The sequence below is a fragment of the Pseudorca crassidens genome, unplaced genomic scaffold (genome assembly GCF_039906515.1).
Source record: "Pseudorca crassidens isolate mPseCra1 unplaced genomic scaffold, mPseCra1.hap1 Scaffold_63, whole genome shotgun sequence".
In the NCBI taxonomy this organism is placed as follows: Eukaryota; Metazoa; Chordata; class Mammalia; order Artiodactyla; family Delphinidae; genus Pseudorca; species Pseudorca crassidens.
In genome coordinates this window covers 1447802-1591980 of record NW_027136315.1, presented here as the reverse complement: position 1 = coordinate 1591980, position 144179 = coordinate 1447802, and the positions used below count along the sequence as shown (strand labels likewise).

The following is a 144179-nucleotide window of genomic DNA, read 5'->3' as shown; positions in this document are numbered from 1 at the left end:
GACATAGATTTGATTGCTGAGTGATACTGCATTGTACGTAAGTACCACATGTTCTTTATCCATTTTTCACTTTCTGTGATACTGAACTTGTACGGTAAACGAGGTTCTTGTAAACAGAGGCGTCCCAAACTTTGGGGTGGCTGTGTCTTTTTTATTTTAATTTCCCTAAGCTATAGGACCATAAGTGGAAGTGCCCTAGGCTCTGTTGCTTTGTTTTTTAGATCTTTCAGGAAACACCATACACTTCTCCCGAGTGTCTGTTGGCAATTTACATCCCGCCCATCAGCATAACAAGGCTCCCAGTTCTCCATGGCCTGTCCTGCTTTTCTGGATGTTACACTTTTTTCAGATGGCCCTTTTGACCGGGGGGAAGTGAGACTTCATTGTAGTGCAGATTTCCTTTGCAAGCTTGCTTGGTTGGCCAAAAAGGGCGTACGCGTTTTTTCCTGAATATATTCAGGAAAAAACGCGTACGCCCTTTTTGGCCAAGTGCATCATTGTGGACGTTCTGCCTCTTTTCCTATGCTTTCAATGCAATTCCAGTCTACCTCCTGAAATCGGTTTCCTGCAATTCTGCCCCGCTTTCAAGTCCTCTTGGCAGCCTTACTTCAGTATATTTTTGGACGATAGCTGTCATTTATAACTCTGCAGGTTTGTGAATTACAGTGCCCCTGAGCTCCTTTCTTCAACTCGCTTTCTTGTGACCTGGCCGCAACACCGCAGGATGGCTTCAGGCCCTAATCTGGTTCCGGCACGGCACGCTGAGCCTTTGGTTAATTCCTCTTCCTGGTGGGAAATGAGAGTTAAATTTGCCCGTCCAGACACCTCCAGCTAGTCTCTCATTGGTTCTCGCTATTCCTGTTCATCTTCCGCAGAAATTGCAAACTGGGCCAAACAGGAGGTTAAAGGCACTGACTCTCCAAGTCGGGAGAGTGTTAGTAAAGCATCTGGAATGTTGCACCCGAGTACCAGGGTACGAAAACTGAGACATATTTGAACACGTCTCCCGATCACATGGTTGATCATACTCTAGGTTCCACATGCATGTTTTAGCTGAAGGAAGAATACCTTAAACCTGGGTAGTTGAAACCCGTGGAATGGGTACCATGCAATATGACTTCAAAGGGTCTTCATTTGCTCACCGAACCTCTCCAATCCTATCACTGCTGCGTTTATGCCCCTGTACACACGCTTGATTCTCTTTTGGAGACATAGCAATCCATAGGTTTTAAGATACTTACTAGTCAGGTACATTCTTAGGCGTTTAATATGGGGTGTTGAGTCCATTTCGTTGAGCAAGGAGTAGCTCTTGTCTATTCCATATTTGGCTTAAGGAACTTTATCTGTGCTCATTTCAATCTCTGGTTTTATGCAGCACCCCAACTCACCTTTCCCCTTAAGCAGGCATATGTTGGTTTTCTAAATTTGAGACCCTGTTCTGTTTTGGAATTCAGTTCCTGTGTAGCCAAGTTTAAATTCCGTGTATTAGTGATATCTTATGATGTTTCTTTTTCTGTGTGACTTATTTCAGTTAGAATCATCGTACCTGAATCCACTCATTATGCTGCTACGGGCCTGATGACATAGATTTCATTGCTGAGTGATACTGCATTGTACGTAAGTACCACAAGTTCTTTATCCATTTTTCACTTTCTGTGATATTGAACTTGTACGGTAAACGAGGTTCTTGTAAACAGAGGCGTCCCAAACTTTGGGGTGGCTGTGTCTTTTTGATTTTAATTTCCCTAAGCTATAGGACCATAAGTGGAAGTGCCCTAGGCTCTGTTGCTTTGTTTTTTAGATGTTTCAGGAAACACCATACACTCCTCCCAAGTGTCTGTTGGCAATTTACATCCCGCCCATCAGCATAACAAGGCTCCCAGTTCTCCATGGCCTGTCCTGCCTTTCTGGATTTTACACTTTTTTCAGATGGCCCTTTTGACTGGGGGGAAGTGAGACTTCATTGTAGTGCAGATTTCCTTTGCAAGCTTGCTTGGTTGGCCAAAAAGGGCGTATGCGTTTTTTCCTGAATATATTCAGGAAAAAACGCATACGCCCTTTTTGGCCAAGTGCATCATTGTGGACGTTCTGCCTCTTTTCCTATGCTTTCAATGCAATTCCAGTCTACCTCCTGAAATCGGTTTCCTGCAATTCTGCCCCGCTTTCAAGTCCTCTTGGCAGCCTTACTTCAGTATATTTTTGGACGATAGCTGTCATTTATAACTCTGCAGATTTGTGAATTACAGTGCCCCTGAGCTCCTTTCTTCAACTCGCTTTCTTTTGAGCTGGCCGCAACACCGCAGGATGGCTTCAGGCCCTAATCTCGTTCCGGCATGGCACGCTGAGCCTTTGGTTATTTCCTCTTCCTAGTGGGAAATGAGAGTTAAATTTGCCCGTCCAGACACCTCCAGCTAGTCTCTCATTGGTTCTCCCTATTCCTGTTCATCTGCCGCAGAAATTGCAAACTGGGCCAAACAGGAGGTTAAAGGCGCTGACTCTCCAAGTCGGGAGAGTGTTAGTAAAGCGTCTGGAATGTTGCACCCGAGTACCAGGGGAGGAAAACTGAGACATATTTGAACCCGTCTCCCGATCACACGGTTGATCATACTCTGGGTTCCACATGCATGTTTTAGCTGAAAGAAGAATACCTTAAACCTGGAGAGTTGAGACCCGTGGAATGGGTACCATGCAATATGACTTCAAAGGGTCTTCATTTGCTCACCGAACCGCTCCAATCCTATCACTGCTGCGTTTATGCCCCTGTACACACCCTTGATTCTCTTTCGGAGACATAGCAATCCATAGGTTTTAAGATACTTACTAGTCAGGAACATTCTTAGGCGTTTAATATGGGGAGTTGAGTCCATTTCGTTGAGCAAGGAGTAGCTCTTGTCTATTCCATATTTGGCTTAAGGAACTTTATCTGTGCTCATTTCAATCTCTGGTTTTATGCAGCACCCCAACTCACCTTTCCCCTTAAGCAAGCATAAGTTGGTTTTCTAAATTTGAGACCCTGTTCTGTTTTGGAATTCAGTTCCTCTGTAGCCAAGTTTACATTCCGTGTATTAGTGATACCTTATGATGTTTCTTTTTCTGTGTGACTTATTTCAGTTAGAATCATCGTACCTGAATCCACTCATTATGCTGCTATGGGCCTGATGACATAGATTTCATTGCTGAGTGATACTGCATTGTACGTAAGTACCACAAGTTCTTTATCAATTTTTCACTTTCTGTGATATTGAACTTGTACGGTAAACGAGGTTCTTGTAAACAGAGGCATCCGAAACTTTGGGGTGGCTGTGTCTTTTTGATTTTAATTTCCCTAAGCTATAGGACCATAAGTGGAAGTGCCCTAGGCTCTGTTGCTTTGTTTTTTAGATGTTTCAGGAAACACCATACACTTCTCCCGAGTGTCTGTTGGCAATTTACATCCCACCCATCAGCATAACAAGGCTCCCAGTTCTCCATGGCCTGTCCTGCCTTTCTGCATTTTACACTTTTTTCAGATGGCCCTTTTGACTGGGGGGAAGTGAGACTTCATTGTAGTGCAGATTTCCTTTGCAAGCTTGCTTGGTTGGCCAAAAAGTGCATATGCGTTTTTTCCTGAATATATTCAGGAAAAAACGCATATACCCTTTTTGGCCAAGTGCATCATTGTGGACGTTCTGCCTCTTTTCCTATGCTTTCAATGCAATTCCAGTCTACCTCCTGAAATCGGTTTCCTGCAATTCTGCCCCGCTTTCAAGTCCTCTTGGCAGCCTTACTTCAGTATATTTTTGGACGATAGCTGTCATTTATAACTCTGCAGGTTTGTGAATTACAGTGCCCCTGAGCTCCTTTCTTCAACTCGCTTTATTGTGAACTGGCCGCAACACCGCAGGATGGCTTCAGGCCCTAATCTGGTTCCGGCACGGCACGCTGAGCCTTTGGTTAATTCCTCTTCCTGGTGGGAAATGAGAGTTAAATTTGCCCGTCCAGACACCTCCAGCTAGTCTCTCATTGGTTCTCGCTATTCCTGTTCATCTTCCGCAGAAATTGCAAACTGGGCCAAACAGGAGGTTAAAGGCACTGACTCTCCAAGTCGGGAGAGTGTTAGTAAAGCATCTGGAATGTTGCACCCGAGTACCATGGTACGAAAACTGAGACATATTTGAACACGTCTCCCGATCACATGGTTGATCATACTCTAGGTTCCACATGCATGTTTTAGCTGAAGGAAGAATACCTTAAACCTGGGTAGTTGAAACCCGTGGAATGGGTACCATGCAATATGACTTCAAAGGGTCTTCATTTGCTCACCGAACCTCTCCAATCCTATCACTGCTGCGTTTATGCCCCTGTACACATGCTTGATTCTCTTTCGGAGACATAGCAATCCATAGGTTTTAAGATACTTACTAGTCAGGTACATTCTTAGGCGTTTAATATGGGGTGTTGAGTCCATTTCGTTGAGCAAGGTGTAGCTCTTGTCTATTCCATATTTGGCTTAAGGAACTTTATCTGTGCTCATTTCAATCTCTCGTTTTATGCAGCACCCCAACTCACCTTTCCCCTTAAGCAAGCATAAGTTGGTTTTCTAAATTTGAGACCCTGTTCTGTTCTGTCATTCAGTTCCTGTGTAGCCAAGTTTACATTCCGTGTATTACTGATATCTTATGATGTTTCTTTTTCTGTGTGACTTATTTCAGTTAGAATCATCATACCTGAATCCACTCATTGTGCTGCTAAGGGCCTGATGACATAGATTTCATTGCTGAGTGATATTGTTTTGTAAGTAAATACCACAACTTCTTTATCCATTTTTCACTTTCTGCAAGGTGGAACTTGTACTGTAAACGATGTTCTTGTAAACAGAGCCGTTCCAAACTTTGGGGTGGCTGTGTCTTTTTGATTTTAATTTCCCTAAGCTATAGGACCATAAGTGGAAGTGCCCTAGGCTCTGTTGCTTTGTTTTTTAGATGTTTCAGGAAACACCATACAGTTCTCCCGAGTGTCTGTTGGCAATTTATATCCCGCCCATCAGCATAACAAGGCTCCCAGTTCTCCATGGCCTGTCCTGCCTTTCTGGATTTTACACTTTTTTCAGATGGCCCTTTTGACCGGGGGGAATTGAGACTTCATTGTAGTGCAGATTTCCTTTGCAAGCTTGCTTGGTTGGCCAAAAAGGGCGTATGCGTTTTTTCCTGAATATATTCAGGAAAAAACGCATACGCCCTTTTTGGCCAAGTGCATCATTGTGGACGTTCTGCCTCTTTTCCTATGCTTTCAATGCAATTCCAGTCTACCTCCTGAAATCGGTTTCCTGCAATTCTGCCCCGCTTTCAAGTCCTCTTGGCAGCCTTACTTCTGTATATTTTTGGACGATAGCTGTCATTTATAACTCTGCAGGTTTGTGAATTACAGTGCCCCTGAGCTCCTTTCTTCAACTCGCTTTCTTGTGAGCTGGCCGCAACACCGCAGCATGGCTTCAGGCCCTAATCTGGTTCCGGCACGGCACGCTGAGCCTTTGGTTATTTCCTCTTCCTGGTGGGAAATGAGAGTTAAATTTGCCCGTCCAGACACATCCAGCTAGTCTCTCATTGGTTCTCGCTATTCCTGTTCATCTTCCGCAGAAATTGCAAACTGGGCCAAACAGGAGGTTAAAGGCGCTGACTCTCCAAGTGGGGAGAGTGTTAGTAAAGCATCTGGAATGTTGCACCCGAGTACCAGGGAAGGAAAACTGAGACATATTTGAACACGTCTCCCGTTCACACGGTTGATCATACTCTGGGTTCCACATGCATGTTTTAGCTGAAGGAAGAATACCTTAAACCTGGAGAGTTGAGACCCGTGGAATGGGTACCATGCAATATGACTTCAAAGGGTCTTCATTTGCTCACCGAACCTCTCCAATCCTATCACTGCTGCGTTTATGCCCCTGTACACACGCTTGATTCTCTTTTGGAGACATAGCAATCCATAGGTTTTAAGATACTTACTAGTCAGGTACATTCTTAGGCGTTTAATATGGGGTGTTGAGTCCATTTTGTTGAGCAAGGAGTAGCTCTTGTCTATTCCATATTTGGCTTAAGGAACTTTATCTGTGCTCATTTCAATCTCTGGTTTTATGCAGCCCCCCAACTCACCTTTCCCCTTAAGCAAGCATAAGTTGGTTTTCTAAATTTGAGACTCTGTTCTGTTTTGGAATTCAGTTCCTGTGTAGCTAAGTTTACATTCCGTGTATTAGAGATATCTTATGATGTTTCTTTTTCTGTGTGACTTATTTCAGTTAGAATCATCGTACCTGAATCTACTCATTATGCTGCTACGGGCCTGATGACATAGATTTCATTGCTGAGTGATACTGCATTGTACGTAAGTACCACAAGTTCTTTATCCATTTTTCACTTTCTGTGATGTTGAACTTGTACGGTAAACGAGGTTCTTGTAAACAGAGGCGTCCCAAACTTTGGGGTGGCTGTGTCTTTTTGATTTTAATTTCCCTAAGCTATAGGACCATAAGTGGAAGTGCCCTAGGCTCTGTTGCTTTGTTTTTTAGATGTTTCAGGAAACACCGTACACTTGTCCCGAGTGTCTGTTGGCAATTTACATCCCGCCCATCAGCATAACAAGGCTCCCAGTTCTCCATGGCCTGTCCTGCCTTTCTGGATTTTACACTTTTTTCAGATGGCCCTTTTGACTGGGGGGAAGTGAGACTTCATTGTAGTGCAGATTTCCTTTGCAAGCTTGCTTGGTTGGCCAAAAAGGGCGTATGCGTTTTTTCCTGAATATATTCAGGAAAAAACGCATACGCCCTTTTTGGCCAAGTGCATCATTGTGGACGTTCTGCCTCTTTTCCTATGCTTTCAATGCAATTCCAGTCTACCTCCTGAAATCGGTTTCCTGCAATTCTGCCCCGCTTTCAAGTCCTCTTGGCAGCCTTACTTCAGTATATTTTTGGACGATAGCTGTCATTTATAACTCTGCAGATTTGTGAATTACAGTGCCCCTGAGCTCCTTTCTTCAACTCGCTTTCTTTTGAGCTGGCCGCAACACCGCAGGATGGCTTCAGGCCCTAATCTGGTTCCGGCATGGCACGCTGAGCCTTTGGTTATTTCCTCTTCCTGGTGGGAAATGAGAGTTAAATTTGCCCGTCCAGACACCTCCAGCTAGTCTCTCATTGGTTCTCCCTATTCCTGTTCATCTTCCGCAGAAATTGCAAACTGGGCCAAACAGGAGGTTAAAGGCGCTGACTCTCCAAGTCGGGAGAGTGTTAGTAAAGCGTCTGGAATGTTGCACCCGAGTACCAGGGGAGGAAAACTGAGACATATTTGAACACGTCTCCCGATCACACGGTTGATCATACTCTGGGTTCCACATGCATGTTTTAGCTGAAGGAAGAATACCTTAAACCTGGAGAGTTGAGACCCGTGGAATGGGTACCATGCAATATGACTTCAAAGGGTCTTGATTTGCTCACCGAACTGCTCCAATCCTATCACTGCTGCGTTTATGCCCCTGTACACACGCTTGATTCTCTTTCAGAGACATAGCAATCCATAGGTTTTAAGATACTTACTAGTCAGGTACATTCTTAGGCGTTTAATATGGGGAGTTGAGTCTATTTCGTTGAGCAAGGAGTAGCTCTTGTCTATTCCATATTTGGCTTAAGGAACTTTATCTGTGCTCATTTCAATCTCTGGTTTTATGCAGCACCCCAACTCACCTTTCCCCTTAAGCAAGCATAAGTTGGTTTTCTAAATTTGAGACCCTGTTCTGTTTTGGAATTCAGTTACTCTGTAGCCAAGTTTACATTCCGTGTATTAGTGATACCTTATGATGTTTCTTTTTCTGTGTGACTTATTTCAGTTAGAATCATCATACCTGAATCCACTCATTATGCTGCTATGGGCCTGATGACATAGATTTCATTGCTGAGTGATACTGCATTGTACGTAAGTACCACAAGTTCTTTATCAATTTTTCACTTTCTGTGATGTTGAACTTGTACAGTAAACGAGGTTCTTGTAAACAGAGGCGTCCCAAACTTTGGGGTGGCTGTGTCTTTTTGATTTTAATTTCCCTAAGCTATAGGACCATAGGTGGAAGTGCCCTAGGCTCTGTTGCTTTGTTTTTTAGATGTTTCAGGAAACACCATACACTTCTCCCGAGTGTCTGTTGGCAATTTACATCCCGCCCATCAGCATAACAAGGCTCCCAGTTCTCCATGGCCTGTCCTGCCTTTCTGGATTTTACACTTTTTTCAGATGGCCCTTTTGACCGGGGAGAAGTGAGACTTCATTGTAGTGCAGATTTCCTTTGCAAGCTTGCTTGGTTGGCCAAAAAGGGCGTATGCGTTTTTTCCTGAATATATTCAGGAAAAAACGCATACGCCCTTTTTGGCCAAGTGCATCATTGTGGACGTTCTGCCTCTTTTCCTATGCTTTCAATGCAATTCCAGTCTACCTCCTGAAATCGGTTTCCTGCAATTCTGCCCCGCTTTCAAGTCCTCTTGGCAGCCTTACTTCAGTATATTTTTGGACGATAGCTGTCATTTATAACTCTGCAGGTTTGTGAATTACATTGCCCCTGAGCTCCTTTCTTCAACTCGCTTTCTTGTGAGCTGGCCGCAACACCGCAGGATGGCTTCAGGCCCTAATCTGGTTCCGGCACGGCACGCTGAGCCTTTGGATAATTCCTCTTCCTGGTGGGAAATGAGAGTTAAATTTGCCCGTCCAGACACCTCCAGCTAATCTCTCATTGGTTCTCGCTATTCCTGTTCATCTTCCGCAGAAATTACAAACTGGGCCAAACAGGAGTTTAAAGGCACTGACTCTCCAAGTCGGGAGAGTGTTAGTAAAGCGTCTGGAATGTTGCACCCGAGTACCAGGGGACGAAAACTGAGACATATTTGAACACGTCTCCCGATCACACGGTTGATCATACTCTGGGTTCCACATGCATATTTTAGCTGAAGGAATAATACCTTAAACCTGGAGAGTTGAGACCCGTGGAATGGGTACCATGCAATATGACTTCAAAGGGTCTTCATTTGGTCATTGAACCTCTCCAATCCTGTCACAGCTGTGTTTATGCCCCTGTACACACGCTTGATTCTCTTTCAGACATAGCCATCCATACGTTTTAAGATTCTTACTAGTCAGGTATATTCTTAGGCGTTTAATATGCGGTGTTGAGTCCATTTCGTTGAGCAAGGAGTAGCTCTTGTCTATTCCATATTTGGCTTAAAGAAATTTATCTGTGCTCATTTCAAACTCTAGTTTTATGCAGCACCCCAACTCACCTTCCCCCTTAAGCAAGCATAAGTTGGTTTTCTAAACTTGAGACCCTGTTCTGTTTTGTAATTCAGTTCATGTGTAGCCAAGTTCACATTCTGTGTATTAGTGATACCTTATGATGTTTCTTTTCTGTGTGACTTATTTCATTTCGAATCATCATACCTGAATCCACTCATTATGGTGCTACGGGCCTGATGACATAGATTTCATTGCTGAGTGTTATTGCATTGTACGTAAGTACCACAACTTCTTTATCCATTTTTCACTTTCTGCGATATTGAACTTGTACGGTAAACGAGGTTCTTGTAAACAGAGCCGTCCCAAACTTTGGGGTGGCTGTGTCTTTTTGATTTTAATTTCCCTAAGCTATAGGACCATAAGTGGAAGTGCCCTAGGCTCTGTTGCTTTGTTTTTTAGATGTTTCACGAAACACCATACACTTCTCCCGAGTGGCTGTTGGCAATTTACATCCCGCCCATCAGCATAAGAAGGCTCCCAGTTCTCCATGGCCTGTGGTGCCTTTCTGGATTTTACACTTTTTTCAGATGGCCCTTTTGACCCGGTGGAAGTGAGAGTTCATTGTAGTGCAGATTTCCTTTGCAAGCTTACTTGGTTGGCCAAAAAGTGCGTATGCGTTTTTTTCCTGAATATATTCAGGAAAAAACGCATACGCCCTTTTTGGCCAAGTGCATCATTGTCAAGGTTCTGACTCTCTTCATATGTTTTCAATGCAATTCCAGTCTACCTACTGAAATCGGTTTCCTGCAATTCTGCCTTGCTTTCAATGCCTCTTCATAGCCTTACCTCAATATATTTTTTGAAAATAGTTGGCCTTTATAACTCTGCAGGTTTTTGAATTGCAGTGGCCCTTAGCTCCATTTTTCAGCTCTTATTTTTGTGGTCTTGCCCCATAACCACAGGATTCCTTGAAGCCCTATTTTTCTTCTGGGGCACCTTGCTGTGCCTTTGGTTAATTCTTCTTACTGATGTGACATTAGAGTGACATGTGCCCATTGAAACCGCTACAGCTAGTTTCTCACTGGTTCCCCCTATTCCCATTCATCCTCCGCACTAACTGCAGACTGTGCAATACCAGAACTTAAAGGCATTGACTCTCCACGTGGGGATGTTGTTAGTAAAGTGGCTGGAATGTCGATCCGGAGCCCCAGGAGAGGAAAAATGAGGTGCGTTTTAGAAACCTTTCCCGATCATATGGTATACCAGTCGCTGGGTTTCCCAAGCATGGTTTAGCTGTAGGAAGATTCCCTTCAACCTGGAGTGTTGGGACCCTTGGAATGAGTAGCATGAAGTATTGCATTAAACTTTCGGCAGTTGCTCACCAAAGCTCACCAATCCTCTCAGCCCCAAGTGTCCAGCCTTATGTCTTATCCAGCTGTGGGTTTATATGTGGTCAATCCAGGTTGCATCACAGCCCCTGAGCGAATTTTGTAAGAATTTTTCTCTCTTTCATTGTTTCAGCGTTTTGTTTTTAAAATTTATTTCTATAATGGGGTTTAGCTCATTTTCACTGCTGTGTTTGTGCCGCTCTGCACACACTTGATTCCCTTATGGAGATATATCAATACATGGGTTTTAAGATTCTTATTACTCAGATATATTTCTCTGCGGTGTATAGGGTGTGTTGAGGCCAGTTCATTGAGCAAGGTGTAGATCTTGTCTAATACCTATTTGGTTTATTGAACGGTATCTGTGCTAATTTCAAACTCTGGTTTTATGCATCACCCCACCTCTCCTTTCCCCTTAAGCTGACATAAGTGTGTTTTCTAAATGTGAGACACTGTTCTGTTCTGTAATTCATTTCTTGTGCAGCCATATTTACCCTCCCTCTATAAGTGATATCTTATGATATGTTTCTTTTTCTGTTTGACTTATTTCAAGTAGTATTATCGGACCTAAATCCACTCTTTATCCTTCTACTAGCCTTATTACATTGATTTCATGGTGAAGAGATATTCCATTGTACATAAGTACCACATCTTCTTTATCCATTGTTCTCTTTCCTGGGATATTTAAGGTGTACTGAAGTTGAGGTTCTTGTAAACAGAGTAGCCCTAAACTGTGGTGTGCTTGTGTCTTGTTGATTTTAGACTTCCCTAGATATACTCCCATGATTGGAAGTGTCCTATGCTCTGTAGCTCTGTTTTTTAGATGATTTAGGAACCACCATACACTTCTCCAGAGTGGCTCTCGGCAGTTCACACACTGCCCATCAGCGTATAAAGGCTCCCTGTTCTCCATGGCCTGTCCTGCATTTCTGGTTTTTACAATTTTTTAGGATGGCCCTTTTGACTGGTGGGAAATGAGACTTCTTTGTTGTGCACATTTGCATTGCTTGCTTGCTTCGTTGCCCATAAAGTGCGTATGCGTTTTTTTCCTGGATATAATCAGGAAAAAACGCATACGCCCTTTTGGGCCAACTGCATCATTGTCGAAATTCTGCCGCTTTTCATGTGCGTTAAAGACGAGTCCAATCTATCTCTTGAAATCTGTTTCTTGCAATTCTGTCTTGCATTCAGATCCTCTTCTTTGCCTTACCTCAACATATTTTTGGACGTTAGTTTTCATTTATAACTCTGCAGGTTTGTGAATTGCAGTGACCCTGAGCTCCATTTTTTAAGTTGCTCTTTTGTGAGCTGGCCTCAAACCCGCAGGATTGCTTCAGGCCCTATTTTGGCTCCGGCGAGGCAGGCTGAGCCTTTCTTTAATTCTTATTCTTAATGGGAAATTAGAGTGATATGTGCCCGTCCAAACCCCTACAACTATTCTCTCATTGGTTCCCCCTCTTCCCGTTCATCCTCCTCACAATTTGCAAAATGTGTGAAACAGAAGTTTAAATGTGCTGATTCTCCAAGTGGGGAGATTCTAAGTAGCGTGGCTGGAATGGTGAACAGGAGCACCAGGAGAGGATAAATGAGGTGCATTTTAGACACATCTCCCGATCACATGGTGTACAGTCCTCTGGGTTTTCCATGCATGTTTTAGCTGTAGGAAGATCCCTTGAACCTGCAGATTTGGGACCCATTGAATGGGTACCAGGTAGTATTACTTTAAAGGGTGTGCATTTCCTCACCCAACCTCACATTTCTCTTAGCGCAAACAGTTTCCAGCCTTATGTCTCATCCTGCTGTGGGTCTAGATGTGTTCAATCCATGTTGCATCACCGTCCCTGAGGAAAAGTTGTAAGAGGTTTTCTCTGTCTCTCTGTCGTTTATTTTTTTCAATTTATTACTATATTGGTTACAGCTGATTTTCAAAGCTCTGTTTCTTGCTGCTGTACATCCACTTGATTCACGTACAGAGAGACATCAATAAATTCTTTTTCAGATTCTTACCAGTCGTATATATTCTTTTCCGGTGACTTGAGTGTGCTGAGTGCAGTTCTTTTAGCTACCGTGTAGGCCTTGTTGATTATCAGTTTGGTATTTGGAATGGTATCTTTGCTAATTTCAACCTCCTGGATGATGCCTCACCCCTCCCCACCTTTCCCGCTTAGCAGCCTTATGCGTGTTTTCTACATATTTGACTATGTTTTTGTTTTGTAATTTATTTCATGTGTAGCCATTTTGGATTCCACCTTTAAGTGATAGCTTATGATATGTGTCTTTTTCTTTTTGAATTCTGTCACTTAGAATGATCATACGTAACTCCTCGGGAGTTGTTACAACTGGCCATATTTCATTGATTTCCAGGCTGAATAATATTCCACTCTACCTAAGTACCACATCTCTATCCATTTTTTCCCTCCAGAGACATTTAAGTTATATCCTAGTCGAGGATCTTTTAAACAGAGAGGGGGTAAACATTGGGGTGCCTGTGTCCTCTCGATTTTTGTTTTTCCCAAGATATACGCCCATGAGTGCAAGTGCCCTATGCTCTGTAGCTCATTTTTTAGATGCTTTAGTAAACACAATACACTTCTCCAGAATGGCCGTTGGCAATATACATTTCCACTATAAGTCTCACAGGGCTCCCTCTTCTCGTTGCCCTGTCCTGCATTTCTGTTGTTTACGCTTTATGAGGATGGCTCTTCTGACTGATGCGAAGTGATATCTTTTGTAGTATTGACTTCCAGTGCCCACCTGTTTGGTTGGCTAAAAAAGTGTATGCCCTTTTCTTGAATATATACAGAAAAAAACGCATACACCCTTTTTGGCCAACTGCAATGTTCAGCTCCTTTTCTTGTGCTTAATGGCGAGTCCTTTCTACCTCCTCAAATCCCTTTCCTGCCATTCTCCCTTGCTTACAAGTCCTTTTCTTTGACTTTCCTCAAGACATTTTTCAGTGATGGATATTTTCAACTCTGCAGTTTTGTGAATTTTACTGCCCCTGAGTTCCATTGTTCAACTTGTGTTTATGGGAACTGGCCACAAAGCAGCGAGATTTCCTCAAGCCCTATACTGTTTCCATGGGCAACCCTAGCCTTTGGTCAATTCGTCTTCCTGATTGGAAATTAGAGTGACATGTGCCTGTCTGAACACCTAGGACTTGTCTCTCATTGTTCCTCATCCTTCCGCTTCATCCTCTGGACAAATTCCAAACTGTACGCAACAGGATGTTGACAGTGCTGACATCTCCAAGTGGGGAGACTGTTAGTAAAGACGCTGGAGGGGTGAACCCGAGCACCAGGAGATGAGGAGATGAGATGCCTTTTCCAAACTCTTCCCGATCAGATGGTATACCATCCTCTGGGTGTGACAGACATGTTTTAACAGTAGGAAGAGTCCCATTCATGTAAGGAGAACACCAGGGCTTTTTCAAAATCAGTGTCTCCCCGAAACCCAAACTGGGGAAGTTTTTAAGCTACGGCTACACATATGTTCATTAAGGGCCTTGGGAAGTAGGCAGAGTCCAAACTTTAGATAATTGAAGTCTTCAGGGTCAGAAGCACTCACCACCAGCTTCCCTTAGGCTACACTTTAACTGTCATTGATAGATGATGTCAATAAAAATATCTATTCTTTTTCAGATTATTTCCCCTTATAGGTTATTGCAAAATGTTGAGTGTAGTTCCCTGTGCTATACAGTAGTTCCTTGTTGATGATCTATTTTATACATAGCAGTGTGTATGTGTTAATTCCAAACTGTTAATTTATCCCTCCTCCCACCTTTCCCCTTTGGTAATAATAAATTATAAGATTTTATACTTCTCAGAAATGGGGGAGCTGAAAGAGAGGTATCATTTTCAATGGAAAAGCATTTAAAACAGGATTGAAGGTTTAACCAAGATTATTAGATGTACATCCTTGGAAAGAAATCACTTCGTTTCTCTAATATTGACCTGACAAATAAGACAAACCTTTTCACTGAACTTGCTTATAAAAAGTGATGGAAATATCAAATGGAAGTGTTAAAAACATCTTATTTTACCCGAGCCTTATACACTGTTCTATGTTAACTACAGTTTGGCTCACACATCTGTTCATTGAGGTTACAATAGTCTCAATTTCTGTTACTGATCCTCCAGAGTGGACCCCAACAAGTGTCCCCCTGCCCAGTGTCATTGGGGCCAACAGATCGAGACTGAGTTTGGTTCACAAGCTAAGGAAACTTTATATTTTGATCAGAGAATGGAGAGGTGAGAGCATGCACTACCCCGTGGGCTGTGGGCTGGGCTGCTGTGTAGAGATCCTGTCAGAGTCAGTGGGAGGGAGGGAGGGGGCAGAGCTCTCGAGGGCCGGGTTGGCTGTAGCTCAGGCTCTATATCGTGGAGTCTGCACTGGGCCCCAGGAGCTGAGGTGTCGACCCAGCCATTCTGCACTAGGAAATCTGGTCTGAAGTGCCGGGTGTGGAACCTCTGCATGCGGGACCCTAGGAGCACGTGAAATTAGACAAAGCACAAAGGATAAAAAAGGTTAGACTTGACTTTATTGCCCAGATTCTATTTTTATCTCCCAGGGATTTTTAATGGGCTTTGCTGGGGACAAACCCCTCCTCTGCTTTTTGTCCCGTTCCTCATTCTTGGAGTGCTGAGGGTGCAGACCCTTCTTCTGTAACTGCTGAGTGCTGAGTTGGGAGCCCTCATACCCTGGGGCGAGGGTCAGAGCTTCTCCCCAGCAGCCTCCCGGTGACGTTGATTGTCCCCAGGACCCCTGCCTCCCTGCTCGTCCACCTGAGCACCAGCATTGGAAGTGTTATAGATTCTAATGACCTTTAAGGGTCCAGGAAAGAGATGTGCAGAGACGCTGTGGGGGCCGGTTTCACCCCGCCCCACATTTGTTTGGCCACCTTAGGCTGACCGTTTCTGCCAGCCTAGATGCTCTGACCAGTAGTCTGCGCTTTCTTCAATTAGGCCCCTGAATTAACGTACAAACAGCACCAGGTGTCAGAGCCCTGCCCGCTCAACTCCCAGACAGTCCAGGGTCAGTGGTGATCAAGGACCATGATGGCCACTGAGTCAACAGCCTTTTGAAGTAAACAGGAGTCCAGCCGGTCTTATTGGCCACCATCATCACGGTGTCTGTAGGCTTTTCTATGGTGACAGTGTGGTATACTGTTCCCCCGCCAAGATTATTAGCTCCCCTCTGGGTGCAGTAAGTCCTGCAAGCAGTAGTCTACTCTTTTGGGACACACTCTTGTTGTTTTATGAGAGAAACTCCAGGTCAAGTGATGTTCACACGAGTCGTCATGGTGCCCTGTTGCCCCCGGTTATCTCTCTGGATGTTGGAGTTGGAGGGCCTCCTCACTCGAGGTCAGTGTGCCCACGGAGCGAACCCTGCAACTTCAGGGCATGGTTGGTGGTTAGGATCACCACGTGGGGTCCTTTTCCCTTAGGAGGGAGGTGGCCTTTTGGGCTGCTGATTTCCAGGTTTTTAGATACCGCCAGTATCTTGGCCAGATGTGGCAGTGGGCCAAGCCCCTTAGTGACCGTAGTTTATCCTACCTGGATGGCATTCTTGCATTGTTCCATTTCAAGTGGTCCCAGTTTTTGCACTAATTCTCCAATGGCGATTCACCTTTCACCGGGAATGTAAAGGTCAAAGGGTTTAGCTAAATTAGGGAGTTCCAGGGCAAGGGTCTGAATTGACTGCTCTTTCCATTCTTGAAAGGCCACTTCTGGATTCTATTCAAAAGGATCATCATCTTTTCCTTTCAGTGTTTCATATAGAGGCCCAGCTAGTAGACTGTAGTTAGGGATCCAGAAGCAGCAAACCCTGGCCTCCCCAGGAACCCCTAAGCTGTCTTCTAGTTTTAGAAAGGGGTAAGGCTGAAAATGGTTTCTTCCCTTTCCTGGGATGGGCTTCTCCGACCTTCTGTGAGAATGAAGCCCAGGCAGGTCACTGCAGTCTGTGATATTTGAGCTTTTTCTTGGACAACTTCTATCCTTTATTGGCTTGGTAGTTCAGAGGCCTCCTTAGTAGGGCTAGCGATCAGAATGTCGCCTGCATATTGAAGGAGGGTTTCCTTTTCCAGAGGTAGAACTTTTAGGTCTTTAGCTAAGCTTTCCCCAAAGATGGTGTGGGAATTTTTGCACCCTTGGGGCCGAACGGCCCGGAAGTATTGTTTTAGTTGTATGTTGAGTCCTGCCACTCACAAGCCAAAATTTCTTGTGACTCTGGGACTAATGGAATACAAAAGAAGGCATCATTGAAGACTAATACAGAATACCATGTCCTGGTGGTTGGTAGAATGACCAGCAGGGTGTAGGAATTAGGAGCAACTGGAGGTATATCCTCGGTGGCTTCACTGACTGTCCTGACATCCTTTACCAGGTCCCCAGCAGCCCATGGGACTCTCGTGGTCAGACCAATCCCAGAATATGGAGCTCACCTGGGCAGGTACCCCACCCCCACCCCAGCCCACAGGGCTCTCGTGGTCAGGCCCCTCCCAGGATACAGAGCTACCCTTGCAGATACTGTGGCAGGGCTGGGCACACAGGAACCGTGCACATAGCCCTCATTGCAGAGCACCCCCAGCTCACCTGTCGCTCAGAGCTGACACAGAGCACCTCAGAGCAGGACTTGAACTAACAAACAGCAGCTGTGACAGGTCTGTGACCCTGGGCATCACTCCGTGCGGCCTCCCTCCACCTGGTCTTCCAGAGACTTCCACTGCACCCGGGGCACCAGGCCTCTGTCTCCAACCACCACCCACCCCTCCTCTCCCTGACTCCTGGGTTCCTCTCATTAGGAGAGGGTTTTCTTGAAGTTGTCTCCCACTCATGGGCCAGATAAAATGATTAGAAAACAAGCCAAAGCTGCAGCCCCTTGTCTATCCTGACTCTCGGGAGCCCACACCTGTTCCTTGGACCTAGCCGCTTCAGCAAGTTCCATTTTCTGCAACTGTGAGCCCCTGAGGGGTGATGATTGGCTGACCTGGGCAGACTTACCGTGCCGGCCAGCCCTCCCCAGGTGTGCCTGGGTTGAGATCAATATAAATACCACTCCAGGCAGCAAGAGCCCCTGCAGCCGTGCCTGACGCCATTTTCTCTGCCCTGTCAGCAGTCTCGGGGCTGGGCTGGTGGGAGGGAGGGAGAGGCCACGGCTTTGTGGGTGGCCCAGTGTGAGTGGGGCTCTGCTGGACTTTCTGCAGCAGTTGCCAGGCTGCCACCTGCTAAAGAAGAGGATGTGTCACCCATACCTGCTGCTGGAATTTCTCCCTGGGCAGAGGTGAGGAAGGAAAAAAGCAGTGGGGGCAGGGACAGGACGGGTATCTCAGGCAGGGAAATGGAAATCTTCCAGAAGAGCACCCAGGGCCAGGACCATCCTGGCTGGCCTGCAGGCACCAAGTCGGCCGGCATGCTGTCACTCGTGTGGCTCCATGGCCCTTCCTCTAGGCTTTCAAGTCCTTGTATATATTCAGGTGTTTTACCTGGGACGGGTGGGAATAGTTCAGCAGCAACTGGCCTGGGGCTCAGCTCACGTTTACTCACAGATGCCCTGGCACGGTGCCCCAGCTTTGCAATGAGGACGCTTGTTGCGTGGGGGCTGCTGGCTGAATGGGAGATGATTCCCCACCACTGACCAACTTCAGAATTGTTTACAACTGGAGCAAGTGCCCTGATACGGTTTTCCTCTGTGTAACTGGTGGGTTCTGTGTTTTTTTTCTCTTTTTCGTTTTTGGTTCAAGGTAGATTTTATTCCTCTTTTTTGTATTTACAGATATAAGCATGGAAATAAATTATTCATATAAATACATGTATGTGCAGGGAATAATTGTTTTTTCTGTTTTATTTTTTAAATTTTATTTCTTTTTAATTTTGAATTTTATTTTATATTTTTATACAGCAGGTTCTTATTGGTTATCTATTTTATACATATAAATGTATACATGCCAATCCCAGTCTCTCAACTCCTCCCACCACCACCCCCCACAACAGCTTTCCCCCCTTGTTGTCCATACGTTTGTTGTCTACATCTGTTGCTCTATTTATGCCTTGCAAAATGGTTAATCTGTACAGTTTTTCTAGGTTCCACATATATGCATGAATATACAAGATTTGTTTTTCTCTTTCTGACTTACTTCACTCTGTATGACAGTCTCTGGATCCATCGACGTCTCTACAAATGACCCAATTTCATTCCTTTTCATGGCTTAGTAATATTCCATTTTATATATGTACCACGGCTTTATGCATTCGTCTGTCTGTGGGCATTTAGGTTGCTTCCATTACCTCGATATTGTAAATAGTGATGCAATGAACATTGCGGTGAATGTCTCTTTTTGATTTATGGTTTTGTCTGGGTATATGTCCAGTACTGGGATTGCTGTATCATATGGTAATTCTATTGTTAGTTTCTTAAGAAATTCCATATTGTTCTCCATAATGACTGTATCAATTTATATTCCCAACAATAGTGGAAGAGGGTTCCTTTTCTCCATACCCTTTCCAGCATTTTTTGTTTGTAGATTTTCTATGATGCCTATTCTACCAGGTGTGAGGTGATACCTCATTGCTGAATCCATTACGTTGAGCAAGGGGTAGGTCTTGTCTATTCCATATTTGGCTTATGGAACAGTATCTGTGCTAATTTCAAACTCTGCTTTTATGCAGCACCCCAACTCACCTTTCCCCTTAAGCAAGCATAAGATGGTTTTCTAAATTTGAGTCCCTGTTCTATTTTGTAATTCAGTTTCTGTGTAGCCAAGTTTACATTCCGTGTATTAGTGATATCTCATGATGTTTCTTTTTCTGTGTGACTTATTTCAGTTAGAATCATCATACCTGAATCCACTCATTATGCTGCTATGGGCCTGATGACATAGATTTCATTGCTGAGTGATATTGCATTGTACGTAAGTACCACAACTTCTTTATCCATTTTTCACTTTCTGCAATATTGAACTTGTACCGTAAACGAGGTTCTTGTAAACAGAGCCGTCCCAAACTTTGGGGTGGCTGTGTCTTTTTGATTTTAATTTCCCTAAGCTATAGGACCATAAGTGGAAGTGCCCTAGGCTCTGTTGCTTTGTTTTTTAGATGTTTCAGGAAACACCATACACTTCTCCCAAGTGGCTGTTGGCAATTTACATCCTGCCCATCAGCATAACAAGGCTCCCAGTTCTCCATGGCCTGTCCTGCCTTTCTGGATTTTACACTTTTTTCAGATGGCCCTTTTGACCGGGGGGAAGTGAGACTTCATTGTAGTGCAGGTTTCCTTTGCAAGCTTGCTTGGTTGGCCAAAAAGGGCGTATGCGTTTTTTCCTGAATATATTCAGGAAAAAACACATACGCACTTTTTGGCCAAGTGCATCATTGTGGACGTTCTGCCTATTTTCCTAACTATCAATGCAATTCCAGTCTACCTCCTGAAATCGGTTTCCTGCAATTCTGCCCCACTTTCAAGTCCTCTTGGCAGCCTTACTTCAGTATATTTTTGGACGATAGCTGTCATTTATAACTCTGCAGGTTTGTGAATTACAGTGCCCCTGAGCTCCTTTCTTCAACTCGCTTTCTTGTGAGCTGGCCGCAACACCGCAGGATGGCTTCAGGCCCTAATCTGGTTCAGGCATGGCACGCTGAGCCTTTGCTTATTTCCTCTTACTGGTGGGAAATGAGAGTTAAATTTACCCGTCCAGACACCTCCAGCTAGTCTCTCATTGTTTCTCACTATTCCTGTTCATCTTCCGCAGAAATTGCAAACTGGGCCAAACAGGAGGTTAAAGGGACTGACTCTCCAAGTCGGGAGAGTGTTAGTAAAGCGTCTGGAATGTTGCACCCGAGTACCAGGGTACGAAAACTGAGACATATTTGAACATGTCTCCCGTTCACACGGTTGATCATACTCTGGGTTCCACATGCATGATTTAGCTGAAGGAAGAATACCTTAAACCTGGAGAGTTGAAACCCATGGAATGGGTACCATGCAATATGACTTCAAAGGGTCTTCATTTGCTCACCGAACCTCTCCAATCCTATCACTGCTGCATTTAAACCCCTGTACACATGCTTGATTCTCTTTTGGAGACATAGCAATCCATAGGTTTTAAGATACTTACTAGTCAGGTACATTCTTAGGCGTTTAATATGGGGTGTTGAGTCCATTTCGTTGAGCAAGGAGTAGCTCTTGTCTATTCCATATTTGGCTTAAGGAACTTTATCTGTGCTCATTTCAATCTCTGGTTTTATGCAGCACCCCAACTCACCTTTCCCCTTAAGCAAGCATAAGTTGGTTTTCTAAATTTGAGACGCTGTTCTGTTCTGTAATTCAGTTCCTGTGTAGCCAAGTTTACATTCCATGTATTACTGATATCTTATGATGTTTCTTTTTCTGTGTGACTTATTTCATTTAGAATCATCATACCTGAATCCACTCATTGTGCTGCTAAGGGCCTGATGACATAGATTTCATTGCTGAGTGATATTGCTTTGTAAGTAAATACCACAACATCTTTATCCATTTTTCACTTTCTGCGATGTTGAACTTGTACTGTAAACGAGGTTCTTGTAAACAGAGGCGTCCCAAATTTTGGGGTGGCTGTGTCTTTTTGATTTTAATTTCCCTAAGCTATAGGACCATAAGTGGAAGTGCCCTAGGCTCTGTTGCTTTGTTTTTTAGATGTTTCAGGAAACACCATACACTTCTCCCAAGTTTCTGTTGGCAATTTACATCCCGCCCATCAGCATAACAAGGCTCCCAGTTCTCCATGGCCTGTCCTGCCTTTCTGGATTTTACACATTTTTCAGATGGCCCTTTTGACCGGGGGGAAGTGAGACTTCATTGTAGTGCAGATTTCCTTTGCAAGCTTGCTTGGTTGGCCAAAAAGGGCGTATGCGTTTTTTCCTGAATATATTCAGGAAAAAACGCATACGCCCTTTTTGGCCAAGTGCATCATTGTGGACGTTCTGCCTCTTTTCCTATGCTTTCAATGCAATTCCAGTCTACCTCCTGAAATCGGTTTCCTGCAATTCTGCCCCGCTTTCAAGTCCTCTTGGCAGCCTTACTTCAGTATATTTTTGGACGATAGCTGTCATTTATAACTCTGCAGGTTTGTGAATTACAGTGCCCCTGAGCTCCTTTCTTCAACTCGCTTTCTTGTGACCTGGACGCAACACCGCAGGATGGCTTCAGTCCCTAATCTGGTTCCGGCATGGCACGCTGAGCCTTTGGTTATTTCCTCTTCCTGGTGGGAAATGAGAGTTAAATTTGCCCGTCCAGACACCTCCAGCTAGTCTCTCATTGGTTCTCGCTATTCCTGTTCATCTTCCGCAGAAATTGCAAACTGAGCCCAACAGGTGGTTAAAGGTGCTGACTCTCCAAGTGGGGAGAGTGTTAGTAAAGCGTCTGGAATGTTGCACCCGAGTACCAGGGTAGGAAAACTGAGACATATTTGAACACGTCTCCCGTTCACACGGTTGATCATACTCTGGGTTCCACATGCATGATTTACCTGAAGGAAGAATACCTTAAACCTGGAGAGTTGAGACCCGTGGAATGGGTACCATGCAATATGACTTCAAAGGGTCTTCATTTGCTCACCGAACCTCTCCAATCCTATCACTGCTGCGTTTATCCCCCTGTACACATGCTTGATTCTCTTTTGGAGACATAGCAATCCATAGGTTTTAAGATACTTACTAGTCAGGTACATTCTTAGGCGTTTAATATGGGGTGTTGAGTCCATTTCGTTGAGCAAGGAGTAGCTCTTGTCTATTCCATATTTGGCTTAAGGAACTTTATCTGTGCTCATTTCAATCTCTGGTTTTATGCAGCACCCCAACTCACCTTTCCCCTTAAGCAAGCATAAGTTGGTTTTCTAAATTTGAGACCCTGTTCTGTTTTGGAATTCAGTTCCTGTGTAGCCAAGTTTACATTCCGTGTATTAGTGATATCTTATGATGTTTCTTTTTCTGTGTGACTTATTTCAGTTAGAATCATCGTACCTGAATCCACTCATTATGCTGCTAAGGGCCTGATGACATAGATTTCATTGCTGAGTGATACTGCATTGTACGTAAGTACCACAAGTTCTTTATCCATTTTTCACTTTCTGTGATATTGAACTTGTACGGTAAACGAGGTTCTTGTAAACAGAGGCGTCCCAAACTTTGGGGTGGCTGTGTCTTTTTGATTTTAATTTCCCTAAGCTATAGGACCATAAGTGGAAGTGCCCTAGGCTCTGTTGCTTTGTTTTTTAGATGTTTCAGGAAACACCATACACTCCTCCCAAGTGTCTTTTGGCAATTTACATCCCGCCCATCAGCATAACAAGGCTCCCAGTTCTCCATGGCCTGTCCTGCCTTTCTGGATTTTACACTTTTTTCAGATGGCCCTTTTGACCGGGGGGAAGTGAGACTTCATTGTAGTGCAGATTTCCTTTGCAAGCTTGCTTGGTTGGCCAAAAAGGGCGTATGCGTTTTTTCCTGAATATATTCAGGAAAAAACGCATACGCCCTTTTTGGCCAAGTGCATCATTGTGGACGTTCTGCCTCTTTTCCTATGCTTTCAATGCAATTCCAGTCTACCTCCTGAAATCGGTTTCCTGCAATTCTGCCCCGCTTTCAAGTCCTCTTGGCAGCCTTACTTCAGTATATTTTTGGACGATAGCTGTCATTTATAACTCTGCAGGTTTGTGAATTACAGTGCCCCTGAGCTCCTTTCTTCAACTCGCTTTCTTGTGAGCTGGCCGCAACACCGCAGGATGGCTTCAGGCCCTAATTTGGTTCCGGCATGGCACGCTGAGCCTTTGGTTATTTCCTCTTCCTGGTGGGAAATGAGAGTTAAATTTGCCCGTCCAGACACCTCCAGCTAGTCTCTCATTGGTTCTCGCTATTCCTGTTCATCTTCCGCAGAAATTGCAAACTGGGCCAAACAGGAGGTTAAAGGCGCTGACTCTCCAAGTGGGGAGAGTGTTAGTAAAGCGTCTGGAATGTTGCACCCGAGTACCAGGGGAGGAAAACTGAGACATATTTGAACACGTCTCCCGTTCACACGGTTGATCATACTCTGGGTTCCACATGCATGTTTTAGCTGAAGGAAGAATACCTTAAACCTGGAGAGTTGAGACCTGTGGAATGGGTACCATGCAATATGACTTCAAAGGGTCTTCATTTGCTCACCGAACCTCTCCAATCCTATCACTGCTGCATTTAAACCCCTGTACACATGCTTGATTCTCTTTTGGAGACATAGCAATCCATAGGTTTTAAGATACTTACTAGTCAGGTACATTCTTAGGCGTTTAATATGGGGTGTTGAGTCCATTACGTTGAGCAAGGAGTAGCTCTTGTCTATTCCATATTTGGCTTAAGGAACTTTATCTGTGCTCATTTCAATCTCTGGTTTTATGCAGCACCCCAACTCACCTTTACCCTTAAGCAAGCATAAGTTGGATTTCTAAATTTGAGACCCTGTTCTGTTTTGGAATTCAGTTCCTGTGTAGCCAAGTTTACATTCCGTGTATTAGTGATATCTTATGATGTTTCTTTTTCTGTGTGACTTATTTCAGTTAGAATCATCGTACCTGAATCCACTCATTATGCTGCTACGGGCCTGATGACATAGATTTCATTGCTGAGTGATATTGCTTTGTAAGTAAATACCACAGCTTCTTTATCCATTTTTCGCTTTCTGCGATGTTGAACTTGTACTGTAAACGATGTTCTTGTAAACAGAGCCATCCCAAACTTTGGGGTGGCTGTGTCTTTTTGATTTTAATTTCCCTAAGCTATAGGGCCATAAGTGGAAGTGCCCTAGACTCTGTTGCTTTGTTTTTTAGATGTTTCAGGAAACACCATACACTTCTCCCGAGTGTCTGTTGGCAATTTACATCCCGCCCATCAGCATAACAAGGCTCCCAGTTCTCCATGGCCTGTCCTGCCTTTCTGGATTTTACACTTTTTTCAGATGGCCCTTTTGACTGGGGGGAAGTGAGACTTCATTGTAGTGCAGATTTCCTTTGCAAGCTTGCTTGGTTAGCCAAAAAGGGCGTATGCGTTTTTTCCTGAATATATTCAGGAAAAAACGCATACGCCCTTTTTGGCCAAGTGCATCATTGTGGACGTTCTGCCTCTTTTCCTATGCTTTCAATGCAATTCCAGTCTACCTCCTGAAATCGGTTTCCTGCAATTCTGCCCCGCTTTCAAGTCCTCTTGGCAGCCATACTTCAGTATATTTTTGGACGATAGCTGTCATTTATAACTCTGCAGGTTTGTGAATTACAGTGCCTCTTAGCTACTTTCTTCAACTCACTTTCTTGTGACCTGGACGCAACACCACAGGATGGCTTCAGTCCCTAATCTGGTTCCGGCACGGCACGCTGAGCCTTTGGTTATTTCCTCTTCCTGGTGGGAAATGAGAGTTAAATTTGCCCGTCCAGACACCTCCAGCTAGTCTCTCATTGGTTCTCGCTATTCCTGTTCATCTTCCGCAGAAATTGCAAACTGAGCCCAACAGGAGGTTAAAGGCGCTGACTCTCCAAGTGGGGAGTGTGTTAGTAAAGCGTCTGGAATGTTGCACCCGAGTACCAGGGGAGGAAAACTGAGACATATTTGAACACGTCTCCCGTTCACACGGTTGATCATACTCTGGGTTCCACATGCATGATTTACCTGAAGGAAGAATACCTTAAACCTGGAGAGTTGAGACCCGTGGAATGGGTACCATGCAATATGACTTCAAAGGGTCTTCATTTGCTCACCGAACCTCTCCAATCCTATCACTGCTGCGTTTATGCCCCTGTACACATGCTTGATTCTCTTTTGGAGACATAGCAATCCATAGGTTTTAAGATACTTACTAGTCAGGTACATTCTTAGGCGTTTAATATGGGGTGTTGAGTCCATTTCGTTGAGCAAGGAGTAGCTCTTGTCTATTCCATATTTGGCTTAAGGAACTTTATCTGTGCTCATTTCAATCTCTGGTTTTATGCAGCACCCCAACTCACCTTTCCCCTTAAGCAAGCATAAGTTGGTTTTCTAAATTTGAGACCCTGTTCTGTTTTGGAATTCAGTTCCTGTGTAGCCAAGTTTACATTCCGTGTATTAGTGATATCTTATGATGTTTCTTTTTCTGTGTGACTTATTTCAGTTAGAATCATCGTACCTGAATCCACTCATTATGCTGCTATGGGCCTGATGACATAGATTTCATTGCTGAGTGATACTGCCTTGTACTTAAGTACCACAAGTTCTTTATCCATTTTTCACTTTCTGTGATATTGAACTTGTACGGTAAACGAGGTTCTTGTAAACAGAGGCGTCCCAAACTTTGGGGTGGCTGTGTCTTTTTGATTTTAATTTCCCTAAGCTATAGGACCATAAGTGGAAGTGCCCTAGGCTCTGTTGCTTTGTTTTTTAGATGTTTCAGGAAACACCATACACTCCTCCCAAGTGTCTGTTGGCAATTTACATCCCGCCCATCAGCATAACAAGGCTCCCAGTTCTCCATGGCCTGTCCTGCCTTTCTGGATTTTACACTTTTTTCAGATGGCCCTTTTGACCGGGGGGAAGTGAGACTTCATTGTAGTGCAGATTTCCTTTGCAAGCTTGCTTGTTTGGCCAAAAAGGGCATATGCGTTTTATCCTGAATATATTCAGGAAAAAACGCATACGCCCTTTTTGGCCAAGTGCATCATTGTGGACGTTCTGCCTCTTTTCCTATGCTTTCAATGCAATTCCAGTCTACCTCCTGAAATCGGTTTCCTGCAATTCTGCCCCGCTTTCAAGTCCTCTTGGCAGCCTTACTTCAGTATATTTTTGGACGATAGCTGTCATTTATAACTCTGCAGGTTTGTGCATTACAGTGCCCCTGAGCTCCTTTCTTCAACTCGCTTTCTTGTGACCTGGCCGCAACACCGCAGGATGGCTTCACGCCCTAATCTGTTTCCGGCACGGCACGCTGAGCCTTTGGTTAATTCCTCTTCCTGGTGGGAAATGAGAGTTAAATTTGCCCGTCCAGACACCTCCAGCTAGTCTCTCATTGGTTCTCGCTATTCCTGTTCATCTTCCGCAGAAATTGCAAACTGGGCCAAACAGGAGGTTAAAGGGACTGACTCTCCAAGTCGGGAGAGTGTTAGTAAAGCGTCTGGAATGTTGCACCCGAGTACCAGGGGAGGAAAACTGAGACATATTTGAACACGTCTCCCGTTCACACGGTTTATCATACTCTGGGTTCCACATGCATGTTTTAGCTGAAGGAAGAATACCTTAAACCTGGAGAGTTGAGACCCATGGAATGGGTACCATGCAATATGACTTCAAAGGGTCTTCATTTGCTCACCGAACCTCTCCAATCCTATCACTGCTGCGTTTATGCCCCTGTACACATGCTTGATTCTCTTTCGGAGACATAGCAATCCATAGGTTTTAAGATACTTACTAGTCAGGTACATTCTTAGGCGTTTAATATGCGGTGTTGAGTCCATTTCGTTGAGCAAGGAGTAGCTCTTGTCTATTCCATATTTGGCTTAAGGAACTTTATCTGTGCTCATTTCAATCTCTGGTTTTATGCAGCACCCCAACTCACCTTTCCCCTTAAGCAAGCATAAGTTTGTTTTCTAAATTTGAGACCCTGTTCTGTTCTGTAATTCAGTTCCTGTGTAGCCAAGTTTACATTCCATGTATTACTCATATCTTATGATGTTTCTTTTTCTGTGTGACTTATTTCAGTTAGAATCATCATACCTGAATCCACTCATTGTGCTGCTAAGGGCCTGATGACATAGATTTCATTGCTGAGTGATATTGCTTTGTAAGTAAATACCACAACTTCTTTATCCATTTTTCACTTTCTGCGATGTTGAACTTGTACTGTAAACGAGGTTCTTGTAAACAGAGGCGTCCCAAATTTTGGGGTGGCTGTGTCTTTTTGATTTTAATTTCCCTAAGCTATAGTACCATAAGTGGAAGTGCCCTAGGCTCTGTTGCTTTGTTTTTTAGATGTTTCAGGAAACATCATACACTTCTCCCAAGTTTCTGTTGGCAATTTACATGCCACCCATCAGCATAACAAGGCTCCCAGTTCTCCATGGCCTGTCCTGCCTTTCTGGATTTTACACTTTTTTCAGATGGCCCTTTTGACCGGGGGGAAGTGAGACTTCATTGTAGTGCAGATTTCCTTTGCAAGTTTCCTTGGTTGGCCAAAAAGGGCGTATGCGTTTTTTCCTGAATATATTCAGGAAAAAACGCATACGCCCGTTTTGGCCAAGTGCGTCATTGTGGACGTTCTGCCTCTTTTCCTATGCTTTCAATGCAATTCCAGTCTACCTCCTGAAATCGGTTTCCTGCAATTCTGCCCCGCTTTCAAATCCTCTTGGCAGCCTTACTTCAGTATATTTTTGGACGATAGCTGTCATTTATAACTCTGCAGGTTTGTGAATTACAGTGCCCCTGAGCTCCTTTCTTCAACTCGCTTTCTTGTGAGCTGGCCGCAACACCGCTGGATGGCTTCAGGCCCTAATGTGTTTCCGGCACGGCACGCTGAGCCTTTGGTTAATTCCTCTTCCTGGTGGGAAATGAGAGTTAAATTTGCCTGTCCAGACACCTCCAGCTAGTCTCTCATTGGTTCTCGCTATTCCTGTTCATCTTCCGCAGAAATTGCAAACTGGGCCAAACAGGAGGTTAAAGGGACTGACTCTCCAAGTCGGGAGAGTGTTAGTAAAGCGTCTGGAATGTTGCACCCGAGTACCAGGGTACGAAAACTGAGACATATTTGAACACGTCTCCCGATCACATGGTTGATCATACTCTAGGTTCCACATGCATGTTTTAGCTGAAGGAAGAATACCTTAAACCTGGGTAGTTGAAACCCATGGAATGGGTACCATGCAATATGACTTCAAAGGGTCTTCATTTGCTCACCGAACCTCTCCAATCCTATCACTGCTGCGTTTATGCCCCTGTACACATGCTTGATTCTCTTTCGGAGACATAGCAATCCATAGGTTTTAAGATACTTACTAGTCAGGTATATTCTTAGGCGTTTAATATGCGGTGTTGAGTCCATTTCGTTGAGCAAGGAGTAGCTCTTGTCTATTCCATATTTGGCTTAAGGAACTTTATCTGTGCTCATTTCAATCTCTGGTTTTATGCAGCACCCCAACTCACGTTTCCCGTTAAGCAAGCATAAGTTGGTTTTCTAAATTTGAGACCCTGTTCTGTTCTGTAATTCAGTTCCTGTCTAGCCAAGTTTACATTCTGTGTATTAGTGATATCTTATGATGTTTCTTTTTCTGTGTGACTTATTTCAGTTAGAATCATCGTACCTGAATCCACTCATTATGCTGCTACGGGCCTCGTGACAGAGATTTCATTGCTGAGTGATACTGCATTGTACGTAAGTTCCACAAGCTCTTTATCCATTTTTCACTTTCTGTGATGTTGAACTTGTAAGGTAAACGAGGTTCTTGTAAACAGAGGCGTCCCAAACTTTGGGGTGGCTGTGTCTTTTTGATTTTAATTTCCCTAAGCTATAGGACCATAAGTGGAAGTGCCCTAGGCTCTGTTGCTTTGTTTTTTAGATGTTTCAGGAAACCCCATACATTTCTCCCTAGTGTCTGTTGGCAATTTACATCCCGCCCATCAGCATAACAAGGCTCCCAGTTCTCCTTGGCCTGTCCTGCCTTTCCGGAATTTACACTTTTTTCAGATGGCCCTTTTGACCGGGGGGAAGTGAGACTTTATTGTAGTGCAGATTTCCTTTGCAAGTTTCCTTGGTTGGCCAAAAAGGGCGTATGCGTTTTTTCCTGAATATATTCAGGAAAAAACGCATACGCCCTTTTTGGCCAAGTGCATCATTGTGGACGTTCTGTCTCTTTTCCTATGCTTTCAATGCAATTCCAGTCTACCTCCTGAAATCGGTTTCCTGCAATTCTGCCCCGCTTTCAAGTCCTCTTGGCAGCCTTACTTCAGTATATTTTTGGACGATAGCTGTCATTTATAACTCTGCAGGTTTGTGAATTACAGTGCCCCTGAGCTCCTTTCTTCAACTCACTTTCTAGTGAGCTGGCCGCAACACCGCAGGATGGCTTCAGGCCCTAATCTGGTTCCGGCACGGCACGCTGAGCCTTTGGTTATTTCCTCTTCCTGGTGGGAAATGAGAGTTAAATTTGCCCGTCCAGACACCTCCAGCTAGTCTCTCATTGGTTCTCCCTATTCCTGTTCATCTTACGCAGAAATTGCAAACTGGGCCAAACAGGAGGTTAAAGGCGCTGACTCTCCAAGTGCGGAGAGTGTTAGTAAAGCGTCTGGAATGTTGCACCCGAGTACCAGGGGAGGAAAACTGAGACATAGTTGAACACGTCTCCCGTTCACACGGTTGATCATACTCTGGGTTCCACATGCATGTTTTAGCTGAAGGAAGAATACCTTAAACCTGGAGAGTTGAGACCCGTGGAATGGGTACCATGCAATATGACTTCAAAGGGTCTTCATTTGCTCACCGAACCTCTCCAATCCTATCACTGCTGCGTTTATGCCCCTGTACACATGCTTGATTCTCTTTTGGAGACATAGCAATCCATAGGTTTTAAGATACTTACTAGTCAGGTACATTCTTAGGCGTTTAATATGGGGTGTTGAGTCCATTTTGTTGAGCAAGGAGTAGCTCTTGTCTATTCCATATTTGGCTTAAGGAAATTTATCTGTGCTCATTTCAATCTCTGGTTTTATGCAGCACCCCAACTCACCTTTCCCCTTAAGCAAGCATAAGTTGGTTTTCTAAATTTGAGACCCTGTTCTGTTTTGGAATTCAGTTCCTGTGTAGCCAAGTTTACATTCCGTGTATTAGTGATATCTTATGATGTTTCTTTTTCTGTGTGACTTATTTCAGTTAGAATCATCGTACCTGAATCCACTCATTATGCTGCTATGGGCCTGGTGACATAGATTTCTTTGCTGAGTGATACTGCATTGTACGTAAGTTCCACAAGTTCTTTATCCATTTTTCACTTTCTGTGATGTTGAACTTGTACGGTAATCGAGGTTCTTGTAAACAGAGGCGTCCCAAACTTTGGGGTGGCTGTGTCTTTTTAATTTTAATTTCCCTAAGCTATAGGACCATAAGTGGAAGTGCCCTAGGCTCTGTTGCTTTGTTTTTTAGATGTTTCAGGAAACACCATACACTTCTCCCGAGTGTCTGTTGGCAATTTACATCCCGCCCATCAGCATAACAAGGCTCCCAGTTCTCCTTGGCCTGTCCTGCCTTTCTGGATTTTACACTTTTTTCAGATGGCCCTTTTGACCGGGGGGAAGTGAGACTTCATTGTAGTGCAGATTTCCTTTGCAAGCTTGCTTGGTTGGCCAAAAAGGGCGTATGCGTTTTTTCCTAAATATATTCAGGAAAAAACGCATACGCCCTTTTTGGCCAAGTGCATCATTGTGGACGTTCTGCCTCTTTTCCTATGCTTTCAGTGCAATTCCAGTCTACCTCCTGAAATCGGTTTCCTGCAATTCTGCCCCGCTTTCAAGTCCTCTTGGCAGCCTTACTTCAGTATATTTTTGGACGATAGCTGTCATTTATAACTCTGCAGGTTTGTGAATTACAGTGCCCCTGAGCTCCTTTCTTCAACTCGCTTTCTTGTGAGCTGGCCGCAACACCGCAGGATGGCTTCAGGCCCTAATCTGGTTCCGGCACGGCACGCTGAGCCTTTGGTTATTTCCTCTTCCTGGTGGGAAATGAGAATTAAATTTGCCCGTCCAGACACCTCCAGCTAGTCTCTCATTGGTTCTCCCTATTCCTGTTCATCTTCCGCAGAAATTGCAAACTGGGCCAAACAGGAGGTTAAAGGGACTGACTCTCCAAGTCGGGAGAGTGTTAGTAAAGCGTCTGGAATGTTGCACCCGAGTACCAGGGTACGAAAACTGAGACATATTTGAACACGTCTCCCGTTCACACGGTTGATCATACTCTGGGTTCCACATGCATGTTTTAGCTGAAGGAAGAATACCTTAAACCTGGGTAGTTGAAACCCGTGGAATGGGTACCATGCAATATGACTTCAAAGGGTCTTCATTTGCTCACCGAACCTCTCCAATCCTATCACTGCTGCGTTTATGCCCCTGTACACATGCTTGATTCTCTTTCGGAGACATAGCAATCCATAGGTTTTAAGATACTTACTAGTCAGGTACATTCTTAGGCGTTTAATATGCGGTGTTGAGTCCATTTCGTTGAGCAAGGAGTAGCTCTTGTCTATTCCATATTTGGCTTAAGGAACTTTATCTGTGCTCATTTCAATCTCTGGTTTTATGCAGCACCCCAACTCACCTTTCCCCTTAAGCAAGCATATGTTGGTTTTCTAAATTTGAGACCCTGTTCTGTTCTCTAATTCAGTTCCTGTGTAGCCAAGTTAAATTCCGTGTATTAGTGATATCTTATGATGTTTCTTTTTCTGTGTGACTTATTTCAGTTAGAATCATCATACCTGAATCCACTCATTGTGCTGCTAAGGGCCTGATGACATAGATTTCATTGCTGAGTGATATTGCTTTGTAAGTAAATACCAAAACTTCTTTATCCATTTTTCACTTTCTGTGATACTGAACTTGGACGGTAAATGAGGTTCTTGTAAACAGAGGCGTCCCAAACTTTGGGGTGGCTGTGTCTTTTTGATTTTAATTTCCCTAAGCTATAGGACCATAAGTGGAAGTGCCCTAGGCTCTGTTGCTTTGTTTTTTAGATGTTTCAGGAAACACCATACATTTCTCCCTAGTGTCTGTTGGCAATTTACATCCCGCCCATCAGCATAACAAGGCTCCCAGTTCTCCTTGGCCTGTCCTGCCTTTCCGGAATTTACACTTTTTTCAGATGGCCCTTTTGACCGGGGGGAAGTGAGACTTTATTGTAGTGCAGATTTCCTTTGCAAGTTTCCTTGGTTGGCCAAAAAGGGCGTATGCGTTTTTTCCTGAATATATTCAGGAAAAAACGCATACGCCCTTTTTGGCCAAGTGCATCATTGTGGACGTTCTGTCTCTTTTCCTATGCTTTCAATGCAATTCCAGTCTACCTCCTGAAATCGGTTTCCTGCAATTCTGCCCCGCTTTCAAGTCCTCTTGGCAGCCTTACTTCAGTATATTTTTGGACGATAGGTGTCATTTATAACTCTGCAGGTTTGTGAATTACAGTGCCCCTGAGCTCCTTTCTTCAACTCACTTTCTTGTGAGCTGGCCGCAACACCGCAGGATGGCTTCAGGCCCTAATCTGGTTCCGGCACGGCACGCTGAGCCTTTGGTTATTTCCTCTTCCTGGTGGGAAATGAGAGTTAAATTTGCCCGTCCAGACACCTCCAGCTAGTCTCTCATTGGTTCTCCCTATTCCTGTTCATCTTACGCAGAAATTGCAAACTGGGCCAAACAGGAGGTTAAAGGCGCTGACTCTCCAAGTGCGGAGAGTGTTAGTAAAGCGTCTGGAATGTTGCACCCGAGTACCAGGGGAGGAAAACTGAGACATAGTTGAACACGTCTCCCGTTCACACGGTTGATCATACTCTGGGTTCCACATGCATGTTTTAGCTGAAGGAAGAATACCTTAAACCTGGAGAGTTGAGACCCGTGGAATGGGTACCATGCAATATGACTTCAAAGGGTCTTCATTTGCTCACCGAACCTCTCCAATCCTATCACTGCTGCGTTTATGCCCCTGTACACATGCTTGATTCTCTTTTGGAGACATAGCAATCCATAGGTTTTAAGATACTTACTAGTCAGGTACATTCTTAGGCGTTTAATATGGGGTGTTGAGTCCATTTTGTTGAGCAAGGAGTAGCTCTTGTCTATTCCATATTTGGCTTAAGGAACTTTATCTGTGCTCATTTCAATCTCTGGTTTTATGCAGCACCCCAACTCACCTTTCCCGTTAAGCAAGCATAAGTTGGTTTTCTAAATTTGAGACCCTGTTCTGTTCTGTAATTCAGTTCCTGTCTAGCCAAGTTTACATTCTGTGTATTAGTGATATCTTATGATGTTTCTTTTTCTGTGTGACTTATTTCAGTTAGAATCATCGTACCTGAATCCACTCATTATGCTGCTACGGGCCTCGTGACAGAGATTTCATTGCTGAGTGATACTGCATTGTACGTAAGTTCCACAAGCTCTTTATCCATTTTTCACTTTCTGTGATGTTGAACTTGTAAGGTAAACGAGGTTCTTGTAAACAGAGGCGTCCCAAACTTTGGGGTGGCTGTGTCTTTTTGATTTTAATTTCCCTAAGCTATAGGACCATAAGTGGAAGTGCCCTAGGCTCTGTTGCTTTGTTTTTTAGATGTTTCAGGAAACACCATACATTTCTCCCTAGTGTCTGTTGGCAATTTACATCCCGCCCATCAGCATAACAAGGCTCCCAGTTCTCCTTGGCCTGTCCTGCCTTTCCGGAATTTACACTTTTTTCAGATGGCCCTTTTGACCGGGGGGAAGTGAGACTTTATTGTAGTGCAGATTTCCTTTGCAAGTTTCCTTGGTTGGCCAAAAAGGGCGTATGCGTTTTTTCCTGAATATATTCAGGAAAAAACGCATACGCCCTTTTTGGCCAAGTGCATCATTGTGGACGTTCTGTCTCTTTTCCTATGCTTTCAATGCAATTCCAGTCTACCTCCTGAAATCGGTTTCCTGCAATTCTGCCCCGCTTTCAAGTCCTCTTGGCAGCCTTACTTCAGTATATTTTTGGACGATAGCTGTCATTTATAACTCTGCAGGTTTGTGAATTACAGTGCCCCTGAGCTCCTTTCTTCAACTCACTTTCTAGTGAGCTGGCCGCAACACCGCAGGATGGCTTCAGGCCCTAATCTGGTTCCGGCACGGCACGCTGAGCCTTTGGTTATTTCCTCTTCCTGGTGGGAAATGAGAGTTAAATTTGCCCGTCCAGACACCTCCAGCTAGTCTCTCATTGGTTCTCCCTATTCCTGTTCATCTTACGCAGAAATTGCAAACTGGGCCAAACAGGAGGTTAAAGGCGCTGACTCTGCAAGTGCGGAGAGTGTTAGTAAAGCGTCTGGAATGTTGCACCCGAGTACCAGGGGAGGAAAACTGAGACATAGTTGAACACGTCTCCCGTTCACACGGTTGATCATACTCTGGGTTCCACATGCATGTTTTAGCTGAAGGAAGAATACCTTAAACCTGGAGAGTTGAGACCCGTGGAATGGGTACCATGCAATATGACTTCAAAGGGTCTTCATTTGCTCACCGAACCTCTCCAATCCTATCACTGCTGCGTTTATGCCCCTGTACACATGCTTGATTCTCTTTTGGAGACATAGCAATCCATAGGTTTTAAGATACTTACTAGTCAGGTACATTCTTAGGCGTTTAATATGGGGTGTTGAGTCCATTTTGTTGAGCAAGGAGTAGCTCTTGTCTATTCCATATTTGGCTTAAGGAAATTTATCTGTGCTCATTTCAATCTCTGGTTTTATGCAGCACCCCAACTCACCTTTCCCCTTAAGCAAGCATAAGTTGGTTTTCTAAATTTGAGACCCTGTTCTGTTTTGGAATTCAGTTCCTGTGTAGCCAAGTTTACATTCCGTGTATTAGTGATATCTTATGATGTTTCTTTTTCTGTGTGACTTATTTCAGTTAGAATCATCGTACCTGAATCCACTCATTATGCTGCTATGGGCCTGGTGACATAGATTTCTTTGCTGAGTGATACTGCATTGTACGTAAGTTCCACAAGTTCTTTATCCATTTTTCACTTTCTGTGATGTTGAACTTGTACGGTAATCGAGGTTCTTGTAAACAGAGGCGTCCCAAACTTTGGGGTGGCTGTGTCTTTTTGATTTTAATTTCCCTAAGCTATAGGACCATAAGTGGAAGTGCCCTAGGCTCTGTTGCTTTGTTTTTTAGATGTTTCAGGAAACACCATACATTTCTCCCTAGTGTCTGTTGGCAATTTACATCCCGCCCATCAGCATAACAAGGCTCCCAGTTCTCCTTGGCCTGTCCTGCCTTTCCGGAATTTACACTTTTTTCAGATGGCCCTTTTGACCGGGGGGAAGTGAGACTTTATTGTAGTGCAGATTTCCTTTGCAAGTTTCCTTGGTTGGCCAAAAAGGGCGTATGCGTTTTTTCCTGAATATATTCAGGAAAAAACGCATACGCCCTTTTTGGCCAAGTGCATCATTGTGGACGTTCTGTCTCTTTTCCTATGCTTTCAATGCAATTCCAGTCTACCTCCTGAAATCGGTTTCCTGCAATTCTGCCCCGCTTTCAAGTCCTCTTGGCAGCCTTACTTCAGTATATTTTTGGACGATAGGTGTCATTTATAACTCTGCAGGTTTGTGAATTACAGTGCCCCTGAGCTCCTTTCTTCAACTCACTTTCTTGTGAGCTGGCCGCAACACCGCAGGATGGCTTCAGGCCCTAATCTGGTTCCGGCACGGCACGCTGAGCCTTTGGTTATTTCCTCTTCCTGGTGGGAAATGAGAGTTAAATTTGCCCGTCCAGACACCTCCAGCTAGTCTCTCATTGGTTCTCCCTATTCCTGTTCATCTTACGCAGAAATTGCAAACTGGGCCAAACAGGAGGTTAAAGGCGCTGACTCTCCAAGTGCGGAGAGTGTTAGTAAAGCGTCTGGAATGTTGCACCCGAGTACCAGGGGAGGAAAACTGAGACATAGTTGAACACGTCTCCCGTTCACACGGTTGATCATACTCTGGGTTCCACATGCATGTTTTAGCTGAAGGAAGAATACCTTAAACCTGGAGAGTTGAGACCCGTGGAATGGGTACCATGCAATATGACTTCAAAGGGTCTTCATTTGCTCACCGAACCTCTCCAATCCTATCACTGCTGCGTTTATGCCCCTGTACACATGCTTGATTCTCTTTTGGAGACATAGCAATCCATAGGTTTTAAGATACTTACTAGTCAGGTACATTCTTAGGCGTTTAATATGGGGTGTTGAGTCCATTTTGTTGAGCAAGGAGTAGCTCTTGTCTATTCCATATTTGGCTTAAGGAACTTTATCTGTGCTCATTTCAATCTCTGGTTTTATGCAGCACCCCAACTCACCTTTCCCCTTAAGCAAGCATAAGTTGGTTTTCTAAATTTGAGACCCTGTTCTGTTCTGTAATTCAGTTCCTGTGTAGCCAAGTTTACATTCCGTGTATTACTCATATCTTATGATGTTTCTTTTTCTGTGTGACTTATTTCAGTTAGAATCATCATACCTGAATCCACTCATTGTGCTGCTAAGGGCCTGATGACATAGATTTCATTGCTGAGTGATATTGCTTTGTAAGTAAATACCACAACTTCTTTATCCATTTTTCACTTTCTGCGATGTTGAACTTGTACTGTAAACGAGGTTCTTGTAAACAGAGCCGTACCATACTTTGGGGTGGCTGTGTCTTTTTGATTTTAATTTCCCTAAGCTATAGGACCATAAGTGGAAGTGCCCTAGGCTCTGTTGCTTTGTTTTTTAGATGTTTCAGGAAACACCATACACTTCTCCCGAGTGTCTGTTGGCAATTTACATCCCTCCCATCAGCATAACAAGGCTCCCAGTTCTCCATGGCCTGTCCTGGCTTTCTGGATTTTACACTTTTTTCAGATGGTCCTTTTGACCGGGGGGAAGTCAGACTTCATTGTAGTGCAGATTTCCTTTGCAAGCTTGCTTGGTTGGCCAAAAAGGGCGTATGCGTTTTTTCCTGAATATATTCAGGAAAAAATGCATACGCCCTTTTTGGCCAGGTGCATCATTGTGGACGTTCTGCCTCTTTTCCTATGCTTTCAATGCAATTCCAGTCTACCTCCTGAAATCGGTTTCCTGCAATTCTGCCCCGCTTTCAAGTCCTCTTGGCAGCCTTACTTCAGTATATTTTTGGACGATAGCTGTCATTTATAACTCTGCAGGTTTGTGAATTACAGTGCCCCTGAGCTCCTTTCTTCAACTCGCTTTCTTGTGAGCTGGCCGCAACACCGCAGGATGGCTTCAGGCCCTAATCTGGTTCCGGCACGGCACGCTGAGCCTTTGGTTATTTCCTCTTCCTGGTGGGAAATGAGAGTTAAATTTGCCCGTCCAGACACCTCCAGCTAGTCTCTCATTGGTTCTCCCTATTCCTGTTCATCTTCCGCAGAAATTGCAAACTGGGCCAAACAGGAAGTTAAAGGCGCTAACTCTCCAAGTGGGGAGAGTGTTAGTAAAGCGTCTGGAATGTTGCACCCGAGTACCAGGGGAGGAAAACTGAGACATATTTGAACACGTCTCCCGTTCACACGGTTGATCATACTCTGGGTTCCACATGCATGTTTTAGCTGAAGGAAGAATACCTTAAACCTGGGTAGTTGAAAAACGTGGAATGGGTACCATGCAATATGACTTCAAAGGGTCTTCATTTGCTCACCGAACCTCTCCAATCCTATCACTGCTGCGTTTATGCCCCTTTACACACGCTTGATTCTGTTTTGGAGACATAGCAATCCATAGGTTTTAAGATACTTACTAGTCAGGTATATTCTTAGGCGTTTAATATGGGGTGTTGAGTCCATTTCGTTGAGCAAGGAGTAGCTCTTGTCTATTCCATATTTGGCTTAAGGAACTTTATCTGTGCTCATTTCAATCTCTGGTTTTATGCAGCACCCCAACTCACCTTTCCCCTTAAGCAAGCATAAGTTGGTTTTCTAAATTTGAGACCCTCTTCTGTTTTGGAATTCAGTTCCTGTGTAGCCAAGTTTACATTCTGTGTATTACTGATATCTTATGATGTTTCTTTTTCTGTGTGACTTATTTCAGTTAGAATCATCATACCTGAATCCACTCATTGTGCTGCTAAGGGCCTGATGACATAGATTTCATTGCTGAGTGATATTGCTTTGTAAGTAAATACCACATCTTCTTTATCCATTTTTCACTTTCTGTGATACTGAACTTGGACGGTAAACGAGGTTCTTGTAAACAGAGGCGTCCCAAACTTTGGGGTGGCTGTGTCTTTTTGATTTTAATTTCCCTAAGCTATAGGACCATAAGTGGAAGTGCCCTAGGCTCTGTTGCTTTGTTTTTTAGATGTTTCAGGAAACACCATACACTTCTCCCGAGTGTCTGTTGGCAATTTACATCCCGCCCATCAGCATAACAAGGCTCCCAGTTCTCCTTGGCCTGTCCTGCCTTTCTGGAATTTACACTTTTTTCAGATGGCCCTTTTGACCGGAAGGAAGTGAGACTTTATTGTAGTGCAGATTTCCTTTGCAAGTTTGCTTGGTTGGCCAAAAAGGGCGTATGCGTTTTTTCCTGAATATATTCAGGAAAAAACGCATACGCCCTTTTTGGCCAAGTGCATCATTGTGGACGTTCTGTCTCTTTTCCTATGCTTTCAATGCAATTCCAGTCTACCTCCTGAAATCGGTTTCCTGCAATTCTGCCCCGCTTTCAAGTCCTCTTGGCAGCCTTACTTCAGTATATTTTTGGACGATAGCTGTCATTTATAACTCTGCAGGTTTGTGAATTACATTGCCCCTGAGCTCCTTTCTTCAACTCGCTTTCTTGTGAGCTGGCCGCAACACCGCAGGATGGCTTCAGGCCCTAATCTGGTTCTGGCACGGCACGCTGAACCTTTGGTTAATTCCTCTTCCTGGTGGGAAATGAGAGTTAAATTTACCCGTCCAGACACCTCCAGCTAGTCTCTCATTGGTTCTCGCTATTCCTGTTCATCTTCCGCAGAAATTGCAAACTGGGCCAAACAGGAGGTTAAAGGGACTGACTCTCCAAGTCGGGAGAGTGTTAGTAAAGCGTCTGGAATGTTGCACCCGAGTACCAGGGTACGAAAACTGAGACATATTTGAACACGTCTCCCGATCACATGGTTGATCATACTCTAGGTTCCACATGCATGTTTTAGCTGAAGGAAGAATACCTTAAACCTGGGTAGTTGAAACCCGTGGAATGGGTACCATGCAATATGACTTCAAAGGGTCTTCATTTGCTCACCGAACCTCTCCAATCCTATCACTGCTGCGTTTATGCCCCTGTACACATGCTTGATTCTCTTTCGGAGACATAGCAATCCATAGGTTTTAAGATACTTACTAGTCAGGTACATTCTTAGGTGTTTAATATGCGGTGTTGAGTCCATTTCGTTGAGCAAGGAGTAGCTCTTGTCTATTCCATATTTGGCTTAAGGAACTTTATCTGTGCTCATTTCAATCTCTGGTTTTATGCAGCACCCCAACTCACCTTTCCCGTTAAGCAAGCATAAGTTGGTTTTCTAAATTTGAGACCCTGTTCTGTTCTGTAATTCAGTTCCTGTGTAGCCAAGTTTACATTCTGTGTATTAGTGATATCTTATGATGTTTCTTTTTCTGTGTGACTTATTTCAGTTAGAATCATCGTGCCTGAATCCACTCATTATGCTGCTACGGGCCTCGTGACAGAGATTTCATTGCTGAGTGATACTGCATTGTACGTAAGTTCCACAAGTTCTTTATCCATTTTTCACTTTCTGTGATGTTGAACTTGTAAGGTAAACGAGGTTCTTGTAAACAGAGGCGTCCCAAACTTTGGGGTGGCTGTGTCTTTTTGATTTTAATTTCCCTAAGCTATAGGACCATAAGTGGAAGTGCCCTAGGCTCTGTTGCTTTGTTTTTTAGATGTTTCAGGAAACACCATACACTTCTCCCGAGTGTCTGTTGGCAATTTACATCCCGCCCATCAGCATAACAAGGCTCCCAGTTCTCCATGGCCTGTCCTGCCTTTCTGGATTTTACACTTTTTTCAGATGGCCCTTTTGACCGGAAGGAAGTGAGACTTCATTGTAGTGCAGATTTCCTTTGCAAGCTTGCTTGGTTGGCCAAAAAGGGCGTATGCGTTTTTTCCTGAATATATTCAGGAAAAAACGCATACGCCCTTTTTGGCCAAGTGCATCATTGTGGACGTTCTGCCTCTTTTCCTATGCTTTCAATGCAATTCCAGTCTACCTCCTGAAATCGGTTTCCTGCAATTCTGCCCCGCTTTCAAGTCCTCTTGGCAGCCTTACTTCAGTATATTTTTGGACGATAGCTGTCATTTATAACTCTGCAGGTTTGTGCATTACAGTGCCCCTGAGCTCCTTTCTTCAACTCGCTTTTTTGTGACCTGGCCGCAACACCGCAGGATGGCTTCACACCCTAATCTGTTTCCGGCACGGCACGCTGAGCCTTTGGTTAATTCCTCTTCCTGGTGGGAAATGAGAGTTAAATTTGCCCGTCCAGACACCTCCAGCTAGTCTCTCATTGGTTCTCGCTATTCCTGTTCATCTTCCGCAGAAATTGCAAACTGGGCCAAACAGGAGGTTAAAGGGACTGACTCTCCAAGTCGGGAGAGTGTTAGTAAAGGGTCTGGAATGTTGCACCCGACTACCTGGGTACAAAAACCGAGACATATTTGAACACGTTTCCCGATCACATGGTTGATCATACTCTAGGTTCCACATGCATGTTTTAACTGAAGGAAGAATACCTTAAACCTGGGTAGTTGAAACCCGTGGAATGGGTACCATGCAATATGACTTCAAAGGGGCTTCATTTGCTCACCGAACCTCTCCAATCCTATCACTGCTGCGTTTATGCCCCTGTACACATGCTTGATTCTCTTTCGGAGACATAGCAATCCATAGGTTTTAAGATACTTACAAGTCAGGTACATTCTTAGGCGTTTAATATGTGGTGTTGAGTCCATTTCGTTGAGCAAGGAGTAGCTCTTGTCTATTCCATATTTGGCTTAAGGAACTTTATCTGTGCTCATTTCAATCTCTGGTTTTATGCAGCACCCCAACTCACCTTTCCCCTTAAGCAAGCATAAGTTGGTTTTCTAAATTTGAGACCCTGTTCTGTTCTGTAATTCAGTTCCTGTGTAGCCAAGTTTACATTCCATGTATTACTGATATCTTATGATGTTTCTTTTTCTGTGTGACTTATTTCAGTTAGAATCATCATACCTGAATCCACTCATTGTGCTGCTAAGGGCCTGATGACATAGATTTCATTGCTGAGTGATATTGCTTTGTAAGTAAATACCACATCTTCTTTATCCATTTTTCACTTTCTGTGATACTGAACTTGGACGGTAAACGAGGTTCTTGTAAACAGAGGCGTCCCAAACTTTGGGGTGGCTGTGTCTTTTTGATTTTAATTTCCCTAAGCTATAGGACCATAAGTGGAAGTGCCCTAGGCTCTGTTGCTTTGTTTTTTAGATGTTTCAGGAAACACCATACACTTCTCCCGAGTGTCGGTTGGCAATTTACATCCCTCCCATCAGCATAACAAGGCTCCCAGTTCTCCATGGCCTGTCCTGGCTTTCTGGATTTTACACTTTTTTCAGATGGTCCTTTTGACCGGGGGGAAGTCAGACTTCATTGTAGTGCAGATTTCCTTTGCAAGCTTGCTTGGTTGGCCAAAAAGGGCGTATGCGTTTTTTCCTGAATATATTCAGGAAAAAATGCATACGCCCTTTTTGGCCAAGAGCATCTTTGTGGACGTTCTGCCTCTTTTCCTATGCTTTCAATGCAATTCCAGTCTACCTCCTGAAATCGGTTTCCTGCAATTCTGCCCCGCTTTCAAGTCCTCTTGGCAGCCTTACTTCAGTATATTTTTGGACGATAGCTGTCATTTATAACTCTGCAGGTTTGTGAATTACAGTGCCCCTGAGCTCCTTTCTTCAACTCGCTTTCTTGTGAGCTGGCCGCAACACCGCAGGATGGCTTCAGGCCCTAATCTGGTTCCGGCACGGCACGCTGAGCCTTTGGTTATTTCCTCTTCCTGGTGGGAAATGAGAGTTAAATTTGCCCGTCCAGACACCTCCAGCTAGTCTCTCATTGGTTCTCCCTATTCCTGTTCATCTTCCGCAGAAATTGCAAACTGGGCCAAACAGGAAGTTAAAGGCGCTAACTCTCCAAGTGGGGAGAGTGTTAGTAAAGCGTCTGGAATGTTGCACCCGAGTACCAGGGGAGGAAAACTGAGACATATTTGAACACGTCTCCCGTTCACACGGTTGATCATACTCTGGGTTCCACATGCATGTTTTAGCTGAAGGAAGAATACCTTAAACCTGGGTAGTTGAAAAACGTGGAATGGGTACCATGCAATATGACTTCAAAGGGTCTTCATTTGCTCACCGAACCTCTCCAATCCTATCACTGCTGCGTTTATGCCCCTTTACACACGCTTGATTCTGTTTTGGAGACATAGCAATCCATAGGTTTTAAGATACTTACTAGTCAGGTATATTCTTAGGCGTTTAATATGGGGTGTTGAGTCCATTTCGTTGAGCAAGGAGTAGCTCTTGTCTATTCCATATTTGGCTTAAGGAACTTTATCTGTGCTCATTTCAATCTCTGGTTTTATGCAGCACCCCAACTCACCTTTCCCCTTAAGCAAGCATAAGTTGGTTTTCTAAATTTGAGACCCTCTTCTGTTTTGGAATTCAGTTCCTGTGTAGCCAAGTTTACATTCTGTGTATTACTGATATCTTATGATGTTTCTTTTTCTGTGTGACTTATTTCAGTTAGAATCATCATACCTGAATCCACTCATTGTGCTGCTAAGGGCCTGATGACATAGATTTCATTGCTGAGTGATATTGCTTTGTAAGTAAATACCACATCTTCTTTATCCATTTTTCACTTTCTGTGATACTGAACTTGGACGGTAAACGAGGTTCTTGTAAACAGAGGCGTCCCAAACTTTGGGGTGGCTGTGTCTTTTTGATTTTAATTTCCCTAAGCTATAGGACCATAAGTGGAAGTGCCCTAGGCTCTGTTGCTTTGTTTTTTAGATGTTTCAGGAAACACCATACACTTCTCCCGAGTGTCTGTTGGCAATTTACATCCCGCCCATCAGCATAACAAGGCTCCCAGTTCTCCTTGGCCTGTCCTGCCTTTCTGGAATTTACACTTTTTTCAGATGGCCCTTTTGACCGGAAGGAAGTGAGACTTTATTGTAGTGCAGATTTCCTTTGCAAGTTTGCTTGGTTGGCCAAAAAGGGCGTATGCGTTTTTTCCTGAATATATTCAGGAAAAAACGCATACGCCCTTTTTGGCCAAGTGCATCATTGTGGACGTTCTGTCTCTTTTCCTATGCTTTCAATGCAATTCCAGTCTACCTCCTGAAATCGGTTTCCTGCAATTCTGCCCCGCTTTCAAGTCCTCTTGGCAGCCTTACTTCAGTATATTTTTGGACGATAGCTGTCATTTATAACTCTGCAGGTTTGTGAATTACATTGCCCCTGAGCTCCTTTCTTCAACTCGCTTTCTTGTGAGCTGGCCGCAACACCGCAGGATGGCTTCAGGCCCTAATCTGGTTCTGGCACGGCACGCTGAACCTTTGGTTAATTCCTCTTCCTGGTGGGAAATGAGAGTTAAATTTACCCGTCCAGACACCTCCAGCTAGTCTCTCATTGGTTCTCGCTATTCCTGTTCATCTTCCGCAGAAATTGCAAACTGGGCCAAACAGGAGGTTAAAGGGACTGACTCTCCAAGTCGGGAGAGTGTTAGTAAAGCGTCTGGAATGTTGCACCCGAGTACCAGGGTACGAAAACTGAGACATATTTGAACACGTCTCCCGATCACATGGTTGATCATACTCTAGGTTCCACATGCATGTTTTAGCTGAAGGAAGAATACCTTAAACCTGGGTAGTTGAAACCCGTGGAATGGGTACCATGCAATATGACTTCAAAGGGTCTTCATTTGCTCACCGAACCTCTCCAATCCTATCACTGCTGCGTTTATGCCCCTGTACACATGCTTGATTCTCTTTCGGAGACATAGCAATCCATAGGTTTTAAGATACTTACTAGTCAGGTACATTCTTAGGTGTTTAATATGCGGTGTTGAGTCCATTTCGTTGAGCAAGGAGTAGCTCTTGTCTATTCCATATTTGGCTTAAGGAACTTTATCTGTGCTCATTTCAATCTCTGGTTTTATGCAGCACCCCAACTCACGTTTCCCGTTAAGCAAGCATAAGTTGGTTTTCTAAATTTGAGACCCTGTTCTGTTCTGTAATTCAGTTCCTGTCTAGCCAAGTTTACATTCTGTGTATTAGTGATATCTTATGATGTTTCTTTTTCTGTGTGACTTATTTCAGTTAGAATCATCGTGCCTGAATCCACTCATTATGCTGCTACGGGCCTCGTGACAGAGATTTCATTGCTGAGTGATACTGCATTGTACGTAAGTTCCACAAGTTCTTTATCCATTTTTCACTTTCTGTGATGTTGAACTTGTAAGGTAAACGAGGTTCTTGTAAACAGAGGCGTCCCAAACTTTGGGGTGGCTGTGTCTTTTTGATTTTAATTTCCCTAAGCTATAGGACCATAAGTGGATGTGCCCTAGGCTCTGTTGCTTTGTTTTTTAAATGTTTCAGGAAACACCATACACTTCTCCCGAGTGTCTGTTGGCAATTTACATCCCGCCCATCAGCATAACAAGTCTCCCAGTTCTCCATGGCCTGTCTTGCCTTTCTGGATTTTACACTTCTTTGAGATGGCCCTTTTGACCGGGGGGAAGTGAGACTTCATTGTAGTGCAGATTTCCTTTGCAAGCTTGGTTGGTTGGCCAAAAAGGGCGTATGCGTTTTTTCCCGAATATATTCAGGAAAAAACGCCTACGCCCTTTTTGGCCAAGTGCATCATTGTGGACGTTCTGCCTCTTTTCCTATGCTTTCAATGCAATTCCAGTCTACCTCCTGAAATCGGTTTCCTGCAATTCTGCCCCGCTTTCAAGTCCTCTTGGCAGCCTTACTTCAGTATATTTTTGGACGATAGCTGTCATTTATAACTCTGCAGGTTTGTGCATTACAGTGCCCCTGAGCTCCTTTCTTCAACTCGCTTTTTTGTGACCTGGCCGCAACACCGCAGGATGGCTTCACACCCTAATCTGTTTCCGGCACGGCACGCTGAGCCTTTGGTTAATTCCTCTTCCTGGTGGGAAATGAGAGTTAAATTTGCCCGTCCAGACACCTCCAGCTAGTCTCTCATTGGTTCTCGCTATTCCTGTTCATCTTCCGCAGAAATTGCAAACTGGGCCAAACAGGAGGTTAAAGGGACTGACTCTCCAAGTCGGGAGAGTGTTAGTAAAGGGTCTGGAATGTTGCACCCGACTACCTGGGTACAAAAACCGAGACATATTTGAACACGTTTCCCGATCACATGGTTGATCATACTCTAGGTTCCACATGCATGTTTTAACTGAAGGAAGAATACCTTAAACCTGGGTAGTTGAAACCCGTGGAATGGGTACCATGCAATATGACTTCAAAGGGGCTTCATTTGCTCACCGAACCTCTCCAATCCTATCACTGCTGCGTTTATGCCCCTGTACACATGCTTGATTCTCTTTCGGAGACATAGCAATCCATAGGTTTTAAGATACTTACAAGTCAGGTACATTCTTAGGCGTTTAATATGTGGTGTTGAGTCCATTTCGTTGAGCAAGGAGTAGCTCTTGTCTATTCCATATTTGGCTTAAGGAACTTTATCTGTGCTCATTTCAATCTCTGGTTTTATGCAGCACCCCAACTCACCTTTCCCCTTAAGCAAGCATAAGTTGGTTTTCTAAATTTGAGACCCTGTTCTGTTCTGTAATTCAGTTCCTGTGTAGCCAAGTTTACATTCCATGTATTACTGATATCTTATGATGTTTCTTTTTCTGTGTGACTTATTTCAGTTAGAATCATCATACCTGAATCCACTCATTGTGCTGCTAAGGGCCTGATGACATAGATTTCATTGCTGAGTGATATTGCTTTGTAAGTAAATACCACATCTTCTTTATCCATTTTTCACTTTCTGTGATACTGAACTTGGACGGTAAACGAGGTTCTTGTAAACAGAGGCGTCCCATACTTTGGGGTGGCTGTGTCTTTTTGATTTTAATTTCCCTAAGCTATAGGACCATAAGTGGAAGTGCCCTAGGCTCTGTTGCTTTGTTTTTTAGATGTTTCAGGAAACACCATACACTTCTCCCGAGTGTCGGTTGGCAATTTACATCCCTCCCATCAGCATAACAAGGCTCCCAGTTCTCCATGGCCTGTCCTGGCTTTCTGGATTTTACACTTTTTTCAGATGGTCCTTTTGACCGGGGGGAAGTCAGACTTCATTGTAGTGCAGATTTCCTTTGCAAGCTTGCTTGGTTGGCCAAAAAGGGCGTATGCGTTTTTTCCTGAATATATTCAGGAAAAAATGCATACGCCCTTTTTGGCCAAGAGCATCTTTGTGGACGTTCTGCCTCTTTTCCTATGCTTTCAATGCAATTCCAGTCTACCTCCTGAAATCGGTTTCCTGCAATTCTGCCCCGCTTTCAAGTCCTCTTGGCAGCCTTACTTCAGTATATTTTTGGACGATAGCTGTCATTTATAACTCTGCAGGTTTGTGAATTACAGTGCCCCTGAGCTCCTTTCTTCAACTCGCTTTCTTGTGAGCTGGCCGCAACACCGCAGGATGGCTTCAGGCCCTAATCTGGTTCCGGCACGGCACGCTGAGCCTTTGGTTATTTCCTCTTCCTGGTGGGAAATGAGAGTTAAATTTGCCCGTCCAGACACCTCCAGCTAGTCTCTCATTGGTTCTCCCTATTCCTGTTCATCTTCCGCAGAAATTGCAAACTGGGCCAAACAGGAAGTTAAAGGTGCTAACTCTCCAAGTGGGGAGAGTGTTAGTAAAGCGTCTGGAATGTTGCACCCGAGTACCAGGGGAGGAAAACTGAGACATATTTGAACACGTCTCCCGATCACATGGTTGATCATACTCTGGGTTCCACATGCATGTTTTAGCTGAAGGAAGAATACCTTAAACCTGGGTAGTTGAAAAACGTGGAATGGGTACCATGCAATATGACTTCAAAGGGTCTTCATTTGCTCACCGAACCTCTCCAATCCTATCACTGCTGCGTTTATGCCCCTTTACACACGCTTGATTCTGTTTTGGAGACATAGCAATCCATAGGTTTTAAGATACTTACTAGTCAGGTATATTCTTAGGCGTTTAATATGGGGTGTTGAGTCCATTTCGTTGAGCAAGGAGTAGCTCTTGTCTATTCCATATTTGGCTTAAGGAACTTTATCTGTGCTCATTTCAATCTCTGGTTTTATGCAGCACCCCAACTCACCTTTCCCCTTAAGCAAGCATAAGTTGGTTTTCTAAATTTGAGACCCTGTTCTGTTTTGGAATTCAGTTCCTGTGTAGCCAAGTTTACATTCTGTGTATTACTGATATCTTATGATGTTTCTTTTTCTGTGTGACTTATGTCACTTAGAATCATCGTACCTGAATCCACTCATTATGCTGCTACGGGCCTGATGACATAGATTTCATTGCTGAGGGATACTGCATTGTATATAAGTACCACAAGTTCTTTATCCATTTTTCACTTTCTGTGATACTGAACTTGTATGGTAAACGAGGTTCTTGTAAACAGAGGCGTCCCAAACTTTGGGGTGGCTGTCTTTTTGATTTTAATTTCCCTAAGCTATAGGACCATAAGTGGAAGTGCCCTAGGCTCTGTTGCTTTGTTTTTTAGATGTTTCAGGAAACACCATACACTTCTCCCAAGTGTCTGCTGGCAACTTACATCCCGCCCATCAGCATAACAAGGCTCCCAGTTCTCCATGGCCTGTCCTGCCTTTCTGGATTTTACACTTTTTTCAGATGGCCCTTTTGACCGGGGGGAAGTGAGACTTCATTGTAGTGCAGATTTCCTTTGCAAGCTTGCTTGGTTGGCCAAAAAGGGCGTATGCGTTTTTTCCTGAATATATTCAGGAAAAAACGCATACGCCCTTTTTGGCCAAGTGCATCATTGTGGACGTTCTGCCTCTTTTCCTATGCTTTCAATGCAATTCCAGTCTACCTCCTGAAATCGGTTTCCTGCAATTCTGCCCCGCTTTCAAGTCCTCTTGGCAGCCTTACTTCAGTATATTTTTGGACGATAGCTGTCATTTATAACTCTGCAGGTTTGTGAATTACATTGCCCCTGAGCTCCTTTCTTCAACTCGCTTTCTTGTGAGCTGGCCGCAACACCGCAGCATGGCTTCAGGCCCTAATCTGGTTCCGGCACGGCACGCTGAGCCTTTGGTTAATTCCTCTTCCTGGTGGGAAATGAGAGTTAAATTTGCCCGTCCAGACACCTCCAGCTAATCTCTCATTGGTTCTCGCTATTCCTGTTCATCTTCCGCAGAAATTACAAACTGGGCCAAACAGGAGTTTAAAGGCACTGACTCTCCAAGTCGGGAGAGTGTTAGTAAAGCGTCTGGAATGTTGCACCCGAGTACCAGGGGACGAAAACTGAGACATATTTGAACACGTCTCCTGATCACACGGTTGATCATACTCTGGGTTCCACATGCATATTTTAGCTGAAGGAAGAATACCTTAAACCTGGAGAGTTGAGACCCGTGGAATGGGTACCATGCAATATGACTTCAAAGGGTCTTCATTTCCTCACTGAACCTCTCCAATCCTGTCACAGCTGTGTTTATGCCCCTGTACACACGCTTGATTCTCTTTCAGACATAGCCATCCATACGTTTTAAGATTCTTACTAGTCAGGTATATTCTTAGGCGTTTAATATGCGGTGTTGAGTCCATTTCGTTGAGCAAGGAGTAGCTCTTGTCTATTCCATATTTGGCTTAAGGAAATTTATCTGCGCTCATTTCAAACTCTAGTTTTATGCAGCACCCCAGCTCACCTTCCCCCTTAAGCAAGCATAAGTTGGTTTTCTAAACTTGAGACCCTGTTCTGTTTTGTAATTCAGTTCATGTGTAGCCAAGTTCACATTCTGTGTATTAGTGATACCTTATGATGTTTCTTTTCTGTGTGACTTATTTCAGTTCGAATCATCATACCTGAATCCACTCATTATGGTGCTACGGGCCTGATGACATAGATTTCATTGCTGAGTGTTATTGCATTGTACATAAGTACCACAACTTCTTTATCCATTTTTCACTTTCTGCGATATTTTACTTGTACAGTAAACGAGGTTCTTGTAAACAGAGCCGTCCCAAACTTTGGGGTGGCTGTGTCTTTTTGATTTTAATTTCCCTAAGCTATAGGACCATAAGTGGAAGTGCCCTAGGCTCTGTTGCTTTGTTTTTTAGATGTTTCAGGAAACACCATACACTTCTCCCGAGTGGCTGTTGGCAATTTACATCCCGCCCATCAGCATAAGAAGGCTCCCAGTTCTCCATGGCCTGTGGTGCCTTTCTGGATTTTACACTTTTTTCAGATGGCCCTTTTGACCCGGTGGAAGTGAGAGTTCATTGTAGTGCAGATTTCCTTTGCAAGCTTACTTGGTTGGCCAAAAAGTGCGTATGCGTTTTTTCCTGAATATATTCAGGAAAAAACGCATACGCCCTTTTTGGCCAAGTGCATCATTGTCGAGGTTCTGACTCTCTTCATATGTTTTCAATGCAATTCCAGTCTACCTCCTGAAATCGGTTTCCTGCAATTCTGCCTTGCTTTCAATGCCTCTTCATAGCCTTACCTCAATATATTTTTTGAAAATAGTTGGCCTTTATAACTCTGCAGGTTTTTGAATTGCAGTGGCCCTTAGCTCCATTTTTCAGCTCTTATTTTTGTGGTCTTGCCCCATAACCACAGGATTCCTTGAAGCCCTATTTTTCTTCTGGGGCACCTTGCTGTGCCTTTGGTTAATTCTTCTTACTGATGTGACATTAGAGTGACATGTGCCCATTGAAACCGCTACAGCTAGTTTCTCACTGGTTCCCCCTATTCCCATTCATCCTCCGCACTAACTGCAGACTGTGCAATAGCAGAACTTAAAGGCATTGACTCTCCATGTGGGGATGTTGTTAGTAAAGTGGCTGGAATGTCGATCCGGAGCCCCAGGAGAGGAAAAATGAGGTGCGTTTTAGAAACCTTTCCCGATCATATGGTATACCAGTCGCTGGGTTTCCCAAGCATGGTTTAGCTGTAGGAAGATTCCCTTCAACCTGGAGTGTTGGGACCCTTGGAATGAGTAGCATGAAGTATTGCATTAAACTTTCGGCAGTTGCTCACCAAAGCTCACCAATCCTCTCAGCCCCAAGTGTCCAGCCTTATGTCTTATCCAGCTGTGGGTTTATATGTGGTCAATCCAGGTTGCATCACAGCCCCTGAGCGAATTTTGTAAGAATTTTTCTCTCTTTCATTGTTTCAGCGTTTTGTTTTTAAAATTTATTTCTATAATGGGGTTTAGCTCATTTTCACTGCTGTGTTTGTGCCGCTCTGCACACACTTGATTCCCTTATGGAGATATATCAATACATGGGTTTTAAGATTCTTATTACTCAGATATATTTCTCTGCGGTGTATAGGGTGTGTTGAGGCCAGTTCATTGAGCAAGGTGTAGATCTTGTCTAATACCTATTTGGTTTATTGAACGGTATCTGTGCTAATTTCAAACTCTGGTTTTATGCATCACCCCACCTCTCCTTTCCCCTTAAGCTGACATAAGTGTGTTTTCTAAATGTGAGACACTGTTCTGTTCTGTAATTCATTTCTTGTGCAGCCATATTTACCCTCCCTCTATAAGTGATATCTTATGATATGTTTCTTTTTCTGTTTGACTTATTTCAAGTAGTATTATCGGACCTAAATCCACTCTTTATCCTTCTACTAGCCTTATTACATTGATTTCATGGTGAAGAGATATTCCATTGTACATAAGTACCACATCTTCTTTATCCATTGTTCTCTTTCCTGGGATATTTAAGGTGTACTGAAGTTGAGGTTCTTGTAAACAGAGTAGCCCTAAACTGTGGTGTGCTTGTGTCTTGTTGATTTTAGACTTCCCTAGATATACTCCCATGATTGGAAGTGTCCTATGCTCTGTAGCTCTGTTTTTTAGATGATTTAGGAACCACCATACACTTCTCCAGAGTGGCTCTCGGCAGTTCACACACTGCCCATCAGCGTATAAAGGCTCCCTGTTCTCCATGGCCTGTCCTGCATTTCTGGTTTTTACAATTTTTTAGGATGGCCCTTTTGACTGGTGGGAAATGAGACTTCTTTGTTGTGCACATTTGCATTGCTTGCTTGCTTCGTTGCCCATAAAGTGCGTATGCGTTTTTTTCCTGGATATAATCAGGAAAAAACGCATACGCCCTTTTGGGCCAACTGCATCATTGTCGAAATTCTGCCGCTTTTCATGTGCGTTAAAGACGAGTCCAATCTATCTCTTGAAATCTGTTTCTTGCAATTCTGTCTTGCATTCAGATCCTCTTCTTTGCCTTACCTCAACATATTTTTGGATGTTAGTTTTCATTTATAACTCTGCAGGTTTGTGAATTGCAGTGACCCTGAGCTCCATTTTTTAAGTTGCTCTTTTGTGAGCTGGCCTCAAACCCGCAGGATTGCTTCAGGTCCTATTTTGGCTCCGGCGAGGCAGGCTGAGCCTTTCTTTAATTCTTATTCTTAATGGGAAATTAGAGTGATATGTGCCCGTCCAAACCCCTACAACTATTCTCTCATTGGTTCCCCCTCTTCCCGTTCATCCTCCTCACAATTTGCAAAATGTGTGAAACAGAAGTTTAAATGTGCTGATTCTCCAAGTGGGGAGATTCTAAGTAGCGTGGCTGGAATGGTGAACAGGAGCACCAGGAGAGGATAAATGAGGTGCATTTTAGACACATCTCCCGATCACATGGTGTACAGTCCTCTGGGTTTTCCATGCATGTTTTAGCTGTAGGAAGATCCCTTGAACCTGCAGATTTGGGACCCATTGAATGGGTACCAGGTAGTATTACTTTAAAGGGTGTGCATTTCCTCACCCAACCTCACATTTCTCTTAGCGCAAACAGTTTCCAGCCTTATGTCTCATCCTGCTGTGGGTCTAGATGTGTTCAATCCATGTTGCATCACCGTCCCTGAGGAAAAGTTGTAAGAGGTTTTCTCTGTCTCTCTGTCGTTTATTTTTTTTCAATTTATTACTATATTGGTTACAGCTGATTTTCAAAGCTCTGTTTCTTGCTGCTGTACATCCACTTGATTCACGTACAGAGAGACATCAATAAATTCTTTTTCAGATTCTTACCAGTCGTATATATTCTTTTCCGGTGACTTGAGTGTGCTGAGTGCAGTTCTTTTAGCTACCGTGTAGGCCTTGTTGATTATCAGTTTGGTATTTGGAATGGTATCTTTGCTAATTTCAACCTCCTGGATGATGCCTCACCCCTCCCCACCTTTCCCGCTTAGCAGCCTTATGCGTGTTTTCTACATATTTGACTATGTTTTTGTTTTGTAATTTATTTCATGTGTAGCCATTTTGGATTCCACCTTTAAGTGATAGCTTATGATATGTGTCTTTTTCTTTTTGAATTCTGTCACTTAGAATGATCATACGTAACTCCTCGGGAGTTGTTACAACTGGCCATATTTCATTGATTTCCAGGCTGAATAATATTCCACTCTACCTAAGTACCACATCTCTATCCATTTTTTCCCTCCAGAGACATTTAAGTTATATCCTAGTCGAGGATCTTTTAAACAGAGAGGGGGTAAACACTGGGGTGCCTGTGTCCTCTCGATTTTTGTTTTTCCCAAGATATACGCCCATGAGTGCAAGTGCCCTATGCTCTGTAGCTCATTTTTTAGATGCTTTAGTAAACACAATACACTTCTCCAGAATGGCCGTTGGCAATATACATTTCCACTATAAGTCTCACAGGGCTCCCTCTTCTCGTTGCCCTGTCCTGCATTTCTGTTGTTTACGCTTTATGAGGATGGCTCTTCTGACTGATGTGAAGTGATATCTTTTGTAGTATTGACTTCCAGTGCCCACCTGTTTGGTTGGCTAAAAAAGTGTATGCCCTTTTCTTGAATATATACAGAAAAAAACGCATACACCCTTTTTGGCCAACTGCAATGTTCAGCTCCTTTTCTTGTGCTTAATGGCGAGTCCTTTCTACCTCCTCAAATCCCTTTCCTGCCATTCTCCCTTGCTTACAAGTCCTTTTCTTTGACTTTCCTCAAGACATTTTTCAGTGATGGATATTTTCAACTCTGCAGTTTTGTGAATTTTACTGCCCCTGAGTTCCATTGTTCAACTTGTGTTTATGGGAACTGGCCACAAAGCAGCGGGATTTCCTCAAGCCCTATACTGTTTCCATGGGCAACCCTAGCCTTTGGTCAATTCGTCTTCCTGATTGGAAATTAGAGTGACATGTGCCTGTCTGAACACCTAGGACTTGTCTCTCATTGTTCCTCATCCTTCCGCTTCATCCTCTGGACAAATTCCAAACTGTACGCAACAGGATGTTGACAGTGCTGACATCTCCAAGTGGGGAGACTGTTAGTAAAGACGCTGGAGGGGTGAACCCGAGCACCAGGAGATGAGGAGATGAGATGCCTTTTCCAAACTCTTCCCGATCAGACGGTATACCATCCTCTGGGTGTGACAGACATGTTTTAGCAGTAGGAAGAGTCCCATTCATGTAAGGAGAACACCAGGGCTTTTTCAAAATCAGTGTCTCCCCGAAACCCAAACTGGGGAAGTTTTTAAGCTACGGCTACACATATGTTCATTAAGGGCCTTGGGAAGTAGGCAGAGTCCAAACTTTAGATAATTGAAGTCTTCAGGGTCAGAAGCACTCACCACCAGCTTCCCTTAGGCTACACTTTAACTGTCATTGATAGATGATGTCAATAAAAATATCTATTCTTTTTCAGATTATTTCCCCTTATAGGTTATTGCAAAATGTTGAGTGTAGTTCCCTGTGCTATACAGTAGTTCCTTGTTGATGATCTATTTTATACATAGCAGTGTGTATGTGTTAATTCCAAACTGTTAATTTATCCCTCCTCCCACCTTTCCCCTTTGGTAATAATAAATTATAAGATTTTATACTTCTCAGAAATGGGGGAGCTGAAAGAGAGGTATCATTTTCAATGGAAAAGCATTTAAAACAGGATTGAAGGTTTAACCAAGATTATTAGATGTACATCCTTGGAAAGAAATCACTTCGTTTCTCTAATATTGACCTGACAAATAAGACAAACCTTTTCACTGAACTTGCTTATAAAAAGTGATGGAAATATCAAATGGAAGTGTTAAAAACATCTTATTTTACCCGAGCCTTATACACTGTTCTATGTTAACTACAGTTTGGCTCACACATCTGTTCATTGAGGTTACAATAGTCTCAATTTCTGTTACTGATCCTCCAGAGTGGACCCCAACAAGTGTCCCCCTGCCCAGTGTCATTGGGGCCAACAGATCGAGACTGAGTTTGGTTCACAAGCAAAGGAAACTTTATATTTTGATCAGAGAATGGAGAGGTGAGAGCATGCACTACCCCGTGGGCTGTGGGCTGGGCTGCTGTGTAGAGATCCTGTCAGAGTCAGTGGGAGGGAGGGAGGGGGCAGAGCTCTCGAGGGCCGGGTTGGCTGTAGCTCAGGCTCTATATCGTGGAGTCTGCACTGGGCCCCAGGAGCTGAGGTGTCGACCCAGCCATTCTGCACTAGGAAATCTGGTCTGAAGTGCCGGGTGTGGAACCTCTGCATGCGGGACCCTAGGAGCACGTGAAATTAGACAAAGCACAAAGGATAAAAAAGGTTAGACTTGACTTTATTGCCCAGATTCTATTTTTATCTCCCAGGGATTTTTAATGGGCTTTGCTGGGGACAAACCCCTCCTCTGCTTTTTGTCCCGTTCCTCATTCTTGGAGTGCTGAGGGTGCAGACCCTTCTTCTGTAACTGCTGAGTGCTGAGTTGGGAGCCCTCATACCCTGGGGCGAGGGTCAGAGCTTCTCCCCAGCAGCCTCCCGGTGACGTTGATTGTCCCCAGGACCCCTGCCTCCCTGCTCGTCCACCTGAGCACCAGCATTGGAAGTGTTATAGATTCTAATGACCTTTAAGGGTCCAGGAAAGAGATGTGCAGAGACGCTGTGGGGGCCGGTTTCACCCCGCCCCACATTTGTTTGGCCACCTTAGGCTGACCGTTTCTGCCAGCCTAGATGCTCTGACCAGTAGTCTGCGCTTTCTTCAATTAGGCCCCTGAATTAACGTACAAACAGCACCAGGTGTCAGAGCCCTGCCCGCTCAACTCCCAGACAGTCCAGGGTCAGTGGTGATCAAGGACCATGATGGCCACTGAGTCAACAGCCTTTTGAAGTAAACAGGAGTCCAGCCGGTCTTATTGGCCACCATCATCACGGTGTCTGTAGGCTTTTCTATGGTGACAGTGTGGTATACTGTTCCCCCGCCAAGATTATTAGCTCCCCTCTGGGTGCAGTAAGTCCTGCAAGCAGTAGTCTACTCTTTTGGGACACACTCTTGTTGTTTTATGAGAGAAACTCCAGGTCAAGTGATGTTCACACGAGTCGTCATGGTGCCCTGTTGCCCCCGGTTATCTCTCTGGATGTTGGAGTTGGAGGGCCTCCTCACTCGAGGTCAGTGTGCCCACGGAGCGAACCCTGCAACTTCAGGGCATGGTTGGTGGTTAGGATCACCACGTGGGGTCCTTTTCCCTTAGGAGGGAGGTGGCCTTTTGGGCTGCTGATTTCCAGGTTTTTAGATACCGCCAGTATCTTGGCCAGATGTGGCAGTGGGCCAAGCCCCTTAGTGACCGTAGTTTATCCTACCTGGATGGCATTCTTGCATTGTTCCATTTCAAGTGGTCCCAGTTTTTGCACTAATTCTCCAATGGCGATTCACCTTTCACCGGGAATGTAAAGGTCAAAGGGTTTAGCTAAATTAGGGAGTTCCAGGGCAAGGGTCTGAATTGACTGCTCTTTCCATTCTTGAAAGGCCACTTCTGGATTCTATTCAAAAGGATCATCATCTTTTCCTTTCAGTGTTTCATATAGAGGCCCAGCTAGTAGACTGTAGTTAGGGATCCAGAAGCAGCAAACCCTGGCCTCCCCAGGAACCCCTAAGCTGTCTTCTAGTTTTAGAAAGGGGTAAGGCTGAAAATGGTTTCTTCCCTTTCCTGGGATGGGCTTCTCCGACCTTCTGTGAGAATGAAGCCCAGGCAGGTCACTGCAGTCTGTGATATTTGAGCTTTTTCTTGGACAACTTCTATCCTTTATTGGCTTGGTAGTTCAGAGGCCTCCTTAGTAGGGCTAGCGATCAGAATGTCGCCTGCATATTGAAGGAGGGTTTCCTTTTCCAGAGGTAGAACTTTTAGGTCTTTAGCTAAGCTTTCCCCAAAGATGGTGTGGGAATTTTTGCACCCTTGGGGCCGAACGGCCCGGAAGTATTGTTTTAGTTGTATGTTGAGTCCTGCCACTCACAAGCCAAAATTTCTTGTGACTCTGGGACTAATGGAATACAAAAGAAGGCATCATTGAAGACTAATACAGAATACCATGTCCTGGTGGTTGGTAGAATGACCAGCAGGGTGTAGGAATTAGGAGCAACTGGAGGTATATCCTCGGTGGCTTCACTGACTGTCCTGACATCCTTTACCAGGTCCCCAGCAGCCCATGGGACTCTCGTGGTCAGACCAATCCCAGAATATGGAGCTCACCTGGGCAGGTACCCCACCCCCACCCCAGCCCACGGGGCTCTCGTGGTCAGGCCCCTCCCAGGATACAGAGCTACCCTTGCAGATACTGTGGCAGGGCTGGGCACACAGGAACCGTGCACATAGCCCTCATTGCAGAGCACCCCCAGCTCACCTGTCGCTCAGAGCTGACACAGAGCACCTCAGAGCAGGACTTGAACTAACAAACAGCAGCTGTGACAGGTCTGTGACCCTGGGCATCACTCCGTGCGGCCTCCCTCCACCTGGTCTTCCAGAGACTTCCACTGCACCCGGGGCACCAGGCCTCTGTCTCCAACCACCACCCACCCCTCCTCTCCCTGACTCCTGGGTTCCTCTCATTAGGAGAGGGTTTTCTTGAAGTTGTCTCCCACTCATGGGCCAGATAAAATGATTAGAAAACAAGCCAAAGCTGCAGCCCCTTGTCTATCCTGACTCTCGGGAGCCCACACCTGTTCCTTGGACCTAGCCGCTTCAGCAAGTTCCATTTTCTGCAACTGTGAGCCCCTGAGGGGTGATGATTGGCTGACCTGGGCAGACTTACCGTGCCGGCCAGCCCTCCCCAGGTGTGCCTGGGTTGAGATCAATATAAATACCACTCCAGGCAGCAAGAGCCCCTGCAGCCGTGCCTGACGCCATTTTCTCTGCCCTGTCAGCAGTCTCGGGGCTGGGCTGGTGGGAGGGAGGGAGAGGCCACGGCTTTGTGGGTGGCCCAGTGTGAGTGGGGCTCTGCTGGACTTTCTGCAGCAGTTGCCAGGCTGCCACCTGCTAAAGAAGAGGATGTGTCACCCATACCTGCTGCTGGAATTTCTCCCTGGGCAGAGGTGAGGAAGGAAAAAAGCAGTGGGGGCAGGGACAGGACGGGTATCTCAGGCAGGGAAATGGAAATCTTCCAGAAGAGCACCCAGGGCCAGGACCATCCTGGCTGGCCTGCAGGCACCAAGTCGGCCGGCATGCTGTCACTCGTGTGGCTCCATGGCCCTTCCTCTAGGCTTTCAAGTCCTTGTATATATTCAGGTGTTTTACCTGGGACGGGTGGGAATAGTTCAGCAGCAACTGGCCTGGGGCTCAGCTCACGTTTACTCACAGATGCCCTGGCACGGTGCCCCAGCTTTGCAATGAGGACGCTTGTTGCGTGGGGGCTGCTGGCTGAATGGGAGACGATTCCCCACCACTGACCAACTTCAGAATTGTTTACAACTGGAGCAAGTGCCCTGATACGGTTTTCCTCTGTGTAACTGGTGGGTTCTGTGTTTTTTTTCTCTTTTTCGTTTTTGGTTCAAGGTAGATTTTATTCCTCTTTTTTGTATTTACAGATATAAGCATGGAAATAAATTATTCATATAAATACATGTATGTGCAGGGAATAATTGTTTTTTCTGTTTTATTTTTTAAATTTTATTTCTTTTTAATTTTGAATTTTATTTTATATTTTTATACAGCAGGTTCTTATTGGTTATCTATTTTATACATATAAATGTATACATGCCAATCCCAGTCTCTCAACTCCTCCCACCACCACCCCCCACAACAGCTTTCCCCCCTTGTTGTCCATACGTTTGTTGTCTACATCTGTTGCTCTATTTATGCCTTGCAAAATGGTTAATCTGTACAGTTTTTCTAGGTTCCACATATATGCATGAATATACAAGATTTGTTTTTCTCTTTCTGACTTACTTCACTCTGTATGACAGTCTCTGGATCCATCGACGTCTCTACAAATGACCCAATTTCATTCCTTTTCATGGCTTAGTAATATTCCATTTTATATATGTACCACGGCTTTATGCATTCGTCTGTCTGTGGGCATTTAGGTTGCTTCCATTACCTCGATATTGTAAATAGTGATGCAATGAACATTGCGGTGAATGTCTCTTTTTGATTTATGGTTTTGTCTGGGTATATGTCCAGTACTGGGATTGCTGTATCATATGGTAATTCTATTGTTAGTTTCTTAAGAAATTCCATATTGTTCTCCATAATGACTGTATCAATTTATATTCCCAACAATAGTGGAAGAGGGTTCCTTTTCTCCATACCCTTTCCAGCATTTTTTGTTTGTAGATTTTCTATGATGCCTATTCTACCAGGTGTGAGGTGATACCTCATTGCTGAATCCATTACGTTGAGCAAGGGGTAGGTCTTGTCTATTCCATATTTGGCTTATGGAACAGTATCTGTGCTAATTTCAAACTCTGCTTTTATGCAGCACCCCAACTCACCTTTCCCCTTAAGCAAGCATAAGATGGTTTTCTAAATTTGAGTCCCTGTTCTATTTTGTAATTCAGTTTCTGTGTAGCCAAGTTTACATTCCGTGTATTAGTGATATCTCATGATGTTTCTTTTTCTGTGTGACTTATTTCAGTTAGAATCATCATACCTGAATCCACTCATTATGCTGCTATGGGCCTGATGACATAGATTTCATTGCTGAGTGATATTGCATTCTACGTAAGTACCACAACTTCTTTATCCATTTTTCACTTTCTGCAATATTGAACTTGTACCGTAAACGAGGTTCTTGTAAACAGAGCCGTCCCAAACTTTGGGGTGGCTGTGTCTTTTTGATTTTAATTTCCCTAAGCTATAGGACCATAAGTGGAAGTGCCCTAGGCTCTGTTGCTTTGTTTTTTAGATGTTTCAGGAAACACCATACACTTCTCCCAAGTGGCTGTTGGCAATTTACATCCACCCATCAGCATAACAAGGCTCTCAGTTCTCCATGGCCTGTCCTGCCTTTCTGGATTTTACACTTTTTTCAGATGGCCCTTTTGACCGGGGGGAAGTGAGACTTCATTGTAGTGCAGGTTTCCTTCGCAAGCTTGCTTGGTTGGACAAAAAGGGCGTATTCGTTTTTTCCTGAATATATTCAGGAAAAAACACATACGCACTTTTTGGCCAAGTGCATCATTGTGGACGTTCTGCCTATTTTCCTAACTTTAAATGCAATTCCAGTCTACCTCCTGAAATCGGTTTCCTGCAATTCTGCCCCGCTTTCAAGTCCTCTTGGCAGCCTTACTTCAGTATATTTTTGGACGATAGCTGTCATTTATAACTCTGCAGGTTTGTGAATTACAGATCCCCTGAGCTCCTTTCTTCAACTCGCTTTCTTGTGAGCTGGCCGCAACACCGCAGGATTGCTTCAGGCCCTAATCTGGTTCCATCACGGCATGCTGAGCCTTTGGTTAATTCCTGTTCCTGGTGGGAAATGAGAGTTAAATTGCCCATCCAGACACCTCCAGATACTCCCTCATTTGTTCTCCCTATTCCTGTTCATCTTCCACAGAAATTGCAAACTGGGCCAAACAGTAGGTTAAAGGCACTGACTCTCCAAGTCGCGAGAGGGTTAGTAAAGCGTCTGGAATGTTGCTCCCGAGTACCAGGGGACGAAAACTGAGACATATTTGAACACGTCTCCCAATCACACGGTTCAACATACTCTAGGTTCCACATGCATGTTTTAGCTGAAGGAAGAATACCTTAAACCTGGAGAGTTGAGACCCGTGGAATGGGTACCATGCAATATGACTTCAAAGGGTCTTCATTTGCTCACCGAACCTCTCCAATGTTACCACTGCTGCGTTTATGCCCCGGTACACATGCCTGATTCTCTTTCAGAGAGATAGCCATCCATAGGTTTTAAGATACTTACTAGTCAGGTACATTCTTAGGCGTTTAATATGGGGTGTTGAGTCCATTACGTTGAGCAAGGAGTAGCTCTTGTCTATTCCATATTTGGCTTAAGGAACTTTATCTGTGCTCATTTCAATCTCTGGATTTATGTAGCACCCCAACTCACCTTTCCCCTTAAGCAAGCATAAGTTGGTTTTCTGAATTTGAGACCCTGTTCTGTTTTGTAATTCAGTTCCTGTGTAGCCGAGTTTACATTCCGTGTATTAGTGATATCTTATGATGTTTCTTTTTCTGTGTGACTTATTTCAGTTAGAATCATCATACCTGAATCCACTCATTATGCTGCTACGGGCCTGATGACATAGATTTCATTGCTGAGTGATATTGCATTGTACGTAAGTACCACAACTTCTTTATCCATTTTTCACTTTCTGCGATATTGAACTTGTACCATAAATGAGGTTCTTGTAAACGGAGCCGTCCCAACCTTTGGGGTGGCTGTGTCTTTTTGATTTTAATTTCCCTAAGCTATAGGACCATAAGTGGAAGTGCCCTAGGCTCTGTTGCTTTGTTTTTTAGATGTTTCAGGAAACACCACACACTTCTCCCAAGTGGCTGTTGGCAATTTACATCCTACCCATCAGCATAACAAGGCGCCCAGTTCTCCATGGCCTGTCCTGCCTTTCTGGATTTTACACTTTTTTCAGATGGCCCTTTTGAGCGGGGGGAAGTGAGACTTCATTGTAGTGCAGATTTCCTTTGCAAGCTTGCTTGGTTGGCTAAAAAGTGCGTATGCGTTTTTTCCTGAATATATTCAGGAAAAAACGCATACGCCCGTTTTGGCCAAGTGCATCATTGTCTACGTTCTGCCTCTTTTCCTATGCTTTCAATGCAATTCCAGTCTACCTCCTGATATCGGTTTCCTGCAATTCTGCCCCGCTTTCAAGTCCTCTTGGCAGCCTTACTTCAGTATATTTTTGGACAATAGCTGTCATTTATAACTCTGCAGGTTTGTGAATTACAGTTCCCCTGAGCTCCTTTCTTCAACTCGCTTTCTTGTGAGCTGGCCAAAACACCGCAGGATTGATTCAGGTGCTAATCTGGTTCCGGCACGGCACACTGAGCCTTTGGTTAATTCCTCTTCCTGGTGGGAAATGAGAGTTAAATTTGCCCGTCCAGACACCTCCAGCTAGTCTCTCATTGGTTCTCCCATTTCCTGTTCATCTTCCGCAGAAATGGCAAACTGGGCCAAACACCAGGTTAAAGGCACTGACTCTCCAAGTCGGGAGAGTGTTAGTAAAGCGTCTGGAATGTTGCACCCGAGTACCAGGGGAAGAAAACTGAGTCATATTTGAACACGTCTCCCGATCACACGGTTGATCATACTATGAGTTCCACATGCATGTTTTAGCTGAAGGAAGAATACCTTAAACCTGGTGAGTTGAGACCCGTGGAATGGGTACCATGCAATATGACTTCAAAGGGTCTTCATTTGCTCACCGAACCTCTCCAATCCTATCACTGCTGCGTTTATGCCCCTGTACACATGCTTGATTCTCTTTCGGAGACATAGCAATCCATAGGTTTTAAGATACTTACTAGTCAGGTACATTCTTAGGCGTTTAATATGCGGTGTTGAGTCCATTTCGTTGAGCAAGGAGTAGCTCTTGTCTATTCCATATTTGGCTTAAGGAACTTTATCTGTGCTCATTTCAATCTCTGGTTTTATGCAGCACCCCAACTCACCTTTACCCTTAAGCAAGCATAAGTTTTTTTTCTAAAATTGAGACACTGTTCTGTTTTGGAATTCAGTTCCTGTGTAGCCAAGTTTACATTCCGTGTATTAGTGATATCTTATGATGTTTCTTTTTCTGTGTGACTTATTTCAGTTAGAATCATCGTACCTGAATCCACTCATTGTGCTGATATGGGCCTGGTGACATAGATTTCATTGCTGAGTGATACTGCATTGTACGTAAGTACAAGTTCTTTATCCATTTTTCACTTTCTGTGATATTGAACTTGTACGGGAAACGAGGTTCTTGTAAACAGAGGCGTCCCAAACTTTGGGGTGGCTGTGTCTTTTTGATTTTAATTTCCCTAAGCTATAGGACCATAAGTGGAAGTGCCCTAGGCTCTGTTGCTTTGTTTCTTAGATGTTTCAGGAAACACCATACACTTCTCCCGAGTGTCTGTTGGCAATTTACATCCCGCCCATCAGCATAACAAGGCTCCCAGTTCTCCATGGCCTGTCCTACCTTTCTGGATTTTACACTTTTTTCAGATGACCCTTTTGACGGGGGGAAGTGAGACTTCATTGTAGTGCAGATTTCCTTTGCAAGCTTGCTTGGTTGGCCAAAAAGGGCGTATGCGTTTTTTCCTGAATATATTCAGGAAAAAACGCATACGCCCTTTTTGGCCAAGTGCATCATTGTGGACGTTCTGCCTCTTTTCCTATGCTTTCAATGCAATTCCAGTCTACCTCCTGAAATCGGTTTCCTGCAATTCTGCCCCGCTTTCAAGTCCTCTTGGCAGCCTTACTTCAGTATATTTTTGGACGATAGCTGTCATTTATAACTCTGCAGGTTTGTGAATTACAGTGCCCCTGAGCTCCTTTCTTCAACTCGCTTTCTTGTGAGCTGGCCGCAACACCGCAGGATGGCTTCAGGCCCTAATCTGGTTCCGACACGGCACGCTGAGCCTTTGGTTAATTCCTCTTCCTGGTGGGAAATGAGAGTTAAATTTGCCCGTCCAGACACCTCCAGCTAGTCTCTCATTGGTTCTCGCTATTCCTGTTCATCTTCCGCAGAAATTGCAAACTGGGCCAAACAGGAGGTTAAAGGGACTGACTCTCCAAGTCGGGAGAGTGTTAGTAAAGCGTCTGGAATGTTGCACCCGAGTACCAGGGGAGGAAAACTGAGACATATTTGAACACATCTCCCGTTCACACGGTTGATCATACTGTGCGTTCCACATGCATGTTTTAGCTGAAGGAAGAATACCTTAAACCTGGAGAGTTGAGACCCGTGGAATGGGTACCATGCAATATGACTTCAAAGGGTCTTCATTTGCTCACCGAACCTCTCCAATCCTATCACTGCTGCGTTTATGCCCCTGTACACACGCTTGATTCTCTTTTGGAGACATAGCAATCCATAGGTTTTAAGATACTTACTAGTCAGGTACATTCATAGGCGTTTAGTATGGGGTGTTGAGTCCATTTCGTTGAGCAAGGAGTAGCTCTTGTCTATTCCATATTTGGCTTAAGGAACTTTATCAGTGCTCATTTCAATCTCTGGTTTTATGCAGCACCCCAACTCACCTTTCCCCTTAAGCAAGCATAAGTTGGTTTTCTAAATTTGAGACCCTGTTCTGTTCTGTAATTCAGTTCCTGTCTAGCCAAGTTTACATTCTGTGTATTAGTGATATCTTATGATGTTTCTTTTTCTGTGTGACTTATTTCAGTTAGAATCATCGTACCTGAATCCACTCATTATGCTGCTACGGGCCTCGTGACAGAGATTTCATTGCTGAGTGATACTGCATTGTACGTAAGTTCCACAAGTTCTTTATCCATTTTTCACATTCTGTGATGTTGAACTTGTAAGGTAAACGAGGTTCTTGTAAACAGAGGCGTCCCAAACTTTGGGATGGCTGTGTCTTTTTGATTTTAATTTCCCTAAGCTATAGGACCATAAGTGGAAGTGCCCTAGGCTCTGTTGCTTTGTTTTTTAGATGTTTCAGGAAACACCATACATTTCTCCCTAGTGTCTGTTGGCAATTTACATCCCGCCCATCAGCATAACAAGGCTCCCAGGTCTCCTTGGCCTGTCCTGCCTTTCCGGAATTTACACTTTTTTCAGATGGCCCTTTTGACCGGGGGGAAGTGAGACTTTATTGTAGTGCAGATTTCCTTTGCAAGTTTCCTTGGTTGGCCAAAAAGGGCGTATGCGTTTTTTCCTGAATATATTCAGGAAAAAACGCATACGCCCTTTTTGGCCAAGTGCATCATTGTGGACGTTCTGTCTCTTTTCCTATGCTTTCAATGCAATTCCAGTCTACCTCCTGAAATCGGTTTCCTGCAATTCTGCCCCGCTTTCAAGTCCTCTTGGCAGCCTTACTTCAGTATATTTTTGGACGATAGGTGTCATTTATAACTCTGCAGTTTTGTGAATTACAGTGCCCCTGAGCTCCTTTCTTCAACTCACTTTCTAGTGAGCTGGCCGCAACACCGCAGGATGGCTTCAGGCCCTAATCTGGTTCCGGCACGGCACGCTGAGCCTTTGGTTATTTCCTCTTCCTGGTGGGAAATGAGAGTTAAATTTGCCCGTCCAGACACCTCCAGCTAGTCTCTCATTGGTTCTCCCTATTCCTGTTCATCTTACGCAGAAATTGCAAACTGGGCCAAACAGGAGGTTAAAGGCGCTGACTCTCCAAGTGCGGAGAGTGTTAGTAAAGCGTCTGGAATGTTGCACCCGAGTACCAGGGGAGGAAAACTGAGACATAGTTGAACACGTCTCCCGTTCACACGGTTGATCATACTCTGGGTTCCACATGCATGTTTTAGCTGAAGGAAGAATACCTTAAACCTGGGTAGTTGAAACCCGTGGAATGGGTACCATGCAATATGACTTCAAAGGGTCTTCATTTGCTCACCGAACCTCTCCAATCCTATCACTGCTGCGTTTATGCCCCTGTACACTCGCTTGATTCTCTTTCGGAGACATAGCAATCCATAGGTTTTAAGATACTTACTAGTCAGGTACATTCTTAGGCGTTTAATATGCGGTGTTGAGTCCATTTCGTTGAGCAAGGAGTAGCTCTTGTCTATTCCATATTTGGCTTAAGGAACTTTATCTGTGCTCATTTCAATCTCTGGTTTTATGCAGCACCCCAACTCACCTTTCCCCTTAAGCAAGCATAAGTTGGTTTTCTAAATTTGAGACCCTGTTCTGTTCTCTAATTCAGTTCCTGTGTAGCCAAGTTAAATTCCGTGTATTAGTGATATCTTATGATGTTTCTTTTTCTGTGTGACTTATTTCAGTTAGAATCATCATACCTGAATCCACTCATTGTGCTGCTAAGGGCCTGATGACATAGATTTCATTGCTGAGTGATATTGCTTTGTAAGTAAATACCACAACTTCTTTATCCATTTTTCACTTTCTGCGATGTTGAACTTGTACTGTAAACGAGGTTCTTGTAAACAGAGCCGTACCATACTTTGGGGTGGCTGTGTCTTTTTGATTTTAATTTCCCTAAGCTATAGGACCATAAGTGGAAGTGCCCTAGGCTCTGTTGCTTTGTTTTTTAGATGTTTCAGGAAACACCATACACTTCTCCCGAGTGTCTGTTGGCAATTTACATCCCTCCCATCAGCATAACAAGGCTCCCAGTTCTCCATGGCCTGTCCTGGCTTTCTGGATTTTACACTTTTTTCAGATGGTCCTTTTGACCGGGGGGAAGTCAGACTTCATTGTAGTGCAGATTTCCTTTGCAAGCTTGCTTGGTTGGCCAAAAAGGGCGTATGCGTTTTTTCCTGAATATATTCAGGAAAAAATGCATACGCCCTTTTTGGCCAGGTGCATCTTTGTGGACGTTCTGCCTCTTTTCCTATGCTTTCAATGCAATTCCAGTCTACCTCCTGAAATCGGTTTCCTGCAATTCTGCCCCGCTTTCAAGTCCTCTTGGCAGCCTTACTTCAGTATATTTTTGGACGATAGCTGTCATTTATAACTCTGCAGGTTTGTGAATTACAGTGCCCCTGAGCTCCTTTCTTCAACTCGCTTTCTTGTGAGCTGGCCGCAACACCGCAGGATGGCTTCAGGCCCTAATCTAGTTCCGGCACGGCACGCTGAGCCTTTGGTTATTTCCTCTTCCTGGTGGGAAATGAGAGTTAAATTTGCCCGTCCAGACACCTCCAGCTAGTCTCTCATTGGTTCTCCCTATTCCTGTTCATCTTCCGCAGAAATTGCAAACTGGGCCAAACAGGAAGTTAAAGGCGCTAACTCTCCAAGTGGGGAGAGTGTTAGTAAAGCGTCTGGAATGTTGCACCCGAGTACCAGGGGAGGAAAACTGAGACATATTTGAACACGTCTCCCGTTCACACGGTTGATCATACTCTGGGTTCCACATGCATGTTTTAGCTGAAGGAAGAATACCTTAAACCTGGGTAGTTGAAAAACGTGGAATGGGTACCATGCAATATGACTTCAAAGGGTCTTCATTTGCTCACCGAACCTCTCCAATCCTATCACTGCTGCGTTTATGCCCCTTTACACACGCTTGATTCTGTTTTGGAGACATAGCAATCCATAGGTTTTAAGATACTTACTAGTCAGGTATATTCTTAGGCGTTTAATATGGGGTGTTGAGTCCATTTCGTTGAGCAAGGAGTAGCTCTTGTCTATTCCATATTTGGCTTAAGGAACTTTATCTGTGCTCATTTCAATCTCTGGTTTTATGCAGCACCCCAACTCACCTTTCCCCTTAAGCAAGCATAAGTTGGTTTTCTAAATTTGAGACCCTCTTCTGTTTTGGAATTCAGTTCCTGTGTAGCCAAGTTTACATTCTGTGTATTACTGATATCTTATGATGTTTCTTTTTCTGTGTGACTTATGTCACTTAGAATCATCGTACCTGAATCCACTCATTATGCTGCTACGGGCCTGGTGACATAGATTTCATTGCTGAGTGATACTGCATTGTACGTAAGTTCCACAAGTTCTTTATCCATTTTTCACTTTCTGTGATGTTGAACTTGTACGGTAATCGAGGTTCTTGTAAACAGAGGCGTCCCAAACTTTGGGGTGGCTGTGTCTTTTTGATTTTAATTTCCCTAAGCTATAGGACCATAAGTGGAAGTGCCCTAGGCTCTGTTGCTTTGTTTTTTAGATGTTTCAGGAAACACCATATACTTCTCGCGAGTGTCTGTTGGCAATTTACATCCCGCCCATCAGCATAACAAGGCTACCAGTTCTCCATGGCCTGTCCTGCCTTTCTGGATTTTACACTTTTTTCAGATGGCCCTTTTGACCGGGGGGAAGTGAGACTTCATTGTAGTGCAGATTTCCTTTGCAAGCTTGCTTGGTTGGCCAAAAAGGGCGTATGCGTTTTTTCCTGAATATATTCAGGAAAAAACGCATACGCCCTTTTTGGCCAAGTGCATCATTGTGGACGTTCTGCCTCTTTTCCTATGCTTTCAATGCAATTCCAGTCTACCTCCTGAAATCGGTTTCTTGCAATTCTGCCCCGCTTTCAAGTCCTCTTGGCAGCCTTACTTCGGTATATTTTTGGACAATAGCTGTCATTTATAACTCTGCAGGTTTGTGAATTACAGTGCCCCTGAGCTCCTTTCTTCAACTCGCTTTCTTGTGAGCTGGCCGCAACACCGCAGGATGGCTTCAGGCCCTAATCTGGTTCCGGCATGGCACGCTGAGCCTTTGGTTAATTCCTCTTCCTGGTGGGAAATGAGAGTTAAATTTGCCCGTCCAGACACCTCCAGCTAGTCTCTCATTGGTTCTCGCTATTCTTGTTCATCTTCCGCAGAAATTACAAACTGGGCCAAACAGGAGGTTAAAGGGACTGACTCTCCAAGTCGGGAGAGTGTTAGTAAAGCGTCTGGAATGTTGCACCCGAGTACCAGGGTACGAAAACTGAGACATATTAGAACACGTCTCCCGATCACATGGTTGATCATACTCTAGGTTCCACATGCATGTTTTAGCTGAAGGAAGAATACCTTAAACCTGGGTAGTTGAAACCCGTGGAATGGGTACCATGCAATATGACTTCAAAGGGTTTTCGTTTGCTCACCGAACCTCTCCAATCCTATCACTGCTGCGTTTATGCCCCTGTACACTCGCTTGATTCTCTTTCGGAGACATAGCAATCCATAGGTTTTAAGATACTTACTAGTCAGGTACATTCTTAGGCGTTTAATATGCGGTGTTGAGTCCATTTCGTTGAGCAAGGAGTAGCTCTTGTCTATTCCATATTTGGCTTAAGGAACTTTATCTGTGCTCATTTCAATCTCTGGTTTTATGCAGCACCCCAACTCACCTTTCCCCTTAAGCAAGCATAAGTTGGTTTTCTAAATTTGAGACCCTGTTCTGTTCTGTAATTCAGTTCCTGTGTAGCCAAGTTAAATTCCGTGTATTAGTGATATCTTATGATGTTTCTTTTTCTGTGTGACTTATTTCAGTTAGAATCATCATACCTGAATGCACTCATTGTGCTGCTAAGGGCCTGATGACATAGATTTCATTGCTGAGTGATATTGCTTTGTAAGTAAATACCACATCTTCTTTATCCATTTTTCACTTTCTGTGATACTGAACTTGGACGGTAAACGAGGTTCTTGTAAACAGAGGCGTCCCAAACTTTGGGGTGGCTGTGTCTTTTTTATTTTAATTTCCCTAAGCTATAGGACCATAAGTGGAAGTGCCCTAGGCTCTGTTGCTTTGTTTTTTAGTTGTTTCAGGAAACACCATACACTTCTCCCGAGTGTCTGTTGGCAATTTACATCCCGCCCATCAGCATAACAAGGCTCCCAGTTCTCCTTGGCCTGTCCTGCCTTTCTGGAATTTACACTTTTTTCAGATGGCCCTTTTGACCGGAAGGAAGTGAGACTTTATTGTAGTGCAGATTTCCTTTGCAAGTTTGCTTGGTTGGCCAAAAAGGGCGTATGCGTTTTTTCCTGAATATATTCAGGAAAAAACGCATACGCCCTTTTTGGCCAAGTGCATCATTTTGGACGTTCTGTCTCTTTTCCTATGCTTTCAATGCAATTCCAGTCTACCTCCTGAAATCGGTTTCCTGCAATTCTGCCCCGCTTTCAAGTCCTCTTGGCAGCCTTACTTCAGTATATTTTTGGACGATAGCTGTCATTTATAACTCTGCAGGTTTGTGAATTACAGTGCCCCTGAGCTCCTTTCTTCAACTCGCTTTCTTGTGAGCTGGCCGCAACACCGCAGGATGGCTTCAGGCCCTAATCTGGTTCCGGCACGGCACGCTGAGCCTTTGGTTAATTCCTCTTCCTGGTGGGAAATGAGAGTTAAATTTGCCCGTCCAGACACCTCCATCTAGTCTCTCATTGGTTCTCGCTATTCCTGTTCATCTTCCGCAGAAATTGCAAACTGGGCCCAACAGGTGGTTAAAGGTGCTGACTCTCCAAGTGGGGAGAGTGTTAGTAAAGCGTCTGGAATGTTGCACCCGAGTACCAGGGTAGGAAAACTGAGACATATTTGAACACGTCTCCCGTTCACACGGTTGATCATACTCTGGGTTCCACATGCATGATTTACCTGAAGGAAGAATACCTTAAACCTGGAGAGTTGAGACCCGTGGAATGGGTACCATGCAATATGACTTCAAAGGGTCTTCATTTGCTCACCGAACCTCTCCAATCCTATCACTGCTGCGTTTATCCCCCTGTACACATGCTTGATTCTCTTTTGGAGACATAGCAATCCATAGGTTTTAAGATACTTACTAGTCAGGTACATTCTTAGGCGTTTAATATGGGGTGTTGAGTCCATTTCGTTGAGCAAGGAGTAGCTCTTGTCTATTCCATATTTGGCTTAAGGAACTTTATCTGTGCTCATTTCAATCTCTGGTTTTATGCAGCACCCCAACTCACCTTTCCCCTTAAGCAAGCATAAGTTGGTTTTCTAAATTTGAGACCCTGTTCTGTTTTGGAATTCAGTTCCTGTGTAGCCAAGTTTACATTCCGTGTATTAGTGATATCTTATGATGTTTCTTTTTCTGTGTGACTTATTTCAGTTAGAATCATCGTACCTGAATCCACTCATTATGCTGCTAAGGGCCTGATGACATAGATTTCATTGCTGAGTGATACTGCATTGTACGTAAGTACCACAAGTTCTTTATCCATTTTTCACTTTCTGTGATATTGAACTTGTACGGTAAACGAGGTTCTTGTAAACAGAGGCGTCCCAAACTTTGGGGTGGCTGTGTCTTTTTGATTTTAATTTCCCTAAGCTATAGGACCATAAGTGGAAGTGCCCTAGGCTCTGTTGCTTTGTTTTTTAGATGTTTCAGGAAACACCATACACTCCTCCCAAGTGTCTTTTGGCAATTTACATCCCGCCCATCAGCATAACAAGGCTCCCAGTTCTCCGTGGCCTGTCCTGCCTTTCTGGATTTTACACTTTTTTCAGATGGCCCTTTTGACCGGGGGGAAGTGAGACTTCATTGTAGTGCAGATTTCCTTTGCAAGCTTGCTTGGTTGGCCAAAAAGGGCGTATGCGCTTTTTCCTGAATATATTCAGGAAAAAACGCATACGCCCTTTTTGGCCAAGTGCATCATTGTGGACGTTCTGCCTCTTTTCCTATGCTTTCAATGCAATTCCAGTCTACCTCCTGAAATCGGTTTCCTGCAATTCTGCCCCGCTTTCAAGTCCTCTTGGCAGCCTTACTTCAGTATATTTTTGGACGATAGCTGTCATTTATAACTCTGCAGGTTTGTGAATTACAGTGCCCCTGAGCTCCTTTCTTCAACTCGCTTTCTTGTGACCTGGCCGCAACACCGCAGGATGGCTTCAGGCCCTAATTTGGTTCCGGCATGGCACGCTGAGCCTTTGGTTATTTCCTCTTCCTGGTGGGAAATGAGAGTTAAATTTGCCCGTCCAGACACCTCCAGCTAGTCTCTCATTGGTTCTCGCTATTCCTGTTCATCTTCCGCAGAAATTGCAAACTGGGCCAAACAGGAGGTTAAAGGCGCTGACTCTCCAAGTGGGGAGAGTGTTAGTAAAGCGTCTGGAATGTTGCACCCGAGTACCAGGGGAGGAAAACTGAGACATATTTGAACACGTCTCCCGTTCACACGGTTGATCATACTCTGGGTTCCACATGCATGTTTTAGCTGAAGGAAGAATACCTTAAACCTGGAGAGTTGAGACCTGTGGAATGGGTACCATGCAATATGACTTCAAAGGGTCTTCATTTGCTCACCGAACCTCTCCAATCCTATCACTGCTGCATTTAAACCCCTGTACACATGCTTGATTCTCTTTTGGAGACATAGCAATCCATAGGTTTTAAGATACTTACTAGTCAGGTACATTCTTAGGCGTTTAATATGGGGTGTTGAGTCCATTACGTTGAGCAAGGAGTAGCTCTTGTCTATTCCATATTTGGCTTAAGGAACTTTATCTGTGCTCATTTCAATCTCTGGTTTTATGCAGCACCCCAACTCACCTTTCCCCTTAAGCAAGCATAAGTTGGATTTCTAAATTTGAGACCCTGTTCTGTTTTGGAATTCAGTTCCTGTGTAGCCAAGTTTACATTCCGTGTATTAGTGATATCTTATGATGTTTCTTTTTCTGTGTGACTTATTTCAGTTAGAATCATCGTACCTGAATCCACTCATTATGCTGCTACGGGCCTGATGACATAGATTTCATTGCTGAGTGATATTGCTTTGTAAGTAAATACCACAGCTTCTTTATCCATTTTTCGCTTTCTGCGATGTTGAACTTGTACTGTAAACGATGTTCTTGTAAACAGAGCCATCCCAAACTTTGGGGTGGCTGTGTCTTTTTGATTTTAATTTCCCTAAGCTATAGGGCCATAAGTGGAAGTGCCCTAGACTCTGTTGCTTTGTTTTTTAGATGTTTCAGGAAACACCATACACTTCTCCCGAGTGTCTGTTGGCAATTTACATCCCGCCCATCAGCATAACAAGGCTCCCAGTTCTCCATGGCCTGTCCTGCCTTTCTGGATTTTACACTTTTTTCAGATGGCCCTTTTGCCTGGGGGGAAGTGAGACTTCATTGTAGTGCAGATTTCCTTTGCAAGCTTGCTTGGTTGGCCAAAAAGGGCGTATGCGTTTTTTCCTGAATATATTCAGGAAAAAACGCATACGCCCTTTTTGGCCAAGTGCATCATTGTGGACGTTCTGCCTCTTTTCCTATGCTTTCAATGCAATTCCAGTCTACCTCCTGAAATCGGTTTCCTGCAATTCTGCCCCGCTTTCAAGTCCTCTTGGCAGCCATACTTCAGTATATTTTTGGACGATAGCTGTCATTTATAACTCTGCAGGTTTGTGAATTACAGTGCCTCTTAGCTACTTTCTTCAACTCACTTTCTTGTGACCTGGACGCAACACCGCAGGATGGCTTCAGTCCCTAATCTGGTTCCGGCACGGCACGCTGAGCCTTTGGTTATTTCCTCTTCCTGGTGGGAAATGAGAGTTAAATTTGCCCGTCCAGACACCTCCAGCTAGTCTCTCATTGGTTCTCGCTATTCCTGTTCATCTTCCGCAGAAATTGCAAACTGAGCCCAACAGGAGGTTAAAGGCGCTGACTCTCCAAGTGGGGAGAGTGTTAGTAAAGCGTCTGGAATGTTGCACCCGAGTACCAGGGGAGGAAAACTGAGACATATTTGAACACGTCTCCCGTTCACACGGTTGATCATACTCTGGGTTCCACATGCATGATTTACCTGAAGGAAGAATACCTTAAACCTGGAGAGTTGAGACCCGTGGAATGGGTACCATGCAATATGACTTCAAAGGGTCTTCATTTGCTCACCGAACCTCTCCAATCCTATCACTGCTGCGTTTATGCCCCTGTACACATGCTTGATTCTCTTTTGGAGACATAGCAATCCATAGGTTTTAAGATACTTACTAGTCAGGTACATTCTTAGGCGTTTAATATGGGGTGTTGAGTCCATTTCGTTGAGCAAGGAGTAGCTCTTGTCTATTCCATATTTGGCTTAAGGAACTTTATCTGTGCTCATTTCAATCTCTGGTTTTATGCAGCACCCCAACTCACCTTTCCCCTTAAGCAAGCATAAGTTGGTTTTCTAAATTTGAGACCCTGTTCTGTTTTGGAATTCAGTTCCTGTGTAGCCAAGTTTACATTCCGTTTATTAGTGATATCTTATGATGTTTCTTTTTCTGTGTGACTTATTTCAGTTAGAATCATCGTACCTGAATCCACTCATTATGCTGCTACGGGCCTGATGACATAGATTTCATTGCTGAGTGATACTGCCTTGTACTTAAGTACCACAAGTTCTTTATCCATTTTTCACTTTCTGTGATATTGAACTTGTACGGTAAACGAGGTTCTTGTAAACAGAGGCGTCCCAAACTTTGGGGTGGCTGTGTCTTTTTGATTTTAATTTCCCTAAGCTATAGGACCATAAGTGGAAGTGCCCTAGGCTCTGTTGCTTTGTTTTTTAGATGTTTCAGGAAACACCATACACTCCTCCCAAGTGTCTGTTGGCAATTTACATCCCGCCCATCAGCATAACAAGGCTCCCAGTTCTCCATGGCCTGTCCTGCCTTTCTGGATTTTACACTTTTTTCAGATGGCCCTTTTGACCGGGGGGAAGTGAGACTTCATTGTAGTGCAGATTTCCTTTGCAAGCTTGCTTGTTTGGCCAAAAAGGGCATATGCGTTTTTTCCTGAATATATTCAGGAAACAACGCATACGCCCTTTTTGGCCAAGTGCATCATTGTGGACGTTCTGCCTCTTTTCCTATGCTTTCAATGCAATTCCAGTCTACCTCCTGAAATCGGTTTCCTGCAATTCTGCCCCGCTTTCAAGTCCTCTTGGCAGCCTTACTTCAGTATATTTTTGGACGATAGCTGTCATTTATAACTCTGCAGGTTTGTGCATTACAGTGCCCCTGAGCTCCTTTCTTCAACTCGCTTTCTTGTGACCTGGCCGCAACACCGCAGGATGGCTTCACGCCCTAATCTGTTTCCGGCACGGCACGCTGAGCCTTTGGTTAATTCCTCTTCCTGGTGGGAAATGAGAGTTAAATTTGCCCGTCCAGACACCTCCAGCTAGTCTCTCATTGGTTCTCGCTATTCCTGTTCATCTTCCGCAGAAATTGCAAACTGGGCCAAACAGGAGGTTAAAGGGACTGACTCTCCAAGTCGGGAGAGTGTTAGTAAAGCGTCTGGAATGTTGCACCCGAGTACCAGGGGAGGAAAACTGAGACATATTTGAACACGTCTCCCGTTCACACGGTTGATCATACTCTGGGTTCCACATGCATGTTTTAGCTGAAGGAAGAATACCTTAAACCTGGAGAGTTGAGACCCATGGAATGGGTACCATGCAATATGACTTCAAAGGGTCTTCATTTGCTCACCGAACCTCTCCAATCCTATCACTGCTGCGTTTATGCCCCTGTACACATGCTTGATTCTCTTTCGGAGACATAGCAATCCATAGGTTTTAAGATACTTACTAGTCAGGTACATTCTTAGGCGTTTAATATGCGGTGTTGAGTCCATTTCGTTGAGCAAGGAGTAGCTCTTGTCTATTCCATATTTGGCTTAAGGAACTTTATCTGTGCTCATTTCAATCTCTGGTTTTATGCAGCACCCCAACTCACCTTTCCCCTTAAGCAAGCATAAGTTGGTTTTCTAAATTTGAGACCCTGTTCTGTTCTGTAATTCAGTTCCTGTGTAGCCAAGTTTACATTCCGTGTATTACTCATATCTTATGATGTTTCTTTTTCTGTGTGACTTATTTCAGTTAGAATCATCATACCTGAATCCACTCATTGTGCTGCTAAGGGCCTGATGACATAGATTTCATTGCTGAGTGATATTGCTTTGTAAGTAAATACCACAACTTCTTTATCCATTTTTCACTTTCTGCGATGTTGAACTTGTACTGTAAACGAGGTTCTTGTAAACAGAGGCGTCCCAAATTTTGGGGTGGCTGTGTCTTTTTGATTTTAATTTCCCTAAGCTATAGTACCATAAGTGGAAGTGCCCTAGGCTCTGTTGCTTTGTTTTTTAGATGTTTCAGGAAACATCATACACTTCTCCCAAGTTTCTGTTGGCAATTTACATGCCACCCATCAGCATAACAAGGCTCCCAGTTCTCCATGGCCTGTCCTGCCTTTCTGGATTTTACACTTTTTTCAGATGGCCCTTTTGACCGGGGGGAAGTGAGACTTCATTGTAGTGCAGATTTCCTTTGCAAGTTTCCTTGGTTGGCCAAAAAGGGCGTATGCGTTTTTTCCTGAATATATTCAGGAAAAAACGCATACGCCCGTTTTGGCCAAGTGCGTCATTGTGGACGTTCTGCCTCTTTTCCTATGCTTTCAATGCAATTCCAGTCTACCTCCTGAAATCGGTTTCCTGCAATTCTGCCCCGCTTTCAAGTCCTCTTGGCAGCCTTACTTCAGTATATTTTTGGACGATAGCTGTCATTTATAACTCTGCAGGTTTGTGAATTACAGTGCCCCTGAGCTCCTTTCTTCAACTCGCTTTCTTGTGAGCTGGCCGCAACACCGCTGGATGGCTTCAGGCCCTAATGTGGTTCCGGCACGGCACGCTGAGCCTTTGGTTAATTCCTCTTCCTGGTGGGAAATGAGAGTTAAATTTGCCTGTCCAGACACCTCCAGCTAGTCTCTCATTGGTTCTCGCTATTCCTGTTCATCTTCCGCAGAAATTGCAAACTGGGCCAAACAGGAGGTTAAAGGGACTGACTCTCCAAGTCGGGAGAGTGTTAGTAAAGCGTCTGGAATGTTGCACCCGAGTACCAGGGTACGAAAACTGAGACATATTTGAACACGTCTCCCGATCACATGGTTGATCATACTCTAGGTTCCACATGCATGTTTTAGCTGAAGGAAGAATACCTTAAACCTGGGTAGTTGAAACCCATGGAATGGGTACCATGCAATATGACTTCAAAGGGTCTTCATTTGCTCACCGAACCTCTCCAATCCTATCACTGCTGCGTTTATGCCCCTGTACACATGCTTGATTCTCTTTCGGAGACATAGCAATCCATAGGTTTTAAGATACTTACTAGTCAGGTATATTCTTAGGCGTTTAATATGCGGTGTTGAGTCCATTTCGTTGAGCAAGGAGTAGCTCTTGTCTATTCCATATTTGGCTTAAGGAACTTTATCTGTGCTCATTTCAATCTCTGGTTTTATGCAGCACCCCAACTCACGTTTCCCGTTAAGCAAGCATAAGTTGGTTTTCTAAATTTGAGACCCTGTTCTGTTCTGTAATTCAGTTCCTGTCTAGCCAAGTTTACATTCTGTGTATTAGTGATATCTTATGATGTTTCTTTTTCTGTGTGACTTATTTCAGTTAGAATCATCGTACCTGAATCCACTCATTATGCTGCTACGGGCCTCGTGACAGAGATTTCATTGCTGAGTGATACTGCATTGTACGTAAGTTCCACAAGCTCTTTATCCATTTTTCACTTTCTGTGATGTTGAACTTGTAAGGTAAACGAGGTTCTTGTAAACAGAGGCGTCCCAAACTTTGGGGTGGCTGTGTCTTTTTGATTTTAATTTCCCTAAGCTATAGGACCATAAGTGGAAGTGCCCTAGGCTCTGTTGCTTTGTTTTTTAGATGTTTCAGGAAACACCATACATTTCTCCCTAGTGTCTGTTGGCAATTTACATCCCGCCCATCAGCATAACAAGGCTCCCAGTTCTCCTTGGCCTGTCCTGCCTTTCCGGAATTTACACTTTTTTCAGATGGCCCTTTTGACCAGGGGGAAGTGAGACTTTATTGTAGTGCAGATTTCCTTTGCAAGTTTCCTTGGTTGGCCAAAAAGGGCGTATGCGTTTTTTCCTGAATATATTCAGGAAAAAACGCATACGCCCTTTTTGGCCAAGTGCATCATTGTGGACGTTCTGTCTCTTTTCCTATGCTTTCAATGCAATTCCAGTCTACCTCCTGAAATCGGTTTCCTGCAATTCTGCCCCGCTTTCAAGTCCTCTTGGCAGCCTTACTTCAGTATATTTTTGGACGATAGCTGTCATTTATAACTCTGCAGGTTTGTGAATTACAGTGCCCCTGAGCTCCTTTCTTCAACTCACTTTCTAGTGAGCTGGCCGCAACACCGCAGGATGGCTTCAGGCCCTAATCTGGTTCCGGCACGGCACGCTGAGCCTTTGGTTATTTCCTCTTCCTGGTGGGAAATGAGAGTTAAATTTGCCCGTCCAGACACCTCCAGCTAGTCTCTCATTGGTTCTCCCTATTCCTGTTCATCTTACGCAGAAATTGCAAACTGGGCCAAACAGGAGGTTAAAGGCGCTGACTCTCCAAGTGCGGAGAGTGTTAGTAAAGCGTCTGGAATGTTGCACCCGAGTACCAGGGGAGGAAAACTGAGACATAGTTGAACACGTCTCCCGTTCACACGGTTGATCATACTCTGGGTTCCACATGCATGTTTTAGCTGAAGGAAGAATACCTTAAACCTGGAGAGTTGAGACCCGTGGAATGGGTACCATGCAATATGACTTCAAAGGGTCTTCATTTGCTCACCGAACCTCTCCAATCCTATCACTGCTGCGTTTATGCCCCTGTACACATGCTTGATTCTCTTTTGGAGACATAGCAATCCATAGGTTTTAAGATACTTACTAGTCAGGTACATTCTTAGGCGTTTAATATGGGGTGTTTAGTCCATTTTGTTGAGCAAGGAGTAGCTCTTGTCTATTCCATATTTGGCTTAAGGAACTTTATCTGTGCTCATTTCAATCTCTGGTTTTATGCAGCACCCCAACTCACCTTTCCCCTTAAGCAAGCATAAGTTGGTTTTCTAAATTTGAGACCCTGTTCTGTTTTGGAATTCAGTTCCTGTGTAGCCAAGTTTACATTCCGTGTATTAGTGATATCTTATGATGTTTCTTTTTCTGTGTGACTTATTTCAGTTAGAATCATCGTACCTGAATCCACTCATTATGCTGCTATGGGCCTGGTGACATAGATTTCTTTGCTGAGTGATACTGCATTGTACGTAAGTTCCACAAGTTCTTTATCCATTTTTCACTTTCTGTGATGTTGAACTTGTACGGTAATCGAGGTTCTTGTAAACAGAGGCGTCCCAAACTTTGGGGTGGCTGTGTCTTTTTAATTTTAATTTCCCTAAGCTATAGGACCATAAGTGGAAGTGCCCTAGGCTCTGTTGCTTTGTTTTTTAGATGTTTCAGGAAACACCATACACTTCTCCCGAGTGTCTGTTGGCAATTTACATCCCGCCCATCAGCATAACAAGGCTCCCAGTTCTCCATGGCCTGTCCTGCCTTTCTGGATTTTACACTTTTTTCAGATGGCCCTTTTGACCGGGGGGAAGTGAGACTTCATTGTAGTGCAGATTTCCTTTGCAAGCTTGCTTGGTTGGCCAAAAAGGGCGTATGCGTTTTTTCCTAAATATATTCAGGAAAAAACGCATACGCCCTTTTTGGCCAAGTGCATCATTGTGGACGTTCTGCCTCTTTTCCTATGCTTTCAATGCAATTCCAGTCTACCTCCTGAAATCGGTTTCCTGCAATTCTGCCCCGCTTTCAAGTCCTCTTGGCAGCCTTACTTCAGTATATTTTTGGACGATAGCTGTCATTTATAACTCTGCAGGTTTGTGAATTACAGTGCCCCTGAGCTCCTTTCTTCAACTCGCTTTCTTGTGAGCTGGCCGCAACACCGCAGGATGGCTTCAGGCCCTAATCTGGTTCCGGCACGGCACGCTGAGCCTTTGGTTATTTCCTCTTCCTGGTGGGAAATGAGAGTTAAATTTGCCCGTCCAGACACCTCCAGCTAGTCTCTCATTGGTTCTCCCTATTCCTGTTCATCTTCCGCAGAAATTGCAAACTGGGCCAAACAGGAAGTTAAAGGCGCTAACTCTCCAAGTGGGGAGAGTGTTAGTAAAGCGTCTGGAATGTTGCACCCGAGTACCAGGGGAGGAAAACTGAGACATATTTGAACACGTCTCCCGTTCACACGGTTGATCATACTCTGGGTTCCACATGCATGTTTTAGCTGAAGGAAGAATACCTTAAACCTGGGTAGTTGAAAAACGTGGAATGGGTACCATGCAATATGACTTCAAAGGGTCTTCATTTGCTCACCGAACCTCTCCAATCCTATCACTGCTGCGTTTATGCCCCTTTACACACGCTTGATTCTGTTTTGGAGACATAGCAATCCATAGGTTTTAAGATACTTACTAGTCAGGTATATTCTTAGGCGTTTAATATGGGGTGTTGAGTCCATTTCGTTGAGCAAGGAGTAGCTCTTGTCTATTCCATATTTGGCTTAAGGAACTTTATCTGTGCTCATTTCAATCTCTGGTTTTATGCAGCACCCCAACTCACCTTTCCCCTTAAGCAAGCATAAGTTGGTTTTCTAAATTTGAGACCCTCTTCTGTTTTGGAATTCAGTTCCTGTGTAGCCAAGTTTACATTCTGTGTATTACTGATATCTTATGATGTTTCTTTTTCTGTGTGACTTATTTCAGTTAGAATCATCATACCTGAATCCACTCATTGTGCTGCTAAGGGCCTGATGACATAGATTTCATTGCTGAGTGATATTGCTTTGTAAGTAAATACCACATCTTCTTTATCCATTTTTCACTTTCTGTGATACTGAACTTGGACGGTAAACGAGGTTCTTGTAAACAGAGGCGTCCCAAACTTTGGGGTGGCTGTGTCTTTTTGATTTTAATTTCCCTAAGCTATAGGACCATAAGTGGAAGTGCCCTAGGCTCTGTTGCTTTGTTTTTTAGATGTTTCAGGAAACACCATACACTTCTCCCGAGTGTCTGTTGGCAATTTACATCCCGCCCATCAGCATAACAAGGCTCCCAGTTCTCCTTGGCCTGTCCTGCCTTTCTGGAATTTACACTTTTTTCAGATGGCCCTTTTGACCGGAAGGAAGTGAGACTTTATTGTAGTGCAGATTTCCTTTGCAAGTTTGCTTGGTTGGCCAAAAAGGGCGTATGCGTTTTTTCCTGAATATATTCAGGAAAAAACGCATACGCCCTTTTTGGCCAAGTGCATCATTGTGGACGTTCTGTCTCTTTTCCTATGCTTTCAATGCAATTCCAGTCTACCTCCTGAAATCGGTTTCCTGCAATTCTGCCCCGCTTTCAAGTCCTCTTGGCAGCCTTACTTCAGTATATTTTTGGACGATAGCTGTCATTTATAACTCTGCAGGTTTGTGAATTACATTGCCCCTGAGCTCCTTTCTTCAACTCGCTTTCTTGTGAGCTGGCCGCAACACCGCAGGATGGCTTCAGGCCCTAATCTGGTTCTGGCACGGCACGCTGAACCTTTGGTTAATTCCTCTTCCTGGTGGGAAATGAGAGTTAAATTTACCCGTCCAGACACCTCCAGCTAGTCTCTCATTGGTTCTCGCTATTCCTGTTCATCTTCCGCAGAAATTGCAAACTGGGCCAAACAGGAGGTTAAAGGGACTGACTCTCCAAGTCGGGAGAGTGTTAGTAAAGCGTCTGGAATGTTGCACCCGAGTACCAGGGTACGAAAACTGAGACATATTTGAACACGTCTCCCGATCACATGGTTGATCATACTCTAGGTTCCACATGCATGTTTTAGCTGAAGGAAGAATACCTTAAACCTGGGTAGTTGAAACCCGTGGAATGGGTACCATGCAATATGACTTCAAAGGGTCTTCATTTGCTCACCGAACCTCTCCAATCCTATCACTGCTGCGTTTATGCCCCTGTACACATGCTTGATTCTCTTTCGGAGACATAGCAATCCATAGGTTTTAAGATACTTACTAGTCAGGTACATTCTTAGGTGTTTAATATGCGGTGTTGAGTCCATTTCGTTGAGCAAGGAGTAGCTCTTGTCTATTCCATATTTGGCTTAAGGAACTTTATCTGTGCTCATTTCAATCTCTGGTTTTATGCAGCACCCCAACTCACGTTTCCCGTTAAGCAAGCATAAGTTGGTTTTCTAAATTTGAGACCCTGTTCTGTTCTGTAATTCAGTTCCTGTCTAGCCAAGTTTACATTCTGTGTATTAGTGATATCTTATGATGTTTCTTTTTCTGTGTGACTTATTTCAGTTAGAATCATCGTACCTGAATCCACTCATTATGCTGCTACGGGCCTCGTGACAGAGATTTCATTGCTGAGTGATACTGCATTGTACGTAAGTTCCACAAGTTCTTTATCCATTTTTCACTTTCTGTGATGTTGAACTTGTAAGGTAAACGAGGTTCTTGTAAACAGAGGCGTCCCAAACTTTGGGGTGGCTGTGTCTTTTTGATTTTAATTTCCCTAAGCTATAGGACCATAAGTGGAGGTGCCCTAGGCTCTGTTGCTTTGTTTTTTAAATGTTTCAGGAAACACCATAGACTTCTCCCGAGTGTCTGTTGGCAATTTACATCCCGCCCATCAGCATAACAAGTCTCCCAGTTCTCCATGGCCTGTCTTGCCTTTCTGGATTTTACACTTTTTTGAGATGGCCCTTTTGACCGGGGGGAAGTGAGACTTCATTGTAGTGCAGATTTCCTTTGCAAGCTTGGTTGGTTGGCCAAAAAGGGCGTATGCGTTTTTTCCCGAATATATTCAGGAAAAAACGCCTACGCCCTTTTTGGCCAAGTGCATCATTGTGGACGTTCTGCCTCTTTTCCTATGCTTTCAATGCAATTCCAGTCTACCTCCTGAAATCGGTTTCCTGCAATTCTGCCCCGCTTTCAAGTCCTCTTGGCAGCCTTACTTCAGTATATTTTTGGACGATAGCTGTCATTTATAACTCTGCAGGTTTGTGCATTACAGTGCCCCTGAGCTCCTTTCTTCAACTCGCTTTTTTGTGACCTGGCCGCAACACCGCAGGATGGCTTCACGCCCTAATCTGTTTCCTGCACGGCACGCTGAGCCTTTGGTTAATTCCTCTTCCTGGTGGGAAATGAGAGTTAAATTTGCCCGTCCAGACACCTCCAGCTAGTCTCTCATTGGTTCTCGCTATTCCTGTTCATCTTCCGCAGAAATTGCAAACTGGGCCAAACAGGAGGTTAAAGGGACTGACTCTCCAAGTCGGGAGAGTGTTAGTAAAGGGTCTGGAATGTTGCACCCGACTACCAGGGTACAAAAACCGAGACATATTTGAACACGTTTCCCGATCACATGGTTGATCATACTCTAGGTTCCACATGCATGTTTTAACTGAAGGAAGAATACCTTAAACCTGGGTAGTTGAAACCCGTGGAATGGGTACCATGCAATATGACTTCAAAGGGGCTTCATTTGCTCACCGAACCTCTCCAATCCTATCACTGCTGCGTTTATGCCCCTGTACACATGCTTGATTCTCTTTCGGAGACATAGCAATCCATAGGTTTTAAGATACTTACAAGTCAGGTACATTCTTAGGCGTTTAATATGTGGTGTTGAGTCCATTTCGTTGAGCAAGGAGTAGCTCTTGTCTATTCCATATTTGGCTTAAGGAACTTTATCTGTGCTCATTTCAATCTCTGGTTTTATGCAGCACCCCAACTCACCTTTCCCCTTAAGCAAGCATAAGTTGGTTTTCTAAATTTGAGACCCTGTTCTGTTCTGTAATTCAGTTCCTGTGTAGCCAAGTTTACATTCCATGTATTACTGATATCTTATGATGTTTCTTTTTCTGTGTGACTTATTTCAGTTAGAATCATCATACCTGAATCCACTCATTGTGCTGCTAAGGGCCTGATGACATAGATTTCATTGCTGAGTGATATTGCTTTGTAAGTAAATACCACATCTTCTTTATCCATTTTTCACTTTCTGTGATACTGAACTTGGACGGTAAACGAGGTTCTTGTAAACAGAGGCGTCCCAAACTTTGGGGTGGCTGTGTCTTTTTGATTTTAATTTCCCTAAGCTATAGGACCATAAGTGGAAGTGCCCTAGGCTCTGTTGCTTTGTTTTTTAGATGTTTCAGGAAACACCATACACTTCTCCCGAGTGTCGGTTGGCAATTTACATCCCTCCCATCAGCATAACAAGGCTCCCAGTTCTCCATGGCCTGTCCTGGCTTTCTGGATTTTACACTTTTTTCAGATGGTCCTTTTGACCGGGGGGAAGTCAGACTTCATTGTAGTGCAGATTTCCTTTGCAAGCTTGCTTGGTTGGCCAAAAAGGGCGTATGCGTTTTTTCCTGAATATATTCAGGAAAAAATGTATATGCCCTTTTTGGCCAAGAGCATCTTTGTGGACGTTCTGCCTCTTTTCCTATGCTTTCAATGCAATTCCAGTCTACCTCCTGAAATCGGTTTCCTGCAATTCTGCCCCGCTTTCAAGTCCTCTTGGCAGCCTTACTTCAGTATATTTTTGGACGATAGCTGTCATTTATAACTCTGCAGGTTTGTGAATTACAGTGCCCCTGAGCTCCTTTCTTCAACTCGCTTTCTTGTGAGCTGGCCGCAACACCGCAGGATAGCTTCAGGCCCTAATCTGGTTCCGGCACGGCACGCTGAGCCTTTGGTTATTTCCTCTTCCTGGTGGGAAATGAGAGTTAAATTTGCCCGTCCAGACACCTCCAGCTAGTCTCTCATTGGTTCTCCCTATTCCTGTTCATCTTCCGCAGAAATTGCAAACTGGGCCAAACAGGAAGTTAAAGGTGCTAACTCTCCAAGTGGGGAGAGTGTTAGTAAAGCGTCTGGAATGTTGCACCCGAGTACCAGGGGAGGAAAACTGAGATATATTTGAACACGTCTCCCGATCACATGGTTGATCATACTCTGGGTTCCACATGCATGTTTTAGCTGAAGGAAGAATACCTTAAACCTGGGTAGTTGAAAAACGTGGAATGGGTACCATGCAATATGACTTCAAAGGGTCTTCATTTGCTCACCGAACCTCTCCAATCCTATCACTGCTGCGTTTATGCCCCTTTACACACGCTTGATTCTGTTTTGGAGACATAGCAATCCATAGGTTTTAAGATACTTACTAGTCAGGTATATTCTTAGGCGTTTAATATGGGGTGTTGAGTCCATTTCGTTGAGCAAGGAGTAGCTCTTGTCTATTCCATATTTGGCTTAAGGAACTTTATCTGTGCTCATTTCAATCTCTGGTTTTATGCAGCACCCCAACTCACCTTTCCCCTTAAGCAAGCATAAGTTGGTTTTCTAAATTTGAGACCCTCTTCTGTTTTGGAATTCAGTTCCTGTGTAGCCAAGTTTACATTCTGTGTATTACTGATATCTTATGATGTTTCTTTTTCTGTGTGACTTATGTCACTTAGAATCATTGTACCTGAATCCACTCATTATGCTGCTACGGGCCTGATGACATAGATTTCATTGCTGAGGGATACTGCATTGTATATAAGTACCACAAGTTCTTTATCCATTTTTCACTTTCTGTGATACTGAACTTGTATGGTAAACGAGGTTCTTGTAAACAGAGGCGTCCCAAACTTTGGGGTGGCTGTCTTTTTGATTTTAATTTCCCTAAGCTATAGGACCATAAGTGGAAGTGCCCTAGGCTCTGTTGCTTTGTTTTTTAGATGTTTCAGGAAACACCATACACTTCTCCCAAGTGTCTGCTGGCAACTTACATCCCGCCCATCAGCATAACAAGGCTCCCAGTTCTCCATGGCCTGTCCTGCCTTTCTGGATTTTACACTTTTTTCAGATGGCCCTTTTGACCGGGGGGAAGTGAGACTTCATTGTAGTGCAGATTTCCTTTGCAAGCTTGCTTGGTTGGCCAAAAAGGGCGTATGCGTTTTTTCCTGAATATATTCAGGAAAAAACGCATACGCCCTTTTTGGCCAAGTGCATCATTGTGGACGTTCTGCCTCTTTTCCTATGCTTTCAATGCAATTCCAGTCTACCTCCTGAAATCGGTTTCCTGCAATTCTGCCCCGCTTTCAAGTCCTCTTGGCAGCCTTACTTCAGTATATTTTTGGACGATAGCTGTCATTTATAACTCTGCAGGTTTGTGAATTACATTGCCCCTGAGCTCCTTTCTTCAACTCGCTTTCTTGTGAGCTGGCCGCAACACCGCAGCATGGCTTCAGGCCCTAATCTGGTTCCGGCACGGCACGCTGAGCCTTTGGTTAATTCCTCTTCCTGGTGGGAAATGAGAGTTAAATTTGCCCGTCCAGACACCTCCAGCTAATCTCTCATTGGTTCTCGCTATTCCTGTTCATCTTCCGCAGAAATTACAAACTGGGCCAAACAGGAGTTTAAAGGCACTGACTCTCCAAGTCGGGAGAGTGTTAGTAAAGCGTCTGGAATGTTGCACCCGAGTACCAGGGGACGAAAACTGAGACATATTTGAACACGTCTCCTGATCACACGGTTGATCATACTCTGGGTTCCACATGCATATTTTAGCTGAAGGAAGAATACCTTAAACCTGGAGAGTTGAGACCCGTGGAATGGGTACCATGCAATATGACTTCAAAGGGTCTTCATTTCCTCACTGAACCTCTCCAATCCTGTCACAGCTGTGTTTATGCCCCTGTACACACGCTTGATTCTCTTTCAGACATAGCCATCCATACGTTTTAAGATTCTTACTAGTCAGGTATATTCTTAGGCGTTTAATATGCGGTGTTGAGTCCATTTCGTTGAGCAAGGAGTAGCTCTTGTCTATTCCATATTTGGCTTAAGGAAATTTATCTGCGCTCATTTCAAACTCTAGTTTTATGCAGCACCCCAGCTCACCTTCCCCCTTAAGCAAGCATAAGTTGGTTTTCTAAACTTGAGACCCTGTTCTGTTTTGTAATTCAGTTCATGTGTAGCCAAGTTCACATTCTGTGTATTAGTGATACCTTATGATGTTTCTTTTCTGTGTGACTTATTTCAGTTCGAATCATCATACCTGAATCCACTCATTATGGTGCTACGGGCCTGATGACATAGATTTCATTGCTGAGTGTTATTGCATTGTACATAAGTACCACAACTTCTTTATCCATTTTTCACTTTCTGCGATATTTTACTTGTACAGTAAACGAGGTTCTTGTAAACAGAGCCGTTCCAAACTTTGGGGTGGCTGTGTCTTTTTGATTTTAATTTCCCTAAGCTATAGGACCATAAGTGGAAGTGCCCTAGGCTCTGTTGCTTTGTTTTTTAGATGTTTCAGGAAACACCATACACTTCTCCCGAGTGGCTGTTGGCAATTTACATCCCGCCCATCAGCATAAGAAGGCTCCCAGTTCTCCATGGCCTGTGGTGCCTTTCTGGATTTTACACTTTTTTCAGATGGCCCTTTTGACCCGGTGGAAGTGAGAGTTCATTGTAGTGCAGATTTCCTTTGCAAGCTTACTTGGTTGGCCAAAAAGTGCGTATGCGTTTTTTCCTGAATATATTCAGGAAAAAACGCATACGCCCTTTTTGGCCAAGTGCATCATTGTCGAGGTTCTGACTCTCTTCATATGTTTTCAATGCAATTCCAGTCTACCTCCTGAAATCGGTTTCCTGCAATTCTGCCTTGCTTTCAATGCCTCTTCATAGCCTTACCTCAATATATTTTTTGAAAATAGTTGGCCTTTATAACTCTGCAGTTTTTTGAATTGCAGTGGCCCTTAGCTCCATTTTTCAGCTCTTATTTTTGTGGTCTTGCCCCATAACCACAGGATTCCTTGAAGCCCTATTTTTCTTCTGGGGCACCTTGCTGTGCCTTTGGTTAATTCTTCTTACTGATGTGACATTAGAGTGACATGTGCCCATTGAAACCGCTACAGCTAGTTTCTCACTGGTTCCCCCTATTCCCATTCATCCTCCGCACTAACTGCAGACTGTGCAATAGCAGAACTTAAAGGCATTGACTCTCCATGTGGGGATGTTGTTAGTAAAGTGGCTGGAATGTCGATCCGGAGCCCCAGGAGAGGAAAAATGAGGTGCGTTTTAGAAACCTTTCCCGATCATATGGTATACCAGTCGCTGGGTTTCCCAAGCATGGTTTAGCTGTAGGAAGATTCCCTTCAACCTGGAGTGTTGGGACCCTTGGAATGAGTAGCATGAAGTATTGCATTAAACTTTCGGCAGTTGCTCACCAAAGCTCACCAATCCTCTCAGCCCCAAGTGTCCAGCCTTATGTCTTATCCAGCTGTGGGTTTATATGTGGTCAATCCAGGTTGCATCACAGCCCCTGAGCGAATTTTGTAAGAATTTTTCTCTCTTTCATTGTTTCAGCGTTTTGTTTTTAAAATTTATTTCTATAATGGGGTTTAGCTCATTTTCACTGCTGTGTTTGTGCCGCTCTGCACACACTTGATTCCCTTATGGAGATATATCAATACATGGGTTTTAAGATTCTTATTACTCAGATATATTTCTCTGCGGTGTATAGGGTGTGTTGAGGCCAGTTCATTGAGCAAGGTGTAGATCTTGTCTAATACCTATTTGGTTTATTGAACGGTATCTGTGCTAATTTCAAACTCTGGTTTTATGCATCACCCCACCTCTCCTTTCCCCTTAAGCTGACATAAGTGTGTTTTCTAAATGTGAGACACTGTTCTGTTCTGTAATTCATTTCTTGTGCAGCCATATTTACCCTCCCTCTATAAGTGATATCTTATGATATGTTTCTTTTTCTGTTTGACTTATTTCAAGTAGTATTATCGGACCTAAATCCACTCTTTATCCTTCTACTAGCCTTATTACATTGATTTCATGGTGAAGAGATATTCCATTGTACATAAGTACCACATCTTCTTTATCCATTGTTCTCTTTCCTGGGATATTTAAGGTGTACTGAAGTTGAGGTTCTTGTAAACAGAGTAGCCCTAAACTGTGGTGTGCTTGTGTCTTGTTGATTTTAGACTTCCCTAGATATACTCCCATGATTGGAAGTGTCCTATGCTCTGTAGCTCTGTTTTTTAGATGATTTAGGAACCACCATACACTTCTCCAGAGTGGCTCTCGGCAGTTCACACACTGCCCATCAGCGTATAAAGGCTCCCTGTTCTCCATGGCCTGTCCTGCATTTCTGGTTTTTACAATTTTTTAGGATGGCCCTTTTGACTGGTGGGAAATGAGACTTCTTTGTTGTGCACATTTGCATTGCTTGCTTGCTTCGTTGCCCATAAAGTGCGTATGCGTTTTTTTCCTGGATATAATCAGGAAAAAACGCATACGCCCTTTTGGGCCAACTGCATCATTGTCGAAATTCTGCCGCTTTTCATGTGCGTTAAAGACGAGTCCAATCTATCTCTTGAAATCTGTTTCTTGCAATTCTGTCTTGCATTCAGATCCTCTTCTTTGCCTTACCTCAACATATTTTTGGATGTTAGTTTTCATTTATAACTCTGCAGGTTTGTGAATTGCAGTGACCCTGAGCTCCATTTTTTAAGTTGCTCTTTTGTGAGCTGGCCTCAAACCCGCAGGATTGCTTCAGGTCCTATTTTGGCTCCGGCGAGGCAGGCTGAGCCTTTCTTTAATTCTTATTCTTAATGGGAAATTAGAGTGATATGTGCCCGTCCAAACCCCTACAACTATTCTCTCATTGGTTCCCCCTCTTCCCGTTCATCCTCCTCACAATTTGCAAAATGTGTGAAACAGAAGTTTAAATGTGCTGATTCTCCAAGTGGGGAGATTCTAAGTAGCGTGGCTGGAATGGTGAACAGGAGCACCAGGAGAGGATAAATGAGGTGCATTTTAGACACATCTCCCGATCACATGGTGTACAGTCCTCTGGGTTTTCCATGCATGTTTTAGCTGTAGGAAGATCCCTTGAACCTGCAGATTTGGGACCCATTGAATGGGTACCAGGTAGTATTACTTTAAAGGGTGTGCATTTCCTCACCCAACCTCACATTTCTCTTAGCGCAAACAGTTTCCAGCCTTATGTCTCATCCTGCTGTGGGTCTAGATGTGTTCAATCCATGTTGCATCACCGTCCCTGAGGAAAAGTTGTAAGAGGTTTTCTCTGTCTCTCTGTCGTTTATTTTTTTTCAATTTATTACTATATTGGTTACAGCTGATTTTCAAAGCTCTGTTTCTTGCTGCTGTACATCCACTTGATTCACGTACAGAGAGACATCAATAAATTCTTTTTCAGATTCTTACCAGTCGTATATATTCTTTTCCGGTGACTTGAGTGTGCTGAGTGCAGTTCTTTTAGCTACCGTGTAGGCCTTGTTGATTATCAGTTTGGTATTTGGAATGGTATCTTTGCTAATTTCAACCTCCTGGATGATGCCTCACCCCTCCCCACCTTTCCCGCTTAGCAGCCTTATGCGTGTTTTCTACATATTTGACTATGTTTTTGTTTTGTAATTTATTTCATGTGTAGCCATTTTGGATTCCACCTTTAAGTGATAGCTTATGATATGTGTCTTTTTCTTTTTGAATTCTGTCACTTAGAATGATCATACGTAACTCCTCGGGAGTTGTTACAACTGGCCATATTTCATTGATTTCCAGGCTGAATAATATTCCACTCTACCTAAGTACCACATCTCTATCCATTTTTTCCCTCCAGAGACATTTAAGTTATATCCTAGTCGAGGATCTTTTAAACAGAGAGGGGGTAAACACTGGGGTGCCTGTGTCCTCTCGATTTTTGTTTTTCCCAAGATATACGCCCATGAGTGCAAGTGCCCTATGCTCTGTAGCTCATTTTTTAGATGCTTTAGTAAACACAATACACTTCTCCAGAATGGCCGTTGGCAATATACATTTCCACTATAAGTCTCACAGGGCTCCCTCTTCTCGTTGCCCTGTCCTGCATTTCTGTTGTTTACGCTTTATGAGGATGGCTCTTCTGACTGATGTGAAGTGATATCTTTTGTAGTATTGACTTCCAGTGCCCACCTGTTTGGTTGGCTAAAAAAGTGTATGCCCTTTTCTTGAATATATACAGAAAAAAACGCATACACCCTTTTTGGCCAACTGCAATGTTCAGCTCCTTTTCTTGTGCTTAATGGCGAGTCCTTTCTACCTCCTCAAATCCCTTTCCTGCCATTCTCCCTTGCTTACAAGTCCTTTTCTTTGACTTTCCTCAAGACATTTTTCAGTGATGGATATTTTCAACTCTGCAGTTTTGTGAATTTTACTGCCCCTGAGTTCCATTGTTCAACTTGTGTTTATGGGAACTGGCCACAAAGCAGCGGGATTTCCTCAAGCCCTATACTGTTTCCATGGGCAACCCTAGCCTTTGGTCAATTCGTCTTCCTGATTGGAAATTAGAGTGACATGTGCCTGTCTGAACACCTAGGACTTGTCTCTCATTGTTCCTCATCCTTCCGCTTCATCCTCTGGACAAATTCCAAACTGTACGCAACAGGATGTTGACAGTGCTGACATCTCCAAGTGGGGAGACTGTTAGTAAAGACGCTGGAGGGGTGAACCCGAGCACCAGGAGATGAGGAGATGAGATGCCTTTTCCAAACTCTTCCCGATCAGACGGTATACCATCCTCTGGGTGTGACAGACATGTTTTAGCAGTAGGAAGAGTCCCATTCATGTAAGGAGAACACCAGGGCTTTTTCAAAATCAGTGTCTCCCCGAAACCCAAACTGGGGAAGTTTTTAAGCTACGGCTACACATATGTTCATTAAGGGCCTTGGGAAGTAGGCAGAGTCCAAACTTTAGATAATTGAAGTCTTCAGGGTCAGAAGCACTCACCACCAGCTTCCCTTAGGCTACACTTTAACTGTCATTGATAGATGATGTCAATAAAAATATCTATTCTTTTTCAGATTATTTCCCCTTATAGGTTATTGCAAAATGTTGAGTGTAGTTCCCTGTGCTATACAGTAGTTCCTTGTTGATGATCTATTTTATACATAGCAGTGTGTATGTGTTAATTCCAAACTGTTAATTTATCCCTCCTCCCACCTTTCCCCTTTGGTAATAATAAATTATAAGATTTTATACTTCTCAGAAATGGGGGAGCTGAAAGAGAGGTATCATTTTCAATGGAAAAGCATTTAAAACAGGATTGAAGGTTTAACCAAGATTATTAGATGTACATCCTTGGAAAGAAATCACTTCGTTTCTCTAATATTGACCTGACAAATAAGACAAACCTTTTCACTGAACTTGCTTATAAAAAGTGATGGAAATATCAAATGGAAGTGTTAAAAACATCTTATTTTACCCGAGCCTTATACACTGTTCTATGTTAACTACAGTTTGGCTCACACATCTGTTCATTGAGGTTACAATAGTCTCAATTTCTGTTACTGATCCTCCAGAGTGGACCCCAACAAGTGTCCCCCTGCCCAGTGTCATTGGGGCCAACAGATCGAGACTGAGTTTGGTTCACAAGCAAAGGAAACTTTATATTTTGATCAGAGAATGGAGAGGTGAGAGCATGCACTACCCCGTGGGCTGTGGGCTGGGCTGCTGTGTAGAGATCCTGTCAGAGTCAGTGGGAGGGAGGGAGGGGGCAGAGCTCTCGAGGGCCGGGTTGGCTGTAGCTCAGGCTCTATATCGTGGAGTCTGCACTGGGCCCCAGGAGCTGAGGTGTCGACCCAGCCATTCTGCACTAGGAAATCTGGTCTGAAGTGCCGGGTGTGGAACCTCTGCATGCGGGACCCTAGGAGCACGTGAAATTAGACAAAGCACAAAGGATAAAAAAGGTTAGACTTGACTTTATTGCCCAGATTCTATTTTTATCTCCCAGGGATTTTTAATGGGCTTTGCTGGGGACAAACCCCTCCTCTGCTTTTTGTCCCGTTCCTCATTCTTGGAGTGCTGAGGGTGCAGACCCTTCTTCTGTAACTGCTGAGTGCTGAGTTGGGAGCCCTCATACCCTGGGGCGAGGGTCAGAGCTTCTCCCCAGCAGCCTCCCGGTGACGTTGATTGTCCCCAGGACCCCTGCCTCCCTGCTCGTCCACCTGAGCACCAGCATTGGAAGTGTTATAGATTCTAATGACCTTTAAGGGTCCAGGAAAGAGATGTGCAGAGACGCTGTGGGGGCCGGTTTCACCCCGCCCCACATTTGTTTGGCCACCTTAGGCTGACCGTTTCTGCCAGCCTAGATGCTCTGACCAGTAGTCTGCGCTTTCTTCAATTAGGCCCCTGAATTAACGTACAAACAGCACCAGGTGTCAGAGCCCTGCCCGCTCAACTCCCAGACAGTCCAGGGTCAGTGGTGATCAAGGACCATGATGGCCACTGAGTCAACAGCCTTTTGAAGTAAACAGGAGTCCAGCCGGTCTTATTGGCCACCATCATCACGGTGTCTGTAGGCTTTTCTATGGTGACAGTGTGGTATACTGTTCCCCCGCCAAGATTATTAGCTCCCCTCTGGGTGCAGTAAGTCCTGCAAGCAGTAGTCTACTCTTTTGGGACACACTCTTGTTGTTTTATGAGAGAAACTCCAGGTCAAGTGATGTTCACACGAGTCGTCATGGTGCCCTGTTGCCCCCGGTTATCTCTCTGGATGTTGGAGTTGGAGGGCCTCCTCACTCGAGGTCAGTGTGCCCACGGAGCGAACCCTGCAACTTCAGGGCATGGTTGGTGGTTAGGATCACCACGTGGGGTCCTTTTCCCTTAGGAGGGAGGTGGCCTTTTGGGCTGCTGATTTCCAGGTTTTTAGATACCGCCAGTATCTTGGCCAGATGTGGCAGTGGGCCAAGCCCCTTAGTGACCGTAGTTTATCCTACCTGGATGGCATTCTTGCATTGTTCCATTTCAAGTGGTCCCAGTTTTTGCACTAATTCTCCAATGGCGATTCACCTTTCACCGGGAATGTAAAGGTCAAAGGGTTTAGCTAAATTAGGGAGTTCCAGGGCAAGGGTCTGAATTGACTGCTCTTTCCATTCTTGAAAGGCCACTTCTGGATTCTATTCAAAAGGATCATCATCTTTTCCTTTCAGTGTTTCATATAGAGGCCCAGCTAGTAGACTGTAGTTAGGGATCCAGAAGCAGCAAACCCTGGCCTCCCCAGGAACCCCTAAGCTGTCTTCTAGTTTTAGAAAGGGGTAAGGCTGAAAATGGTTTCTTCCCTTTCCTGGGATGGGCTTCTCCGACCTTCTGTGAGAATGAAGCCCAGGCAGGTCACTGCAGTCTGTGATATTTGAGCTTTTTCTTGGACAACTTCTATCCTTTATTGGCTTGGTAGTTCAGAGGCCTCCTTAGTAGGGCTAGCGATCAGAATGTCGCCTGCATATTGAAGGAGGGTTTCCTTTTCCAGAGGTAGAACTTTTAGGTCTTTAGCTAAGCTTTCCCCAAAGATGGTGTGGGAATTTTTGCACCCTTGGGGCCGAACGGCCCGGAAGTATTGTTTTAGTTGTATGTTGAGTCCTGCCACTCACAAGCCAAAATTTCTTGTGACTCTGGGACTAATGGAATACAAAAGAAGGCATCATTGAAGACTAATACAGAATACCATGTCCTGGTGGTTGGTAGAATGACCAGCAGGGTGTAGGAATTAGGAGCAACTGGAGGTATATCCTCGGTGGCTTCACTGACTGTCCTGACATCCTTTACCAGGTCCCCAGCAGCCCATGGGACTCTCGTGGTCAGACCAATCCCAGAAAATGGAGCTCACCTGGGCAGGTACCCCACCCCCACCCCAGCCCACGGGGCTCTCGTGGTCAGGCCCCTCCCAGGATACAGAGCTACCCTTGCAGATACTGTGGCAGGGCTGGGCACACAGGAACCGTGCACATAGCCCTCATTGCAGAGCACCCCCAGCTCACCTGTCGCTCAGAGCTGACACAGAGCACCTCAGAGCAGGACTTGAACTAACAAACAGCAGCTGTGACAGGTCTGTGACCCTGGGCATCACTCCGTGCGGCCTCCCTCCACCTGGTCTTCCAGAGACTTCCACTGCACCCGGGGCACCAGGCCTCTGTCTCCAACCACCACCCACCCCTCCTCTCCCTGACTCCTGGGTTCCTCTCATTAGGAGAGGGTTTTCTTGAAGTTGTCTCCCACTCATGGGCCAGATAAAATGATTAGAAAACAAGCCAAAGCTGCAGCCCCTTGTCTATCCTGACTCTCGGGAGCCCACACCTGTTCCTTGGACCTAGCCGCTTCAGCAAGTTCCATTTTCTGCAACTGTGAGCCCCTGAGGGGTGATGATTGGCTGACCTGGGCAGACTTACCGTGCCGGCCAGCCCTCCCCAGGTGTGCCTGGGTTGAGATCAATATAAATACCACTCCAGGCAGCAAGAGCCCCTGCAGCCGTGCCTGACGCCATTTTCTCTGCCCTGTCAGCAGTCTCGGGGCTGGGCTGGTGGGAGGGAGGGAGAGGCCACGGCTTTGTGGGTGGCCCAGTGTGAGTGGGGCTCTGCTGGACTTTCTGCAGCAGTTGCCAGGCTGCCACCTGCTAAAGAAGAGGATGTGTCACCCATACCTGCTGCTGGAATTTCTCCCTGGGCAGAGGTGAGGAAGGAAAAAAGCAGTGGGGGCAGGGACAGGACGGGTATCTCAGGCAGGGAAATGGAAATCTTCCAGAAGAGCACCCAGGGCCAGGACCATCCTGGCTGGCCTGCAGGCACCAAGTCGGCCGGCATGCTGTCACTCGTGTGGCTCCATGGCCCTTCCTCTAGGCTTTCAAGTCCTTGTATATATTCAGGTGTTTTACCTGGGACGGGTGGGAATAGTTCAGCAGCAACTGGCCTGGGGCTCAGCTCACGTTTACTCACAGATGCCCTGGCACGGTGCCCCAGCTTTGCAATGAGGACGCTTGTTGCGTGGGGGCTGCTGGCTGAATGGGAGACGATTCCCCACCACTGACCAACTTCAGAATTGTTTACAACTGGAGCAAGTGCCCTGATACGGTTTTCCTCTGTGTAACTGGTGGGTTCTGTGTTTTTTTTCTCTTTTTCGTTTTTGGTTCAAGGTAGATTTTATTCCTCTTTTTTGTATTTACAGATATAAGCATGGAAATAAATTATTCATATAAATACATGTATGTGCAGGGAATAATTGTTTTTTCTGTTTTATTTTTTAAATTTTATTTCTTTTTAATTTTGAATTTTATTTTATATTTTTATACAGCAGGTTCTTATTGGTTATCTATTTTATACATATAAATGTATACATGCCAATCCCAGTCTCTCAACTCCTCCCACCACCACCCCCCCCAACAGCTTTCCCCCCTTGTTGTCCATACGTTTGTTGTCTACATCTGTTGCTCTATTTATGCCTTGCAAAATGGTTAATCTGTACAGTTTTTCTAGGTTCCACATATATGCATGAATATACAAGATTTGTTTTTCTCTTTCTGACTTACTTCACTCTGTATGACAGTCTCTGGATCCATCGACGTCTCTACAAATGACCCAATTTCATTCCTTTTCATGGCTTAGTAATATTCCATTTTATATATGTACCACGGCTTTATGCATTCGTCTGTCTGTGGGCATTTAGGTTGCTTCCATTACCTCGATATTGTAAATAGTGATGCAATGAACATTGCGGTGAATGTCTCTTTTTGATTTATGGTTTTGTCTGGGTATATGTCCAGTACTGGGATTGCTGTATCATATGGTAATTCTATTGTTAGTTTCTTAAGAAATTCCATATTGTTCTCCATAATGACTGTATCAATTTATATTCCCAACAATAGTGGAAGAGGGTTCCTTTTCTCCATACCCTTTCCAGCATTTTTTGTTTGTAGATTTTCTATGATGCCTATTCTATCAGGTGTGAGGTGATACCTCATTGCTGAATCCATTACGTTGAGCAAGGGGTAGGTCTTGTCTATTCCATATTTGGCTTATGGAACAGTATCTGTGCTAATTTCAAACTCTGCTTTTATGCAGCACCCCAACTCACCTTTCCCCTTAAGCAAGCATAAGATGGTTTTCTAAATTTGAGTCCCTGTTCTATTTTGTAATTCAGTTTCTGTGTAGCCAAGTTTACATTCCGTGTATTAGTGATATCTCATGATGTTTCTTTTTCTGTGTGACTTATTTCAGTTAGAATCATCATACCTGAATCCACTCATTATGCTGCTATGGGCCTGATGACATAGATTTCATTGCTGAGTGATATTGCATTGTACGTAAGTACCACAACTTCTTTATCCATTTTTCACTTTCTGCAATATTGAACTTGTACCGTAAACGAGGTTCTTGTAAACAGAGCCGTCCCAAACTTTGGGGTGGCTGTGTCTTTTTGATTTTAATTTCCCTAAGCTATAGGACCATAAGTGGAAGTGCCCTAGGCTCTGTTGCTTTGTTTTTTAGATGTTTCAGGAAACACCATACACTTCTCCCAAGTGGCTGTTGGCAATTTACATCCACCCATCAGCATAACAAGGCTCTCAGTTCTCCATGGCCTGTCCTGCCTTTCTGGATTTTACACTTTTTTCAGATGGCCCTTTTGACCGGGGGGAAGTGAGACTTCATTGTAGTGCAGGTTTCCTTCGCAAGCTTGCTTGGTTGGACAAAAAGGGCGTATTCGTTTTTTCCTGAATATATTCAGGAAAAAACACATACGCACTTTTTGGCCAAGTGCATCATTGTGGACGTTCTGCCTATTTTCCTAACTTTAAATGCAATTCCAGTCTACCTCCTGAAATCGGTTTCCTGCAATTCTGCCCCGCTTTCAAGTCCTCTTGGCAGCCTTACTTCAGTATATTTTTGGACGATAGCTGTCATTTATAACTCTGCAGGTTTGTGAATTACAGATCCCCTGAGCTCCTTTCTTCAACTCGCTTTCTTGTGAGCTGGCCGCAACACCGCAGGATTGCTTCAGGCCCTAATCTGGTTCCATCACGGCATGCTGAGCCTTTGGTTAATTCCTGTTCCTGGTGGGAAATGAGAGTTAAATTGCCCATCCAGACACCTCCAGATACTCCCTCATTTGTTCTCCCTATTCCTGTTCATCTTCCACAGAAATTGCAAACTGGGCCAAACAGTAGGTTAAAGGCACTGACTCTCCAAGTCGCGAGAGGGTTAGTAAAGCGTCTGGAATGTTGCTCCCGAGTACCAGGGGACGAAAACTGAGACATATTTGAACACGTCTCCCAATCACACGGTTCAACATACTCTAGGTTCCACATGCATGTTTTAGCTGAAGGAAGAATACCTTAAACCTGGAGAGTTGAGACCCGTGGAATGGGTACCATGCAATATGACTTCAAAGGGTCTTCATTTGCTCACCGAACCTCTCCAATGTTACCACTGCTGCGTTTATGCCCCGGTACACATTCCTGATTCTCTTTCAGAGAGATAGCCATCCATAGGTTTTAAGATACTTACTAGTCAGGTACATTCTTAGGCGTTTAATATGGGGTGTTGAGTCCATTACGTTGAGCAAGGAGTAGCTCTTGTCTATTCCATATTTGGCTTAAGGAACTTTATCTGTGCTCATTTCAATCTCTGGATTTATGTAGCACCCCAACTCACCTTTCCCCTTAAGCAAGCATAAGTTGGTTTTCTGAATTTGAGACCCTGTTCTGTTTTGTAATTCAGTTCCTGTGTAGCCGAGTTTACATTCCGTGTATTAGTGATATCTTATGATGTTTCTTTTTCTGTGTGACTTATTTCAGTTAGAATCATCATACCTGAATCCACTCATTATGCTGCTACGGGCCTGATGACATAGATTTCATTGCTGAGTGATATTGCATTGTACGTAAGTACCACAACTTCTTTATCCATTTTTCACTTTCTGCGATATTGAACTTGTACCATAAATGAGGTTCTTGTAAACGGAGCCGTCCAAACCTTTGGGGTGGCTGTGTCTTTTTGATTTTAATTTCCCTAAGCTATAGGACCATAAGTGGAAGTGCCCTAGGCTCTGTTGCTTTGTTTTTTAGATGTTTCAGGAAACACCACACACTTCTCCCAAGTGGCTGTTGGCAATTTACATCCTACCCATCAGCATAACAAGGCGCCCAGTTCTCCATGGCCTGTCCTGCCTTTCTGGATTTTACACTTTTTTCAGATGGCCCTTTTGAGCGGGGGGAAGTGAGACTTCATTGTAGTGCAGATTTCCTTTGCAAGCTTGCTTGGTTGGCTAAAAAGTGCGTATGCGTTTTTTCCTGAATATATTCAGGAAAAAACGCATACGCCCGTTTTGGCCAAGTGCATCATTGTCTACGTTCTGCCTCTTTTCCTATGCTTTCAATGCAATTCCAGTCTACCTCCTGATATCGGTTTCCTGCAATTCTGCCCCGCTTTCAAGTCCTCTTGGCAGCCTTACTTCAGTATATTTTTGTACAATAGCTGTCATTTATAACTCTGCAGGTTTGTGAATTACAGTTCCCCTGAGCTCCTTTCTTCAACTCGCTTTCTTGTGAGCTGGCCAAAACACCGCAGGATTGATTCAGGTGCTAATCTGGTTCCGGCACGGCACGCTGAGCCTTTGGTTAATTCCTCTTCCTGGTGGGAAATGAGAGTTAAATTTGCCCGTCCAGACACCTCCAGCTAGTCTCTCATTGGTTCTCCCATTTCCTGTTCATCTTCCGCAGAAATGGCAAACTGGGCCAAACACCAGGTTAAAGGCACTGACTCTCCAAGTCGGGAGAGTGTTAGTAAAGCGTCTGGAATGTTGCACCCGAGTACCAGGGGAAGAAAACTGAGTCATATTTGAACACGTCTCCCGATCACACGGTTGATCATACTATGAGTTCCACATGCATGTTTTAGCTGAAGGAAGAATACCTTAAACCTGGTGAGTTGAGACCCGTGGAATGGGTACCATGCAATATGACTTCAAAGGGTCTTCATTTGCTCACCGAACCTCTCCAATCCTATCACTGCTGCGTTTATGCCCCTGTACACATGCTTGATTCTCTTTCGGAGACATAGCAATCCATAGGTTTTAAGATACTTACTAGTCAGGTACATTCTTAGGCGTTTAATATGCGGTGTTGAGTCCATTTCGTTGAGCAAGGAGTAGCTCTTGTCTATTCCATATTTGGCTTAAGGAACTTTATCTGTGCTCATTTCAATCTCTGGTTTTATGCAGCACCCCAACTCACCTTTACCCTTAAGCAAGCATAAGTTTTTTTTCTAAAATTGAGACACTGTTCTGTTTTGGAATTCAGTTCCTGTGTAGCCAAGTTTACATTCCGTGTATTAGTGATATCTTATGATGTTTCTTTTTCTGTGTGACTTATTTCAGTTAGAATCATCGTACCTGAATCCACTCATTGTGCTGCTATGGGCCTGGTGACATAGATTTCATTGCTGAGTGATACTGCATTGTACGTAAGTACAAGTTCTTTATCCATTTTTCACTTTCTGTGATATTGAACTTGTACGGGAAATGAGGTTCTTGTAAACAGAGGCGTCCCAAACTTTGGGGTGGCTGTGTCTTTTTGATTTTAATTTCCCTAAGCTATAGGACCATAAGTGGAAGTGCCCTAGGCTCTGTTGCTTTGTTTCTTAGATGTTTCAGGAAACACCATACACTTCTCCCGAGTGTCTGTTGGCAATTTACATCCCGCCCATCAGCATAACAAGGCTCCCAGTTCTCCATGGCCTGTCCTGCCTTTCTGGATTTTACACTTTTTTCAGATGACCCTTTTGACGGGGGGAAGTGAGACTTCATTGTAGTGCAGATTTCCTTTGCAAGCTTGCTTGGTAGGCCAAAAAGGGCGTATGCGTTTTTTCCTGAATATATTCAGGAAAAAACGCATACGCCCTTTTTGGCCAAGTGCATCATTGTGGACGTTCTGCCTCTTTTCCTATGCTTTCAATGCAATTCCAGTCTACCTCCTGAAATCGGTTTCCTGCAATTCTGCCCCGCTTTCAAGTCCTCTTGGCAGCCTTACTTCAGTATATTTTTGGACGATAGCTGTCATTTATAACTCTGCAGGTTTGTGAATTACAGTGCCCCTGAGCTCCTTTCTTCAACTCGCTTTCTTGTGAGCTGACCGCAACACCGCAGGATGGCTTCAGGCCCTAATCTGGTTCCGACACGGCACGCTGAGCCTTTGGTTAATTCCTCTTCCTGGTGGGAAATGAGAGTTAAATTTGCCCGTCCAGACACCTCCAGCTAGTCTCTCATTGGTTCTCGCTATTCCTGTTCATCTTCCGCAGAAATTGCAAACTGGGCCAAACAGGAGGTTAAAGGGACTGACTCTCCAAGTCGGGAGAGTGTTAGTAAAGCGTCTGGAATGTTGCACCCGAGTACCAGGGGAGGAAAACTGAGACACTTGAACATGTCTCCCGTTCACACGGTTGATCATACTCTGGGTTCCACATGCATGTTTTAGCTGAAGGAAGAATACCTTAAACCTGGGTAGTTGAAACCCGTGGAATGGGTACCATGCAATATGCCTTCAATGGGTTTTCATTTGCTCACCGAACCTCTCCAATCCTATCACTGCTGCGTTTATGCCCCTGTACACATGCTTGATTCTCTTTTGGAGACATAGCAATCCATAGGTTTTAAGATACTTACTAGTCAGGTACATTCTTAGGCGTTTAATATGCGGTGTTGAGTCCATTTCGTTGAGCAAGGAGTAGCTCTTGTCTATTCCATATTTGGCTTAAGGAACTTTATCTGTGCTCATTTCAATCTCTGGTTTTATGCAGCACCCCAACTCACCTTTCCCCTTAAGCAAGCATAAGTTGGTTTTCTAAATTTGAGACCCTGTTCTGTTCTGTAATTCAGTTCCTCTGTAGCCAAGTTTACATTCCGTATATTACTGATATCTTATGATGTTTCTTTTTCTGTGTGACTTATTTCAGTTAGAATCATCGTACCTGAATCCACTCATTGTGCTGCTAAGGGCCTGATGACATAGATTTCATTGCTGAGTGATATTGCTTTGTAAGTAAATACCACGACTTCTTTATCCATTTTTCACTTTCTGCGATGTTGAACTTGTACGGTAAACGAGGTTCTTGTAAACAGAGGCGTCCGAAACTTTGGGGTGGCTGTGTCTTTTTGATTTTAATTTCCCTAAGCTATAGGACCATAAGTGGAAGTGCCCTAGGCTCTGTTGCTTTGTTTTTTAGATGTTTCAGGAAACACCATACACTTCTCCCGAGTGTCTGTTGGCAATTTACATCCCGCCCATCAGCATAACAAGGCTCCCAGTTCTCCATGGCCTCTCTTGCCTTTCTGGATTTTACACTTTTTTCAGATGGCCCTTTTGACCGGGGGGAAGTGAGACTTCATTGTAGTGCAGATTTCCTTTGCAAATTTGCTTGGTTGGCCAAAAAGGGCGTATGCGTTTTTTCCTGAATATATTCAGGAAACAACGCATACACACTTTTTGTCCAAGTGCATCATTGTGGACGTTCTGCCTCTTTTCCTATGCTTTCAATGCAATTCCAGTCTACCTCCTGAAATCGGTTTCCTGCAATTCTGCCCCGCTTTCAAGTCCTCTTGGCAGCCTTACTTCAGTATATTTTTGGACGATAGCTGTCATTTATAATTCTGCAGGTTTGTGAATTACAGTGCCCCTGAGCTCCTTTCTTCAACTCGCTTTCTTGTGAGCTGGCCGCAACACCGCAGGATGGCTTCAGGCCCTAATCTGGTTCCGGCACGGCACGCTGAGCCTTTGGTTAATTCCTCTTCCTGGTGGGAAATGAGAGTTAAATTTGCCCGTCCAGACACCTCCAGCTAGTCTCTCATTGGTTCTCCCTATTCCTGTTCATCTTCCGCAGAAATTGCAAACTGGGCCAAACAGGAGGTTAAAGGTGCTAACTGTCCAAGTGGGGAGAGTGTTAGTAAAGCGTCTGGAATGTTGCACCCGAGTACCAGGGTACGAAAACTGAGACATATTTGAACACGTCTCCCGATCACATGGTTGATCATGCTCTAGGTTACACATGCATGTTTTAGTTGAAGGAAGAATACTTTAAACCTGGATAGTTGAGACCCGTGCAATGGGTACCATGCAATATGACTTCAAAGGGTCTTCATTTGCTCACCGAACCTCTCCAATCCTATCACTGCTGCGTTTATGCCCCTGTACACATGCTTGATTCTCTTTCGGAGACATAGCAATCCATAGGTTTTAAGATACTTACTAGTCAGGTACATTCTTAGGCGTTTAATATGCGGTGTTGAGTCCATTTCGTTGAGCAAGGAGTAGCTCTTGTCTATTCCATATTTGGCTTAAGGAACTTTATCTGTGCTCATTTCAATCTCTGGTTTTATGCAGCACCCCAACTCACCTTTCCCCTCAAGCAAGCATAAGTTGGTTTTCTGAATTTGAGACCATGTTCTGTTTTGTAATCCAGTTCCTGTGTAGCCAAGTTTACATTCCGTGTATTAGTGATATCTTATGATGTTTCTTTTTCTGTGTGACTTATTTCAGTTAGAATCATCGTACCTGAATCCACTCATTATGCTGCTACGGTCCTGATGACATAGATTTCATTGCTGAGTGATACTGCATTGTACGTAAGTACCACAAGTTCTTTATCCATTTTTCACTTTCTGTGATATTGAACTTGTACGGTAAACGAGGTTCTTGTAAACAGAGGCGTCCCAAACTTTGGGGTGGCTGTGTCTTTTTGATTTTAATTTCCCTAAGCTATAGGACCATAAGTGGAAGTGCCCTAGGCTCTGTTGCTTTGTTTCTTAGATGTTTCAGGAAACACCATACACTTCTCCCGAGTGTCTGTTGGCAATTTACATCCCGCCCATCAGCATAACAAGGCTCCCAGTTCTCCATGGCCTGTCCTGCCTTTCTGGGTTTTACACTTTCTTCAGATGGCCCTTTTGACCAGGGGGAAGTGAGACTTCATTGTAGTGCAGATTTCCTTTGCAAGCTTGCTTGGTTGGCCAAAAAGGGCGTATGCGTTTTTTCCTGAATATATTCAGGAAAAAACGCATACGCCCTTTTTGGCCAAGTGCATCATTGTGGACGTTCTGCCTCTTTTCCTATGCTTTCAATGCAATTCCAGTCTACCTCCTGAAATCGGTTTCCTGCAATTCTGCCCCGCTTTTAAGTCCTCTTGGCAGCCTTACTTCAGTATATTTTTGGACGATAGGTGTCATTTATAACTCTGCAGGTTTGTGAATTACAGTGCCCCTGAGCTCCTTTCTTCAACTCACTTTCTTGTGAGCTGGCCGCAACACCGCAGGATGGCTTCAGGCCCTAATCTGGTTCCGGCACGGCACGCTGAGCCTTTGGTTATTTCCTCTTCCTGGTGGGAAATGAGAGTTAAATTTGCCCGTCCAGACACCTCCAGCTAGTCTCTCATTGGTTCTCCCTATTCCTGTTCATCTTCCGCAGAAATTGCAAACTGGGCCAAACAGGAGGTTAAAGGCGCTGACTCTCCAAGTGCGGAGAGTGTTAGTAAAGCGTCTGGAATGTTGCACCCGAGTACCAGGGGAGGAAAACTGAGACATAGTTGAACACGTCTCCCATTCACACGGTTGATCATACTCTGGGTTCCACATGCATGTTTTAGCTGAAGGAAGAATACCTTAAACCTGGGTAGTTGAAACCCGTGGAATGGGTACCATGCAATATGACTTCAAAGGGTCTTCATTTGCTCACCGAACCTCTCCAATCCTATCACTGCTGCGTTTATGCCCCTGTACACTCGCTTGATTCTCTTTCGGAGACATAGCAATCCATAGGTTTTAAGATACTTACTAGTCAGGTACATTCTTAGGCGTTTAATATGCGGTGTTGAGTCCATTTCGTTGAGCAAGGAGTAGCTCTTGTCTATTCCATATTTGGCTTAAGGAACTTTATCTGTGCTCATTTCAATCTCTGGTTTTATGCAGCACCCCAACTCACCTTTCCCCTTAAGCAAGCATAAGTTGGTTTTCTAAATTTGAGACCCTGTTCTGTTCTCTAATTCAGTTCCTGTGTAGCCAAGTTAAATTCCGTGTATTAGTGATATCTTATGATGTTTCTTTTTCTGTGTGACTTATTTCAGTTAGAATCATCATACCTGAATCCACTCATTGTGCTGCTAAGGGCCTGATGACATAGATTTCATTGCTGAGTGATATTGCTTTGTAAGTAAATACCACAACTTCTTTATCCATTTTTCACTTTCTGCGATGTTGAACTTGTACTGTAAACGAGGTTCTTGTAAACAGAGCCGTACCATACTTTGGGGTGGCTGTGTCTTTTTGATTTTAATTTCCCTAAGCTATAGGACCATAAGTGGAAGTGCCCTAGGCTCTGTTGCTTTGTTTTTTAGATGTTTCAGGAAACACCATACACTTCTCCCGAGTGTCTGTTGGCAATTTACATCCCTCCCATCAGCATAACAAGGCTCCCAGTTCTCCATGGCCTGTCCTGGCTTTCTGGATTTTACACTTTTTTCAGATGGTCCTTTTGACCGGGGGGAAGTCAGACTTCATTGTAGTGCAGATTTCCTTTGCAAGCTTGCTTGGTTGGCCAAAAAGGGCGTATGCGTTTTTTCCTGAATATATTCAGGAAAAAATGCATACGCCCTTTTTGGCCAGGTGCATCTTTGTGGACGTTCTGCCTCTTTTCCTATGCTTTCAATGCAATTCCAGTCTACCTCCTGAAATCGGTTTCCTGCAATTCTGCCCCGCTTTCAAGTCCTCTTGGCAGCCTTACTTCAGTATATTTTTGGACGATAGCTGTCATTTATAACTCTGCAGGTTTGTGAATTACAGTGCCCCTGAGCTCCTTTCTTCAACTCGCTTTCTTGTGAGCTGGCCGCAACACCGCAGGATGGCTTCAGGCCCTAATCTAGTTCCGGCACGGCACGCTGAGCCTTTGGTTATTTCCTCTTCCTGGTGGGAAATGAGAGTTAAATTTGCCCGTCCAGACACCTCCAGCTAGTCTCTCATTGGTTCTCCCTATTCCTGTTCATCTTCCGCAGAAATTGCAAACTGGGCCAAACAGGAAGTTAAAGGCGCTAACTCTCCAAGTGGGGAGAGTGTTAGTAAAGCGTCTGGAATGTTGCACCCGAGTACCAGGGGAGGAAAACTGAGACATATTTGAACACGTCTCCCGTTCACACGGTTGATCATACTCTGGGTTCCACATGCATGTTTTAGCTGAAGGAAGAATACCTTAAACCTGGGTAGTTGAAAAACGTGGAATGGGTACCATGCAATATGACTTCAAAGGGTCTTCATTTGCTCACCGAACCTCTCCAATCCTATCACTGCTGCGTTTATGCCCCTTTACACACGCTTGATTCTGTTTTGGAGACATAGCAATCCATAGGTTTTAAGATACTTACTAGTCAGGTATATTCTTAGGCGTTTAATATGGGGTGTTGAGTCCATTTCGTTGAGCAAGGAGTAGCTCTTGTCTATTCCATATTTGGCTTAAGGAACTTTATCTGTGCTCATTTCAATCTCTGGTTTTATGCAGCACCCCAACTCACCTATCCCCTTAAGCAAGCATAAGTTGGTTTTCTAAATTTGAGACCCTCTTCTGTTTTGGAATTCAGTACCTGTGTAGCCAAGTTTACATTCTGTGTATTACTGATATCTTATGATGTTTCATTTTCTGTGTGACTTATGTCACGTAGAATCATCGTACCTGAATCCACTCATTATGCTGCTACGGGCCTGGTGACATAGATTTCATTGCTGAGTGATACTGCATTGTACGTAAGTTCCACAAGTTCTTTATCCATTTTTCACTTTCTGTGATGTTGAACTTGTACGGTAATCGAGGTTCTTGTAAACAGAGGCGTCCCAAACTTTGGGGTGGCTGTGTCTTTTTGATTTTAATTTCCCTAAGCTATAGGACCATAAGTGGAAGTGCCCTAGGCTCTGTTGCTTTGTTTTTTAGATGTTTCAGGAAACACCATAAACTTCTCCCGAGTGTCTGTTGGCAATTTACATCCCGCCCATCAGCATAACAAGGCTCCCAGTTCTCCTTGGCCTGTCCTGCCTTTCTGGATTTTACACTTTTTTCAGATGGCCCTTTTGACCGGGGGGAAGTGAGACTTCATTGTAGTGCAGATTTCCTTTGCAAGCTTGCTTGGTTGGCCAAAAAGGGCGTATGCGTTTTTTCCTGAATATATTCAGGAAAAAACGCATACGCCCTTTTTGGCCAAGTGCATCATTGTGGACGTTCTGCCTCTTTTCCTATGCTTTCAATGCAATTCCAGTCTACCTCCTGAAATCGGTTTCTTGCAATTCTGCCCCGCTTTCAAGTCCTCTTGGCAGCCTTACTTCGGTATATTTTTGGACAATAGCTGTCATTTATAACTCTGCAGGTTTGTGAATTACAGTGCCCCTGAGCTCCTTTCTTCAACTCGCTTTCTTGTGAGCTGGCCGCAACACCGCAGGATGGCTTCAGGCCCTAATCTGGTTCCGGCATGGCATGCTGAGCCTTTGGTTAATTCCTCTTCCTGGTGGGAAATGAGAGTTAAATTTGCCCGTCCAGACACCTCCAGCTAGTCTCTCATTGGTTCTCGCTATTCTTGTTCATCTTCCGCAGAAATTACAAACTGGGCCAAACAGGAGGTTAAAGGGACTGACTCTCCAAGTCGGGAGAGTGTTAGTAAAGCGTCTGGAATGTTGCACCCGAGTACCAGGGTACGAAAACTGAGACATATTAGAACACGTCTCCCGATCACATGGTTGATCATACTCTAGGTTCCACATGCATGTTTTAGCTGAAGGAAGAATACCTTAAACCTGGGTAGTTGAAAAACGTGGAATGGGTACCATGCAATATGACTTCAAAGGGTCTTCGTTTGCTCACCGAACCTCTCCAATCCTATCACTGCTGCGTTTATGCCCCTGTACACACGCTTGATTCTCTTTCGGAGACATAGCAATCCATAGGTTTTAAGATACTTACTAGTCAGGTACATTCTTAGGCGTTTAATATGCGGTGTTGAGTCCATTTCGTTGAGCAAGGAGTAGCTCTTGTCTATTCCATATTTGGCTTAAGGAACTTTATCTGTGCTCATTTCAATCTCTGGTTTTATGCAGCACCCCAACTCACCTTTCCCCTTAAGCAAGCATAAGTTGGTTTTCTAAATTTGAGACCCTGTTCTGTTCTGTAATTCAGTTCCTGTGTAGCCAAGTTAAATTCCGTGTATTAGTGATATCTTATGATGTTTCTTTTTCTATGTGACTTATTTCAGTTAGAATCATCATACCTGAATCCACTCATTGTGCTGCTAAGGGCCTGATGACATAGATTTCATTGCTGAGTGATATTGCTTTGTAAGTAAATACCACATCTTCTTTATCCATTTTTCACTTTCTGTGATACTGAACTTGGACGGTAAACGAGGTTCTTGTAAACAGAGGCGTCCCAAACTTTGGGGTGGCTGTGTCTTTTTGATTTTAATTTCCCTAAGCTATAGGACCATAAGTGGAAGTGCCCTAGGCTCTGTTGTTTTGTTTTTTAGATGTTTCAGGAAACACCATACACTTCTCCCGAGTGTCTGTTGGCAATTTACATCCCGCCCATCAGCATAACAAGGCTCCCAGTTCTCCTTGGCCTGTCCTGCCTTTCTGGAATTTACACTTTTTTCAGATGGCCCTTTTGACCGGAAGGAAGTGAGACTTTATTGTAGTGCAGATTTCCTTTGCAAGTTTGCTTGGTTGGCCAAAAAGGGCGTATGCGTTTTTTCCTGAATATATTCAGGAAAAAACGCATACGCCCTTTTTGGCCAAGTGCATCATTTTGGACGTTCTGTCTCTTTTCCTATGCTTTCAATGCAATTCCAGTCTACCTCCTGAAATCGGTTTCCTGCAATTCTGCCCCGCTTTCAAGTCCTCTTGGCAGCCTTACTTCAGTATATTTTTGGACGATAGCTGTCATTTATAACTCTGCAGGTTTGTGAATTACATTGCCCCTGAGCTCCTTTCTTCAACTCGCTTTCTTGTGAGCTGGCCGCAACACCGCAGGATGGCTTCAGGCCCTAATCTGTTTCTGGCACGGCACGCTGAACCTTTGGTTAATTCCTCTTCCTGGTGGGAAATGAGAGTTAAATTTACCCGTCCAGACACCTCCAGCTAGTCTCTCATTGGTTCTCGCTATTCCTGTTCATCTTCCGCAGAAATTGCAAACTGGGCCAAACAGGAGGTTAAAGGGACTGACTCTCCAAGTCGGGAGAGTGTTAGTAAAGCGTCTGGAATGTTGCACCCGAGTACCAGGGTACGAAAACTGAGACATATTTGAACACGTCTCCCGATCACATGGTTGATCATACTCTAGGTTCCACATGCATGTTTTAGCTGAAGGAAGAATACCTTAAACCTGGGTAGTTGAAACCCGTGGAATGGGTACCATGCAATATGACTTCAAAGGGTCTTCATTTGCTCACCGAACCTCTCCAATCCTATCACTGCTGCGTTTATGCCCCTGTACACATGCTTGATTCTCTTTCGGAGACATAGCAATCCATAGGTTTTAAGATACTTAGTAGTCAGGTACATTCTTAGGCGTTTAATATGCGGTGTTGAGTCCATTTCGTTGAGCAAGGAGTAGCTCTTGTCTATTCCATATTTGGCTTAAGGAACTTTATCTGTGCTCATTTGAATCTCTGGTTTTATGCAGCACCCCAACTCACGTTTCCCGTTAAGCAAGCATAAGTTGGTTTTCTAAATTTGAGACCCTGTTCTGTTCTGTAATTCAGTTCCTGTCTAGCCAAGTTTACATTCTGTGTATTAGTGATATCTTATGATGTTTCTTTTTCTGTGTGACTTATTTCAGTTAGAATCATCGTACCTGAATCCACTCATTATGCTGCTACGGGCCTCGTGACAGAGATTTCATTGCTGAGTGATACTGCATTGTACGTAAGTTCCACAAGTTCTTTATCCATTTTTCACTTTCTGTGATGTTGAACTTGTAAGGTAAACGAGGTTCTTGTAAACAGAGGCGTCCCAAACTTTGGGGTGGCTGTGTCTTTTTGATTTTAATTTCCCTAAGCTATAGGACCATAAGTGGATGTGCCCTAGGCTCTGTTGCTTTGTTTTTTAAATGTTTCAGGAAACACCATACACTTCTCCCGAGTGTCTGTTGGCAATTTACATCCCGCCCATCAGCATAACAAGTCTCCCAGTTCTCCATGGCCTGTCTTGCCTTTCTGGATTTTACACTTATTTGAGATGGCCCTTTTGACCGGGGGGAAGTGAGACTTCATTGTAGTGCAGATTTCCTTTGCAAGCTTGCTTGGTTGGCCAAAAAGGGCGTATGCGTTTTTTCCTGAATATATTCAGGAAAAAACGCATACGCCCTTTTTGGCCAAGTGCATCATTGTGGACGTTCTGCCTCTTTTCCTATGCTTTCAATGCAATTCCAGTCTACCTCCTGAAATCGGTTTCCTGCAATTCTGCCCCGCTTTCAAGTCCTCTTGGCAGCCTTACTTCAGTATATTTTTGGACGATAGCTGTCATTTATAACTCTGCAGGTTTGTGCATTACAGTGCCCCTGAGCTCCTTTCTTCAACTCGCTTTCTTGTGACCTGGCCGCAACACCGCAGGATGGCTTCAGGCCCTAATCTGGCTCCGGCACGGCACGCTGAGCCTTTGGTTATTTCCTCTTCCTGGTGGGAAATGAGAGTTAAATTTGCCCGTCCAGACACCTCCAGCTAGTCTCTCATTGGTTCTCCCTATTCCTGTTCATCTTCCGCAGAAATTGCAAACTGGGCCAAACAGGAAGTTAAAGGCGCTAACTCTCCAAGTGGGGAGAGTGTTAGTAAAGCGTCTGGAATGTTGCACCCGAGTACCAGGGGAGGAAAACTGAGACATATTTGAACACGTCTCCCGATCACATGGTTGATCATACTCTGGGTTCCACATGCATGTTTTAGCTGAAGGAAGAATACCTTAAACCTGGGTAGTTGAAAAACGTGGAATGGGTACCATGCAATATGACTTCAAAGGGTCTTCATTTGCTCACCGAACCTCTCCAATCCTATCACTGCTGCGTTTATGCCCCTTTACACACGCTTGATTCTGTTTTGGAGACATAGCAATCCATAGGTTTTAAGATACTTACTAGTCAGGTATATTCTTAGGCGTTTAATATGGGGTGTTGAGTCCATTTCGTTGAGCAAGGAGTAGCTCTTGTCTATTCCATATTTGGCTTAAGGAACTTTATCTGTGCTCATTTCAATCTCTGGTTTTATGCAGCACCCCAACTCACCTTTCCCCTTAAGCAAGCATAAGTTGGTTTTCTAAATTTGAGACCCTCTTCTGTTTTGGAATTCAGTTCCTGTGTAGCCAAGTTTACATTCTGTGTATTACTGATATCTTATGATGTTTCTTTTTCTGTGTGACTTATGTCACTTAGAATCATCGTACCTGAATCCACTCATTATGCTGCTACGGGCCTGATGACATAGATTTCATTGCTGAGGGATACTGCATTGTATATAAGTACCACAAGTTCTTTATCCGTTTTTCACTTTCTGTGATACTGAACTTGTATGGTAAACGAGGTTCTTGTAAACAGAGGCGTCCCAAACTTTGGGCTGGCTGTCTTTTTGATTTTAATTTCCCTAAGCTATAGGACCATAAGTGGAAGTGCCCTAGGCTCTGTTGCTTTGTTTTTTAGATGTTTCAGGAAACACCATACACTTCTCCCAAGTGTCTGCTGGCAACTTACATCCCGCCCATCAGCATAACAAGGCTCCCAGTTCTCCATGGCCTGTCCTGCCTTTCTGGATTTTACACTTTTTTCAGATGGCCCTTTTGACCGGGGGGAAGTGAGACTTCATTGTAGTGCAGATTTCCTTTGCAAGCTTGCTTGGTTGGCCAAAAAGGGCGTATGCGTTTTTTCCTGAATATATTCAGGAAAAAACGCATACGCCCTTTTTGGCCAAGTGCATCATTGTGGACGTTCTGCCTCTTTTCCTATGCTTTCAATGCAATTCCAGTCTACCTCCTGAAATCGGTTTCCTGCAATTCTGCCCCGCTTTCAAGTCCTCTTGGCAGCCTTACTTCAGTATATTTTTGGACGATAGCTGTCATTTATAACTCTGCAGGTTTGTGAATTACATTGCCCCTGAGCTCCTTTCTTCAACTCGCTTTCTTGTGAGCTGGCCGCAACACCGCAGCATGGCTTCAGGCCCTAATCTGGTTCCGGCACGGCACGCTGAGCCTTTGGTTAATTCCTCTTCCTGGTGGGAAATGAGAGTTAAATTTGCCCGTCCAGACACCTCCAGCTAATCTCTCATTGGTTCTCGCTATTCCTGTTCATCTTCCGCAGAAATTACAAACTGGGCCAAACAGGAGTTTAAAGGCACTGACTCTCCAAGTCGGGAGAGTGTTAGTAAAGCGTCTGGAATGTTGCACCCGAGTACCAGGGGACGAAAACTGAGACATATTTGAACACGTCTCCTGATCACACGGTTGATCATACTCTGGGTTCCACATGCATATTTTAGCTGAAGGAAGAATACCTTAAACCTGGAGAGTTGAGACCCGTGGAATGGGTACCATGCAATATGACTTCAAAGGGTCTTCATTTCCTCACTGAACCTCTCCAATCCTGTCACAGCTGTGTTTATGCCCCTGTACACACGCTTGATTCTCTTTCAGACATAGCCATCCATACGTTTTAAGATTCTTACTAGTCAGGTATATTCTTAGGCGTTTAATATGCGGTGTTGAGTCCATTTCGTTGAGCAAGGAGTAGCTCTTGTCTATTCCATATTTGGCTTAAGGAAATTTATCTGTGCTCATTTCAAACTCTAGTTTTATGCAGCACCCCAACTCACCTTCCCCCTTAAGCAAGCATAAGTTGGTTTTCTAAACTTGAGACCCTGTTCTGTTTTGTAATTCAGTTCATGTGTAGCCAAGTTCACATTCTGTGTATTAGTGATACCTTATGATGTTTCTTTTCTGTGTGACTTATTTCAGTTCGAATCATCATACCTGAATCCACTCATTATGGTGCTACGGGCCTGATGACATAGATTTCATTGCTGAGTGTTATTGCATTGTACATAAGTACCACAACTTCTTTATCCATTTTTCACTTTCTGCGATATTTTACTTGTACAGTAAACGAGGTTCTTGTAAACAGAGCCGTCCCAAACTTTGGGGTGGCTGTGTCTTTTTGATTTTAATTTCCCTAAGCTATAGGACCATAAGTGGAAGTGCCCTAGGCTCTGTTGCTTTGTTTTTTAGATGTTTCAGGAAACACCATACACTTTTCCCGAGTGGCTGTTGGCAATTTACATCCCGCCCATCAGCATAAGAAGGCTCCCAGTTCTCCATGGCCTGTGGTGCCTTTCTGGATTTTACACTTTTTTCAGATGGCCCTTTTGACCCGGTGGAAGTGAGAGTTCATTGTAGTGCAGATTTCCTTTGCAAGCTTACTTGGTTGGCCAAAAAGGGCGTATGCGTTTTTTCCTGAATATATTCAGGAAAAAACGCATACGCCCTTTTTGGCCAAGTGCATCATTGTCGAGGTTCTGACTCTCTTCATATGTTTTCAATGCAATTCCAGTCTACCTCCTGAAATCGGTTTCCTGCAATTCTGCCTTGCTTTCAATGCCTCTTCATAGCCTTACCTCAATATATTTTTTGAAAATAGTTGGCCTTTATAACTCTGCAGGTTTTTGAATTGCAGTGGCCCTTAGCTCCATTTTTCAGCTCTTATTTTTGTGGTCTTGCCCCATAACCACAGGATTCCTTGAAGCCCTATTTTTCTTCTGGGGCACCTTGCTGTGCCTTTGGTTAATTCTTCTTACTGATGTGACATTAGAGTGACATGTGCCCATTGAAACCGCTACAGCTAGTTTCTCACTGGTTCCCCCTATTCCCATTCATCCTCCGCACTAACTGCAGACTGTGCAATAGCAGAACTTAAAGGCATTGACTCTCCACGTGGGGATGTTGTTAGTAAAGTGGCTGGAATGTCGATCCGGAGCCCCAGGAGAGGAAAAATGAGGTGCGTTTTAGAAACCTTTCCCGATCATATGGTATACCAGTCGCTGGGTTTCCCAAGCATGGTTTAGCTGTAGGAAGATTCCCTTCAACCTGGAGTGTTGGGACCCTTGGAATGAGTAGCATGAAGTATTGCATTAAACTTTCGGCAGTTGCTCACCAAAGCTCACCAATCCTCTCAGCCCCAAGTGTCCAGCCTTATGTCTTATCCAGCTGTGGGTTTATATGTGGTCAATCCAGGTTGCATCACAGCCCCTGAGCGAATTTTGTAAGAATTTTTCTCTCTTTCATTGTTTCAGCGTTTTGTTTTTAAAATTTATTTCTATAATGGGGTTTAGCTCATTTTCACTGCTGTGTTTGTGCCGCTCTGCACACACTTGATTCCCTTATGGAGATATATCAATACATGGGTTTTAAGATTCTTATTACTCAGATATATTTCTCTGCGGTGTATAGGGTGTGTTGAGGCCAGTTCATTGAGCAAGGTGTAGATCTTGTCTAATACCTATTTGGTTTATTGAACGGTATCTGTGCTAATTTCAAACTCTGGTTTTATGCATCACCCCACCTCTCCTTTCCCCTTAAGCTGACATAAGTGTGTTTTCTAAATGTGAGACACTGTTCTGTTCTGTAATTCATTTCTTGTGCAGCCATATTTACCCTCCCTCTATAAGTGATATCTTATGATATGTTTCTTTTTCTGTTTGACTTATTTCAAGTAGTATTATCGGACCTAAATCCAATCTTTATCCTTCTACTAGCCTTATTACATTGATTTCATGGTGAAGAGATATTCCATTGTACATAAGTACCACATCTTCTTTATCCATTGTTCTCTTTCCTGGGATATTTAAGGTGTACTGAAGTTGAGGTTCTTGTAAACAGAGTAGCCCTAAACTGTGGTGTGCTTGTGTCTTGTTGATTTTAGACTTCCCTAGATATACTCCCATGATTGGAAGTGTCCTATGCTCTGTAGCTCTGTTTTTTAGATGATTTAGGAACCACCATACACTTCTCCAGAGTGGCTCTCGGCAGTTCACACACTGCCCATCAGCGTATAAAGGCTCCCTGTTCTCCATGGCCTGTCCTGCATTTCTGGTTTTTACAATTTTTTAGGATGGCCCTTTTGACTGGTGGGAAATGAGACTTCTTTGTTGTGCACATTTGCATTGCTTGCTTGCTTCGTTGCCCATAAAGTGCGTATGCGTTTTTTTCCTGGATATAATCAGGAAAAAACGCATACGCCCTTTTGGGCCAACTGCATCATTGTCGAAATTCTGCCGCTTTTCATGTGCGTTAAAGACGAGTCCAATCTATCTCTTGAAATCTGTTTCTTGCAATTCTGTCTTGCATTCAGATCCTCTTCTTTGCCTTACCTCAACATATTTTTGGACGTTAGTTTTCATTTATAACTCTGCAGGTTTGTGAATTGCAGTGACCCTGAGCTCCATTTTTTAAGTTGCTCTTTTGTGAGCTGGCCTCAAACCCGCAGGATTGCTTCAGGTCCTATTTTGGCTCCGGCGAGGCAGGCTGAGCCTTTCTTTAATTCTTATTCTTAATGGGAAATTAGAGTGATATGTGCCCGTCCAAACCCCTACAACTATTCTCTCATTGGTTCCCCCTCTTCCCGTTCATCCTCCTCACAATTTGCAAAATGTGTGAAACAGAAGTTTAAATGTGCTGATTCTCCAAGTGGGGAGATTCTAAGTAGCGTGGCTGGAATGGTGAACAGGAGCACCAGGAGAGGATAAATGAGGTGCATTTTAGACACATCTCCCGATCACATGGTGTACAGTCCTCTGGGTTTTCCATGCATGTTTTAGCTGTAGGAAGATCCCTTGAACCTGCAGATTTGGGACCCATTGAATGGGTACCAGGTAGTATTACTTTAAAGGGTGTGCATTTCCTCACCCAACCTCACATTTCTCTTAGCGCAAACAGTTTCCAGCCTTATGTCTCATCCTGCTGTGGGTCTAGATGTGTTCAATCCATGTTGCATCACCGTCCCTGAGGAAAAGTTGTAAGAGGTTTTCTCTGTCTCTCTGTCGTTTATTTTTTTCAATTTATTACTATATTGGTTACAGCTGATTTTCAAAGCTCTGTTTCTTGCTGCTGTACATCCACTTGATTCACGTACAGAGAGACATCAATAAATTCTTTTTCAGATTCTTACCAGTCGTATATATTCTTTTCCGGTGACTTGAGTGTGCTGAGTGCAGTTCTTTTAGCTACCGTGTAGGCCTTGTTGATTATCAGTTTGGTATTTGGAATGGTATCTTTGCTAATTTCAACCTCCTGGATGATGCCTCACCCCTCCCCACCTTTCCCGCTTAGCAGCCTTATGCGTGTTTTCTACATATTTGACTATGTTTTTGTTTTGTAATTTATTTCATGTGTAGCCATTTTGGATTCCACCTTTAAGTGATAGCTTATGATATGTGTCTTTTTCTTTTTGAATTCTGTCACTTAGAATGATCATACGTAACTCCTCGGGAGTTGTTACAACTGGCCATATTTCATTGATTTCCAGGCTGAATAATATTCCACTCTACCTAAGTACCACATCTCTATCCATTTTTTCCCTCCAGAGACATTTAAGTTATATCCTAGTCGAGGATCTTTTAAACAGAGAGGGGGTAAACATTGGGGTGCCTGTGTCCTCTCGATTTTTGTTTTTCCCAAGATATACGCCCATGAGTGCAAGTGCCCTATGCTCTGTAGCTCATTTTTTAGATGCTTTAGTAAACACAATACACTTCTCCAGAATGGCCGTTGGCAATATACATTTCCACTATAAGTCTCACAGGGCTCCCTCTTCTCATTGCCCTGTCCTGCATTTCTGTTGTTTACGCTTTATGAGGATGGCTCTTCTGACTGATGCGAAGTGATATCTTTTGTAGTATTGACTTCCAGTGCCCACCTGTTTGGTTGGCTAAAAATGTGTATGCCCTTTTCTTGAATATATACAGAAAAAAACGCATACACCCTTTTTGGCCACCTGCAATGTTCAGCTCCTTTTCTTGTGCTTAATGGCGAGTCCTTTCTACCTCCTCAAATCCCTTTCCTGCCATTCTCCCTTGCTTACAAGTCCTTTTCTTTGACTTTCCTCAAGACATTTTTCAGTGATGGATATTTTCAACTCTGCAGTTTTGTGAATTTTACTGCCCCTGAGTTCCATTGTTCAACTTGTGTTTATGGGAACTGGCCACAAAGCAGCGGGATTTCCTCAAGCCCTATACTGTTTCCATGGGCAACCCTAGCCTTTGGTCAATTCGTCTTCCTGATTGGAAATTAGAGTGACATGTGCCTGTCTGAACACCTAGGACTTGTCTCTCATTGTTCCTCATCCTTCCGCTTCATCCTCTGGACAAATTCCAAACTGTACGCAACAGGATGTTGACAGTGCTGACATCTCCAAGTGGGGAGACTGTTAGTAAAGACGCTGGAGGGGTGAACCCGAGCACCAGGAGATGAGGAGATGAGATGCCTTTTCCAAACTCTTCCCGATCAGATGGTATACCATCCTCTGGGTGTGACAGACATGTTTTAGCAGTAGGAAGAGTCCCATTCATGTAAGGAGAACACCAGGGCTTTTTCAAAATCAGTGTCTCCCCGAAACCCAAACTGGGGAAGTTTTTAAGCTACGGCTACACATATGTTCATTAAGGGCCTTGGGAAGTAGGCAGAGTCCAAACTTTAGATAATTGAAGTCTTCAGGGTCAGAAGCACTCACCACCAGCTTCCCTTAGGCTACACTTTAACTGTCATTGATAGATGATGTCAATAAAAATATCTATTCTTTTTCAGATTATTTCCCCTTATAGGTTATTGCAAAATGTTGAGTGTAGTTCCCTGTGCTATACAGTAGTTCCTTGTTGATGATCTATTTTATACATAGCAGTGTGTATGTGTTAATTCCAAACTGTTAATTTATCCCTCCTCCCACCTTTCCCCTTTGGTAATAATAAATTATAAGATTTTATACTTCTCAGAAATGGGGGAGCTGAAAGAGAGGTATCATTTTCAATGGAAAAGCATTTAAAACAGGATTGAAGGTTTAACCAAGATTATTAGATGTACATCCTTGGAAAGAAATCACTTCGTTTCTCTAATATTGACCTGACAAATAAGACAAACCTTTTCACTGAACTTGCTTATAAAAAGTGATGGAAATATCAAATGGAAGTGTTAAAAACATCTTATTTTACCCGAGCCTTATACACTGTTCTATGTTAACTACAGTTTGGCTCACACATCTGTTCATTGAGGTTACAATAGTCTCAATTTCTGTTACTGATCCTCCAGAGTGGACCCCAACAAGTGTCCCCCTGCCCAGTGTCATTGGGGCCAACAGATCGAGACTGAGTTTGGTTCACAAGCAAAGGAAACTTTATATTTTGATCAGAGAATGGAGAGGTGAGAGCATGCACTACCCCGTGGGCTGTGGGCTGGGCTGCTGTGTAGAGATCCTGTCAGAGTCAGTGGGAGGGAGGGAGGGGGCAGAGCTCTCGAGGGCCGGGTTGGCTGTAGCTCAGGCTCTATATCGTGGAGTCTGCACTGGGCCCCAGGAGCTGAGGTGTCGACCCAGCCATTCTGCACTAGGAAATCTGGTCTGAAGTGCCGGGTGTGGAACCTCTGCATGCGGGACCCTAGGAGCACGTGAAATTAGACAAAGCACAAAGGATAAAAAAGGTTAGACTTGACTTTATTGCCCAGATTCTATTTTTATCTCCCAGGGATTTTTAATGGGCTTTGCTGGGGACAAACCCCTCCTCTGCTTTTTGTCCCGTTCCTCATTCTTGGAGTGCTGAGGGTGCAGACCCTTCTTCTGTAACTGCTGAGTGCTGAGTTGGGAGCCCTCATACCCTGGGGCGAGGGTCAGAGCTTCTCCCCAGCAGCCTCCCGGTGACGTTGATTGTCCCCAGGACCCCTGCCTCCCTGCTCGTCCACCTGAGCACCAGCATTGGAAGTGTTATAGATTCTAATGACCTTTAAGGGTCCAGGAAAGAGATGTGCAGAGACGCTGTGGGGGCCGGTTTCACCCCGCCCCACATTTGTTTGGCCACCTTAGGCTGACCGTTTCTGCCAGCCTAGATGCTCTGACCAGTAGTCTGCGCTTTCTTCAATTAGGCCCCTGAATTAACGTACAAACAGCACCAGGTGTCAGAGCCCTGCCCGCTCAACTCCCAGACAGTCCAGGGTCAGTGGTGATCAAGGACCATGATGGCCACTGAGTCAACAGCCTTTTGAAGTAAACAGGAGTCCAGCCGGTCTTATTGGCCACCATCATCACGGTGTCTGTAGGCTTTTCTATGGTGACAGTGTGGTATACTGTTCCCCCGCCAAGATTATTAGCTCCCCTCTGGGTGCAGTAAGTCCTGCAAGCAGTAGTCTACTCTTTTGGGACACACTCTTGTTGTTTTATGAGAGAAACTCCAGGTCAAGTGATGTTCACACGAGTCGTCATGGTGCCCTGTTGCCCCCGGTTATCTCTCTGGATGTTGGAGTTGGAGGGCCTCCTCACTCGAGGTCAGTGTGCCCACGGAGCGAACCCTGCAACTTCAGGGCATGGTTGGTGGTTAGGATCACCACGTGGGGTCCTTTTCCCTTAGGAGGGAGGTGGCCTTTTGGGCTGCTGATTTCCAGGTTTTTAGATACCGCCAGTATCTTGGCCAGATGTGGCAGTGGGCCAAGCCCCTTAGTGACCGTAGTTTATCCTACCTGGATGGCATTCTTGCATTGTTCCATTTCAAGTGGTCCCAGTTTTTGCACTAATTCTCCAATGGCGATTCACCTTTCACCGGGAATGTAAAGGTCAAAGGGTTTAGCTAAATTAGGGAGTTCCAGGGCAAGGGTCTGAATTGACTGCTCTTTCCATTCTTGAAAGGCCACTTCTGGATTCTATTCAAAAGGATCATCATCTTTTCCTTTCAGTGTTTCATATAGAGGCCCAGCTAGTAGACTGTAGTTAGGGATCCAGAAGCAGCAAACCCTGGCCTCCCCAGGAACCCCTAAGCTGTCTTCTAGTTTTAGAAAGGGGTAAGGCTGAAAATGGTTTCTTCCCTTTCCTGGGATGGGCTTCTCCGACCTTCTGTGAGAATGAAGCCCAGGCAGGTCACTGCAGTCTGTGATATTTGAGCTTTTTCTTGGACAACTTCTATCCTTTATTGGCTTGGTAGTTCAGAGGCCTCCTTAGTAGGGCTAGCGATCAGAATGTCGCCTGCATATTGAAGGAGGGTTTCCTTTTCCAGAGGTAGAACTTTTAGGTCTTTAGCTAAGCTTTCCCCAAAGATGGTGTGGGAATTTTTGCACCCTTGGGGCCGAACGGCCCGGAAGTATTGTTTTAGTTGTATGTTGAGTCCTGCCACTCACAAGCCAAAATTTCTTGTGACTCTGGGACTAATGGAATACAAAAGAAGGCATCATTGAAGACTAATACAGAATACCATGTCCTGGTGGTTGGTAGAATGACCAGCAGGGTGTAGGAATTAGGAGCAACTGGAGGTATATCCTCGGTGGCTTCACTGACTGTCCTGACATCCTTTACCAGGTCCCCAGCAGCCCATGGGACTCTCGTGGTCAGACCAATCCCAGAATATGGAGCTCACCTGGGCAGGTACCCCACCCCCACCCCAGCCCACGGGGCTCTCGTGGTCAGGCCCCTCCCAGGATACAGAGCTACCCTTGCAGATACTGTGGCAGGGCTGGGCACACAGGAACCGTGCACATAGCCCTCATTGCAGAGCACCCCCAGCTCACCTGTCGCTCAGAGCTGACACAGAGCACCTCAGAGCAGGACTTGAACTAACAAACAGCAGCTGTGACAGGTCTGTGACCCTGGGCATCACTCCGTGCGGCCTCCCTCCACCTGGTCTTCCAGAGACTTCCACTGCACCCGGGGCACCAGGCCTCTGTCTCCAACCACCACCCACCCCTCCTCTCCCTGACTCCTGGGTTCCTCTCATTAGGAGAGGGTTTTCTTGAAGTTGTCTCCCACTCATGGGCCAGATAAAATGATTAGAAAACAAGCCAAAGCTGCAGCCCCTTGTCTATCCTGACTCTCGGGAGCCCACACCTGTTCCTTGGACCTAGCCGCTTCAGCAAGTTCCATTTTCTGCAACTGTGAGCCCCTGAGGGGTGATGATTGGCTGACCTGGGCAGACTTACCGTGCCGGCCAGCCCTCCCCAGGTGTGCCTGGGTTGAGATCAATATAAATACCACTCCAGGCAGCAAGAGCCCCTGCAGCCGTGCCTGACGCCATTTTCTCTGCCCTGTCAGCAGTCTCGGGGCTGGGCTGGTGGGAGGGAGGGAGAGGCCACGGCTTTGTGGGTGGCCCAGTGTGAGTGGGGCTCTGCTGGACTTTCTGCAGCAGTTGCCAGGCTGCCACCTGCTAAAGAAGAGGATGTGTCACCCATACCTGCTGCTGGAATTTCTCCCTGGGCAGAGGTGAGGAAGGAAAAAAGCAGTGGGGGCAGGGACAGGACGGGTATCTCAGGCAGGGAAATGGAAATCTTCCAGAAGAGCACCCAGGGCCAGGACCATCCTGGCTGGCCTGCAGGCACCAAGTCGGCCGGCATGCTGTCACTCGTGTGGCTCCATGGCCCTTCCTCTAGGCTTTCAAGTCCTTGTATATATTCAGGTGTTTTACCTGGGACGGGTGGGAATAGTTCAGCAGCAACTGGCCTGGGGCTCAGCTCACGTTTACTCACAGATGCCCTGGCACGGTGCCCCAGCTTTGCAATGAGGACGCTTGTTGCGTGGGGGCTGCTGGCTGAATGGGAGACGATTCCCCACCACTGACCAACTTCAGAATTGTTTACAACTGGAGCAAGTGCCCTGATACGGTTTTCCTCTGTGTAACTGGTGGGTTCTGTGTTTTTTTTCTCTTTTTCGTTTTTGGTTCAAGGTAGATTTTATTCCTCTTTTTTGTATTTACAGATATAAGCATGGAAATAAATTATTCATATAAATACATGTATGTGCAGGGAATAATTGTTTTTTCTGTTTTATTTTTTAAATTTTATTTCTTTTTAATTTTGAATTTTATTTTATATTTTTATACAGCAGGTTCTTATTGGTTATCTATTTTATACATATAAATGTATACATGCCAATCCCAGTCTCTCAACTCCTCCCACCACCACCCCCCACAACAGCTTTCCCCCCTTGTTGTCCATACGTTTGTTGTCTACATCTGTTGCTCTATTTATGCCTTGCAAAATGGTTAATCTGTACAGTTTTTCTAGGTTCCACATATATGCATGAATATACAAGATTTGTTTTTCTCTTTCTGACTTACTTCACTCTGTATGACAGTCTCTGGATCCATCGACGTCTCTACAAATGACCCAATTTCATTCCTTTTCATGGCTTAGTAATATTCCATTTTATATATGTACCACGGCTTTATGCATTCGTCTGTCTGTGGGCATTTAGGTTGCTTCCATTACCTCGATATTGTAAATAGTGATGCAATGAACATTGCGGTGAATGTCTCTTTTTGATTTATGGTTTTGTCTGGGTATATGTCCAGTACTGGGATTGCTGTATCATATGGTAATTCTATTGTTAGTTTCTTAAGAAATTCCATATTGTTCTCCATAATGACTGTATCAATTTATATTCCCAACAATAGTGGAAGAGGGTTCCTTTTCTCCATACCCTTTCCAGCATTTTTTGTTTGTAGATTTTCTATGATGCCTATTCTACCAGGTGTGAGGTGATACCTCATTGCTGAATCCATTACGTTGAGCAAGGGGTAGGTCTTGTCTATTCCATATTTGGCTTATGGAACAGTATCTGTGCTAATTTCAAACTCTGCTTTTATGCAGCACCCCAACTCACCTTTCCCCTTAAGCAAGCATAAGATGGTTTTCTAAATTTGAGTCCCTGTTCTATTTTGTAATTCAGTTTCTGTGTAGCCAAGTTTACATTCCGTGTATTAGTGATATCTCATGATGTTTCTTTTTCTGTGTGACTTATTTCAGTTAGAATCATCATACCTGAATCCACTCATTATGCTGCTATGGGCCTGATGACATAGATTTCATTGCTGAGTGATATTGCATTCTACGTAAGTACCACAACTTCTTTATCCATTTTTCACTTTCTGCAATATTGAACTTGTACCGTAAACGAGGTTCTTGTAAACAGAGCCGTCCCAAACTTTGGGGTGGCTGTGTCTTTTTGATTTTAATTTCCCTAAGCTATAGGACCATAAGTGGAAGTGCCCTAGGCTCTGTTGCTTTGTTTTTTAGATGTTTCAGGAAACACCATACACTTCTCCCAAGTGGCTGTTGGCAATTTACATCCTGCCCATCAGCATAACAAGGCTCCCAGTTCTCCATGGCCTGTCCTGCCTTTCTGGATTTTACACTTTTTTCAGATGGCCCTTTTGACCGGGGGGAAGTGAGACTTCATTGTAGTGCAGGTTTCCTTTGCAAGCTTGCTTGGTTGACCAAAAAGGGCGTATGCGTTTTTTCCTGAATATATTCAGGAAAAAACACATACGCACTTTTTGGCCAAGTGCATCATTGTGGACGTTCTGCCTATTTTCCTAACTATCAATGCAATTCCAGTCTACCTCCTGAAATCGGTTTCCTGCAATTCTGCCCCGCTTTCAAGTCCTCTTGGCAGCCTTACTTCAGTATATTTTTGGACGATAGCTGTCATTTATAACTCTGCAGGTTTGTGAATTACAGTGCCCCTGAGCTCCTTTCTTCAACTCGCTTTCTTGTGAGCTGGCCGCAACACCGCAGGATGGCTTCAGGCCCTAATCTGGTTCAGGCATGGCACGCTGAGCCTTTGCTTATTTCCTCTTACTGGTGGGAAATGAGAGTTAAATTTACCCGTCCAGACACCTCCAGCTAGTCTCTCATTGTTTCTCACTATTCCTGTTCATCTTCCGCAGAAATTGCAAACTGGGCCAAACAGGAGGTTAAAGGGACTGACTCTCCAAGTCGGGAGAGTGTTAGTAAAGCGTCTGGAATGTTGCACCCGAGTACCAGGGTACGAAAACTGAGACATATTTGAACATTTCTCCCGTTCACACGGTTGATCATACTCTGGGTTCCACATGCATGATTTAGCTGAAGGAAGAATACCTTAAACCTGGAGAGTTGAGACCCGTGGAATGGGTACCATGCAATATGACTTCAAAGGGTCTTCATTTGCTCACCGAACCTCTCCAATCCTATCACTGCTGCATTTAAACCCCTGTACACATGCTTGATTCTCTTTTGGAGACATAGCAATCCATAGGTTTTAAGATACTTATTAGTCAGGTACATTCTTAGGCGTTTAATATGGGGTGTTGAGTCCATTTCGTTGAGCAAGGAGTAGCTCTTGTCTATTCCATATTTGGCTTAAGGAACTTTATCTGTGCTCATTTCAATCTCTGGTTTTATGCAGCACCCCAACTCACGTTTCCCCTTAAGCAAGCATAAGTTGGTTTTCTAAATTTGAGACCCTGTTCTGTTCTGTAATTCAGTTCCTGTGTAGCCAAGTTTACATTCCATGTATTACTGATATCTTATGATGTTTCTTTTTCTGTGTGACTTATTTCATTTAGAATCATCATACCTGAATCCACTCATTGTGCTGCTAAGGGCCTGATGACATAGATTTCATTGCTGAGTGATATTGCTTTGTAAGTAAATACCACAATATCTTTATCCATTTTTCACTTTCTGCGATGTTGAACTTGTACTGTAAACGAGGTTCTTGTAAACAGAGCCGTTCCAACCTTTGGGGTGGCTGTGTCTTTTTGATTTTAATTTCCCTAAGCTATAGGACCATAAGTGGAAGTGCCCTAGGCTCTGTTGCTTTGTTTTTTAGATGTTTCAGGAAACACCATACACTTCTCCCAAGTTTCTGTTGGCAATTTACATCCCGCCCATCAGCATAACAAGGTTCCCAGTTCTCCATGGCCTGTCCTGCCTTTCTGGATTTTACACATTTTTCAGATGGCCCTTTTGACCGGGGGGAAGTGAGACTTCATTGTAGTGCAGATTTCCTTTGCAAGTTTCCTTGGTTGGCCAAAAAGGGCGTATGCGTTTTTTCCTGAATATATTCAGGAAAAAACGCATACGCCCGTTTTGGCCAAGTGCGTCATTGTGGACGTTCTGCCTCTTTTCCTATGCTTTCAATGCAATTCCAGTCTACCTCCTGAAATCGGTTTCCTGCAATTCTGCCCCGCTTTCAAGTCCTCTTGGCAGCCTTACTTCAGTATATTTTTGGACGATAGCTGTCATTTATAACTCTGCAGGTTTGTGAATTACAGTGCCCCTGAGCTCCTTTCTTCAACTCGCTTTCTTTTGAGCTGGACGCAACACCGCAGGATGGCTTCAGTCCCTAATCTGGTTCCGGCACGGCACGCTGAGCCTTTGGTTATTTCCTCTTCCTGGTGGGAAATGAGAGTTAAATTTGCCCGTCCAGACACCTCCAGCTAGTCTCTCATTGGTTCTCGCTATTCCTGTTCATCTTCCGCAGAAATTGCAAACTGAGCCCAACAGGAGGTTAAAGGCGCTGACTCTCCAAGTGGGCAGAGTGTTAGTAAAGCGTCTGGAATGTTGCACCCGAGTACCAGGGGAGGAAAACTGAGACATATTTGAACACGTCTCCCGTTCACACGGTTGATCATACTCTGGGTTCCACATGCATGATTTACCTGAAGGAAGAATACCTTAAACCTGGAGAGTTGAGACCCGTGGAATGGGTACCATGCAATATGACTTCAAAGGGTCTTCATTTGCTCACCGAACCTCTCCAATCCTATCACTGCTGCGTTTATGCCCCTGTACACATGCTTGATTCTCTTTTGGAGACATAGCAATCCATAGGTTTTAAGATACTTACTAGTCAGGTACATTCTTAGGCGTTTAATATGGGGTGTTGAGTCCATTTCGTTGAGCAAGGAGTAGCTCTTGTCTATTCCATATTTGGCTTAAGGAACTTTATCTGTGCTCATTTCAATCTCTGGTTTTATGCAGCACCCCAACTCACCTTTCCCCTTAAGCAAGCATAAGTTGGTTTTCTAAATTTGAGACCCTGTTCTGTTTTGGAATTCAGTTCCTGTGTAGCCAAGTTTACATTCCGTGTATTAGTGATATCTTATGATGTTTCTTTTTCTGTGTGACTTATTTCAGTTAGAATCATCGTACCTGAATCCACTCATTATGCTGCTACGGGCCTGATGACATAGATTTCATTGCTGAGTGATACTGCATTGTACGTAAGTACCACAAGTTCTTTATCCATTTTTCACTTTCTGTGATATTGAACTTGTACGGTAAACGAGGTTCTTGTAAACAGAGGCGTCCCAAACTTTGGGGTGGCTGTGTCTTTTTGATTTTAATTTCCCTAAGCTATAGGACCATAAGTGGAAGTGCCCTAGGCTCTGTTGCTTTGTTTTTTAGATGTTTCAGGAAACACCATACACTCCTCCCAAGTGTCTGTTGGCAATTTACATCCCGCCCATCAGCATAACAAGGCTCCCAGTTCTCCATGGCCTGTCCTGCCTTTCTGGATTTTACACTTTTTTCAGATGGCCCTTTTGACCGGGGGGAAGTGAGACTTCATTGTAGTGCAGATTTCCTTTGCAAGCTTGCTTGTTTGGCCAAAAAGGGCATATGCGTTTTTTCCTGAATATATTCAGGAAAAAACGCATACGCCCTTTTTGGCCAAGTGCATCATTGTGGACGTTCTGCCTCTTTTCCTATGCTTTCAATGCAATTCCAGTCTACCTCCTGAAATCGGTTTCCTGCAATTCTGCCCCGCTTTCAAGTCCTCTTGGCAGCCATACTTCAGTATATTTTTGGACGATAGCTGTCATTTATAACTCTGCAGGTTTGTGAATTACAGTGCCCCTGAGCTCCTTTCTTCAACTCGCTTTCTTGTGACCTGGCCGCAACACCGCAGGATGGCTTCAGGCCCTAATCTGGTTCCGGCATGGCACGCTGAGCCTTTGGTTATTTCCTCTTCCTGGTGGGAAATGAGAGTTAAATTTGCCCGTCCAGACACCTCCAGCTAGTCTCTCATTGGTTCTCCCTATTCCTGTTCATCTTCCGCAGAAATTGCAAACTGGGCCAAACAGGAGGTTAAAGGCACTCACTCTCCAAGTGGGGAGAGTGTTAGTAAAGCGTCTGGAATGTTGCACCCGAGTACCAGGGGAGGAAAACTGAGACATAGTTGAACACGTCTCCCGTTCACACGGTTGATCATACTCTGGGTTCCACATGCATGTTTTAGCTGAAGGAAGAATACCTTAAACCTGGAGAGTTGAGACCCATGGAATGGGTACCATGCAATATGACTTCAAAGGGTCTTCATTTGCTCACCGAACCTCTCCAATCCTATCACTGCTGCGTTTATGCCCCTGTACACATGCTTGATTCTCTTTCGGAGACATAGCAATCCATAGGTTTTAAGATACTTACTAGTCAGTTACATTCTTAGGCGTTTAATATGCGGTGTTGAGTCCATTTCGTTGAGCAAGGAGTAGCTCTTGTCTATTCCATATTTGGCTTAAGGAACTTTATCTGTGCTCATTTCAATCTCTGGTTTTATGCAGCACCCCAACTCACCTTTCCCCTTAAGCAAGCATAAGTTGGTTTTCTAAATTTGAGACCCTGTTCTGTTCTGTAATTCAGTTCCTGTGTAGCCAAGTTTACATTCCGTGTATTACTCATATCTTATGATGTTTCTTTTTCTGTGTGACTTATTTCAGTTAGAATCATCATACCTGAATCCACTCATTGTGCTGCTAAGGGCCTGATGACATAGATTTCATTGCTGAGTGATATTGCTTTGTAAGTAAATACCACAATATCTTTATCCATTTTTCACTTTCTGCGATGTTGAACTTGTACTGTAAACGAGGTTCTTGTAAACAGAGCCGTTCCAACCTTTGGGGTGGCTGTGTCTTTTTGATTTTAATTTCCCTAAGCTATAGGACCATAAGTGGAAGTGCCCTAGGCTCTGTTGCTTTGTTTTTTAGATGTTTCAGGAAACACCATACACTTCTCCCAAGTTTCTGTTGGCAATTTACATCCCGCCCATCAGCATAACAAGGTTCCCAGTTCTCCATGGCCTGTCCTGCCTTTCTGGATTTTACACATTTTTCAGATGGCCCTTTTGACCGGGGGGAAGTGAGACTTCATTGTAGTGCAGATTTCCTTTGCAAGTTTCCTTGGTTGGCCAAAAAGGGCGTATGCGTTTTTTCCTGAATATATTCAGGAAAAAACGCATACGCCCGTTTTGGCCAAGTGCGTCATTGTGGACGTTCTGCCTCTTTTCCTATGCTTTCAATGCAATTCCAGTCTACCTCCTGAAATCGGTTTCCTGCAATTCTGCCCCGCTTTCAAGTCCTCTTGGCAGCCTTACTTCAGTATATTTTTGGACGATAGCTGTCATTTATAACTCTGCAGGTTTGTGAATTACAGTGCCCCTGAGCTCCTTTCTTCAACTCGCTTTCTTTTGAGCTGGACGCAACACCGCAGGATGGCTTCAGTCCCTAATCTGGTTCCGGCACGGCACGCTGAGCCTTTGGTTATTTCCTCTTCCTGGTGGGAAATGAGAGTTAAATTTGCCCGTCCAGACACCTCCAGCTAGTCTCTCATTGGTTCTCGCTATTCCTGTTCATCTTCCGCAGAAATTGCAAACTGAGCCCAACAGGAGGTTAAAGGCGCTGACTCTCCAAGTGGGCAGAGTGTTAGTAAAGCGTCTGGAATGTTGCACCCGAGTACCAGGGGAGGAAAACTGAGACATATTTGAACACGTCTCCCGTTCACACGGTTGATCATACTCTGGGTTCCACATGCATGATTTACCTGAAGGAAGAATACCTTAAACCTGGAGAGTTGAGACCCGTGGAATGGGTACCATGCAATATGACTTCAAAGGGTCTTCATTTGCTCACCGAACCTCTCCAATCCTATCACTGCTGCGTTTATGCCCCTGTACACATGCTTGATTCTCTTTTGGAGACATAGCAATCCATAGGTTTTAAGATACTTACTAGTCAGGTACATTCTTAGGCGTTTAATATGGGGTGTTGAGTCCATTTCGTTGAGCAAGGAGTAGCTCTTGTCTATTCCATATTTGGCTTAAGGAACTTTATCTGTGCTCATTTCAATCTCTGGTTTTATGCAGCACCCCAACTCACCTTTCCCCTTAAGCAAGCATAAGTTGGTTTTCTAAATTTGAGACCCTGTTCTGTTTTGGAATTCAGTTCCTGTGTAGCCAAGTTTACATTCCGTGTATTAGTGATATCTTATGATGTTTCTTTTTCTGTGTGACTTATTTCAGTTAGAATCATCGTACCTGAATCCACTCATTATGCTGCTACGGGCCTGATGACATAGATTTCATTGCTGAGGGATACTGCATTGTATATAAGTACCACAAGTTCTTTATCCATTTTTCACCTTCTGCGATGTTGAACTTGTACTGTAAACGAGGTTCTTGTAAACAGAGGCGTCCCAAACTTTGGGGTGGCTGTGTCTTTTTGATTTTAATTTCCCTAAGCTATAGGACCATAAGTGGAAGTGCCCTAGGCTCTGTTGCTTTGTTTTTTAGATGTTTCAGGAAACACCATACACTTCTCCCTAGTGACTGTTGGCAATTTACATCCCGCCCATCAGCATATCAAGGCTCCCAGTTCTCCTTGGACTGTCCTGCCTTTCCGGAATTTACACTTTTTTCAGATGGCCCTTTTGACCGGGGGGAAGTGAGACTTTATTGTAGTGCAGATTTCCTTTGCAAGTTTCCTTGGTTGGCCAAAAAGGGCGTATGCGTTTTTTCCTGAATATATTCAGGAAAAAACGCATACGCCCTTTTTGGCCAAGTGCATCATTGTGGACGTTCTGTCTCTTTTCCTATGCTTTCAATGCAATTCCAGTCTACCTCCTGAAATCGGTTTCCTGCAATTCTGCCCCGCTTTCAAGTCCTCTTGGCAGCCTTACTTCAGTATATTTTTGGACGATAGCTGTCATTTATAACTCTGCAGGTTTGTGAATTACAGTGCCCCTGAGCTCCTTTCTTCAACTCACTTTCTTGTGAGCTGGCCGCAACACCGCAGGATGGCTTCAGGCCCTAATCTGGTTCCGGCACGGCACGCTGAGCTTTTGGTTATTTCCTCTTCCTGGTGGGAAATGAGAGTTAAATTTGCCCGTCCAGACACCTCCAGCTAATCTCTCATTGGTTCTCCCTATTCCTGTTCATCTTACGCAGAAATTGCAAACTGGGCCAAACAGGAGGTTAAAGGCGCTGACTCTCCAAGTGCGGAGAGTGTTAGTAAAGCGTCTGGAATGTTGCACCCGAGTACCAGGGGAGGAAAACTGAGACATAGTTGAACACGTCTCCCGTTCACACGGTTGATCATACTCTGGGTTCCACATGCATGTTTTAGCTGAAGGAAGAATACCTTAAACCTGGAGAGTTGAGACCCGTGGAATGGGTACCATGCAATATGACTTCAAAGGGTCTTCATTTGCTCACCGAACCTCTCCAATCCTATCACTGCTGCGTTTATGCCCCTGTACACATGCTTGATTCTCTTTTGGAGACATAGCAATCCATAGGTTTTAAGATACTTACTAGTCAGGTACATTCTTAGGCGTTTAATATGGGGTGTTGAGTCCATTTTGTTGAGCAAGGAGTAGCTCTTGTCTATTCCATATTTGGCTTAAGGAACTTTATCTGTGCTCATTTCAATCTCTGGTTTTATGCAGCACCCCAACTCACCTTTCCCCTTAAGCAAGCATAAGTTGGTTTTCTAAATTTGAGACCCTGTTCTGTTTTGGAATTCAGTTCCTGTGTAGCCAAGTTTACATTCCGTGTATTAGTGATATCTTATGATGTTTCTTTTTCTGTGTGACTTATTTCAGTTAGAATCATCGTACCTGAATCCACTCATTATGCTGCTACGGGCCTGGTGACATAGATTTCATTGCTGAGTGATACTGCATTGTACGTAAGTTCCACAAGTTCTTTATCCATTTTTCACTTTCTGTGATGTTGAACTTGTACGGTAATCGAGGTTCTTGTAAACAGAGGCGTCCCAAACTTTGGGGTGGCTGTGTCTTTTTAATTTTAATTTCCCTAAGCTATAGGACCATAAGTGGAAGTGCCCTAGGCTCTGTTGCTTTGTTTTTTAGATGTTTCAGGAAACACCATACACTTCTCCCGAGTGTCTGTTGGCAATTTACATCCCGCCCATCAGCATAACAAGGCTCCCAGTTCTCCATGGCCTGTCCTGCCTTTCTGGATTTTACACTTTTTTCAGATGGCCCTTTTGACCGGGGGGAAGTGAGACTTCATTGTAGTGCAGATTTCCTTTGCAAGCTTGCTTGGTTGGCCAAAAAGGGCGTATGCGTTTTTTCCTGAATATATTCAGGAAAAAACGCATACGCCCTTTTTGGCCAAGTGCATCATTGTGGACGTTCTGCCTCTTTTCCTATGCTTTCAATGCAATTCCAGTCTACCTCCTGAAATCGGTTTCCTGCAATTCTGCCCCGCTTTCAAGTCCTCTTGGCAGCCTTACTTCAGTATATTTTTGGACGATAGCTGTCATTTATAACTCTGCATGTGTGTGCATTACAGTGCCCCTGAGCCCCTTTCTTCAACTCGCTTTCTTGTGAGCTGGCCGCAACACCGCAGGATGGCTTCAGGCCCTAATCTGGTTCCGGCACGGCACGCTGAGCCTTTGGTTATTTCCTCTTCCTGGTGGGAAATGAGAGTTAAATTTGCCTGTCCAGACACCTCCAGCTAGTCTCTCATTGGTTCTCGCTATTCCTGTTCATTTTCCGCAGAAATTGCAAACTGGGCCAAACAGGAGGTTAAAGGGACTGACTCTCCAAGTCGGGAGAGTGTTAGTAAAGCGTCTGGAATGTTGCACCCGATTACCAGGGTACGAAAACTGAGACATATTTGAACACGTCTCCCGATCACATGGTTGATCATACTCTAGGTTCCAAATGCATGTTTTAGCTGCAGGAAGAATACCTTAAACCTGGGTAGTTGAAACCCGTGGAATGGGTACCATGCAATATGACTTCAAAGGGTCTTCATTTGCTCACCGAACCTCTCCAATCCTATCACTGCTGCGTTTATGCCCCTGTACACATGCTTGATTCTCCTTCGGAGACATAGCAATCCATAGGTTTTAAGATACTTACTAGTCAGGTACATTCTTAGGCGTTTAATATGCGGTGTTGAGTCCATTTCGTTGAGCAAGGAGTAGCTCTTGTCTATTCCATATTTGGCTTAAGGAACTTTATCTGTGCTCATTTCAATCTCTGGTTTTATGCAGCACCCCAACTCACGTTTCCCCTTAAGCAAGCATAAGTTGGTTTTCTAAATTTGAGACCCTGTTCTGTTCTGTAATTCAGTTCCTGTGTAGCCAAGTTTACATTCCGTGTATTAGTGATATCTTATGATGTTTCTTTTTCTGTGTGACTTATTTCAGTTAGAATCATCGTACCTGAATCCACTCATTATGCTGCTACGGGCCTGGTGACATAGATTTCATTGCTGAGTGATACTGAATTGTACGTAAGTTCCACAAGTTCTTTATCCATTTTTCACTTTCTGTGATGTTGAACTTGTATGGTAATCGAGGTTCTTGTAAACAGAGGCGTCCCAAACTTTGGGGTGGCTGTGTCTTTTTGATTTTAATTTCCCTAAGCTATAGGACCATAAGTGGAAGTGCCCTAGGCTCTGTTGCTTTGTTTTTTAGATGTTTCAGGAAACACCATACACTTCTCCCGAGTGTCTGTTGGCAATTTACATCCCGCCCATCAGCATAACAAGGCTCCCAGTTCTCCATGGCCTGTCCTGCCTTTCTGGATTTTACACTTTTTTCAGATGGCCCTTTTGACCGGGGGGAAGTGAGACTTCATTGTAGTGCAGATTTCCTTTGCAAGCTTGCTTGGTTGGCCAAAAAGGGCGTATGCGTTTTTTCCTGAATATATTCAGGAAAAAACGCATACGAACTTTTTGGCCAAGTGCATCATTGTGGACGTTCTGTCTCTTTTCCTATGCTTTCAATGCAATTCCAGTCTACCTCCTGAAATCGGTTTCCTGCAATTCTGCCCCGCTTTCAAGTCCTCTTGGCAGCCTTACTTCAGTATATTTTTGGACGATAGCTGTCATTTATAACTCTGCAGGTTTGTGAATTACATTGCCCCTGAGCTCCTTTCTTCAACTCGCTTTCTTGTGAGCTGGCCGCAACACCGCAGGATGGCTTCAGGCCCTAATCTGGTTCTGGCACGGCACGCTGAACCTTTGGTTAATTCCTCTTCCTGGTGGGAAATGAGAGTTAAATTTACCCGTCCAGACACCTCCAGCTAGTCTCTCATTGGTTCTCGCTATTCCTGTTCATCTTCCGCAGAAATTGCAAACTGGGCCAAACAGGAGGTTAAAGGGACTGACTCTCCAAGTCGGGAGAGTGTTAGTAAAGCGTCTGGAATGTTGCACCCGAGTACCAGGGTACGAAAACTGAGACATATTTGAACACGTCTCCCGATCACATGGTTGATCATACTCTAGGTTCCACATGCATGTTTTAGCTGAAGGAAGAATACCTTAAACCTGGGTAGTTGAAACCCATGGAATGGGTACCATGCAATATGACTTCAAAGGGTCTTCATTTGCTCACCGAACCTCTCCAATCCTATCACTGCTGCGTTTATGCCCCTGTACACATGCTTGATTCTCTTTCGGAGACATAGCAATCCATAGGTTTTAAGATACTTACTAGTCAGGTATATTCTTAGGCGTTTAATATGCGGTGTTGAGTCCATTTCGTTGAGCAAGGAGTAGCTCTTGTCTATTCCATATTTGGCTTAAGGAACTTTATCTGTGCTCATTTCAATCTCTGGTTTTATGCAGCACCCCAACTCACGTTTCCCGTTAAGCAAGCATAAGTTGGTTTTCTAAATTTGAGACCCTGTTCTGTTCTGTAATTCAGTTCCTGTCTAGCCAAGTTTACATTCTGTGTATTAGTGATATCTTATGATGTTTCTTTTTCTGTGTGACTTATTTCAGTTAGAATCATCGTACCTGAATCCACTCATTATGCTGCTACGGGCCTCGTGACAGAGATTTCATTGCTGAGTGATACTGCATTGTACGTAAGTTCCACAAGTTCTTTATCCATTTTTCACTTTCTGTGATGTTGAACTTGTAAGGTAAACGAGGTTCTTGTAAACAGAGGCGTCCCAAACTTTGGGGTGGCTGTGTCTTTTTGATTTTAATTTCCCTAAGCTATAGGACCATAAGTGGAAGTGCCCTAGGCTCTGTTGCTTTGTTTTTTAGATGTTTCAGGAAACACCATACATTTCTCCCTAGTGTCTGTTGGCAATTTACATCCCGCCCATCAGCATAACAAGGCTCCCAGTTCTCCTTGGCCTGTCCTGCCTTTCCGGAATTTACACTTTTTTCAGATGGCCCTTTTGACCGGGGGGAAGTGAGACTTTATTGTAGTGCAGATTTCCTTTGCAAGTTTCCTTGGTTGGCCAAAAAGGGCGTATGCGTTTTTTCCTGAATATATTCAGGAAAAAACGCATACGCCCTTTTTGGCCAAGTGCATCATTGTGGACGTTCTGTCTCTTTTCCTATGCTTTCAATGCAATTCCAGTCTACCTCCTGAAATCGGTTTCCTGCAATTCTGCCCCGCTTTCAAGTCCTCTTGGCAGCCTTACTTCAGTATATTTTTGGACGATAGGTGTCATTTATAACTCTGCAGGTTTGTGAATTACAGTGCCCCTGAGCTCCTTTCTTCAACTCACTTTCTTGTGAGCTGGCCGCAACACCGCAGGATGGCTTCAGGCCCTAATCTGGTTCCGGCACGGCACGCTGAGCCTTTGGTTATTTCCTCTTCCTGGTGGGAAATGAGAGTTAAATTTGCCCGTCCAGACACCTCCAGCTAGTCTCTCATTGGTTCTCCCTATTCCTGTTCATCTTACGCAGAAATTGCAAACTGGGCCAAACAGGAGGTTAAAGGCGCTGACTCTCCAAGTGCGGAGAGTGTTAGTAAAGCGTCTGGAATGTTGCACCCGAGTACCAGGGGAGGAAAACTGAGACATAGTTGAACACGTCTCCCGTTCACACGGTTGATCATACTCTGGGTTCCACATGCATGTTTTAGCTGAAGGAAGAATACCTTAAACCTGGAGAGGTGAGACCCGTGGAATGGGTACCATGCAATATGACTTCAAAGGGTCTTCATTTGCTTACCGAACCTCTCCAATCCTATCACTGCTGCGTTTATGCCCCTGTACACATGCTTGATTCTCTTTTGGAGACATAGCAATCCATAGGTTTTAAGATACTTACTAGTCAGGTACATTCTTAGGCGTTTAATATGGGGTGTTGAGTCCATTTTGTTGAGCAAGGAGTAGCTCTTGTCTATTCCATATTTGGCTTAAGGAACTTTATCTGTGCTCATTTCAATCTCTGGTTTTATGCAGCACCCCAACTCACCTTTCCCCTTAAGCAAGCATAAGTTGGTTTTCTAAATTTGAGACCCTGTTCTGTTTTGGAATTCAGTTCCTGTGTAGCCAAGTTTTCATTCCGTGTATTAGTGATATCTTATGATGTTTCTTTTTCTGTGTGACTTATTTCAGTTAGAATCATCGTACCTGAATCCACTCATTATGCTGCTATGGGCCTGGTGACATTGATTTCTTTGCTGAGTGATACTGCATTGTACGTAAGTTCCACAAGTTCTTTATCCATTTTTCACTTTCTGTGATGTTGAACTTGTACGGTAATCGAGGTTCTTGTAAACAGAGGCGTCCCAAACTTTGGGGTGGCTGTGTCTTTTTAATTTTAATTTCCCTAAGCTATAGGACCATAAGTGGAAGTGCCCTAGGCTCTGTTGCTTTGTTTTTTAGATGTTTCAGGAAACACCATACACTTCTCCCGAGTGTCTGTTGGCAATTTACATCCCGCCCATCAGCATAACAAGGCTCCCAGTTCTCCATGGCCTGTCCTGCCTTTCTGGATTTTACACTTTTTTCAGATGGTCCTTTTGACCGGGGGGAAGTGAGACTTCATTGTAGTGCAGATTTCCTTTGCAAGCTTGCTTGGTTGGCCAAAAAGGGCGTATGCGTTTTTTCCTGAATATATTCAGGACAAAATGCATACGCCCTTTTTGGCCAGGTGCATCATTGTGGACGTTCTGCCTCTTTTCCTATGCTTTCAATGCAATTCCAGTCTACCTCCTGAAATCGGTTTCCTGCAATTCTGCCCCGCTTTCAAGTCCTCTTGGCAGCCTTACTTCAGTATATTTTTGGACGATAGCTGTCATTTATAACTCTGCAGGTTTGTGAATTACAGTGCCCCTGAGCTCCTTTCTTCAACTCGCTTTCTTGTGAACTGGCCGCAACACCGCAGGATGGCTTCAGGCCCTAATCTGGTTCCGGCACGGCACGCTGAGCCTTTGGTTATTTCCTCTTCCTGGTGGGAAATGAGAGTTAAATTTGCCCGTCCAGACACCTCCAGCTAGTCTCTCATTGGTTCTCCCTATTCCTGTTCATCTTCCGCAGAAATTGCAAACTGGGCCAAACAGGAAGTTAAAGGTGCTAACTCTCCAAGTGGGGAGAGTGTTAGTAAAGCGTCTGGAATGTTGCACCCGAGTACCAGGGGAGGAAAACTGAGACATATTTGAACACGTCTCCCGTTCACACGGTTGATCATACTCTGGGTTCCACATGCATGATTTACCTGAAGGAAGAATACCTTAAACCTGGAGAGTTGAGACCCGTGGAATGGGTACCATGCAATATGACTTCAAAGGGTCTTCATTTGCTCACCGAACCTCTCCAATCCTATCACTGCTGCGTTTATGCCCCTTTACACACGCTTGATTCTGTTTTGGAGACATAGCAATCCATAGGTTTTAAGATACTTACTAGTCAGGTATATTCTTAGGCGTTTAATATGGGGTGTTGAGTCCATTTCGTTGAGCAAGGAGTAGCTCTTGTCTATTCCATATTTGGCTTAAGGAACTTTATCTGTGCTCATTTCAATCTCTGGTTTTATGCAGCACCCCAACTCACCTTTCCCCTTAAGCAAGCATAAGTTGGTTTTCTAAATTTGAGACCCTCTTCTGTTTTGGAATTCAGTTCCTGTGTAGCCAAGTTTACATTCTGTGTATTACTGATATCTTATGATGTTTCTTTTTCTGTGTGACTTATTTCAGTTAGAATCATCATACCTGAATCCACTCATTGTGCTGCTAAGGGCCTGATGACATAGATTTCATTGCTGAGTGATATTGCTTTGTAAGTAAATACCACATCTTCTTTATCCATTTTTCACTTTCTGTGATACTGAACTTGGACGGTAAACGAGGTTCTTGTAAACAGAGGCGTCCCAAACTTTGGGGTGGCTGTGTCTTTTTGATTTTAATTTCCCTAAGCTATAGGACCATAAGTGGAAGTGCCCTAGGCTCTGTTGCTTTGTTTTTTAGATGTTTCAGGAAACACCATACACTTCTCCCGAGTGTCTGTTGGCAATTTACATCCCGCCCATCAGCATAACAAGGCTCCCAGTTCTCCTTGGCCTGTCCTGCCTTTCTGGAATTTACACTTTTTTCAGATGGCCCTTTTGACCGGAAGGAAGTGAGACTTTATTGTAGTGCAGATTTCCTTTGCAAGTTTGCTTGGTTGGCCAAAAAGGGCGTATGCGTTTTTTCCTGAATATATTCAGGAAAAAACGCATACGCCCTTTTTGGCCAAGTGCATCATTTTGGACGTTCTGTCTCTTTTCCTATGCTTTCAATGCAATTCCAGTCTACCTCCTGAAATCGGTTTCCTGCAATTCTGCCCCGCTTTCAAGTCCTCTTGGCAGCCTTACTTCAGTATATTTTTGGACGATAGCTGTCATTTATAACTCTGCAGGTTTGTGAATTACAGTGCCCCTGAGCTCCTTTCTTCAACTCGCTTTCTTGTGAGCTGGCCGCAACACCGCAGGATGGCTTCAGGCCCTAATCTGGTTCCGACACGGCACGCTGAGCCTTTGGTTAATTCCTCTTCCTGGTGGGAAATGAGAGTTAAATTTGCCCGTCCAGACACCTCCAGCTAGTCTCTCATTGGTTCTCCCTATTCCTGTTCATCTTCCGCAGAAATTGCAAACTGGGCCAAACAGGAAGTTAAAGGTGCTAACTCTCCAAGTGGGGAGAGTGTTAGTAAAGCGTCTGGAATGTTGCACCCGAGTACCAGGGGAGGAAAACTGAGACATATTTGAACACGTCTCCCGTTCACACGGTTGATCATACTCTGGGTTCCACATGCATGATTTACCTGAAGGAAGAATACCTTAAACCTGGAGAGTTGAGACCCGTGGAATGGGTACCATGCAATATGACTTCAAAGGGTCTTCATTTGCTCACCGAACCTCTCCAATCCTATCACTGCTGCGTTTATGCCCCTTTACACACGCTTGATTCTGTTTTGGAGACATAGCAATCCATAGGTTTTAAGATACTTACTAGTCAGGTATATTCTTAGGCGTTTAATATGGGGTGTTGAGTCCATTTCGTTGAGCAAGGAGTAGCTCTTGTCTATTCCATATTTGGCTTAAGGAACTTTATCTGTGCTCATTTCAATCTCTGGTTTTATGCAGCACCCCAACTCACCTTTCCCCTTAAGCAAGCATAAGTTGGTTTTCTAAATTTGAGACCCTCTTCTGTTTTGGAATTCAGTTCCTGTGTAGCCAAGTTTACATTCTGTGTATTACTGATATCTTATGATGTTTCTTTTTCTGTGTGACTTATTTCAGTTAGAATCATCATACCTGAATCCACTCATTGTGCTGCTAAGGGCCTGATGACATAGATTTCATTGCTGAGTGATATTGCTTTGTAAGTAAATACCACATCTTCTTTATCCATTTTTCACTTTCTGTGATACTGAACTTGGACGGTAAACGAGGTTCTTGTAAACAGAGGCGTCCCAAACTTTGGGGTGGCTGTGTCTTTTTGATTTTAATTTCCCTAAGCTATAGGACCATAAGTGGAAGTGCCCTAGGCTCTGTTGCTTTGTTTTTTAGATGTTTCAGGAAACACCATACACTTCTCCCGAGTGTCTGTTGGCAATTTACATCCCGCCCATCAGCATAACAAGGCTCCCAGTTCTCCTTGGCCTGTCCTGCCTTTCTGGAATTTACACTTTTTTCAGATGGCCCTTTTGACCGGAAGGAAGTGAGACTTTATTGTAGTGCAGATTTCCTTTGCAAGTTTGCTTGGTTGGCCAAAAAGGGCGTATGCGTTTTTTCCTGAATATATTCAGGAAAAAACGCATACGCCCTTTTTGGCCAAGTGCATCATTGTGGACGTTCTGTCTCTTTTCCTATGCTTTCAATGCAATTCCAGTCTACCTCCTGAAATCGGTTTCCTGCAATTCTGCCCCGCTTTCAAGTCCTCTTGGCAGCCTTACTTCAGTATATTTTTTGACGATAGCTGTCATTTATAACTCTGCAGGTTTGTGAATTACATTGCCCCTGAGCTCCTTTCTTCAACTCGCTTTCTTGTGAGCTGGCCGCAACACCGCAGGATGGCTTCAGGCCCTAATCTGGTTCTGGCACGGCACGCTGAACCTTTGGTTAATTCCTCTTCCTGGTGGGAAATGAGAGTTAAATTTACCCGTCCAGACACCTCCAGCTAGTCTCTCATTGGTTCTCGCTATTCCTGTTCATCTTCCGCAGAAATTGCAAACTGGGCCAAACAGGAGGTTAAAGGGACTGACTCTCCAAGTCGGGAGAGTGTTAGTAAAGCGTCTGGAATGTTGCACCCGAGTACCAGGGTACGAAAACTGAGACATATTTGAACACGTCTCCCGATCACATGGTTGATCATACTCTAGGTTCCACATGCATGTTTTAGCTGAAGGAAGAATACCTTAAACCTGGGTAGTTGAAACCCGTGGAATGGGTACCATGCAATATGACTTCAAAGGGTCTTCATTTGCTCACCGAACCTCTCCAATCCTATCACTGCTGCGTTTATGCCCCTGTACACATGCTTGATTCTCTTTCGGAGACATAGCAATCCATAGGTTTTAAGATACTTACTAGTCAGGTACATTCTTAGGTGTTTAATATGCGGTGTTGAGTCCATTTCGTTGAGCAAGGAGTAGCTCTTGTCTATTCCATATTTGGCTTAAGGAACTTTATCTGTGCTCATTTCAATCTCTGGTTTTATGCAGCACCCCAACTCACGTTTCCCGTTAAGGAAGCATAAGTTGGTTTTCTAAATTTGAGACCCTGTTCTGTTCTGTAATTCAGTTCCTGTCTAGCCAAGTTTACATTCTGTGTATTAGTGATATCTTATGATGTTTCTTTTTCTGTGTGACTTATTTCACTTAGAATCATCGTACCTGAATCCACTCATTATGCTGCTACGGGCCTCGTGACAGAGATTTCATTGCTGAGTGATACTGCATTGTACGTAAGTTCCACAAGTTCTTTATCCATTTTTCACTTTCTGTGATGTTGAACTTGTAAGGTAAACGAGGTTCTTGTAAACAGAGGCGTCCCAAACTTTGGGGTGGCTGTGTCTTTTTGATTTTAATTTCCCTAAGCTATAGAACCATAAGTGGATGTGCCCTAGGCTCTGTTGCTTTGTTTTTTAAATGTTTCAGGAAACACCATACACTTCTCCCGAGTGTCTGTTGGCAATTTACATCCCGCCCATCAGCATAACAAGTCTCCCAGTTCTCCATGGCCTGTCTTGCCTTTCTGGATTTTACACTTTTTTCAGATGGCCCTTTTGACCGGGGGGAAGTGAGACTTCATTGTAGTGCAGATTTCCTTTGCAAGCTTGGTTGGTTGGCCAAAAAGGGCGTATGCGTTTTTTCCCGAATATATTCAGGAAAAAATGCCTACGCCCTTTTTGGCCAAGTGCATCATTGTGGACGTTCTGCCTCTTTTCCTATGCTTTCAATGCAATTCCAGTCTACCTCCTGAAATCGGTTTCCTGCAATTCTGCCCCGCTTTCAAGTCCTCTTGGCAGCCTTACTTCAGTATATTTTTGGACGATAGCTGTCATTTATAACTCTGCAGGTTTGTGCATTACAGTGCCCCTGAGCTCCTTTCTTCAACTCGCTTTCTTGTGAGCTGGCCGCAACACCGCAGGATGGCTACAGGCCCTAATCTGGTTCCGGCAGGGCACGCTGAGCCTTTGGTTATTTCCTCTTCCTGGTGGGAAATGAGAGTTAAATTTGCCCGTCCAGACACCTCCAGCTAGTCTCTCATTGGTTCTCGCTATTCCTGTTCATCTTCCGCAGAAATTGCAAACTGGGCCAAACAGCAGGTTAAAGGGACTGACTCTCCAAGTCAGGAGAGTGTTAGTAAAGGGTCTGGAATGTTGCACCCGACTACCAGGGTACAAAAACCGAGACATATTTGAACACGTTTCCCGATCACATGGTTGATCATACTCTAGTTTCCACATGCATGTTTTAACTGAAGGAAGAATACCTTAAACCTGGGTAGTTGAAACCCGTGGAATGGGTACCATGCAATATGACTTCAAAGGGGCTTCATTTGCTCACCGAACCTCTCCAATCCTATCACTGCTGCGTTTATGCCCCTGTACACATGCTTGATTCTCTTTCGGAGACATAGCAATCCATAGGTTTTAAGATACTTACAAATCAGGTACATTCTTAGGCGTTTAATATGCGGTGTTGAGTCCATTTCGTTGAGCAAGGAGTAGCTCTTGTCTATTCCATATTTGGCTTAAGGAACTTTATCTGTGCTCATTTCAATCTCTGGTTTTATGCAGCACCCCAACTCACCTTTCCCCTTAAGCAAGCATAAGTTGGTTTTCTAAATTTGAGACCCTGTTCTGTTCTGTAATTCAGTTCCTGTGTAGCCAAGTTTACATTCCATGTATTACTGATATCTTATGATGTTTCTTTTTCTGTGTGACTTATTTCAGTTAGAATCATCATACCTGAATCCACTCATTGTGCTGCTAAGGGCCTGATGACATAGATTTCATTGCTGAGTGATATTGCTTTGTAAGTAAATACCACATCTTCTTTATCCATTTTTCACTTTCTGTGATACTGAACTTGGACGGTAAACGAGGTTCTTGTAAACAGAGGCGTCCCAAACTTTGGGGTGGCTGTGTCTTTTTGATTTTAATTTCCCTAAGCTATAGGACCATAAGTGGAAGTGCCCTAGGCTCTGTTGCTTTGTTTTTTAGATGTTTCAGGAAACACCATACACTTCTCCCGAGTGTCGGTTGGCAATTTACATCCCTCCCATCAGCATAACAAGGCTCCCAGTTCTCCATGGCCTGTCCTGGCTTTCTGGATTTTACACTTTTTTCTGATGGTCCTTTTGACCGGGGGGAAGTCAGACTTCATTGTAGTGCAGATTTCCTTTGCAAGCTTGCTTGGTTGGCCAAAAAGGGCGTATGCGTTTTTTCCTGAATATATTCAGGAAAAAATGCATACGCCCTTTTTGGCCAGGAGCATCTTTGTGGACGTTCTGCCTCTTTTCCTATGCTTTCAATGCAATTCCAGTCTACCTCCTGAAATTGGTTTCCTGCAATTCTGCCCCGCTTTCAAGTCCTCTTGGCAGCCTTACTTCAGTATATTTTTGGACGATAGCTGTCATTTATAACTCTGCAGGTTTGTGAATTACAGTGCCCCTGAGCTCCTTTCTTCAACTCGCTTTCTTGTGAGCTGGCCGCAACACCGCAGGATGGCTTCAGGCCCTAATCTGGTTCCGGCACGGCACGCTGAGCCTTTGGTTATTTCCTCTTCCTGGTGGGAAATGAGAGTTAAATTTGCCCGTCCAGACACCTCCAGCTAGTCTCTCATTGGTTCTCCATATTCCTGTTCATCTTCCGCAGAAATTGCAAACTGGGCCAAACAGGAAGTTAAAGGTGCTAACTCTCCAAGTGGGGAGAGTGTTAGTAAAGCGTCTGGAATGTTGCACCCGAGTACCAGGGGAGGAAAACTGAGACATATTTGAACACGTCTCCCGATCACATGGTTGATCATACTCTGGGTTCCACATGCATGTTTTACCTGAAGGAAGAATACCTTAAACCTGGGTAGTTGAAAAACGTGGAATGGGTACCATGCAATATGACTTCAAAGGGTCTTCATTTGCTCACCGAACCTCTCCAATCCTATCACTGCTGCGTTTATGCCCCTTTACACACGCTTGATTCTGTTTTGGAGACATAGCAATCCATAGGTTTTAAGATACTTACTAGTCAGGTATATTCTTAGGCGTTTAATATGGGGTGTTGAGTCCATTTCGTTGAGCAAGGAGTAGCTCTTGTCTATTCCATATTTGGCTTAAGGAACTTTATCTGTGCTCATTTCAATCTCTGGTTTTATGCAGCACCCCAACTCACCTTTCCCCTTAAGCAAGCATAAGTTGGTTTTCTAAATTTGAGACCCTCTTCTGTTTTGGAATTCAGTTCCTGTGTAGCCAAGTTTACATTCTGTGTATTACTGATATCTTATGATGTTTCTTTTTCTGTGTGACTTATGTCACTTAGAATCATCGTACCTGAATCCACTCATTATGCTGCTACGGGCCTGATGACATAGATTTCATTGCTGAGGGATACTGCATTGTATATAAGTACCACAAGTTCTTTATCCATTTTTCACTTTCTGTGATACTGAACTTGTATGGTAAACGAGGTTCTTGTAAACAGAGGCGTCCCAAACTTTGGGCTGGCTGTCTTTTTGATTTTAATTTCCCTAAGCTATAGGACCATAAGTGGAAGTGCCCTAGGCTCTGTTGCTTTGTTTTTTAGATGTTTCAGGAAACACCATACACTTCTCCCAAGTGTCAGCTGGCAACTTACATCCCGCCCATCAGCATAACAAGGCTCCCAGTTCTCCATGGCCTGTCCTGCCTTTCTGGATTTTACACTTTTTTCAGATGGCCCTTTTGACCGGGGGGAAGTGAGACTTCATTGTAGTGCAGATTTCCTTTGCAAGCTTGCTTGGTTGGCCAAAAAGGGCGTATGCGTTTTTTCCTGAATATATTCAGGAAAAAACGCATACGCCCTTTTTGGCCAAGTGCATCATTGTGGACGTTCTGCCTCTTTTCCTATGCTTTCAATGCAATTCCAGTCTACCTCCTGAAATCGGTTTCCTGCAATTCTGCCCCGCTTTCAAGTCCTCTTGGCAGCCTTACTTCAGTATATTTTTGGACGATAGCTGTCATTTATAACTCTGCAGGTTTGTGAATTACATTGCCCCTGAGCTCCTTTCTTCAACTCGCTTTCTTGTGAGCTGGCCGCAACACCGCAGCATGGCTTCAGGCCCTAATCTGGTTCCGGCACGGCACGCTGAGCCTTTGGTTAATTCCTCTTCCTGGTGGGAAATGAGAGTTAAATTTGCCCGTCCAGACACCTCCAGCTAATCTCTCATTGGTTCTCGCTATTCCTGTTCATCTTCCGCAGAAATTACAAACTGGGCCAAACAGGATTTTAAGGGCACTGACTCTCCAAGTCGGGAGAGTGTTAGTAAAGCGTCTGGAATGTTGCACCCGAGTACCAGGGGACGAAAACTGAGACATATTTGAACACGTCTCCTGATCACACGGTTGATCATACTCTGGGTTCCACATGCATATTTTAGCTGAAGGAAGAATACCTTAAACCTGGAGAGTTGAGACCCGTGGAATGGGTACCATGCAATATGACTTCAAAGGGTCTTCATTTCCTCACTGAACCTCTCCAATCCTGTCACAGCTGTGTTTATGCCCCTGTACACATGCTTGATTCTCTTTCAGACATAGCCATCCATACGTTTTAAGATTCTTACTAGTCAGGTATATTCTTAGGCGTTTAATATGCGGTGTTGAGTCCATTTCGTTGAGCAAGGAGTAGCTCTTGTCTATTCCATATTTGGCTTAAGGAAATTTATCTGTGCTCATTTCATACTCTAGTTTTATGCAGCACCCCAACTCACCTTCCCCCTTAAGCAAGCATAAGTTGGTTTTCTAAACTTGAGACCCTGTTCTG

General features: G+C 44.1%; 1 long non-coding RNA gene across 1 annotated transcript; it reads left to right on the top strand.

Annotated features, from left to right (window-relative positions):
• The first annotated feature begins 59486 nt into the window (after positions 1-59486).
• Positions 59487-117547, top strand: LOC137218215 (uncharacterized). Its single transcript, XR_010940534.1, has 3 exons — positions 59487-59569; positions 96351-96432; positions 117472-117547. It is a non-coding gene; the product is annotated as an uncharacterized lncRNA (long non-coding RNA).
• Positions 117548-144179: the final 26632 nt, after the last annotated feature.